Here is a 144,179-nt window from a genome sequence, read left to right on the forward strand (position 1 = left end):
ATATGATGAAGCTGCACACTGGTGGCTCATGCCTATAATCCTACCTATCAGCAAGCTGCAACCTGAGGATCGTAGTTCCAAGCCAGCCTCAGCAAGAAAGTCCATGGGATTCTTTTCTCCAATTAACCACCAAAAATCGAGTGGTAGAGGGCTGTCCTTGAGCACTAAAGCTCATGGATAGTACCCAGGCCCTGAATTCAAGCCCCAGGACTAGCACATAACATTGAAAGAGGTGACTGACGTTGATTAAGATTCATTGTATTCACAAACTGCTTTGTTACATGGAGACTCCTTTGTACAACTACTTCAAGATAATAATAAAATGCATTTCTTTAAAATGTGAAAAATGCAGAGATCAAATTATGCCTTGCAATGTTAATGAATCCGTTAGGTTCTACACTGTAAAAAAAAAGTCCAAAATCAAAGTTATATGTGGTTTTCTATTTATTTATTTCCACTTTTTTTTTTTGCCAGTCCTGGGGCTTGAACTCAGGGCCTTGGCACTGTCTTTAGACATTTTGGCTCAAGGCTAGTGCTCAGCCACTTGAGCCACAGCACCATTTTGGCTTTTTCTGTGTATGTAATACTGAGGAATCAAACCCAGAGCTTCATGCATGGTAGGCAGGCACTCTATCACTAGCTCCTGGCCCTATTTCTGTTTTTTTGTTTTGTTTTGTTTTGTTTTTATGCCACTATTGGGACTTGAACTCAGGGCCTTATCCTCTTTTTCTTTTTTTTTTTGGTTGGTCATGGGAGTTGAACTCTCGGCCTATGCACTGTCCGTGAGCTCCTCAGCTCAAGGCTATTGCTGTACCACTTGAGCCACAGTGCTCTGGTTTTCAGGTTGATAATTGGAGATAACAGTCTCACAGAATTTCTTGTGCCCAGACTGGCTTTGAGCCTTGATTCTCAGATCTGAGCCTTCTTAGCTAGGATTTAGGCATGAGCTACCAGCACTTGGCTCTTTTCTTTCTTTCTTTCTTTCTTTCTTTCTTTCTTTCTTTCTTTCTTTCCTTCTTTCTTTCTTTTTTTTTTTTTGCCAGTGCTAGGGCTTGAACTCAGGGCCTAGGCACAGTCCTTCGGGTTTCTCAAGGCTAGTGCTCTATCCTTGAGCTACAGCAACACTTCTGGTCTTTTCTGTTTATGTGGTACCGAGGAATCAGACCCAAGGCTTCATGCATGCTAGGCAAGCCCTCAACCACTAGGCCACACTCCTGGCCCAGCCACACCCTCTTGATTGGAATATTTATTTATTTATTTTGCTCACAATTGTATTCTACTCACTTGAATCACATTTCCACTTGTGGAGTTTTTTAGTGATAATTGGAGATAAGAATCTCCCTGATTTGTCTGCCTGGCCTGGCTTTGATCTTTGATCCTTAGCTGTTAGCCATCTAAGTATCTGGGATTACAGAAGTAAGACACTGGTGCCTGGCTTAGGTGGTATATTTTACCTGCTTAACGAGTATTTTCATTTCCTTATCATTTAGAAGTTTCCCTGGTGAGTATCTCATGTCAATAATAACTTGCCACTACTCAATGTGAATTAAATAAATATAGCACTGTTTGAAGCTATTGAAGGGCTTTTCCCTAGGAGAAAACAAAAGGAAGCAGAATTTGCCACCCTCCTTGCCTGTTCAACCTCTGACCTTTTGTCTAATCTCTAACCACAGTTCTGTCATTGTCCATTGTAGTTTTAGGATTTTGTGTTTTTTCCAGGGTCAGTGTCCCAGACTCCTCTGTATTAAACTCTAATCAGGATGATCTCTTTGCCATGTTGGATCTTGCTTCTTTAAATGATACATCTTGTCAAACCCTGGTCCTTATAAGCTACTACTTGCCCAACTCTTAGATTGAAGACACATGATCCTGCTGTTCCTCAGCATGTCAGAAATGAAACAATCTCATTTGTTTCTCCCCTCAAATATTAAGAATTAAGAATTTAAACCAGGTACTGGTTTAATCCCAAGGAACAAAACAGACAAAACCATACTTTTGTGTAGACTTTATCTTCTAGCACAGGTAGATAGAAAATAGAACAAAGCAGGCCCAGAGCATGTCCTAGTGGTGGCATGCTTGTCTAGCATGCCCAAAGACCTGGGTTCAATTCCCTGGAACCACATACATAGAAAAAGCTGCAAGTGGTGCCGTGGCTCAAGTGGCAAAGTGCTAGCCTTGAGCAAGAAGTGTCCAAGGACAGTGCCCAGGCCCTGAGTTCAAGCCCCAGGATGGGCAAAATAAATAAATAAATGAATAAAAATAATAATAAAGAAATAAAAAAGAACAAAGCAAAAAGAACAATTTGATAGAAAACAAAACAAAGCAAATTGAATAGAATCATTTGATAGGTACTCATAGGAAGTTATTAGAAAGAGGCTAAAGCTTATCTTATGGAACCTCTAGTTTCAGACCCAAAAGGAGTGACAGAGACTGAGAGGCAGCAGGTAGAGTATTGCTATGAATTCTGACCAATTTTTTTTTTTGCCAGTCCTGGAGCTTGAACTCAGAGCCAGAGCACTGTTCTTGGGTTTTCCTCAAGGCTTACACTTGAGCCTCAACACCATTTCCCACTTTTCTATGTATGTGGTACTGAGGAATTGAACCTGGCTCTTCGTGCATGCTAGGCAAGCACTTTACCACTAGGCCAAACTCCCGGCCCTCCAAGCAACTCTTTTTTAATGAAGAAACAAATACACTTCATAAAACTGGAACAAACTGATCTTGTTCTTCCTAGGAAGAAGTGAAATGTAATTGGGACTTCTTGGGAAATAATCGATACAATCTTCTGATAGTAAAGGGCAGTGCCTTACTGAGGTAAGTACCTTACCATCTTGCTTTCAAGCTAACATGACATTAATAAGGAGCTTTTAGGGACCTCAAAGGTGTAATTTGTAATCACCACCGAGTTTGAGGCCAAGCTGCAGTTGACAAAGAAGCAAAGTGACCTGGTTGAGAAGGTGCTGATTCTAGTCATTCAGGCGACACATTTAACGGGACAATCAGCTTAGTCTGATTCTATTGATGGAGCTTGGGGCCAGTCAGAAAGCTACCCTGAGTTCATCAAACCCTCTCTTCTGTAATCAACTTAATTAAGTCTAATCCAAAATTTTCCTCACTATGGAGCTGGGAATTTGGCCTAGTGGCAGAGTGCTTGCCTAGCATGCATGAAGACTCAGGTTCGATTCCTCAGTACAACATACATAGAAAAAGCTGGAAGTGGTGCTGTGGCTCAAGTGACAGAGTGTTAGCCTTGAGCTCTGAGTTCAAGCTCATGACTAGCAAAAAAAAAAAAAAAACCCAAACAAAAAACAAACAAAACTATCCTCACTCTGTTACTCACTTTTTATTAAAAATCATTCTGTTATTTCATGGCAGGAAATCTCAGAATCAAAACAAACTCATAAGACCATGTCATCTTATCTTAGTTTCTCTCAGAGTTGAACATTCTTTCCATTGAAGGGTGAGGAGAATAAAATGGTAAGTCCTGGGATTCAGGTCAAAACTGTTTGAATTTCTGTAAGGATTCAAATGACTGATATGCTCTCTGAAGTTTAACAGTCATTATTCTCTTCAAACCTGGGATTTCCCAAAGGCTTCATCAAAGAGGCACCTGCTTTTTGACTTCCTAATGCCCTCATTCCAAGATATATTTGACTTATAAAACAAACTAGTTCACAGGCTCATCAATCCTCCAGACAGAAGCCTGGGATTCTATTTAATTATTACTTTGTTGTGTGCATGTGTTTTTCTTTTCTTTTATCATCAGAGACATCAGTGTACTGTTCTGGAAAGCTAGGTATCAGGGTGATTTTTAAAAATAGGGCAAGGTATCAAAGCCATCATTCAACTAGCTGAGAACACGTAAGATAGGTCAATGACAGACACCGATCGTCCTTGGCATGAATGAGGTTCAGTTGAGTCTACGGTAAAAGTTAGAGTGGGGCCATGTGGTATAATATAGAATCATTTTTACTGTAAAAAAGTAATGCCCAGCAGGGCTTGAATAATAACAGTAGCAAAAAAAAGATGTGGTCTATCTTCAGCGCAGTGATTTTTAATTCACTGCAAATGAAATTGGCAATATCAATATGAGGAAAGTGGAAGGTGTGCAGTAAATGGAGTATGAGAGACAGGACATGAGTCGTTGCATGATCTGAATTTTTAGTGGGAGTTTTTGTGTATAATTTTACTTGATCAATTTTGAGTGAATCTTTACAACCATTGGAACTCTGCCCACAATTGCTGAGAAGTATTTGGACTGCTTAGTCCATTTCTATCATAGGCTAGAAACAATAGTTTATTTCTCCCATTTTGGAGGTTGTAAAGTCCAAGATCAAAGGGTGTGTGTGTGTGTGTGTATGTGTATGTGTGTGGGGGGGCTTTTTTACATAAATGGTATTTATTTTTATTTTTTGCCAGTCCTGGGGCTTGATGAACTCAGGGTCTAAATGCTGTCCCTGAGCTGTGTACCTCAGGGCTAGCACTCATTTTAAGCCACACTGCCACTTCTGGTGGTTAATTAGAGATAAGAGCTTCTTGAACTTTTGTGCCTGGGCTGGCTTTTAACCATAATCCTCAGATCTCAGCCTTCTGAGAAGCTAGGATTATAGGTGTGAACCACTGGTGCCTGGCTCTGCATTACTTTAATAGTCAGCAAATATTGAAACATTAAATGGGAAGATAGTCTTTTATATCTTTTATATAAAGGGGAAAAATCTGAGAAGGTTGAGTCCCAACTCCTGACATATCAGGTGTGGGACCTGGGGCAAGTCTTGTGTACTGGTATTTGAACTAAGGGCTTCACAATTGCTTGACTTCTTTATTTATGACTAATAGTTTATTGCCTGAGCCATGCTTCTACTTTCAGCTTCTTTTTGCTAGTTAATTGGCAATGAGAGACCCACAGACTTTTCTGCTGCAGCTGGCTTTGAATCTATCTTCATATCAGCCTCCTAAGTACTTAGGATTATATTCTTATATTTCCTAAGCCTCCCTCAGTTTATGTATTTGTATCTAAAGAAAAAAAACCCAATATTGACTCAAACTGGGTACTAGTGGTACACACCTGCAATCCCAGTGAGGTTAAAATGAGGATCATGGTTCAAAGTCAGCCTGGGCAAGAAAGTCCATGAGCCACTTATCTCCAGTAAACCACCAAAGAAACCCAAAAAGTGTAGCTGTGGCTCAAATGGTAGAGTCTAGCCTTGAGCACACAAGGCTCGAGTACAGTACAGTATCCAGGCCCTGGGTTTAGTAAGGCCCAATACACACACACACACACACACACACACACACACACACACACACACACACTCACACACATATACATACACACTCACACACATACACACACACGAAAGAAAAGAATGAACTGATGACTCCTGCTTTGTGAAATTTATGTGAAGACTTAAGAAAGAGTAATACTCGTAAATATTTTAACATGACATCTAAAGACAGTAAACATTATTTTAATAAGGTCGTCTGGTATCTGCTGTGGTTTTGATAGCATAAAAAACTTGATTTATCTCTACTATGAAGTGTCTAGAAAACCGGACAGGCTATTGAGATGACTGTCTTCGGGCTCTGGAACACAGGCATGCGAAACTGCAAGAAGGAAAGCAAATTCAATATCACTCCAGTTCCCTGGAGACAAAGCTGGTGAGAGGTAGGGAGTCACAAGAGGAGAATGACAGCCTGATACTTTGGAGAGATTGAGGCAACTGGAACCTGTGGAAAAGTTATCAGAGAGAAGGGACTATTACTGTGAAAGGAGTATACATAGGTTCCTATGGTGCTTTTGCCTCTGGCCAAATCCTAGATGCACACATGTAAGGTGAGAATCCACAGCCACACACGACTATGGGGAAAGAGAAAGCTCCACAGAAGGATCTGGAAACAGCAATCTAACTCCAATCAGCAAGACATTCAGCAGATTCCAGAAAGGACTTGGGTATGGAGTAGACGTGCAGTGAAGGGTGCTTCAGGAGTTCCCCACCAGACTTGAACATAAGACTCAGAAAAGAGTGAATTCCAAACAAATTAACTGCCTTTGGCAAGAATAAAACATGACACTTTTTAAAGGAAAATCAACACACACAACAAGACAACATTCATAATGGCTAGACTCCAATGCAAACATGGTCAGAAAATGAGAAACATGATTTGTTTCCAGAAGAAAATTAGTCAATAGAAATGAACCCAGAAGTAATAGATGGAAGGATTTTTAGGAACAGGACTAGGCTGGATGCTAATTGTTGATACTTGTACTGCTAGCTACTCAGGAGGCTGAGATCTGAGGATCGTTTGAGAAACTTATTTCCAATGAATCAGCAGGACATACAGGTCAAAAGTTTGTTAGTAGTCTGCTTAAGTTCAATAGTGGAAATCAGCTTCAAAAAGCCAAAGGCTGGGCTGGGAGTTTGGCTTAGTGGTAGAGTGCTTGCCTAGCATGCACAAAGACCCAGGTTCAATTCCTCAGTACCATATACATAGAAAAAAGCTGGAAGTGGTGCTGTGGCTCAAGTGGTAGAGCTCTAGCCTCAAGAAAAAGTCCAAGGACAGTGCTTAGGCCCTGAGTTCAAGCTCCACGACTGGTAAAAAAAAAAATGCCAAATGCTCCAAGGACACCTATCCTGCCTCCTCACTCAGATTTCTCCTGAGGCCACTGTGCTGCTCAGAAAGCCCTGGCTTGTTTCCTTAAGCCAGCCTGCTCAGAGGCTTTCTCCTCGGCTGTTCAAGACTTGGTCCCCCACTATGCATTAACTGGTGGGAATGCCTCAGGCAGAGAGGAGAGCCCAAAACAACCCCCACAAAGAACATGAAGCGAGCTGAACTAGAACATCTGTTTCCTATGTAATGTTCTTCAGAAAGCTTGGCATTGTGGGTGTTCCAAATCAGTTTCCAGCAAACCAGGGGGAAATCCAACATCAAAGGCCATTGGGTCCAAGGTAAAGCCAGCTTTACTGGAATTTTATTCCCTGTGTATATGGGATCAGGGCTATTCTACATTATCTTGAACACCTTTAATTCTACCAACGAATGCCCTCTTTTTTCCTCCTCCTCCTCTTCCTGCTCTTCCCTTTTCTTCTTTTTTGCAAGTACCAGACTTATCTCAGGGTCTCTTAGTTGCTTAGTTTACTTGCTCAGATGGTACTTTTCCACCTCCCAGACTTTTGCTAGTTATTTTGGAGATGGAATCTCATAGACTTTCTGCCGCGGCTGGATTGGAATTACAATTTTCAGATCTTAGCCTCCTGAGATCTGAGGATCAAGGTTCAAAACCAGCCTGGGCACAAAAAGACCCGAGACTCTTATCTCCAATGGGAAGGGTGACTTGGCTCAAGGGAAGGACGGTAGTCTTGAGCTGAAGAGCTCAGGGACAGTGCCCAAGCCAACTTCAAGCCCCATGAACCCTGCCCCCCCCAAAAAAAGAGTGGGCCACCAGTGCCAGGTTCATTTATTATATTTTTTAAAAAAATTATTAAATTATCATGATATTCTGGTCCTTTTTTAGAAGTTTGGAGTGCAGAGCTGGGAGTTTGGCCTAATGGTAAGAGCTCTTGCTTAGCATGCACAAAAACCCCGGGTTCAATTCCTCAGTACCACATACATAGAAAAAGCCGGAAGTGGTGGTGTGGCTCAAGTGGTAGAGTTCTAGCTTTGAGAAAGCCCAAGGACAGTGCTCAGGCCCTGAACCCAAGCCCAGGGTTGGCAAAAAAAAAAATAGTTTTCTAGTTTGCAGTGCAGTCCAGTCCATTGATAAGAGAGTTGGCTTATCAATTTCACTCTGGGTGTCTAGATTATAGACAGGGGTTATACATTGGGCTGTGTTATTTATTTGCTTATGTATTTATTTGCAGTACTGGGATTTGAATTCAAGGCATTGTGCTTGTTAGGTTTGCACTGCACCTCTAGCCCTGATTTTTGCCGGTTATTTTGGAAATGAAATCTAGCCAACTTTCCTCAAACTGAGGTCCTCTAGATCTCAGCCTTCTGAGCAACTAGGATTATAGTTGTAAGGCACTGGTGACTGGCTAGTCAGTGTTCTTTTAACTATGAAAGATGTAAAGCCCAATTCAGAGTTTGTAAAGTTCCTGGCACAGCTCGTGGTGAGGTTCAATGCAATTGGCCAACTCCTTTGGGCTTGCTGTACTGTGGGGGCTTTGTTTTCAGCTATATGTTGGGTTTTGTTTTTACTGCTAGGGAGTGGTCCCTGCTAGCCCCTTCCCAATTTCAAGTCCAGTTGAAAGACACTTAGTACTTCAGTAAAACAAAACTCCTACAGTGAAGTCTCCTCAGTGTGGCTTGGGTCCTATGTCCATCCTAAATAAATTGTGGCATCCAGGGAGATGGAATACCTAGATTATGTAGAGTCTGGTTGCATAGCCATTCTTGAGGTGTAGCTTTTGTGTATGGTTGAGTGAGTATAAAGTAATGTTACTGTTGCCAGAGAATATGGATGGAGCATGAGAAGGAAAAACTGGAGAGCAATCTGATGTCTGTTTTGTATGTGTTCTTGGGGAGGGGTATTATTATTGCCCTGTGGTGTGATACTTCCAGAGCCAAGCGGTGTGGATAATGCCATCTACGAACTCAGCTTGACATCAAGGAGAGAAAGAGAGAGAGAGAGAGAGAGAGAGAGAGAGAGAGAGAGAGAGAGAGAGAGAGAGAGAGAGAGGGGGAGAAGCAGATAGACAGACAGACAGGCAGGCAGACAGACAGGCAGACAGAGAATTATGTCTACCAGAATTGCTTTGGGTTGTATGTGAAGGTAAGGTGGTAGCTTGGGGTAGCTGTCCAGGAGAGGTACCCACTGCGTAAGCATTTCTGAAAACATAGTCCATCCAACATTTAGGTTTCAGCCCTGGTCTCCAAACTCCCTAGGATTGGAATCTCTCTGAGGAATGTACCTATGTGCTTTTTCTTTTCTTTCTTTCTTTCTTTCTTTTTTTTTTTTTTTTGGCCAATCCAGGGCCTGAGCACTTTCCTTGGGCTTTTCTCAAGGTTAGAGCTCTGTCACTTGAGCCACAGCACCACTTCCAGCTTTTTCTATGTATGTGGTACTGAGGAATTGAACCCCGGTCTTCATGCATGCTAGGCAAGCACTCTACCACTAGGCCAAACTCCTGGCCCCATGTATGCTTTTTATCTGGGGCTGAGCCAAGCCTACTTCAATCCTGCCTTGCATTTTCACAGGAAATGCCAGTCAGCAAGAACAAGAGCCCAAGTGTCAGGAAAAATGGAGGAGAACAGAAGAGGAAATGCCAGAACCAGACCATCAACAGGTGAGGACTGTTTATTGAGAAACAGCAAGGGGCACAGACCTTCCTCTGGGATTGGAGGTTATGTGTCTGAGCTGGGACAGGACCTGGGGTTTTATGGGGTCTAATCAAGGGGGCAGAAGTTAATGCAAAAACCACTGGCTCAAGGGAGGTGGGGGCTTCCCAGCTGGGCCCACAATGGGATGTTTATAGCTAGGCTTAGGTAGATTCCCCTGCTGGAGTCAGGCAGTCTGTCTTTGGCAGCTTGCCTGGTATCTGTATGCACCTGAGGAAAACAGGATGGGGATCAATGCATATTCCATCTTTGGATACATAGAAAGAATGGGCCTAGAGGGGAGAGCCATCTCTTTCACCAAGGGTTGTGGCCTCTGAGCTGAGAAGCATGGGGCTTAGCATAGGATAGAGGGGACAGATACAGACCTTTGACCTTTGACTGGAGATCTGATACGATCAGAGATAGTGCTCTCAATGGATAGATGGCTACAGATCAAGAGGAGAAGATTTTGAATTTGTAAAAAGCCAGCCCTTAATCTGCAAAGTCACTGAGCTTGCAGGCGCACACTGCTGCGCTGTGGCCTTTGTAACAAGGGGCGGCCTTACACTCCAGTCAAATAAACCCTTCAGTGCAATGTAGGCCACACTGCCAACAGCTGACACTGGTCACCTGCTTGGCTCTGCCAGGCCACTGTTACCCCAGAAGAACAGAGCATGTGAGGCCCTCTAGGGCAAGCTTGCCATGCTCCCTGCACTCTGTGCTTCTGGGAAACAGTGCCAAATTTCTTTTGGAAACACTAGCAGTGGACTATTCTGTTTATATCATTTACATTGAGCAATCAGCTTATTTGAAATGTCCATAGCTCTACTACACACAGAAGAAGTAAGCAAAGGACCAATATCTCCAGAAGAAGGCCTGCATCTTTTCTTTCTTTTTTAGGAGTAAAGGGGGTTTGAACTCAGAGCCTTGCACTTGCTAGGGTGGTTCTCTACTCCTTGAGCCACACGCCCAGCCCTGCTTTTTGATAATTATTTTGGAGAAAGTATAGCAAAATTTTCTGCCTGGGAAGGCCTTGAACTATGATCCTCCAGATCTTAGTCTCCCAAATGGGTAAAATTATAAATGTGAGATACCAATGCATGGCAGATTCCTCTCTTTCTCCCTTACTTTTCCCCTTCCTTCCTTCCTTCCTTCCTTCCTTCCTTCCTTCCTTCCTTCCTTCCTTCCTTCCTTCCTTCCTCCCTCCCTCCCTCCCTCCCTCCCTCCCTCCCTCTTTCCCTCTCTTCCTCCCTCCCTCTCTTCTTTGCTTCTTTTCTTGCTTTTTCTAGGATTTTAGTGCAGATCCTCTTTCCTGATGACCTAGCACACCAAGCTGGGGGTCTCTAGGGGCCACTCTGGGGGCCACTATTTAGTCATTCCATCTTTCCATTGTCTCCTTTCCCCAAGGGAGCTGTGCTGAATTAGCTGGTGCTGCCCAGATCTTCCTTCCCAAGGACAAGAGGTCACTCTGGGCTGGGCCAGGCCTGCCCAGCCTCCCCAGCTGGGCTTCCTCAGGGCTCTTCAGGCTCAGGGCTCACGGGCCCACATATCTGCCTGTGGAGTCTAGTCTGTGTCTCCTTTGTCCCCTGGTGTTCTCCATGGCCCGGGCTCACGCTGCTTGGTGCAAGGCTGCTCACAGACCTCAGGCTTTGAGTCCAGGAGCATCTTCTCCATTAGACTGGCTCTCTCTGTTAGAGGCAGTTTCCCTCACAACCTCGGCACCCTTTCCCCTCCGTGGTGGTTTGTTCTGTTTTCAGTTCCTCCTGGGTGAGGTCTAGTGATTTCTTTCTTCCGGCTTCCTGGTTCAGCAGACACAACCTTTGGAATTTCTTGGCTCACTGTCAGAAATTCCACTTCTTCCCAGCATCTGTTTAAACACCACACTTCCGGTGGCGTTGCCCTTTGCTTTCTTAACCTTTTTGTCATCTGGCTCCAAGTTCCACTGGGGATTTAACTTCTGGTCAGGTCAGTAACACACAGTGCCCTGCACTGGAAGCCTAAATAATGCATTTCCTTTAGGTATGGAGTTGCCAAAGTTTGTAAGGCTGGTGGTACTCAAGGAAACTTTCAAGGTGTCTGTCTCCAAGTTTAAGCAGCCTGGCATGTGTTGCCCTACTCCACGGAAGGCCAGCCTGTCTCCCCAGAATTTGCTCCCACTAAAACTGTGCTCCTTCAGCTTTCCCTCTACCTTCTCCATTACCCGCATCTCCTGGACCTTCCTTTCTTGAGCAGATATCTCTGCCAGGACCCCTTCTTTACGCTCTTGACTGATTCTGTAGGATGTGATTCTGGCCAATATTCCTACTATCAAAGACTAATGTAACTGCATCCAGATTTCCCTCTACGTGATGCAGTCTTTTCCAGCTCCTACACTGCCATTGTGTCATTCTTGTATGTCCTTAAGTCTAACAGGCACTGTTCTAGCTATATTGAGATACAAGTTATCCATTTAGAGTGAACAGTTCAACGGTGTTTAGTGTAGTCTCAGAGTTGTAAAACCATCCTTACAATCAATTCCAGACTATTTTCATTACCCTAAAAAGAAGCATTGTACCCAGAAGCTGTCATTTATGAATTCTTCCATCTTTCCCAGTCCTACATAACCACCAACCTACTCTCTGTTTCTGTAGTTAAATTCACCTACCTGAGATATTCCAGTAAAGGGAATCATATGCTGTATGATGGTTGGTAACTGGCTTTTTCACTTGGCAACATGTTTTCTATTTATCTGTACTGTAGAAATTGCAGTAATGATGTATCTTCAAATCAATGATCATATAGTTTAATTAGTAGCAACTTTTTTTTCCCTCCCTCTCTCATTTATTTGTCTTAAGGCCTAGATATTGAACTTAGCATTTTTGTTCAAGGCCGCTGTTCTATCACTTGATTATAGCTTCACTTTCAGGTTTGTTTGTTTTGTTTTGTTTTATTTTTTTGTAATTAATTAGATATAAGTGTCTCAGATTTTTCTGCCTACGCTGGCTTCACACAGTGATCCTGAAATCCTGAGTAACTAGGATTACAGGCATGAGTCTCCAGCACCCTGTTCTTTGTCTTTTTTTGGCCAGTCCTGGGGCTTGAACTCGGGGCCTGGGCACTGTCCTTGGACATTTTTGCTCAAGGCTAGCGCTCTGCCACTTGAGCCATAATGCCACTTCCGGCTTTTTCTGTGTATGTGGTCCTGTGGAGTTGAACCCAGGGCTTCATGTATGCTAGGCAAGCACTCTACCACTAGACCACTCTCTGGGCCCTTTTGTCACTTTTTTTTTTTTTTTGCCTGTCCTGGGCTTGAGCTCAGGGCCTGAGCATTGTCCTTGGACTTTCTCAAGGCTAGAGCTCTACCACTTGAGCCTCAGCACCACTTTCAGCTTTTTTCTATGTATGTGGTACTGAGGAATCCAACCTGGGTCTTCATGCATGCCTAGGCAAGCACTCTATCACTAGGCCAAACTCCCAGCCCCCAGGATCCCTTTTAACAAGAGTAATTATCTGTGATTCCATAAATATTTGTGTTAAAACTTAGTCTTTGTGCCAGGTACAGTGGCTCATGCCTGAAATCCTAGCCACTCAGGAGGCTGAGATCTGAGGATCATGGTTCAAAGCCAGCCTGGGCAATAAAGACCATGAGAATCTTATCTCCATTTAACCACTAGAAAAATTGGTAGTGACACTGTGGCTCAAGGGGTAGGGCAGTAGCCTTGAGCTGAAGAGCTCAGAGACAGCACCCAGGCCTAGAGTTCAAGTTTCATGACCGACCCAATGGAAAAACAAACAAACAAACCCTTAATCTTTGTCTCTTTGAACTTCACAGTCTGGTTGGGAAGACAAGAAATTAAGGGACTTGGATGGGATGATCTAGTAACTCCATTTCTGAGTATGCAACCCAAAGAAGTGGATATTTGTAAACCAATATTTATAGCAATAGTATTCACATTAGCTAAAGAGAGGAACCAGGCAAAATGCCTGTAAAAGAAAGAAGGGATAAACAAAATGGGTCATATAGACACAAGAAGTATTATTCAACCTTAAAAAAGAAATGAAGGGTTGATATATGCTAAAGATAGATAACTCTTAAAGACATTATGCTAAGTAAAATAAACCAGATACAAAAAGAAACATTTGAAATTCTGTTTGCATGAGATATGTACAGTGATCAGATGCAGAAAGTAGAAAGGTGGGTACAAGGAACATGGGGGAGCCAGGAGTAAAAAGCTAGTGTTTAATGGGTACTCAGTTTGGGGTGAAGCAGATGACCAAGTTCAGGAGATGCATGGCAGTGATGGTTACACAGTGTGACTGTCCTGAATGCTACTAAGCTGCACAATTTTTAAAAGGTATCACTATGTAGTCAAGCAGGCCCCAAGTTATCCAAGTTAAGGGGTCTTTCTGCCTTAGCCTTCAGAGTAGAGAGCAGGGGGTTGTCTCCATGTCCGCCAGATGGTACAATTTAAAAGGGCTGGTTGCTTGATGAGCACTGGTGGCTCATATCCATAATCCTGGCTCTTCAGGAGGCTGAGAACTAAGGATCATAGTTCAAAGCCAGCCTGGGCAAGAAAGTCTGTGAGACTCTTATCTCCAATTAAATAACAGAAAAAGGTAGATGTGGTGCTGTAGCTCATGTTGGTAGAGTGCTAGCCATGAGCAAAAGTAGCTCAGGGACAGCATCCAGGTCCAGAGTTCAAGCCTTAGGACTGGTGAAAGAGAGAGAGAGGTGGGGGGAGGGAACGAAGGGGAGGGAGAGAAAGACAAGAGAAGGGAAGGAAGAAGGAAGGAAGGAAGGAAGGAAGGAAGGAAGGAAGGAAAGAAAGAAAGAAAGAAAGAAAGAAAGAAAGAAAGAAAGAAAGAAAAAGGCTTATTGGTCCCAATGGCTCATGCCTGTCTTTCTACCTACACAGCAGACCGAGATATGAGGATTGTTGTTTGAAGCCATCATAGGCAAGAATGTCTGAATCTTATACCCAATGAACCAGCAAAAAGCCAAAAGTGGAGTTGTGACTTAGTGGTAGAACACCAGTCTTGAGTGAAAAAGCTAAGGGACAGTGTTCAGGCCCTGAGTTCAAAAGCCTAAAATGATACATTTGGTTTTATACCACACACAACTTACATTGCAGTGAGATGAGAGTCTGCCAAATAGTCTCCCAAAGAGGAGACACACCTGTTGGGTCACTGGAATGGCCTTTGCTCTTTCCCCAGCTCTTGTTTCTGGAGCTTGGGCTGTGTGATCTACTGGAGTGTGGGGGAGGACTGCAGGCGAGGGGTGTGGGGGGAAGGGTCTGCTAGAGTGGCTGGGTTTTGCTCAGTGCTTTAGCAACCCAGAGGAGCAATGCAGGTGACCAAGGCCTGAGCTGGGCATTGCCCAGTGCTGGTAGCATGGGCAACACAGGCCTGATGAGGCCTTTGTGCGTTACTACTGTGTGAAATGGCTTGCCATAGAGCCAAGTTGGCAGCTACCCTAAGGGAAATATCAGCTTTAATTTTATTCGAAAGAGATTGAGCTGTGTGTGTGTGTGTGTGTGTGTGTTGCTCAGAAGCCTTCCAAAGAGAATATAGGACTAGATGTGGTGCTTGTGTCATTCTAGCGTCTTCCTGTACGAGATGGATGTGTTTGTTTTCAACTAGTAACCCACACTCAGCCAGCTTCTCTTCATTCTTATTTATAAAACCAGTTTCATGTCTTTCCAGATTGAAAGCCAGGCCATCATTTCCCAGACTTGAAAGTCAGGCTGAAACTCTTTAGTTGTGGGAGATTTTAGAATGGGAGCCCTAATTTTATGTCATTAAGAATGGTTTCTTTGTTGTCAAGCGTGACTTGCCTTGAAGAAGATTGTCACCAGAGAGATATTTTCACTGTTCATTTTTCAAAATGTTTACCTCCCATTTAAAAATCTGTTATGCCCTGACTAGAGTCTGCAGGCATAATTTTGGAGTACCTTGGATTGGATCATTTTAAAGCCTGTCCTCTGGTCTGGAGGTACCATCTCCCTCCATGAGCCACAAAGTTCCCAGATTAGTCTTTCTTCCCAAAGCTTAAACTTGGGACAGTTTCCTTCCTCTTGAGAGATGCAGTCCTGGAGAACTGCCCCATCATTCGTCAGCTTGTGCAGTGTCAGAGCCCAGAAACAAACTTGTGTGCAGTGTATGTATGTGTGTGTGTGTGTGTGTGTGTGTGTGTGTGTGTGTGTGCAGTCTGTGTGTGTGTGCTTTATGTTACAAACATGCCAAGTGCTTGTATCTTCATGGGTGGAATGTGAATACACCATCTAATCATCTAATCATTTCATACTTCACATCTCCATGAAAACCTTGAGCAAGGCATTGTGTAGCTCACATCTGTAACCCTGGCCACACAGGAGACTGAGATCTGAGGATGGAGGTTTAAAGGCGGCCTAGGAAGGAAAGTCCATGAGACTCTTATCTCCAAATAACCACCAAAAAACCCCAGAAAGTCAATTGTGGTTCAAGTGATAGATTGCTAGCTTTGAGTCAAAAAACTGAAGAGCAGAGAGCCCAGGCCCTGAGTTCAAGTCCCAGGACCAGCACTCTCACACACACACTCACACACACACCAAACTGGGCTGAAGGTGAATCCAGATCCTTGCCTCAATCATTATGAATTTTGAATCTACTGCCTCCTCCATGTTCTCATTGCAGCTCCTCAGTTCTCCCTCCCAGCGCCTGCATCCCAGCTTTTCTCATTCCTCAGAGTATCTTTACCCGAGGCTTTGCAAATGACTATTTTGGAAGCTGTGAAGTAAATAAAAGAAATCTGGTTGGCTGCTGTCCACAGGTCGGGGAGACACGAGTGTGGGAAAGGAAGGTGGGGGACAGAAGGAGGCAAGGGTAACAGGCTGGAGGATTGCATAGTTAACTGTCTCACCCCAGACAAGAGGCAGCAGAGCTACAGACTGCAGGACCGCTTCCCCCACTGGCTCTCAGCTTCCATTCTCCGGATGTTTCTCTCTGGACAGTAATGTCTTCCCAAAGTCTTGTCTGGTGGTGGGGGGTGGAGAGGGGGATGGTGGAGAAAGACAGAGAAGGGGGCCCAACAGGAAAGCAGAGAGGGAAGGAGAGGAAGACTTCAGAAAGCAGCTGGAACTCATCTCCTGGGGACAAGCCAATAAGGAGGCCCCGGCCCTGGGAAATCTGCTGGCCTCTAGTTACACAGCCCCTCTTGCTCCTTTTCAGTCTCTGTACCCAAGGACTTAGACCCCCATGTGGCAGCTCCCGGAAGCAGATGTCCCCAGCTGAGATGGACTCCACTGGGAGAGAAGGATTGCTTCCAAGCTGGGAGGAGCCAGCTGCCAAAACAAAAAGTTGTTCTTTCAGGTATCCACATTGTCAGTGACTAGGTATGCATGCTTCTGACTCCAGACATGGGCGGGGCAGCCTGGAAATGCAGAGTTCTTCAAGATTTCAGTGTCTCCAGGCTTCTGGTCCAAGTCTCCAGGGAGCTCAGCTGAAGAAGGAGGCGGCAGGAAATGAGTTTGATGGAATGAATGTGGGCAGAGCTAGAGTCATCCACAGAGGGTCTTTAAGTCATCCCAGACTGATTTTAAATTTAGAGAAAATTAGATCATCCTGGAAGCATCCTTGGGCTGTCCATGAGGTCAGGAGAAACTATGTTGGATCATAGATCATGTCATGGCCTTTCCCTGCTTGAAACTATCAGGACTTACACACACACACACACACACACACACACACACACACACACACACACACACAGGTCAGGCACAAACCCTCAGGCATACTTCAACAACATGGCTGAACCTAGAGGTCATGAAATGAAATAAGTCAGATTTTGTATGATCTCATTCCTCTGTCAGATCTGATCTCATAGAAGTACATATACTAGTGATTACTAAAGGCTGGTGTCATAAAGACACAGGGTGTAACGGGGAAAGATTGGCCAAGAAGTACAAAATTAGGAAGACTCCATTCTGTGGATTGTGTACATGTGCTGAAATATCAAACTGTATTCTATAAATATGCACAGAATATGCACATATTAATTCAAAACAAAGGTCTGGGGACATAGTTCAGTGATTCATTGGATATTTAACATACAATTCCCTGAGTTCAGGTTCTAGCACCACCTAAATAAATGAATAAAATCAAACTTGGAGGAAAAAGTTGTTGTTCTGGAACTCACTTTACGATTATGTTTTCTTACTTACAGGCTAAGCCCTTTTAGTGGGTGGTGAATTCAATTTTGTGGGTTATTACTGTATTTTGGATCTTGATTTCCCTCCTCCCCCCAGATAATTGTGGTTAAAGGCTTGGTCCCGGGGTGGTGCTGCTGCTGTGAGGAATGGGAACTTTCAGAGGTGGGTCAGACAGAGAGAGGTAAGAGGATATGATATGACTTCTATGGGAATGTTAGAATCCTGGCCTCTTCCTGTCTCTATTTTTGCTTCTTGCCTTCTATGAAGTAAATAGTTCCTTCTTCTCTGTGCTCCCACCATGATCTGTTGTCTTTCCATAGACCCAAAGCAACAGGACAACTGACTAAATGGGTCAAAACCTCAAAATCTAAACAAATTCTGCCTTTAGTTTTAGGTTTTGTATTTCATGATCCATTGAGATAATCTACATCATCTCAGATTCTTTGTCTCTGTGAGGGAACGCTGATTAGCAAATAGCCACAACTCTTACAGTGAATTTAAACATCAGAAGAAATATTGAACTGTATCTTGTAACAGAGATGGGTATTGTTTTATGAAATATGTATGTATGCCTTCTGGTTGATATGAAGTAAATTTTTACTAATGGGTCTCAAGCTATACATTTTGAGGAGGAGCTTAGGAGTGCATAATTCAAGCTTTTTCTTCCTTGATGGGGTGCCACTTTTGATTTATAGGAAGTACTGTGATTTCTTTGTAGAGGAACTGTTACTCATGTCTGCACCTGGCCCTAGAGATCATTTGCCAGTGTAACTAATTTATGATATACCATGTCACAGAAGAAAGGGAATGTGGTCGTTTGCACAATGATCATAAGTGCTTCCCTTTTCAGCTCTCCTGCTCTCACAGTGGAACCTGGTAACTTCCTATCACGTGGTGAACTTGATTTTCCTATCTCTGAAATCTGGGCTCACCTTGTGCTTTTGCTTATGTGTTTATTTGGAAGTGGAAGTTGAGACAGGGTCTTGCTGTGCAGTCCTGGCTGGCTTTCTAATGCAGGGTGTTCCTATACCCTGAGTGCTGGGATTATAAGCATGCACTACCACATTTGTAACTTGCTCTGGACCAAAAAACAATAGCAAATTTGAGAGAAACACTTGAAACTGGCTTGAACATTGGGGCTTGTATACTTTTACTATTCTTGGGATCCATGCAAACACCATCTCATTTATGAGCCTTCCAGATAATGAGGAATCCCTGACCCCAGCACCCCACTACCCCTGCTAACAGCTAGCAAGACCATCAGGTTGTGAGGAGAGATATCCTCAACCAACCACCCTCAGCTGACTTTGAACTCCTGAGCAAACCCTGTTACAAGCAAGTTCTAGATCAGAAGAGCTTGCTATCTGATTACAAACTGGGAACAATAAAACAAGATCTGCAAAGCCACTGAATTTGGGGCAGTTAATGATTGCAGCAAAGACTAAGTGATTCAAGGAGAGTGGCAGTAAGAATGAAAGTTAAACTGTAATGGGAGGTTGATGGCCCTCTACCTCCATCTCTCTAAGTCTACAGCAAGCCAGGAGGCGTGTCCCTGTATCTCCGAGGATATTGCAGAGACCAGCTCAGTGCCTACCTCAAAGGCATTCAGTAAATATTTGTGGAATAAGTCAATGCCTTGGGGATCAACTCTGACCAGGGAATTATAAGGTAAGGTTGGAAATTGGTTACTCACAGTCTGTATGTATGTCTCCGTGAGATAACTGCAAGCATGTGACTCGTGATGAAAAGTTCTTTTGTAAACACAGCACTGTAGCCAACCCCAACTCCTATTCTCTTGCTATGTGCTACTACAGAAATAGGAAAAGCTCAATATTCTTTTGCTCCCTACACCCTTCCAGATTGCAATGGCCATATAATTCAGATCAATGAGATGTAAATGAAAGACTGCTGGAATGTTGGTAGTAAATGCTTTGCTTTTCTAATAAAAGCAGCTCTGATTGGTATTGCCTGGTGGCTCCTTTTTCATTCTGCATCTCAGTGCAGCTGTGGTGCAGCTGTTTGAGTCTACAGCAGCCATCTTTTTTCACACACACACACACACACACACACACACACACATATATATATATATATATATATATATATATATATTTGCTAGTCTTGGGCTTGAGCTCAGACCCTGAGTACTGTCCTTGGGCTTTCTCAAGGCTGGAGCTCTACCACTTGAGACTCAGCACTACTTCTGGCTTTTTTCTATGTGTGGTACTAAGGAATCAAACCCGGGCCTTCATGCATGCTAGGCAAGCACTCTACCACTAGGCCAAACTCCCAGCCCCATATATTTTTTTATTGTAATTAATAGAAGGGTTACATTATATTCACCAGATGGAAGGTGCATTACTTCATAAACACTGATACCCTTTCTTATGTTTTGGTACCCATTTCCCTCCCACCACCCCCACCCCTCATCTTGTTTTCCCCTCTTTCCTATCCTATTTCAAATAACTAGATAAACAATATATGAGATAACAAGGTAAAATACTATAACAATATGAGATAACCAAGGGACAGCAAAAGAGATGAGAGATAACTACATTAAGGACAACAGTCACTCATTATATGGCTTTTGTTTCTATATCCTGGAGGTCAGTTCATTTAGCCTCATCCTATATGGCCTTATGTATTTAGGTTTTGCTCTATTGTAAATCTCTGCTAGGAGAGCCTAAGGTTTCTACTGATTATGACAAATGAGGGAAATCATTGAGCCTATGTTTCTTTGAGTCTAGTTTACTTCATTTAATATAATTTTTTCTAAGTCTTTCCATTTCCTTGCAAATGGGGTGATGTCCTTGTTTCTGACAGCAGCATAGAATTCCATTGTGTATGAATACCACATCTTATTGATCCATTCATCAACCGAGGGGCATCTGGGTTGGTTCCATATCTTTGCTATGGTAAATAGTGCTACAATGAACATTGTTGTGCTAGTGGATTTAGTCTGTCCTTTTTCTGGGCAAGTGGGTAAATGCCAAGTAGTGGAATTGCTGGGTCATAGGGGAGTTCTATGTTTAGTTTTTTGAGGAACTGCCATACTGCTTTCCATAGTGGTTGAACGAGTTTGCACTCCCACCAACAGTGTAGTAGTGATTCCTCCTGGCCACATCTCCAGCATCTGTTGTTATTAGATTTCTTGATCCTGGCCATTCTAATTGGAGTGAGGTGGAATCTTAGAGCTGTTTTGATTTGCATTTCTTTTATGGCCAGAGAGGTCGAGCATTTCTTCATGTGTCTATAGGCCATTCTTATTTCTTCTTCAGAGAAGACTCTCTTTAAGTCTTTGGCCCATCTTTTAATGGCATGGTTGTTTCTTTGGAGATTAGTTTTGGAGTGCTTCAATTTTTTGAGCTGTTGATATATTTTAGATATGAGGCCTTTGTCTGTTATATGGTTAGTGAAGATCTTCTTCTACTCTGTAGGCTTTCTATTTAGTTTGCTAGTTATGTCCTTTGCCATACAGAAGCTCTGCAGTTTAATGCAGTCCCACTTATCCAGACTCTCTTTATATGTTGTGTTTCTGGGTCCTTATTAAGAAAGTTTTGACCTGTGTCAAGGAGACCTACTGTATCTCCTATTCCTTCTTGTAAAGTTTTCAGTGTATTTTCCTTTACCTCCTGGTCTTTGATCCATTTGGAATTAATCCTGGTGCAGGGTGACAAAGAAGGATCCAACTTTAGTTTTCTGAAGGTGCTTAACCAGTTCTGCCAGCACTGCTTGTTGAAGAGGCTATCTTTCCTCCATCCTTTTTGGCTCCCTTATCAAAGATTAGGTGGCCATAGGTCTGTAGGTTGATTTCTGGGTCTTCAGTTCTATTCCATTGATCCTCAGGCCTGTTCTTGTGCTAGTACCAAGCTGTTTTGGTTATTATAGCTCTGTAATAGAGTTTAAAGTTTGGTATTGAAATTCCTCCTGCACTGTTCTTTCTGCTGAGAATTATTTTTGCTATACGGAGTATTTTATTATTCCATATGAAATTTTGGATTGCATTTTCTATTTCTTTAAAGAATGACATTGGGATATTGATGGGTATTGCATTGAATTTGTAGATAGCCCTTGGCAAGATTGCCATTTTCACGATGTTAATTCTTCCATGGGCGGTTTTTCCATTTCTGCAGTTCTGCTTTAATTTCTTTTTTCAGGGTTTTAAAGTTTTCATCAAAATGGTCCTTTACGTTCTTAGTTAATTTCCTAGGTACTTTATTTTCTTTGAGGCTATTACAAAAGGAGTTGCTTTCCTGATTGTTGCTTCATTCCTGTTATTGTTGGCATATAGGAAGGCAGTTCATTTTTGAGGGTTAGCTACCTTGCCAAAGTTTCGAATCAGCTCAAGCAGCTTGGGAGCGGAGTCTATAGGGTTCTTTAAATACAGAATCATGTCATCTGAAAAGAGGGAAAGTTTCACTTCCTCTTTTCTTATTTGGACACCTTTATGCTTGCTTCTTGCCTTATTGCTCTGGCTAGGAATTCTAATACTTATGTTAAAGAGGAGTGGAGAGAGTGGGCATCCTTATCTCATTCCTGATTTTAGAGGAAATGGCTTTAGCTTTTTAACATTAAGTATAATGCTAGCTGTGGGTTTGTCAGACACAGCCTTTATTATACTGAGGAATGTTCCATGGATTCGTAGTTTCTCCAGAGCTTTTAGCATAAAGGGGTGTTAGATGCAGAAAAGGCATTTGACAAGATCCATTGAGACAATTGTGATTCTTGTCCTTGCTCCTGTTGATGTGTTCAATTATATTAATTGATGTGTGTATGTTGAACCAGCTTTGCATCCCTGTGGTGAATCCTGTTTGATCATAGTGTATATTTTTTTTTGATGAGTTGCTGAAGTCGGTTGGCTAGTATTTTGTTCAGAAGTTTTGCATCAATAGTCATCAAAGATATAGGTCTATAGTTCTCTTTCTTTGATGAATCTCTGTCTGGTTTTGGGATGAGGGTTATGGTGGCTTCGTAGAATGAGTTTGGCAACGAGCCTTGGTTTTCAATTTTGTTGAAGAGCTTGAGGAGTATTGGTGTGAGCTCTGCTTTGAAGACCTTATAGAATTCAGCTGTGAATCCATCTGGCCCTGGGATTTTCTTGGATGGGAGGTCTCTTATTGCCATTTCTATTTCAGTGCTTGAAATAGGTTATTGCAGCCCTCTTTTGATGATGAAATTTTAAGGAGGCTCAGAGAAGCTGGCTTTGATGATTGTGAGTCCTATGAACCTGTGGGTGTCACATTTGCTGAAATCCCAATGGCTGAAGCCAAGCTCGGGGAGTCAACTGACAACAAAGTAAGGCTTGGAGTGACACAGGCGGTGACTGGACACCAGGCAACACAATCCATAAGGACCATGGATATACGATTTGCTTCCTCTCAGGACACTTTTTCATCTTTTGAAACTTGTAATATATGCATTCAAGGAAGGTACTTGTCAAGTGCCAAAAAAAATTGTTGCAAGAGATCAAAGATGCTTAAAATGTGGATGGTATCCTGTTAGATGGGGTATTGTGGTGCAGTATACTACCTACCCGATATTACCTCATGGTTCTCGTATTTATGGTTATGTTTGAGAATTAAATTCAAGTTTTTTTGCAACTAATATTGTGCCTGGCATTTTATAAACCTAGGTCTTCTGTCACTTTATCCAGATTTCTTTGAAATTTATGTGAAGGAACTGAGACTTTGAAATGTCATCTTCCCAAACTCATACAGCTGCATAAATTAGAGCAAACTGGAACTCAGGTCTGTTTGCTTCCGAAGTGCATGTGGGTACTCTCTACCAGTGTTACAAGAGGAGAGTACCTGCCTTAAAAAAATCCATTTGTTGCCAGGAGCCAGTCACTGATACCTGTAATTCTAGCTACTCAGGAGGTTGAGATCTGAGGATTGAGGTTCAAAGGCAGCCTGAGCAAGAAAGTCTATGAAACTCTTATCTCCAGTTAACTACCAGAAAACTGGAAGTGGCACTGTCGCTCAAGTGGTAGGATGGTAGCCTTGAGCTGAAGAGCTCAGGGACAACACCCAGGCCTAGAGTTCAAGCCTCTCGATGACAAAAAAGAAGAAAGAAGAAGAAAGAGGAAGAAGAAGGAGGAAGAAGAAGAAAGAAGAAAAGAAAGAAGAAGAAAGAAGAAAGTAAAAGCAGCAGCAGCAGCTCAGGACAGCAAACTCCAGGACTACCACCACCACCAATAAAAGGAAGGGCTAGAGGTAAGAAGTATCTTTAGGGTCCTTTTGCAGTGCATTCCTGTTTCCTAAGCCTCTGGTATTCTTGTTAGAACTCTTTTTTTTGTTCTCTTTATATCTTTTTCCAACATGCTTCAGCTTACAAACATAATGAGGCTTGAAGAGGTACCTGAAGTGAGACTCAGTATAAACCTGGCTCTTCCAGTCCAGAAGTCCACCCTTTTTCACATCTCAACCTGTAGCCGAGGCTCAGGTCTCCTCCTGCCAGCCCTCTCCACTCCTCGCACATGACTTCCTCCTCCCTCCAGGACTGTTGAAGGCGCAGGGCCCCACTCAGGAGAGAGTAGAGATGAACGGCTATTTGGTCCTGGCTTTATGCTCCTCAAGGGTTCACATGTGGCACTTTGGCCTTGCCCTCTGATGAGATTATACACACAGCTCTTTTGTTAGTGCACGCACATCACAGCTTTGCTTCATTAAAGACCTTTCAAAATGTCTTTCGATTGATTTATTAGACCTTTAAAATATACCACACATTTTTGTGGTTGTTTTGACATTCTTCCCCCCCCCTTTTTTTTGAGACAGAGTCTTTCTATATAGCCCAGGCCACGATAAAGCTTGTTTTCCTCCTGCCTCAGCCTCCCCAGTTCTGGGCTCACAGGACTGTGCCCCAGGGCCCAATGTATGTTCAGAGTGTGTCACCGAGGAGTGGCTCAAGACTGGATGCCTGTAATTCAGGCTACTCTGGAGGCTAAGATCTTAGGATAGAAGTTTGAAGCCAATTCTGGAAGGAAACTGTGAGACTCTTACCTGCAATTAGCCATCAAAAAACCAGAAGTGGTGCTGTGGCTCAAGTACCAGAGTGCCAGCCTTGGGCAGAAAAGCTCAGGAATAATGCCCAGGCCATGATTTCCAGCCCCATTACTGGCTTAGCAGAGAGGGAGGGGGAGAGAAAGAGGAGGGAAGAGAAGGGAGGGGGGTTGAGGGAAGAGAGAGAGAGAAGGGAGGGGGGTAGCCTCTGTTCCCTACTCAGAAGAGAGCACATAGTTGGCCCACCAGAGGGCACAAAGGTGTCTTCCTTGGCACATGCTTCACCAGGGCAGGCAGAAGCCCCATCCCTTGGTGGGCCTGGAAGTGGCCAAGAAGAGGGCATTCTGATTCTGCCTTCTGGTACCTTGCTCTCTAGATGGAACTCTTTTGTTTTCCCAGGCCTCTCCGTAGCGGGCACTCCATGTTGAAATGCATAATTAGACACAAATGTTTCCCGTTAGCTCTCAGAAGCATGGGCCGAACCACAGCTGCAGTTGTTTGGAGGAAGCCGAGGCCACGTGGACCACTCCCGCCTCGGGCTGGGGGTTTATATAAACGCAGCCAGGAGAGATGTGGTCTTGGCACAGTTGGATTCCTGGAGTAATAGAGAGGCAGGAAGAGGGTGCTGAAGGAGCAGCCAGTGTGTGTGTGGGGGGGGGGGACGAAGGGAAACTGAGGCACGAGGAGAGGAGACAAGCAGTCTGTGTTGACTGTGCCCAAGAGGCTAGATAGCCCTTTAGATGCCAGGGCCACCAATACCACCTTCGCTCCTGTCACCAAGGACACTGACCTGGGAGGAGGTACCCAGTGCCAGGTGGTACCAGCCAGCTGGAGGTGGAAACTCAAGGTAAGTGGCATGGAGCTGGTTTCTGCCAGGCCTCAGTCCTGCAGAGTTAACGCCCAGCTAGGTTGCCAGTTGGGACCATTCTAGAACTTCTCGAGGCTGATCTGCTGGGGTGTGTCATTTTGTTACAGTGAGTGGTATTATTCCTGTTGTTTTTGTTGGAAGCCCTGACCACCCAGAAAAGGGCACTGTGTGTTGACTTCTGTCCCCTAGAACTTAAATTGTGAGTGAAAAATGAATGTATTGGTTGGGGTTCGTAGCCCAAGCCTGTAAGTCCTGGCTGCTTGTAAGTCCTGGCTGCTCACAAGTCCTGGCAGGAAGATGTCTTGAGCCCAGGGATTCCAAGGCAGCTTTGGCAACACAGCAAGATACCATCTCTTTAAAACCAAATTAGAAATTTAAGTGCATTTACTACACCTGACGTTCTAAACGTCCCATCTCAAGGGACAGGTTGTTGCCCTTGTGCTTGCATGGTTGCCAAGGAGAGGCTGTAGTGCATATCACTAGCCAGGGAGAAGGTCGAAATTCAAAGTACAGCTTCGCCCGAATGTATACAGTCTTTGCAGCACTGGTAAGTCAACAAATCAACCTCAAGTCAGGGATCATGTGTACTTGGCTCGAGGCTGCATCCGGGCCTATTGGGCAGGTGATCACTCTAAGGTGATCTGGATTCGAACATGGCTTGTCTGGATACGAAGTGATGCTTCTATTATAATGGTATAATTACAAAAGACAGGGGCCAGAAATGAGCTTATGAGGCTCCATTAGGAGATGGGGACACACTGAGCCTCAGAACGGAAGAATGACTAGGGAGAGGGTTTGCAGGAGTATGTGTGCATCTGTCTTTCCTCTTGGTGTTTGAGAGTAGGGCCCTTTCAAAGTTCTGCTTCTGTTTGGATTACTATGCTTCCCCAGGTTGTGGCCCAGTTGCCTGACTCAGCTCTGCAGCAGGTGTCCCAGGTATTATAGCACTGCAGGTGCAGATAGACAGTGAAGGAGCCCATAGAAGAAACTGCTCTTGTATTTCTGCCCCGGCTCAGTGGGAAAGCAGAGATGGAGTCCTATACAGCCAGAGTGCAGCTTGTTCTGCTGAATGTTGGGTGGTATATCTCCATGTCTCTTAATGGCATAGGTATTTGGACCTTTCTTTCTCACTTTCTAGACTGTTCTTCAGAAAAGAACCATAAATAACCTCTTTGTACCTTAGCATGGGTTTTATGCTCATGATTCACACTAAGGTGAAAATGGCTAATTACGTATTCAATAGGCATTTAATGAACTTACCCCTAAGGCTTTGCTCACTTGGGAATGGAAGTATTATCTTTTGGAGGGGGAGAGGAGATAAGGAAATCTTTGCCCTTAAGCAACTTTAAATCAATAGAAATTAGTTACAGATCCCGGGAGAATATTTTTCAGGAAAAGAGCCTGGCAGGCCAATAAGGGCAAAATTCCCCTCCTTTCTCCCATAGAGGTCCTGTGTTCCTTACTGTACCCTTGAGCTGTCCTGTGTTCAGTGCCCCAGAGCCTTGAGAGTCTTTCATACGTGTAGACTATTGGCATCGAGTCATAGCCCCCCCACCAGAAGACTTGTTTGTGAACACAGAGTGCAGATGGGACTCTGCAGGTGTACACTGGAACCTGTGTCTAGCCAGAGGAGCTACACAGTGCATGGAGAGCTCATGCAGGCCATGCGGAGCCTGTGGTTGGGTCTTGGCATTGATAGGCCCTCGGGGACCCTGGGGAAACCCTCAGGCTGTCCAGAGACCTTGAGAATCGTAGCTCCTCCTGCAGACACCTCATTAACTCCTGCATGATGCATCCCAGCCCGCAGCCATCCTTTGGGAGCTCTCTTGGTGTTTCTTCAGTAAGCCTTTGCTTTTGTACTTCTCCCTGGATGGCTGTGGACTCATTCTTTGAGGCCAGAGATACAAATGACCCGACTCAGGTGTTGTAGTTTTTCAGTTAAAAAAGCTGAGTAAAGCACAGGAGCTTTTGTGAGTCTAAGTCCACACCCGCATTCCTGGCACAGTCTGTGGCTCCTGAAGATTGGAGGACAGCACTGCTTCCAACACTGCTCTGGGGAAATGGGGGCCCTGTTGGCTTGCTTCAAGAAGTAATGAAGGTCTGATTACAAATGACTGCCTATGGGAAGTGGTGCTGTGGCTCAAGAGGCAGAGCACTAGCCTTGAGCTGAAGAGCTTAGGGACAGCATCCAGGCCAGAGTTCAAGCTCCATGACTGGGGAGGAGAGAGAAGATAGGGGAGAGAAGGGGAATAGGAGAGGGGGGAGAGGGGGAGAGGGCTAGAGAGAGGGGAGAGGGGAGAGGGGAAGGGGGGGGGAGGGGGAGAACTGCCTATGGCTTAGTTAAATTCCAACAAAATTCGCTAGGGCAAAGCCAGAGCCCTTTGAGGAGAAGGGTACTGTGGGTAATACACTGCATTCACTGCATTAGTGAGTGTCTACCAGGACTGTCCCAGACAAATGGGAATACCTAGATCAGAAAGGTCACGAAAGGCCACTCAGAGCTAGACCATGCCACTGAACCTGAAGGGACCCGTAAATGGTGTGATGAATGGTGACCTCAGTGACAACAGATGATACCTGATAATCCTTAAGCCAGTAACGTATCTTTTTATTTTTCTGGCACTTCATACATGCCAGGAACATACTCTACCACTGAGCCATAATACTTTCAGCTCTACAGTTTTTCCTTCCTCTCACCCTTTCCTTTCTTCTCTCTCTTCCTCCCTCCCTTTCTTCTCCCCCACCTCTCATTTGTTTTTGTTTGAGACAGGGTCTCCCTATGTAATGTGGGCTGGCCTCACATTCATGATTCTTCTGTCTCAACCTCCCGAAGGGCTGGGATCCCACAGACACACGGTAGTCTTTTGAAGTTAGAAGTACAGTTTCATTAGAAGTACAGTTTCATAGTATTACGTCATTGTTGATCTTGCACAAGTTTAGTTTATCATCAATTGATTTAAGTGATTAATATTACGGAATTGTAGTGTTCTTTTTTGTCTTTTGAGCTTTTTAAATAGGTGTGCTCATATTTTTGTTGCATGTCTTTATGTCTTTCTGATGAATTGAGGCTTTCTCATTATGAAATATTCTATCTAGAGGCAATACTTTTAGTACCAAACTCAATTTTTTTCTAATGGTATAGTGACTCCAATCTTACGCTTATTGATTACATGGTTTGTCAATCTTGATGTAATGCTTTCACTCTAATTCCATATATGTGTGTGTTATAGAAAATATATAGAGGGGTTTGTATGTGTACTTTACTCAAAATTTCTGCCTTTACAATTCCTCAAAAGACTAAACATAGAGCTCCCCTATGACCCAGCAATTCCACTACTTGGCATTTACCCAGAAACAAGGACAAACTAAATCCACTAGCACAGCGATGTTCATTGCAGCACTATTTACCATAGCAAAGATATGGAACCAACCCAGATGTCCCTCAGTTGATGAGTGGATCTACAAGATGTGGTATTAATACACAATGGAATTCTATGCTGCTGTCAGAAAGAATGACATCGTCCCATTTGTAAGGAAATGGAAAGATTTAGAAAAAATATTAAGTGAAGTAAGCCAGACTTAAAGGAACATAGGCCCAATAATCTCCCTCATTTGTTATAATCAGTAGAAACCTTGGGCTCTCCTAGCAGAGCTTTACAATAGAACAAAGTCTAGAGACATTAGGCCAAATAGTATGACACTATATGTAAGGACCTCCAGGATATAGAAACAAAAGCCATATAATGAGTGACTGTTGTCCTTAATGTACTATGTTATCTCTCATCTCTTTTGCTATCTCTTGGTTATCTCATATTGTTCCAGTATTTCACCTGGTTATCAGATATATTTTATATGTGCTTAATTGGTTATTTGAAATTGGATAGGGAAGGGGGGAAATCAAGATGAGTGGGGGGAGGGAGGGAGGGAAATGGGGACCATGTCATGGGAAAGAGTATCAATGTTTGTGAAGTAATGCACCTTCTCTCTGGTGAATATAATGTAACCCTTCTATTAATTACAATAAAAAATTGGAATAATAGTTAATTAAGATGTGGGTTATAATTCTGTATAAGGTCACTTAAGATTAAATTTAAAATAATTGTTATTTTCTGTATTCTTTGTTTTTTTTCTCTAGCTTTATCTCTACTTGGTTGCATAATTATATTTATTTTTGAACTTGGGGCTTGAACTCAGGGCCTTAAGCTCTAGCTGGTTCTCTAGCACTAAAGCCACATTTCTAGCCTGGTGTTTTGCTGGTTAATTGGAGATGGAGTTTGACTTTTCTGTCTGCGGCTGGTCTTGAGCCCTCAGCCTGACTAGCTGGGGTTACAGGTATGGCCTTCGTGCCTGGCTCATGAGTAGTGATTTCTTAGTTCCTCTTTCCCACTTGACAGAGTCTTCAGCTGGATGTTTTGTAGTTGGTGTAGCTTTTACAGTTTGTAACGGTAGGAGGATTTGTTCATTAGGACTAATCTCAGACTTGGAATGAAATTTCCCACTCAGTTTGAACTGAACGTGGTCACATACCTAGAGGAAGTGTTTTCCAGGTATGGCCCTCTGCCTAGTTCTTGCCACACAAGCTGTATGTGTAACTAGGGAATACATACTCTTTAAAGAAATTTACTTGCCTCCTATGTTCTTTTTTCTCCTCTTGCTGAGCATGAAACCTTAAGTAGGAACCACAGCTAGGAAGATTATAGTATCTGCCCAGCTACTTTGGAGGCAGAGAGAGAGTGGGAGGATTGAGGTTCAAGGCCAGCTTCCCCCTCAACCAGTAAAGCTGGCCATAGTGGTACATATTCCTACAGCACTTCCCTACTTTTTCAGGTGTTTCAGATTTTTGCCCAGGACCAGCCTCAGCCCACGAACACTGCCGACACTTCCCCTGTAGCTCGGATTACAGGTATGGACCACTATGCCCAGCTTTACTGGTTGAGGCCCTAAGGACAGAAGATAGTCAAGCTTGCACGTTTATTTAATGCAAGCCCATGGGCTATGGGAGCTTCACAAGGAAGAGAGCAACCCGAGCATCATACACTGGATTTGGAGCGGTGACTGGTCATGAACGCCATGGTGAATGGAGACTTGGCGAGGCTCGTGGCTCAGCTTCTGAGTCCACACATCTTCAGAGGCAAGCGGTCCACATGCTGGGTGCTCTGCCACAAGGGAAGAGGAGAAATCCTTTTCAGAGAGAAGTAGGGGGAAGGTCCAAAATGTCTTCTTGTATATACTGCATCTCCAATGCCATCAGTCAAACCTACTTCCAATGCCATAGTTTGGAGATAAAGGATTAGAACCTTGTAATGTAGAGCCACCTCCCAAAACAAGATACAGAATATTTCCACAATTCCAGACATTTCCTCCCTGAGTTAATTTTCAATCCATTAGATTTCCTCTTCCCCAGGGAACCACTTTCATGTTTCTTGTTTCTTGTAATCGTGAGAGATTAGTTCTGGCTTCCTCTAGATGTTAAGTGACTCATTTATGTGTGAGTTCTTTGGATTGATGCAATGGTTTTGAATTAAGTCTGAACAGTCACATGGATCCATAAATAGTTTATGGTAAAATTATTTTGGCCATGCTGGGAATGAAGCTCAAGGCAAGGTAAGTGGGTGCTTTACCACTGAACCACGGCTGCCGCTTCCTCTCTCCTTTATGTAGCTACTTCTTGTTGTGTTATTTTGTAGAAATTTATTTCATCCAGTTCAGCTGCTGGTAGACATTGAAGCTGTTGACAAGCGAGTTATGATTTTGTATATATTTGTGTGTGTGTGTGTGTGTGTGTGTGTGTGTGTGTGTGTGTGCGTGTCAACATGCGCGCGCGCACCCGTACCAGGCCTTAAACTTGGGGCCTTGTGCTTGCTCAGCTGGAGTTGTACCACTGGAGCCCTGCCTCCAGTTTGGCTTGTGTCCTCCTCATTAAAGATGCTGGCTACCAGACTTTTCTTTCCTGGGCTGGCTTAGAACTGAGATCTTCCAGGTTATGGTCTGAAAAATCCACTGTAAGACTGAAACTATGCCAGGTTAAAGTTCAAGTACATCTAGTCTACATCCGAGTTTGGCAAAATATTCTGACAGTCTGCTGTGTGGAGACCAAGTGATTACATGGCAGGGCAGGGCCTGTGACTAGAGGCCATCACCCCACTGTTGGGAAGGGTATCACTAGCCTAGGAAAAGATAGAGACTGACCATTCAAAGTATGCTCATACGTCCAAGTCAGAGTGAGTGAGTCAAGCCTTTGTTAAATTGGGGACCATCTGTATGTTCATTTATTTATAATAAGTACTTTAAGAATGCATTTGCCTATGACTCTATAGACATAATGTTTTATTTCATAAATTAATATGTATCTATGATATACAAACCCTTAGCCTAATTTTGATTATGTTCTCAAAACTGTCAGTGATTATATATAGAGATTCCCTTCTTGAGTATTCATTTGTTAAACATGTCATTTGAAATATGATGTAAAAATGTTAATAAATTATTTAATAAAAAATATGGGTGAAATCTAAAATTTAAAAAATGCATTTGCTAGGTCATAGTAGAAGTAAATTTTTTAGGTTTGTACTCAAACTTTGAGTTGTGCAAGCTCAGGAACAGTGCAGAAGAACCCCATTTCCACATCAGGTGCTGGTGGTTCACATCTGTAACCCTAGGTATCCAGGAGACTGAGATCCAGAGGATGTTGGTTTAAAGCCAGCACATGCAGAAAAGTCCATTAGATTCCATCTCAGATTAACTGGTTGGCTCAAGTAGTAGAGGGCCAGCTGAAAAACATGTGTATGTATGTATGAGTTCTAGGGTTTGAACTTGGGACCTGAACTCTTGGCCCTGAGCCTTTTTGCTCAAGACAAGTGCTCTACCACTTGAGCCACAGCTCCACATCTGGCTTATTTTTTTACTTTTTTTGGATGGTTAATTAGAAATAGCCTCACAAACTTTACTCCACAGCTGGCTTTGAACCATGATCCTCTGAGCTCTCCCCTTGAGTAGCTAGGATTATAGGCATAAGACACTAGCACCTGGCTAGGGCCTTTGTATATTTAATATAAAACACAACCTTGGGGGTTTTATTTTGTAACACATATGACAGAGTATAGAATGCTTCCTCCAAATAAGGCAATATGGTATTTAAGAAAACAGACCCAGCTCCTACTGTCCTGGAAATGGCAGAACAAGTTCTCTGATCCTCCTATCTTCCCTGTTTCTTCCCCAGGTCATAGCCTTTTGTTGAGTGCTGACTTTTGCAGGACTGTCCACTCTTCATCGGACCTGAGCATAATTCCACTTTTCCCTGCTTCCTTACATCTTCACTTCTGAAGGCTCCTGTGTCAGGTGAAACCTTTATCACACCAGCTAGTAGGCTTTCCTCTGGCTTGCTTGCTTATTTATTTAGCAATGCACAAGGGGAAGCACTCCCTTTCCTCCTCTCTGGAGATAGAAGTATCTATGTACTAGAAGTACAAGTCCCTTGTTAGATTCCTGCCAGTGATTTCTGAGGAGATTTATGTGAAGAGCTAGTTGCACTTTTGGTAGTAAAAACACCATGTCCTCTCATTAGCTCGCGTCAGGCCTGGGTGACTGTCCAGAGTAAAGAGGAGCACACCTGCCCCACCGCCGAGAGATTTCATACTTGAATTCATTTCCTTCTCACAGCAATCATCAGCTGGCTTTTTGCTATTTCTTCCCTTTTCAACTCATTGTGCCTGTGTGTGTGTGTGTGTGTGTGTGTGTGTGTGTGTGTGTATGTATGTGTATGTGTATGTGTATGTGTATGTATGCATGTGTGTGTTTATATGTATGCCTGTGTTTGCCAGTCCTAAGTCTTGAACTCGGCCTAGGTGCTGACTGAGCTTTTTGCTTAGAGATAGCACTTTTTCACTTGAACCACAGCTCTGCTTCCAGCTCTTTGGGTTGTTAATTGGAGATAAGAGTGTCAGGGAAGCTGGGCTCTGGGGGCTCACACATGTAATCCTAGATGCTCAGGAGGCTGAGATAAGGAGGATCACAGTTCAAAGCCAGTCTGGGCACAAAAGTTCATGAGATTCTTATCTGCAGTTAACTACTAGAAAAACCAGAAGTGGCATTGTGGCTCAAGTGGTAGATGCTAGCCTTGAGCTGAAGAGTTCAGGGACAGCACCCAGGCCCAGAATTCAAGCCCCACAACTGTCAAAAAAGAAAAACACTGTACCTTGGGGTACAGTGCTTGATTAGCATGCACAAAGACCCTGGTTCGATTCCTCAGTCCCACATACCTAGAAAAAAAGCCGGAAGTGGTACTGAGGCTCAAATGCTAGAGCTCTAGCCTTGAGAAAGCCCAAGGACAGCGCTCAGGCCCTGAGCTCAAGCCCAGGACTTGCAAAAAAAAAAAAAAAAAAAGAGAGAGAGAAAGAGAAAAGAAAGTGTTCCTCCCTAGGCTAAAGAGTTCCTCCAAGGCCGACCTTAACTGCCGTCTTCAGATTTCAGCCCCTTGAGTAGCTAGGACTACAAGCATGAGACACCTGTGCCCAGCCCTTCTGTTTTTAATAGGGAATTATATTTAATTAAGGATGCATGTCTGATATACCGATTTTAAGTTTCTTCAGTACATTGTGGGAATAACAAATCAGACTAACTCCCCATCACTTCACATACTTGTTTCTTTATGATGAGGCCATTAATAGCCTCTCTTTTAACTATCTGGAATCATATGGTGGTAGCCCAGTCACTGGGCTGGGCAATGTAATGGCAGAAATAATTCCTCCTATCTCACCTTGACTCTGTTTCCCCTTTAACTGTCTCTCTCACATCCTGCCTCTAGTAACCTCTGCTCTGTCTTCTTGGACTGACTTCACACACTGTCACATATGAGATCGTGCGCTATGTATATGTGTGTGCCTGGTTTTCTCTTCCCTCCCTGCCTTTCCTCTCCCCTAGCTGCGTACTGTGCATGTTAGATAAGCACTCTACACAGACCATTTTCCCAGCCCTGCCTTAGTTCACCTCATCCATCTTCTAGGTTTCCCCATGATTTACAAATGACAGAATTTCTCATTTTAAAAGACAGACTAGACTCTTACTGCATCTATATTATCTTTTCTGTTTCTGTGATATGGAGGGATCAAACCCAGGGCCTCATGCATGGTGGTCACACACTGCCCCATTCCCAGCCCCATATATCATGAATTTTAAATATCAATTCATCTGTGTATGGATTTAGGTTATTTCCATGTATCTTGACTATTGTGAATAATGCCACAATAAACATAGTAATTGCACAAATCTCTTGAACATAATGACTTCAATTCCTTTGGGTTTTCAATTCCCCTAGTACTGGACCAGTTAGACCAGATGGTAATTCTGTTTCTACATTTTAAAGAATTTACTGCATTAGTTTATCATCAATCATGTACTTGGTTCACTTTTCTCCTAATTTAGTACTGACCTTGTATCTTCAGGATCAACAGTCATCTAAGTCTATCAAGTGTGAGGTGATAATTCACTGCGGCTTTATTTTGTATCTTTTGGGGAGCATTTTTTTTTCCATGTGTGGGTCACTTGCATATCTTTTATGAAACATCTGTCAGATCTACTGTTCACTTTTCAGGAGTTTTTTGCCTTGTCAAGGAGCAGTTTGAGTTTCTTGTGTTTTGGAAGTTTTGCTCCTTTTGGTGAAGATTGCTGTAGCTATTTGAGGTCTTTTGTGGTTCCATACAAATATTTGGATTGGTTTCTGTTTTTTTTTTCTTATAACATTTGAATTTCGATAGTATTGCATTGAATCTATAGAATAGGTTAAGTCTATAGAATATGTTAAGTAGTATTGACCTTTTTTGGGGGGGATATTGGGAAAGGAAAAATTTTGTGAGGTTCTTATCTCCAATTAAAACACCTAAAAGTTGTAAGTAGACCAATGGCTCAAGAGGAAGAGTACTGGCCTTCAGCAAAAAAAAGTTAAGGGGCAGTCTACTCAGGCCCTGGGTATAAACCCTAGTACATATGAAAAATTTCCCCAAACTATTTCAAACCAAGTGATAGTATGTTTTTTTTATTTTTTTTTATTTTTTTGCTTTCAGAAAACAGGGCTCAGGTCCTAAGACCTCGGGCTTTCTTAAGGCTAGAGCTCTACCACTTGAACTACAGCACCACTTCTGGCTTTTTTTCCCCTATGTATGTGATACTGAGGAATCGAACCCAGATCTTCATGCATGCTAGGAAAGCACTCTGTGAGTAGGCCAAACTCCCAGCCCCAGTTTAAAATTTTTCACTGTATTATCCATGAGCCCTTTTTTGTTGATTTGGTCCTTTTAAACAATTATTCCACTGTTATTACTATAAAACAAAGCCAACTCATACAATCCATTAGAGAAAGGATATAGCTCTCATCCATTCACATGGATTTAAACAATACTTCAAAATCTTTCTTTAGATACCTTCAATATTTTAGCTTAAATGAGGTAAATGATTTTTCTTTTCAAAAAATGCTGAATTTCTACTTTATTCAGAGGTAGAAGAAACCTAGATAAGAGTCTAATGGGGACTTTTCTGCCCTGGCTGGCTTGGAATGGTGATCCTTAGTTCTCAGCTTTCTGAGTAGCTAGGATTACAGGCAGGAGGCCCCAGCACCCAGCTCACAACCACTTTAAACTGACCTCGATCCCTACCTACTGATAGGGCAGATGTAGGGAGCATTGGCACTTATTTTTTTTAACCCTTTCTCTTGTAAGAAATGTGCTTTCTACTACGAGGTGGCTCACACCTGTAATCCTAGCTACTCAGGAGGCTGAGATCTGAGGATCAAGATTCAAATCCAGCTATGGCACAAAAGGACTTGAGACTCTTATCTCCAATTAACCTCTGGAAAACAGAAAGTAGGGCTTGGCTCAAGGGTAGGGTGGTAGCCTTGAGCTGAAGAGCTCAGGGTCAGCGCCCAGGCCCAGAGTTCAAGCCCCATGACCCACTAAAAAAAAAAAAAAATGTGCTTTCCATTTGATAGGTGTTATTTTCTGAGAAATAGTTCTTAACATATCAGCAACTCCAAACTTTAGTGATTCCAGAAGATAAAACTAAGGTGGTAATTTAGAGACATATCCTTGTGCTCTTTACCAATTCTTGCCTCTCAGCTGTAAGGTCACCCTCCTATATATACAGTAGAATGAAGGACCATATCCCGTCCTGCACCATACTCCTCTTCCTCAGCAGAGGGCGCTAGAGCAGTAAGAGGAGGAGAAAGACTAGTGGTTCCTCTACTTTGGATGGGACTAGGTCCCATTAAGTCTGTTGCAATTTGAAAATACTGTAAATTGAAATGTACTTAATAAACATAACTTTGATCAACATAACCTATCAAACATCCTAGCTTAGCCCAGCCTCAGAACACTTACAAAACAGACTATTGAAGATTCACTTGACTCACTGAATTCTGTATTGAAAGTGAAATGAAAATGTCTATATGGATGTACTTTTGTGCCATTTTATAAAAGTTTTTAAAAAGTCCTAAGATAGATTCATTATAAGCTGAGGGCCGTTTGCATTCTTACTGTTAGCATTAGAGTCTCTTGCTTGTTTGGGTGAGTGGTTTGGGCAGGGTGGGAATCTAATTGAAGGCTTCATCTCAGGTGCCTAGAATGTGTGTTATCTCAGCACCTTGCAGCTCCAGCTTTGGTGGTAACATTCTTCTGTGCATACTGAACCCAAGCCCTGAAAGATTCCTGTCTCCATGTGTGGCCTGGGTTAAATGCCAATACCAACTCTAATCTTTATGAATCACCTGAAACCCAGAGGGTTCCCACTAAGATGCCACCTTTTTACTGTAAGCATCACTGGTGATTGATGTCTGATGGTATTTGCATTCCCTTTGAGGGATGTATTTTGCTTACCCAGGGAGTGTAAACTAAGTGTAATTTTGGGCAAACAAGGTAACTTTCCTTGTTGTTTGGACCAAGTTCGTTTTTCCAAGGTCTGGACCCCAGCCTTGGGGAGAAGGCCCTTTCTTTTCCCTCCTTGGGTATCATATAATTCTAGGATATCATATAGAATCAGTTGCAGGACACTGCCATAGAATTTTCTTTTTTCCTGTTTAGTCGGTTGTGGGGCTTGAATTCTGGGCTTGGATGCTGTCCCTGAGCTGTTCAGCTCAAGACTAGCACATCACTACTTGAGCCACAGCACCACTTCTGGTTTTCTTGTGATTAATTGGAGATAAGACTCTCACAGTCTATTGTTCCTGGACTGACTTTGAGCCATGATCCTCAGATCTCAGCCTCCTGAGTGGCTAGTTTTACAGGCATGAGCCACCAGCACTCGGCCAGAATTTTCTTATATGTTATGGCGGCTTGCATATTTAGTCTGTTTTTTTTTTTTTTTGCCAGTTGTGGGGACTGAACTCAGGGCCTGAGCACTGTCTTTGGGCTTTCTCAAGGCTAGAACTCTACCACTTGAGCCACACCACCACTTCCGGCTTTTTTCTATGTATGTGATACCGAGGAATCGAACCTGTGTCTTTGTGCATGCTAAGCAAGCACTCTTACAACTAGGCCAAACTCCCAGCCCCCAAATTTAGTAATTCTTTGTACTAAATCTCTTCTGTTGAACCCATTGTATAAATCAATATCAATTTTGAAGTTTTAGTAAGAAGAGCTTTATAAAATTAAAGTAAAAATAGTGGTCCAGCTTCTTCTTTGCTAATTTTTCTTTGCCTAATTTTTCTTTATTTTTTTATTAGAGAATTTATTAACATTGATTTTTACATCATATTTTAAATGACAAGTTTAACAAACAACTGTTCAAGGAAGGAATCTTTATATACAATCACTGGGACTTAGTATTAAGAACTTAATCAAAATTAGGCTAAGGGTTTGTATGTCATAGAAACATTAATTTATGAAATAAAACATGTCTATAGAGTCATAGGTTTTTATGTCTATATAGTTATGTTTGTATTTCCATTACCATGTCCATAGCTTTGGGTATGCAGTTATTGAGTCCTCGCTCTTGTACTCTTTGGATTTAATAGCCACATATTTAGGATACCATGCGCCTTTTGTTCCTTAGGTCTTGTCTCACTCAACATGATTCGCTCTAGATTCATCCACTTCCCTGCGAATGCCATTATTTTATCTTGTCTGTTGGCTATGTAGAATTCCATTGTGTATATATACCACATTTTCTGTATCCATTCATCTGCAGTAGGGCATCTGGATTGTTTCCATCGCCTGGCTATTGTGAATAGTGCAGAGATGAACATAGCCGAGCAGGTGTCCTTATAATATCTTGGGTCATGATGATCAGGATAGATGCCCAGAAGTGGTATGGCGGGATCATAGGGAAGGTCTATTTTCAGTTCTTAGAAACCTCCACACTGCTTTCCAGAGTGGCTGAACTAGACTACATTCCCACCAACAGTGTAGTAGGGTTCCTTTTTCTCCACAACTCTGCCAGCAACTGTCATTGTCTGAGTTCAAAATTTTGGCCATTCTTGTTGGGGTAAGGTGGTATCTTAGGGTTGTTTTTATTTGCATTTCCTTTATGACCATAGATGTTGAACATTTTCTCATATGCTTTTCTGCCATTTTAATCTCTTCTTCTGATACGTCTCTCTTTAGTTCCCTTGCCCATTTAGTGAATGGTTTATTGGGTTTTTAGGGGATTAGTTTCTTGAGTTCCCTGTAGATACTGGATATTAAGCATTTGTCAGATGTATTGTTGGTGAATATCTTTTCCCAGTTGGTTGACTGTCTCTCTACTTTTGCAACTATGTTTTTATCTGTATAGAAACTTTTTATTTTTAGGTAGTCCCATTTATCGAGTCTCTTTCCAATCTGTTGTGACCCTGGGATTCTGTTCAGGAATCTTTTGCCTGTGCCTATGGTTCCAGTGTCTCTCCTACTTTATCATGTAGCAGTTTCACAGTTTCTGGTTTGACATTGAGGTCTTTGATCCACTTTGAGTTAATGCTTGTGCATGGCGAAAGGCTAGGGTCAATTTTTAGTTTTCTGGATGTGGCTGCCCAGTTTTGCCAGCACCAATAATTGAATAGGCTGTGTTTGTTCCACTGTATATCTTTGGCTCCTTTGTCAAATACAAGTTGACTATAGGTATGTATTTCTATTTCTGGATCTTCTATTCTGTTCCACTGATCTTCTGGTCTGTTTTTGTGCCAATACCAAGCAGTTTTTGTTATTATGGCTCTATAGTAGAGTTTGAAGTCTGGTATTGTAATACCACCAGCATTGCTCTTTTTGCCTAGAATTGTTTTGGCTATTCTAGGTCTTTTCTTGTTCCATATGAATCTTTGGATTATATTTTCAATTTCCATAAAGAATGTCTTTGGGATTTTGATGGGGATTGCATTGAATTTGTATATCAATTTTGGTAGTATAGCCATTTTCAATATGTTGGTTCTCCCTAGCCATGAGCATGGGATGTCTTTTCATTTCCTAGTGTCCTCTTTAATTTCTTTCATTAGGCTTTTATAGTTTTCATTGAATAATTCCTTTACATCTTTGGTTAAATATATTTCTAAGTATTTTATTCTTTTGGTGGCTTTTGCGAATGGGATCATTTTCTTGATTTGGCCTTCTGTTTGTGTATTGTTGGTGTACAACAAGGCTACTGACTTCTGAAGGTTGATTTTGTATCCTGCCACTTTGCTAAAGTGGTTTATTAATTCTAGAAGTTTGGGAGTGGAGTTTGTTGGGTCACTCAAGTAGAGGATCATGTCATCTGCGAATAGGGATAGTTTAATTTCTTCTTTCCCTATGTGGATCCCTTTGATGTCCTTTTCTTGCCTTATTGCACTGGCTAAGAGTTCCAGCATTATATTGAAGAGAAGTGGAGAGAGTGGGCATCCCTGTCTAGTTTTCTTATTTTTATTTGAAAATGCTCAAAACAGGAGGGTTACAGTTACATAAATCAAGCAAAGAATACATTTCCTTTTGGACAATGTCACTCCTTCCCTTTCTCTCTGTTTTCCCATCCCACTCACAAGTTGTATAGTTTATTTTCAACCTAGTGTCTAGTGAATATCGTGCCTGCATTTGTTCACCCCTTGTCCTTCCATTTTTGTGTTCCTCCTTACCCTCCAAAAACACATATGGACAATCAAGACTAAAAGGAAACAATTACAGCCCCAAAGAAAACACCTCTTGTTTCCATTTCCTGGAGTTTATTTCCATGAATATTACATTGTATGATCGGATGCACATGAGCAGTGTTCTCTCCTAAGGGTATCCTCCTTCTGCCTCACCCTGTGTGAATGCCTAGAGACATGTCATTTATGCCCCAGTGGATTTTAGGTCTAGCTTCTGCATATGAGAGAAAGCACACACCATTTGTCTCTCTCTGAGCTTGGCTTACCTCACTTAACATGGTTGGTTCTAGATCCATTGCCCTCAAAATGTCATAGTATTCTTTTGTGTGTGGGGGGGGGACGGAGGCGGGGGGGGGTGTCATGGAGCTTGAACTCTGGCCTGGGCGCTGTCCCTGAGCTCTTCAGCTCAAGGCTACCACCCTACCCTGAGCCAAGCCCCACTTCCTGTTTTCTAGAGGTTAATTGGAGATGAGTCTCTAATTGTGCCTGTGCTGGCTTTGAACTTGATCCTCAGATCTCAGCCTCCTGAGTAGCTAGGATTACAGGCGTGAGCCACCGCGTGTGGCCTCACAGTATTCTTTCTAATAGTTTTGTGACATTCTGTTGTGTATACGTACACTAGTTTTTGGATCCGCTCATTTATGGTAAGGCATTTGGGCTGTTTCCACAACATGGCTTTTGTGAATAGTACAGCATGGGTGTGCAGGTGTCTTTGTCATATCGTGGTTCATGATCTTTAGGATAGATGTACAGGAGTGGCTTAGATGGGTCATAGGGAAGATCGATTTATTTTCTATTTTAAAATGTAATTGTTTTTGTGGGTCATGGGGTTTGAACTCAGTCTGAGCTCTTCAGCTCAAAGCTATTGCCCTTCCCCTGGGCCTGGGTATTGTCCCTGAGCTCTTCAGCTCAAGGCTACTGCCCTACCCTTGAGCCCCACTTCTAGAGGTTAATTAGAGATAAGCGTCTCAGGTCCTTTTGTGCCTGGGCTGGCTGGCTTTGAACCTTGACCCTTAGATTTCAGCCTCCTGAGTAGCTTGGATTATAGGCATGAACCATCACTCCTGCTTTAAAGTTTATTTTTAATTTAGTTTTTGGCCAGTCCTAGGGCTTGAACTCAGCGTCTGGGTACTGTCCTTGGGTTTTCTCAAGGCTACTGCTCTTCCACTTGAGCCACAGCAGCACTTCTGCCTTTTCTGTGCATGTGGTAACAAGGAATCGAACCTGGGGCTTCGTGCATGTTAGGCGAGCACTTTATTAGGGCTACCCTCCTGGTCCCTATATGCATTTTTTTATGCAAGTCCAAGGGCTTGAACTCAGGGCCAAGGTACTGTCTCTGAGCTTTTTTGTTCAAGGCTAGCACTCTGTATCACTTGAGTCAACTGCTCCATTTCTGGCATTTGATGCTTAATTGAAGATGTGAGTCTTATAGACTTTTCTTCTCTGAAAGCATCTAGATTTTGGTCCTCCTACTTCTATTTCCAATTGTAGTGGGATGACATGTGCTTACCAGCATGGCTGACATTTTCCACTGAGAAAGGTTCTCACAGACTTTTCTGTCTAGGCTGTCCTGGAACTGAGTCTCCCAATCTCAGCCTCCTAAGTAGATAAGATTATAGATGTGAGCCACCAGCACCTAGCTGAGTTCTAAGCGCCCTCTCTCTCTCTCCCCCTCCCCTGCCTCCCCCTCCCCCCTCCTAGTAGTAAGATAAATAGAGCTTAAGATTGTTCTAAGAGTAATTTTCCAATTAACAGGGTAAAGCTAGCAGTCTTGGATGGTAAAACTGAACAGAAGCCAGGTGCCGGTGGCTTACGCCCATAATCCTAGCTACTCAGGAGGCTGAGATCTGATGATTGCAGTTCAAAGTTGGTCTGGACAGTAAAGCCCATTTGACTCTTATCTCCCAATAAACCACCCAAAAGCTGGAAGTGGAGCTGAGATTCTCTTGTCAGAGTGCTAGCCTTGAGCAAATAAAGTTCAGAGACAGTACCTAGGCCTTGAGTTCAAGCCCCAGTAATGATACAAACTAAAGATAAAGGTAGATTTCCAGCCTACCTACCTTAGTTTTTAAACTTTTCTGACTTTAGGTCAGATATCAGCAATGCACTATTAGGGGAATTGGGATTATACCTTCCCAGAGGACTTCATTCAAGCTCTTCTCACCTCAAATGTAGCCACTGTTTTTTTAAGGGTTAACCCAAGTGGGCTAATCTTTCAGTCTAATCTGCCAATTGAACAAAATGAAACGAATGTTCCCTTGGAGCAAAATTGTTTGGTTTCGATAAGAGTCTCAGAGAAACCCAGACACTTCCACTGTGACTCCTCCCTGCATTCTTTGGGACTGACCAGCCACGTGAAACAAAACAGCAGAAGAGGTGGAGTCACCTGGCAGGTAGGGACAGGCCCTGGCGGAGCCTGGAGTCACCCAGTCTGAGCAGACCTCATGGCTTTGTGGTAGGACATTGTCCTTTCCCCATTCTCCAGTTTTATTGACTGAATATTGCAAAATACCCACCTCACTTGTAATAGAAGTGTGGCTCTGACATGACTGATCCTGAACGAGCATTCTCAATATTTCAGATCTGTTCCAAAGTACACACTGCAGCCATCTCTTATGGTCTGTCTGGGGTATCCTGTTAGGAGTAAAGGCTTCTGTTGTAACACTACTTAATAGAGGGAGAAGAATGCAAAATGTTGAAGGGATGAGAACACAGGCTGCTTTTCTCACAGGCATCAAGGTAAAATTTGAAAGCTGAATATGTGATTTCTTCAAAGCACAGAGGTCAAGTACCAATACACATGAACTCTACTGGAGAATCAAATTTGAAAGCCCCCACTTAGTACCTGCCTCATTTCACACGACACCCTGTGTTGTGTGGGCATGTGCCATGGCATGTCAACCATCACCTGTCACTTTGTTGGGGGAGGGGTGTGACTTCATCGACGAATTAGAAAAGTCACCAAGGAAACTGATTGTGTACCACATGCCCCACCAAGTCAACTCCTGAGAAGCAGGCATTGCTGGCCAGCTCCATTCTGGTCTGACAGCAGAACCTGGGGGAGGACCCATCACCCAGATGCAGTTTTTGTCTTTCCCAGTTCATGTGGCTATTGGCTAGGGTCCTTGCCTGTCCAGATTTTCCTGCAAGATGGGGACTGGAAATGTGAAAAGCCTCTGAACCCATTCATTCCTGGGAAAGTGGTGATCCATTTCTACTAAGCACATGCCTAAGGTAGCTTTGGTTCTTCACCAGCAACTTCTGGGTGGTATGTGGATTCTAGTTAATCATAAGCCATCTACACTGGGACGAAATGAAATGCAACTTTCTCTTAACCAGATGATAAAGTCAGTAGGTAATTAAAATATAAGGAAAAAAGAACATTTGGTATATCTTTGGGATGTGTGTGTGTGAGAGAGTGCATGCTCTAGTACTGGAGCTTGAACTAAGAGCCTAGATGCTGTCCCTTAGCTTTTTCCCTAGAGGCTTGTCATTCTACCACTTAAAGCCACCACTCCACTTCTGTCTTTTTGCTTGTTAATGGGAGATAATTTCAGACTTTTTCTGCTCCAGCTGGCAAGATCTGTGTCCTTAGATCTTAGCTTCCTGAATAGAATTATAGACATGAGCCGCTGGCACACAACCTTTCTAACCTACAAATTTTATTCTTTGAATTTTCTATGGCTGGCTACTTACAGTACTTGCAAACCCTCATCTGAACAGGAAGCTTCCAGTGCTGCTTAAACATGTAGGAAATCATCAGACAGCTCAGGAGGTACCACCTACGCAAAGTACAAGGATCTTTGCCATCTCCAGTGGCTAGAAATAGCCCAGTGAGTGGCCCACAGCCTCCTCTTCCTCCTCCTTCCAGTTTGACTGCCAGGTTGGGCTACCGCATCCCCTAGGATGCTACCAGCAAATCACCACAGCACATATTCAGAGGTTAAGACAAACAAGTTTTTACTAGAAGTGTAATAGATGGTTTTCCTAAATCATCAAACCTGGTTTTTTTTTTTTTTTTTTTTTTTGGCCAGGCCTGGGCTTGAGCACTGTCTGTGGACTTTCTCTGGGCGAGAGCTCTACCTCTTGAGCCTCAGCACCACTTCTAGCTTTTTTTCTATGTATGTGGTACTGAGAAACGAACCCAGGTCTTCATGCATGGTAGGCAAGCACTCTACCACGAGGCCAAACTCCTGGCTCCTCAAACCTAACTTTAACAACCATCATTGAAATAGCCTGATGAATCTCTAAGCAAAAGGTAGACCAAATTGTATGGGATGACTGTGTGAATGTTTTGAATTGGCCTGGATTCCGAACTTTCTTCTCCAGTTGTACAGGGTTGAGTCTCTCCACTGAGAAAAGGGCAGGTGATGCTGGTTGGCACAGGAGAATCTTGGCCAGGTCAGCAATGGAACTGGGATTCCCTCAGTTGAATGCAAGCATAGAACAACTGCTGATACTGATCAAATACAATCAGACAAGTAATGAGAACAAGAAAAATGAGTCTCCACGCTCGATGCGACTGTCTTTGGAATTCTTCATTAAGGTTTTCACAAAATACAAAGCTCAAACATAATTGGCTACATCCACCACAAAACAGAATCAAATAAATGGTTAGCACAGACATAATGATCTCCATTTTGAAAAATATAAATAACAAAGGTCAAGGCTTTACAACTTTCTTCTCAGCATGTGTGTGCGTGTGTGTCCTTTTAAGGCTTTGTGTTGTTGACCCTTCATTTACGGAACTTGTACCTGTGATCAGGGCACATTACCCACCAGCGAGGAAGGCTGCTGGTGATACATTCCTGAGGGTGACACTCCCTGATCTCGCTGCCTCAGTCTGTTAAAATCTACATGACCAAACACTATCCACCCACTTGTCACAGTTTCAATTAACTTTCCATCTACTACTAAAGTAATAATAGAAAGGGGTATGTTTCCAGCAGCATCCAAGCTCTCAGATCAATCGGGAAAGGCAAGGGATAACCAGGCTTCTTACTGGATAGAATCCAGTAAGGATTCCCATGAAGCCAGAGTTTACACGGTGGTTGACAATGAAACACTGTAGATTAAATAGTGTTGAGAGAAGTGGTGATCTTTTGGTGGGGTCTCTTAGAGGTTAAAGTGGAGAGGTTAATGTGGGGCCCGGTCTGGTGACGGCACAGCCCCCAACAGGGGTCCCTGAGCTCGTGAGGTCTACAGGCAGAGCCAGGGCCCCGGTTTTGGGAGTGAAGTTGGAGGGAAGACTCTCTAGCAGACACTTGACCTGCTCCTGGCCCAGCTTTATCTTGTCATCTAGTTTCCGCTGCTCGATAAGGAGTGTGGACTTCATTTTCACGAAGTGCTGGTAATCCTGGAGTTGTTCCTCCGACAGGTAACTGGCCAGGATGGACAACACGGCCCGCTCCCTGCGGTCCAGGTTCTCCTTGAGCTCCCGTGCATCCTCGTGCTGCCTGGCGAGGACCTTCCTCTTCTCATTCAGAGAGCTCTGCCAAGGTGAGATGGAGAGATTAGCATAGGGCCGGCTGGGAGGGAGGGAGTCAGGCTAGCCACAGGGCAAGGTTTGTAGGACTGCAAACTAAGTTTCAGCTGGGTGCCAGTGGCTCACACCTGTAATTCCAGCTACTCAAGAGGCTGAGATCAGAGGATGGAAGTTTGAAGCCAACCCAGGCAGGAAAGTCTGAGACTCTTACCTCCAATTAACCACCAGAAAACTGGAAGTGGAGCTGTGGCTCAAAGTGGTACAACACTAGCCTTGAGCACAAAAGCTCAGGGACAGCGCTCAACTGACAAACTAATTGTGCTTGGTTATTATTTCAAATATGGTCAGTAAGGAGACATAATTCAAAAATCAGCTTATAACCCTGTTGTACATAGTATGTGTTTCTCATGAAATCATTTGGCAGTTTCAGGTTGACAGGGTAGAATGGTTGGGGTAATGACGTGGACTCTTCTAATCTTAGCAGTGATTGATCAGAGGTGTCCTGAGTACTTTTACGATAGTGCCACTGGGCACCACTGAGGGAAACTCGATTCCACAGGCTCTGGAGGAGGGACCCTGAAATTTGTGCTTTAACATGACTTCCTGTTTATTTGAAGGTCTCTATTAAAACAATTTTGCATCTTTGCTTAATTTTTTTTTTTTTTTTGGCTAGGCCTGGGACTTTAACTCAGGTCCTGGGCACTGTCCTTGGGCTTTCTCAAGGCTAGAGCTCTACCATTTGAGCCATAGTACCACTTCCAGCTTTTTTTCCATACCTGGTACAGAGGAATCGAACCTGGGTCTTCATGCATGCTAGGCAAGCATCTACCACTAGGCAAAACTCTCCACCCTACATTTTCTATCTTTGAAGCAATGAAGTTCCAGCTTCTAGGTTTTTTTTTTAGCTTCTGAATAAAAAATGAAGGTTTAAATGTCATTTTTCAGGCTAAAGTGATCCCCTAACCAGATGTCAGCTCTCAAATGACAATGTCTAGAAAGAAAGTGTAAGCTTATAACATTATCTTACAAATACCACCATCTTCACGGGCTACTTTCCTTAAACAGACCTAAAACAGCAACTCTGAATATAGGCACTCTTCAAAATATGGTAGAGTTTAAAACAAAACAAAAACCCTGAACTTTGAACTCGCTTTTTAAGAAATCATGAGGCACAGTAAACATCAGCAAGTGTCTGTCACTCTTGTCCATTCACATCAATGGTGCCCAATGTCTGTTAATAGTTTTTATATGTATTTCAGATTTAAAAAGGTTAGTGATTCCATTGAAGCCTTATGGGTATTGTCCAATGTGTAACTACTGTCCTGCCACTTGCATGTACTGAACCACCTGCTCTTCTATTAAGGTTTCGTTTATTTTCTTGTGTTGATGTGATGACTTGAACTTGGGGACCTCAATGCTTTCGCTCATGGCTGGCATTAGACCTCTTGAGCCACACCTTTAGTCCCGTTTGCTGGTTTTATTGGAAGTGAAGTCTCAAGGATTTTTGTGCCTGGGCTAACTTTGAACCTCAACCTCCTGAGTAGCCAGGATTACAGGTGGAAACAACTGGTGCTTGGCCACTTTGTTTCTTACAAATCACCAATCAGAATAAAAAGTTCATTGACAGGGGCTCCCTGTATAGCTCAAGCCAGTCTATCTCAATGGATAGAAAAGGGAACTTCCCATTTATTTTATTTTTTTGTCTGGGTAATGTATAGCGGGGTTACAGTTACATTCCTTTTTTTTTTTTGCCAGTCCTAGGCCTTGAACTCAGTACTTGAGCACTTCCCTTGGACTTTCTCAAGGCTACCACTTGAGCCACATAGCACCACTTTCAGCCTTTTTCTAAAAGTCAGCACGATAGAACCTGGCATAGCAGAAGCACTTTCTATTTTACCAGCTCTAAGATGGTCAAGAGACCATGTCTAACTGCACTGTCATGTGTGCACAGGCTCAGAGAAAGCTCGCAAAACGCGCTACTACATACCCTTTCTTCATTACTGGCGTCTTCACCAAGGCCACTGAGGACATTCTCGACCCGGGCGAGGCGGCCCGAGAGGGACAGCAGCAGGTTGACCACCTTGTCCAGGTCCCCTATGAACATCTTGTACTTGTCAAACTCGTTGGGCTTGCACAGCTCACTGATCAAAGCCTCCACCTCTTCGCCCAGGGCGTTGTTAAGCTTGATATCCATGAGCAGACTCCCCTTCGCTTCCTGGAGGGTCTCAAGTTTGTGGGTGAGGCTTCCAATGAGCTCAGCCTGTGACAGAAGACATACACACAGAGATGAGCCCGCAGCTTCACACCGCAGACACATGATGGATGTCATGCTGAACGTCCCTACCTCCCCGCACTCCCAAATCAGGCTGTATTCCAGGTTGGCACTCTATCACTTGAGCCATAGGTCCACTTCTGGCTATTTGAAGTGACGAGTCTCAGATTTTTCCTGCTCCTGCTAGTTTGAAATTGCAACTGCAGATCTAGGATTATAGGCTCTGAGCTACCAGCACCCATTCAGTCTTTTTTCTTGAGCAGCTACAACTGCCTTTCTCTGATTGTATTCGGAACCTGACTGATTGCACATGGCCTCATGGTTTCCAATAGTCAGGCTATTCTGTCTTCCCAGGTGGTTTGTGAGTGACTCACAGTGAAAGTCACTTTGTGGCATATTCTTGTGTGGTACAACGATATCCTCGCTAAGTGGGAAGTAGGATAGCATGTTTGTTTTACAAATAAAGAAGAGTCAGAAGAATGACTGGATCTGCCCCAGGCCTGAGAGCTGAGCTGAATATTAATCGAAGCTACCTTTATAGAGCAGTCACTCTGTCATGTTCAGTGAGAGTTAGAAACTGAGTCAGATCTCACTCAGTACCGCCGCACCCCTCCTCCTCCAGTCCTGTAGAGATGACGACTCCTCACCCAGCAGCGGAGGCCAGGAAGACTTAGCAATCACTAAGTCACATGCATTAAGTAGACTGCCTTGAGTGCAGGCTGCCTGACTGAGGGGCTCATCTGTGCTGCCATTACACACACGGATGCCAAACGTCACCAGAAAGCCAATGCCTTGGTATCATTCAACCTCGCTGTTTCAAGTGACCAGAGCCATGTACAAGCCCTGTACACCTATACAGCAGGGCTACACAAATACCTAACATATCCAACTGAAGGAATGAAGTGAATGTCTTAGTGATTTCAAGCCTGGCTTCATTTGCATTAATGAATGTTACAACCTTGTTCCAAGAGAAATTAAACTTAATTTTCCTGATTTCATCTTTTTCATAGCCTAAGGCAGCCAGGAAACATCTATGGCAAACAAAAAAAGTTTTGACCTTGCTTAGGAACAAGGGATGTGGAATACTGAGCTTGCTTAGGGATAAGGGATGTGTAATAACACATGTGAGTCCCTGGGTTTAATTCCAAGCATCACAAAAACCAAAACCAAAACACTCCCCACCAAGTTCCAGCTTAATCCATACTCTTTTAAGCCAAGTTGTAGTATGACTCCAACTGAAAAGTTGGTTTACAAAAAAAAAAAATCAAGGCTCCAATCAACATTCTATTATCTTCATTTTAAAAATTGAGGGAAAACAATCCCCCTTGGTGGGGAAGGTTCAGTCTTGTGTCTAGTAGAACCAAAGGATTTTGACAGCTTCCTATATTTTCTCTTCACATGAGCACAATTAGGGACACTACCATGGTGACATAGGAAAATCTTTCTCCCTGATCTGCCCATCTTAGGTTCTTTTTCCTTATCTTCTCTGGAAAACTCCATTGCTTTCAGCACTTCTGGCTAGTGGCTGTGGTATATGCCTGGCGGGGCGATGGGCTAATAATAAGTTCATATGAAGAGAAGAGCATGGACATGGAAGAGGAAACGGCGCTGAATGCTGGGTGTCACCAGTACTCCCGAGGGACAGGGGTAAGACCAGCCACTACTATTTTTTAGGTAGATCATGAGAGATGAGGTCAGCCCTGGAGGTTGTTTTCTTTTCTTTTTTTTTTTGCCAGTCCTAGGCTTCAGCTCAGAGCATGAGCACTGTCCTTGGGTTTTTTCAAGGCCAGAGCTCGACCACTTGAGCCACAGCACCACTTCTGCTTTTGTCTATGTATGTGAGACTGAGGAATCGAACCCAGGTCTTAGTGCATGCTAGGCAAGCACTTTACCACTAGGCCAAACTCTCAGCCCCAGCCCTGGAGTTTTTAACCTTGTAGTATGGCCCTGTTAGGCTGCACACTCTAAATATTATGACAACACTACCTTGTAGAAAACCGGGTTACAACAAACCACACACACTCTAGTCTCAGGAAAAGGCCATCTGCTCATTCCATTTTTTTTTGGCATCCATTTCAATCTCATATCCTGAGGAGGAAAATTTCTAGAAAATACTTTAAAATCTGAACTGTGTGAAGAAATGAAAGTAACAGGTAACAGCCTTGTGGTTTTCATTATCCTTCCAAGTTCTTTACCTTTATGTGCTGGTACTGGGATTTGAATTCAAGGCCTGGGAGCTGTCCCTTAGCTTTTTTCTTTTTTCTTTTTTTTTTTTTTTGCACCAGTTGTGGAGCTTGAACTCAGTGCGTGAGTACTGTCCTTGGACTTTTTTCTCAAGGCTAGAGCTCTAACACCTGAGCCACAGCACAACTTCCAGCTTTTTTCTATGTATGTGGTATGGAACCCGGGTTTTTGTGCATCGAGGCAAGCACTCTACCACTAGGCCAAACTCCCAGCGCCCCCCTTAGCTCTTTTGATCAAGGCTATTCTACCACTTGAGCCACAGTTCCACTTCTGCTTTTTGTTAACAGGAGGGAAGAGTCTCACAGATATTTCTGCCTAGGCTTCCTTTGAACTGTGACTCTTCTTGGACTCCTGAGTAATTAAGATTAGTGCTCAAATTACTTCTTTTGAAAGTAACATTGTTCCTGGAAATAACTTCAGCCTCTGCTAGTAACTTAATTCATGTCTTAGTCATTATGACTTTCAGAAGCTGAGCTCAAAAGGGACAAAGGTCACATGTATCTATTGCCATGTGAGCAGAAACAAGCAGGGATGAGCAGATGGGCCTGGGAGGCAGGGTGTACAGTGATGAGGAGAACTCGACCTCTTGAGGTTCCTCTCAGGGCCCTCAGCCCAATCGGCAGTGTGCCAGGGCAACCAGGCTGTGCATGCAGGATGGCCAAAGGGATCATGCTCGAGAGTCTCATCTGCTAGGGCTTTCCTTTCCAGACCACGGATGCTGGTCAGACACGAATGTGTGTCAGGAGTTCACAGGTACTTGAAAAGTTCCATGGTCTAAGGAGTAGAGGAAAATGTCTCGGGTGAGGAGAAGAGGGATGCTTCTGTGGGGAAACTAATACACGTGTGGACTTCTGATTTCTGAAAGCTATGTGCAGGGCAACAGTGTGTTATCTCACAGCTTGGTGACAGATCCAAGGCACGGATTCCTGGGTGGTCACTGCAGGCACTCCTGGCTCACTGGAACATACTTGGATAGCATTTAAGGATTTTTATTCTACCAAGTCCTTAAATAAGAAAATTTGGATTTAAAAAATGCAGTGAAGAGAGATTTTTGAATAAGTGAAGGCATCAGGGAAAGTTGGCTGTAAACAGTCATTTCTTTGGGAACTTTTTAAAAAGCAGATTTACCTGACAAACTACTAACTTCTACCAGCAGAATTTGCTGGGGGAGAAGGGAAGGGTGTATCAATAATAGTCTCTCAGGAGCCACTTAATTTGAGAAATCGTTGACATTTATCCGATCGTTGACATTTATCCACTTGTCACCTGGCATCAACTGTTAACTTTGTCTGCATGAGATATGATTTATAACGGCACACTTCCATAGGTTAACAGACCTCATTCCTACCTCACCATCTGCACGCAGAAGGCCTGGTGGGATCTTTTTCTCTTGTTTCATGGCTCCAGGATGAACACAGTCTAAGTCAGAGATTGGGCACTGACATAAAATTAGCCACCAGGATGATTGACCGCCAGTGCCTCAATTACCCATAGCAAGAGGGATGGTAACATTTGCTAAAACTAGTAATGCTATAATCTCTGAGGTCCTCCGGTGTCAGTGTCTGCTTAAGTGTCTTACTATTCTCTGTCCAATCTCATGAGATAGGTACTTCATGTGTACACTGGTACTGAGACTTAAAACTTAGGGCTTAGGCACTGTGGCTTAGCTTTTTTGCTCAAGGCTGGCACTCTACCATCTTGAGCTACACCATCACTTTCAGCATTTTGGTAGTTTTTTTTTTTTTTGGAGGTAAGAAACTTGAGGACTCTTCCTGCCAAGGCTGGCTTTGAACCATGATCATATCTTAAACTCCTGAGTAGGTAGGATTACACGCAGCAGCCACTGGCACCTGGTTGAGGTATGTATTTTTGTCATCTGCATTCACTGATGAGCAAGGTGAGGGAGACTGAGGTTACTAAACTGGCTTACTCATCTAGTAAGTGGCAAAGCCATGCTTCAAGTTGTCTGGCTTTGGGGCTCAGACTTATAATATTCCAAACTATTTTAATGTAGTGATTATAAGGCTCAAATGAAATAAGGCTATGCAAGTACTTGACCCAGCAGAGAAGTATCACACCCAGTTGGTAGTGTGTGTATGTGTGGGTGCACACCGGAGTACACACAAGCACTGGCCTAAGAACTGATCACAATCTGAAGACCACACTAGTCACTTTTAGGTAGATTCCTTGAGAGGATACCCAGATTCTCCCCAAACATGCTGGTTGACTTTTGCTGACAATGATGCCAATGACATCATTACACAGATGGCTTCTGTTGATGGTCTTCAACTACACAAGCAAAATTCAGGCCTACTAGCAGGATATAAACACAGTAGGAAGCTGGGTTCTGAGGCTCACACCTGTAATTCTAGCTACACAGAAGGCTGAGATCTGAGGACTGTGGTTCAAAAGCCAGTCCAGGCAAGAAAGTCCCTGACATACTTATCTCCACTTGAGCCACAGTACCACTTCTGATTTTTTGATGGTTAAGTGGTAGAGCACTAGGGCTTGAGGGAAAGAGCTCAGGGACAGTGCTCAGACTAAGTTCAAATCCCATTACAACCAAAAAAGAAAAGGAAACAGAGTGGAGGTTAGGCTTCTGCTGGTAAAACCAGTACCGGCAGAAAACCACTTCTATCTCAGAGCTTTGGTTCTTTCTTTGGCTGAAGCACAAGACTGCTGTCTTGGCCAGAATTTCAACCAAGACAGGGTCAGGGCAGTTTCTGTCCAGCAACTAAACCTTCCTTGCCTGCTATGTAACCTGATCAAAGCAGAAAGACTATAGGGCCTGACAGCCATGGCAAGCATTTTCTCTCTAGCACATTTTCTGCAAACAATCTTGTAGCATTTCCTCTTGAGGAGGCTTGCAGCCCAAACACTGGCTTGTGTATTAGGAACTCATGAATCTATGGTCCCAAGAATCTTTGACAACAGGCTAGAAGCTGTACTTAAATCTCTAAATTCCACGAATCTCATTTCCTCTCTCCCAAAGGGTCTCCCTAGTCCTTTTATTCTCTCCCATTCTCCAGATCTAATCTGTCACCAGTTCCTGCCTGCCTTTATTTATTTCATTCCTCTTTCTCATTGCCTTTAAACTTCTCTGCGTGGAGGCTGTCACCACATTCCTCCTCATGGCCGGAAGATCTCTCACCCCTCAGTGACCCTGCTAACAGCCCTTTCCTTCTCCTGTCTTCTCCATACACAGCTGGTGGAGAGAGGGTTCTAGAAGGCACAGCTGCTGTATCTCTGCCTACTGGTAAAACCTAGGTGGGGACAGATGAGGCCATGGCCCTTTCCATCCGCTCCTCACCTTATATTACAATTTAACTGTTGAGGTTCTGAAAAGCTTTCTGGAAAGTTAGCTACCACAAAGACTGCACCCTGAAGGACAACTGGGTTGCGTGTGCTTCCTGTCTCCTCAGCTCTTTATGTTCTAACTCTGACCTGAGGACAGCCCAGTTCACAGTGCTTACTGCTTCCTTTAGCTCCAGTGAGTCGATATGGGATCCTTTCCATCCCCCTCTCCTTTTCACTCAGAGAAATTGGTCATGTGTGTGTATGGGGATCCATCACTTTCCTCCCTCTCCACTGAGGTTTTTCCATGTGGATATGGCATTGTACAGGCTGCGGATTCCTGAAAAGGGAAGGACCAGCCGTCCCCAGGGCCAGAGTGTGAGAAAAATGCAGGCAGGCAGGGAGTTAGGCAGGAAGGCATTCTTTTAAGTTTGTGCAGGCATTCACATGAATCCTGGGCTCACTTTCAAGCTGTGTATATCTGGGGTATATCCACAACAGCACAGCAAAAGTTTCAAGAACTAAACTGTAATAGAAATGACAATCAACTTTCAGACTAACCTCAGAAAGGGGGACAGGTTGGCACAGCAAAATACAGACTCTGAAAATGGAATGGATGTTGGCACCACTACCCAAAGGTGACACAGAAGCTTTGGTGTAAACCTAACTATGGTGACTGTGTCCTGAAACCCACATGAACAAATCAATTATTCTCTAGAGGACTATAACAACTCAGAGTCAAAGCATATTGAAAATGTTCAGAATATAATACACAGTTACTCAGTATACAGAGAAGTACACTAGGACTAGTTCTCAAAGGAATAGGGAATCAAATGCTAAATCTGAGGAAAACCTGATATTAGGATCAAAGTCTGTAAAGCAGGTTATATAGGCATATCCCATGGTAAAAGCATATGCTCCTGATATGAATGGAAAGATAGAAATTTTCAGCAAGGAAATAAGGCATAAGTGAAATTTTAGAATATTACAATATTTGAAATATTGAAAAAATGACTGGCCACATGGATAGAAAGTCATTGAACTTGAGAACAGATCCACAGAAATGATCCAGTGTTAATAATTAAAGGCAGGCTGGGCACCAGTGCCTCCTGCCTTTAATCCTAGCTACTCAGAGGCTAAGATCTGAGGATCACAGTTCAAAGGTAGCCCAGGCCCTAACATCTGTGAGACTTATCCTCAACTACCAGAAAACCAGAAGCGAGGTTATTGCTCAAGAGGTAGGGTGGTAGCCTTCAACTGAAGAGCTCGGAACAGTGCCCAGGCCCAGAGTTCAAATTCCAGGACTAGTAAAGTAACTGAATAAATTGAGCTTTAGGGATAATATGTAAAAGTCTAATCTTGTCTCTCTGAGTTTCTGAGAAGGCAAGAGATTAAGAAATTTCATTTGGAGACATGATGGCCAAAAATATCCCCAAGGTAAAAATTTTCAGATTCAAGATGCTCAGCATCCTTCAGGCAGCACAAACACAGAGCACACCACGCCTGTAACAACAGTGTTGCACGAGGAAGGCAGGCATTTAGAGGACCAGGAGTGTCCCAGGAATGAGGGAAGTAAGGAGGAGGGGCAGCATATTTTACAGTATGGAAAGAAAAAAGAATGCTGAGCACAGACTTCCAGATGCAATGAGAATGTCCTTCAGGAATGAAAGGGCACTATCAGACGAAGAATCTGCCACCAGAAGATCTATTCTGAAAGGAATTCTTGGCAGGCTGAAAGGAAGTCCACGGCGGAACTTAAGGAATGAGGAGCAGTTGAGAACTGGAGGAGCCACATATGGGTCCCTTGGGGCAAACTGAGTCCTAGGACAAGCATTCTTCTTTTGGCTTTCAGGATATGGAACTGTGATCACTCTAAAAAGGAAATGTTCACAATCTTGGTTGGTTGGTTAAATAAAAAATGGAAGGGCTAATTTTAAATGCTAGCATTTTTTGGGGGGGGGGGGTCAAGGAGCTTGAACTCTGGGCCTGGGCTCTGTCCTTGAGCTCTTCAGCTCCTGCCCTACTCCTTGGGCCACAGCCCCACTTGCTAGTTTTTTGTTTTGATTTTTTTCTAGTGGTTAATTGGAGCTAAGAGTCATGTTCTTTAGTGCCCGGGATGGCTTTGAACCCTGATCCTCAGATCTCAGCCTCCTGAGTGGCTAGGATTACAGGCACGAGTCATTGCACCAGGCAGTTTTTTTTTTTAATATTTATACGCAAGAGCGTACTAGTATCTTCCAATTAACCAATTACAAGGTAATGAATTAATACTTTGCTGAAGCTGGTGGACGCTTGAAATAATCTTAGGGACTATTAACTTTTTAAAGCCATAATTAGAAAAGCATGCTGGATATTAGGAAGAAGCTGAACTTTATAGGCTGAATGGTAATAGAGCCTTTAACACTGTCCTTGTTTAAAGCTCCTAAATGTTGTTTCCAAACTGAATATATTAAGTTGCACCAATGGAAAGTCCAGGATATATTTAATGTGTAATATATTGAAACAGTGTTAAAGAGCTCTGTACTGCGATGTGGTTTCCCACGCAGCCTGGGTGACCTCTGTGATGTGATCCTTTCAGCTTTACTTCCCACACTTGTGGTCTTCCTTTATAATTTTCTTTTGATCCTTTAATCTTGAGGCCTTTTATTTTTACATTCCTAAATGGCAACTCCTAACACATATTTCTTCTTCTTGTTCACAGCATCTGATTTTTCTTCTCAAGTTTCCCCCATGTTTTTCCCTGTCTTGTCATTTTCTCTTGTCCTGACTCATGTGGTCACGTTGTCCCACAGAGCTCAATTCTCCCTCTTCTATGCTCCCCTAGCACCACATGTATGTCAATCAGAAGGTTTTTAATGATTGTCCTAAAGTAATCCATCTCCCTCCCCAGCCCATGGGCTCTAGGGCAGACCCAATGTTTGCTCAGGTTTACAAAGAAGGGTCTGGAAGGAGCAATGTGTGCTCTCAGGGAGCCCATCTTATGAACTTATCCTCTCACACTTACAAACTCGCTTCAACCCCCAAGTCATTTACAGCCTCAGAAAAAGAAACTGGAAGAACAAATAGAACTCTGCATGGGACCTGGGTACCAGTGGAACACACCTGTAATCCTAGGTACTCAGAAGGCTGAGATCTGAGGATCATGATTCAAAGCCAGCTTAGGCAGAAAAGTCCATGAGATTCTTCAATTACCTAGTGGAGCTGTGGCTCCACTAGGCAGAACATTAACCTTGAGTGAAAAAGCTAAGGGACAGTGCGTAGGTCCTGAGTTCAAGCTCCAGTGCATACAAAATCAGTATGTAGAAAAACATAGCCTATACCTGAAACATATCTAGTATTATTTCCTATGAAAATGAATAAATCCTTTCATATTCTCAAAGTCCAAAAATACTTTTTGCCACATTATCATGTTATCAGAGAAAGTTATTTTTTAATTAAAAATTTTTTTTGTCAGTCCTGGAGCTTGGACTCAGGGCCTAAGCACTGTCCTTGGGCATTCCTCAAGGCTAGCACTCTACCACATGAGTCACTTCTGGCTTTTTTTCTGTGTTATATGGTACCAAGGAATCGAACCCAGGTCTTTGTGCATGCTAGGCACTAGGAAAAACTCCTGGCCCTCAGAAAGTTATAATAAAAGGAATTAAAACCTAACATTAAGATGGGAGAAGAGTAATTGCTACTGTAATTCAGGTATGTTGATAACAAAGAATAGGACAACAGACATCTCTATAAATATTTAGGTTGCCATGGCAACATGACACATCCAATGGTATTTTATATGGCTCAGTCCTTGGGGTATACAGAGAATGTGGTGTTGAGTGCTGGAGATGAAGTATCTGGATAGAAATCCTTGTCTGGGAGGTGGCATATGACCTCCAGCCCTGGGATGCTAGGAAGGATAAGAATGCCTCCAATTCCTTCCTATTCCTGGTGAAAATGCTTCCTCCAGTAAGTTTTGGGAGACATAGAACAAAAGAAACCTTCACTGAAAACTTACACTCACAACATGAAGTGAGCCTGAAGTATCCTTTTGAGTATGCATGCCTGGGTGCAGGAGAGCTGCAAGACAGAGGGGAATGGCAAGAACGTTGTGCCTGCAGACACAGCCTAGCTTACAACTCCGTGGTATGTGGGAGTCGTGTGGTCATTTTAGAAATGTTTGACATTTCAAATCTCTGTAGGAGGACCAAATGCTAAAAACTAAATTCCAATTCTGTTCCTTTAAGCCCTTCATTGAGGTATTACAGAGAGAGGTGGGGAATGGATCAAGGTTAATGTTAAATCTGTTAGATTCTCTTTAATTTTCACTCGGTATTTTCACTTTTCACTTGTTACCTTAAAAGAGTTGTACAAAGGGGTTACAATTTGAGAGGTCAGGTTCTGAGTACTGACTGCATTTACTTATCCTTCTTCCCTTCATTCCTATGCCCCTTTCCCACACCCCAAAAATGGAAAACAAAGCACATTTTCAGTATTGTTTTTTTGAGGTACTGAGGAGATCATCTGAGCCTGTGCAATGTTAGGCAAGGACTCAATCACTGAATTACCTCCCAGCTTCTAATTTTCCTTTTGATTGTAAACTATGACAGTGTTGGGATCCCAGGTCCAGCTTCTTAGGCATGAGATTAAGATAGGCATGAGATTAAGATAGCCCTCTGTGCTTCATTTTACCATCTAAAAAAAACTAGGAATGAGAGTAGTTTACCTGCCATAGATACTCAAAGGAAACCAGAGTGCCAAGGAAATCTAGTCTAATAATGGTTTTGGCAAGGTCTGGCCTTGTCTCTCCTGATTTGGGGGTCAGAAGCCTTAACTGCAAGCAGGAATAGGGACCAGGAGCCCCATGGCTTAGGTACCTTTTTTTCATTAACATCCACCTGCTCCTCCTCTTCGTGCGCCTCTTCTGGCATATCTTTGATTTTGTTCAGAAGCTCAGCCTTGGCGGCGGACACACTGTAGTAGGCAGGGCAGTTGATCAAGACTCCTGGTACTTCCTTGTCTTCACTCCTGGGCCACAAAGAACACAAAGGACCGTCACACACATAGCACAAATCGGGAGCTTCATCTGACCAGAAATACATAATTATCTTTCCCAGAAGTTGGGGTAGGTTAGCAAACATTTACTAATGAGTGGTTCCTGTGTCCAGAACTACTAAAGTGAGGCACACGGGGCTACAAAACCACAAAGGCAGTCCTGGAGACGGTAGTGGGAGTCAGGTCTCAGGAAAGCCATTTAGCCTGTTTGTTTCCTTGTTTCATGAAAAGCCAAGACAGAGCAATATTCGATCAAAAGGAAGATGTTTCCAGGTGTTGCTCAAATTTATGTTTAAGGTTATTTCTTTGTTTTCTGCAGTTACCCATCTTTCTGATGCCTAAGGTACTATTGCTTCGATACTTGTACGTTTTTCTTAATCTGCATACCTATGTAAACATGGGAAATCTGAAATGTGTTGGCCCAACACAAAATGTAAAATCTGTTCATTGAGTACAGAAGTTTCAAAGCTATAGAAGAGGGTTTTTTGTTTTGTTTTTACAAGAGTGGGCCAAGGCACTGGTGGCTCAGGCCTGTGCGGGATCGAAGTTTAAAGTCAGTCAAGGCAGAAAACTCTGTGAGACTTGTCTCCAATTAACAGGCAAAGAGCTCAAAGTAGAGGTATGGCTCCAGTGGTAAATAGCCAGCCTTGAGCAATAAAGCCAAGGGAGAGCTCAAGGCTCAGAGTTCAAGCATCAGTACCAGTGCACACAGACAAAGGAGTAGGAAGTGAGAAGCATATCTACGTTTTTTTTTTTTTTAAATTCACTGCAATCTGGCCTTTCATCCCAGAGTTTACTTTTTGGTCGTGCTGGATGGAACCTGGAGCTTCACATATATTAGACAGTGTTCTACCCCTGAGCCACATGCCTGAACCTAAACAAGAATTCAGATAATGACTCTACAGAAATAAGATAAGCTTTTCTGGAGAGGAATTTTATTTAGTCTTGTGGTATTATTTAATAATAGAGCCCATGATTTTATTATGGCATTAGGCACACACAATCATCCTTACTGGTTTCCTGCTTAATGACTGCCCATCTAAGTAGCATATCTACCTTTAACCCAGATGATGAGAAAAATGGGAAAAAGTTCTTACACATTTTGTCAACTTTCGCCAAGTATCTGCATTACAAATGGGCATCTTAGGTGTCTGATTAAACCTTACCATGGCTACTTTATCTCCTCACACAGTGTTTCTTTTCACCAGGAGATGGCGCCTGCTGTCCTTCTGAAGGTCTTAGTAAAGGCAGCAGGACCATTTCACTACCAAATTGACTGAGAGAAACAGAGTTCTAAGGGTACTTCTAAGGATCCCTCCCTTGGGTGTGAACTGGGATTTGAACTTTTGTGTATACTGGCAAGCTTTCCTGTAAGGATGCTCTAAGGATGTATTTTAAAATTACTTCAAATTTGTGTGTGCACATGTGCTATTAGTGGGCCTGGGTGCTATCCTTGAGCTTTTCCTGCTCAGAGCTGGTGCTCTACCACTTAAGCCACACTTTTTTTTTTTTTTTAAATTAATTCAGAGACAAGAGTCACATGGACTTTCCTGCCTGGGCTGGCCTTGAACCTGCCCTTAGATCTCAGCCTTTCCTGAATGGCTACAATCACATAAGCAGGAGCCTCCAGTGCCTGGCTGGCTTAGGTTTTCAATGCACCTGCATGCAGTGCATTTGAAGTAGCTTAAGTCGTGTAACAGCAGGTGATCAGATACGATCATAGGACACCCATCATAGCCCTTGATAAGTCTCAACTAGCCTCTATTTCCCACATCTGAAAATCAAGGGAGGGAAAAGGTAACTGTAGGGCCTTACATGAAGATGACCTCCAATAGCAGAAGTAGACAGTTTGAAAAGGTAGACAGCTTAAATAGGTGGACAGCTTAAATAACTTTCCCTTCTCCCTCCGCTTCCTACAAAATATGCTATTCCTGCTCGCAATGAAGTTACAATCAGCTGGAGATTTCTAAAAGGCAAGCTGAAATTTGGATGAAATGTTCTGTTTCTATTTAGTCTGGAAGCTACTCACTGCTGCACAGCAATCTGTCAGCATACAGTTTCCATTGGAAATCAAGGGAATAAAAAAAATCCTCACAGTAGTCCTTCAAGGAAATCAAACATTTGAGAAACTACTGAAATAATTCAAGCTAAAAGAAGTTCATACTGTCCTGTTCTCTCACGGTGTGGGGGGCACTGGATGTGGAAGAGGAGCTTCTGGAGTGGGGCTGAGGGCCCACACAGAGGCTGGAGAGAACAACCACTTTCACCTGTTCATATTCTACAAGTTGAGGGTGTATGTTCAATGTACTACAGAACCACTCTCTAGGTTCTCCTCCTCTTTATAAAGAGCACATTAGCTTCAGGCGTGGAGGCCCGAGTTTAAACCTAGATGCTCTCAGTCCAGTTCCCTTATTTTTTCTTGGTCAGGCTAATGGAAAGAGGGGTTACAGTTATATTCGTCAGGTGAGGTGCATTACTTCTCACAATGATAACCCCTTCTCATGGTTCTGTCCCCATTTCCCTCCCCCCAGCCCCTCCCCAGTTCCCTTATTTTGTAAAACAAAAGTGTCAGCTCTCCCACAGAGGGGCTTGTGAAGATGAAATGAGATAATGCGTAAAAGAAACGACCACACGGAAGGTGAAGAAGGTGAAGGTATTATAGGTAATTATTTTGTTGTTGGACATGTGCCCTATCCTCTACTCTGCCGCTGCTTCCCTAAGGCTGGGGTGGAACGTCATTGTTGGGCCAGAGATGTGTGGACACGGAACATGGAATAAGCACACTTGGCCTCAGCATCATCCCGTGGAAGGGGCTGGAGCCTCCCAGGGTCCTTGAGAGGGCCTTACCTCTTGCCTTCACATCCAGGGCAGCTGACACTTCTCTGCAGGGCCGCCTTCTTTGTGCTGTTTTCCGTTAGCACATTAACGGTTCGGGGGAACAAGCCTTCCATCAAGTCCATAGTTGTCTTCATTCTGGATTCTGGATCCAAAATGTCTGCCAGAGATTTGTCTTGGTGCACGATTTCTTTGGCCAGGGCCTCTGTTCTGCGGTCTTCTGAGGTCTTCTGAGGCACAGGACTCACATTCTTTTCCACACCCTGAGTTCCACTCACCGGTTCATGGATGAAGCTTTGGGTCTGGCTGGGAGATGGCTGCTCTAGGCTTGGCTGCTGGCCAAGAGACCCAGCAAGTTGTGGCTGAACACTCATGATGAAGTGTGGGTTGGACTCATTGGCCTCTGAACCTTTGATAGAAGTTTGAGGTCTGGAAGCCAGGATCTGACTGCTTATTACCGGGGCTGCACTAGGCATATGTCTTTCCCTTGTAACTGCCACCTTCGAAAATCTGCTGGAGCTGCTAAGGGTAAAAAAAGGAGTTAAGAGTCAGGAGAAGGTGAAGGTGAGAGTTGCATTTTGAGGTCGTCCTCCCCCAAACTGGAGGCTGTAAAGGACCTTCTCAGCTCAGACTTGTTTATCCATGGGACACAGATCTGATATTCATCAGTTTGGGTGAAGGTTGCTCTTGCACTCTAGAATGTTCTGAAAGGCTGAGCAAAGAGAAGGTAGCAGTGACAAGTCACAGTTGTCGCACTGGGTACACCACCCCAAGAGGTTTGTTTTGGATTTGATTTTTGTTGCTGGGAGAGTTCCTATTCCCATTCCAGGAAGTGCTTCTCGCCTGTCCTGCTGCCCTTGTGGCTTCCAAAGAGCTCTCCCCTAAACATGGATATTTAGCTCTACTCTTCATTCCTGCCTGTGGACACAGGGTGGCTCTTGACAGAAAGGAGGCTGCCCGTGTGCGTGTGTGCGTGCGTGCGTGCGTGCGTGTGTGTGTGTGTGTGTGTGTGTGTGTGTGTGTTTAGCACAGCCTGTGACAAACCTGCTTAATTTGGGGTTTGGTTTTGGGAAGATCCCTATATACTCTTGATAGAGTAGAAATTGAAGAATGACATTCTATTAGGAAAAAAGTCCCTCCCTCCCCCCGCACTTCTATATACCTTCTTTTCATTATTTCATGGAGGCAGGGAGGAGGGTTGGGTTTGGGCTTTCTCACTACCTTCTTGGTGCTAACACTGGCAGGATAACTACCCACCCCAGGTTACCGAAAGAAACAAGTCTGCTAGCTACCTGAGCTGAGCTCTGGAAAAGCCCAGGGCTTTCCACGGACAGCAAAAGGACTTGGGAAACCTGTACGTGGATTTTTTTTGTCGGTCATGGGGCTCGAACTTTGGACCTGAGTCCTACCTCTGAGCTCTTCAGCTTAAGGCTACTGGAGCCACAGGGCCACTTCTGGTTTTCTAGTCGTTAACTGGAGATAAGAATCTCACAAACTTTAGTGCCCAGGCTGACTTTGAACTGTGGTCTACAGATCTCAGCCTCCTGAGTAGCTAGGATTCCAGGCTCGAGCCACTATGCCTGGCTTTGTACATGGAGTTCTGTTAGCAAAGAAAGCCCTGATCCTCCTCCCTGATGGCTGCCAGGCCTGGAGGCATCACTCACCTGCTGCCAGGCTCTTCGTGGGCATGGCTATCTGCCAGTGCCTCGAACACGGCTTGGGGAGGAGGGGGAGGAAAATCATCTGAGGAGCTCATGGGGGTTTCCTGGCTCACTGGAGGAGGTGGAGGTGGAGGGAGGGCTTCGAACGTGGGGCTGGAGGTGGCCTTGTGCAAGTCCTTCATAAACACGTCATCCTCATAGTCTTCCCGGAGGGGTGGGGAGGCCTGCAGGGCTGACTCGGAGATGCGGAGAGAGAGCCTCCCAGGAGTGTCTGGGTCAGAAGTGCTGCATGAACTCGGAAGACTCGGCTGCTGCTTGTGGTAGTGCTTTGGGTTTGCAAACTCGGGTGCTGAGGCATCCTGGGAGAGGCCGTCCTCTGTTGCTATGTGAGCCCATTTCACTCGAGGAGGAGGGGGCCGCTGGGGCGGACTGGCCCTCTTCCATGCACCCTCTACCACCCCGTGCTCTGGGCTGGGAGGCTGGATGAGACCATCACTTCTGTGGGCCCCTCCAGGGGTGTAGGGTGCCAGAGGCTGTTGCCCTGCCTGCCCATCCCTTCCACTCTGCTGATCGGAGGCCAGCTGCGTGCAGTAACTGGAAGGAACCGGTGAAGGCAGAGGGGAGCTGAGTGGGGTCAAGGTGGCAGCCCGAGTGTCTGGGATGTGCCCTTGCATTCTGCTGGCTTTGGGACACTCACTAGGACCTGAACAGACACTGGCTGCTTTGCAGCCCAGGCTGTCCCACTGTGGGGCAGGAGGATGGAAGGATGCCGGAGTCTCTTCTTGGCCTCTATCTGAACAACTGAGCAACCTGGAAATAGGGCACAGACAAGAGAGTTAGTGCCCACAGACAGGAAGGCACTGAGTCCTAGGTTCACATAGACATAGAGGAACAACATGAAACAAGAAGGACCATAGAGCCGCTACTCACTGCTCTTCCCTGGCTGCTTATAGTCAGGACGAAGTCTTATGAAGGCCTAAAAAAAAATGCCACATGCTGTGCCTACACTCAGGGCATTTCCTGCACACACACACCACACACGTGGCATCTGATGGTAGGCTGCAGGACAGGAGAAAGACACTGCCAGTTCCTTTTAGGACTGCTTGGAGGAACGGCTCCTGGCTCCTCCCAGCGCCACCTGGGGAAGGTGCACTTGGAATGCTGCTATGGGCTTATTTTTGCCAGCACTGGGGCTTGAACTCAGGCACCCAGGTGCTGTCCCTTAGCTTTTTTGCTCAAGGCTGACATACCATGTGAGTCAGCTTCATTTTTGGTGTTTTGGTGGTTGATTGGAGATAAGAGTCTCATGAACTTGCCTTCCCAAGCTGGCTTTGAACCATGATTCTCAAATCTGTGCCTCTTATATAGCCAGGATTACAGGCATGAGCCACCAGTAGCTGGCAAGTTTGAAAGTTTACTTTTAAGTATCCTAGTGTTTTCATCTCCCAAGATGAAAATTAGAAAACGGGAGGTGGGGGGGGGTGGGGAAGATTGAACTAAGGAGCTTATCATAAACAGTTACCTCTCAAGAAAGACAATGGCAATAAGAAGCAAAAATAGTGCACTGTGATTCAACTGTTCTCCAGACACCAATACTTTTTGTGTTTGAAAAGAAAATAGACTGTAGCACCGACATCCAGCAATGCCCAAACTAACAGATTAAAAAAATCTCTAGCAAATCACTTGGAAATACTATATCTACAGTCCCTGACTAGAGCGTGGATGTCACCTCCTCCTAGGAGAGAGTGGTGACTCAGATCTATGTCACAGCAACACTGTAGGGTCAGCCACTGAACCATCTACGTGCCAGGATAACTTAGCCTGCAGAGAACCCAGTCAGCTCTTCTCCAGGGGATACTTACTGTTCTGTGCTATAGAAGCAGATGATTAAGCAACAGCCCATCTCTCTCCCAGATGCCACCCCTTCCTTCCCATCGCAGCCCCCTTCACACCTAAGAAGGGCTGTGGTGCACTCATTGGGAGGGCTCCCCAAGAAGGAAGTTGGATACCCAGAGGCAGATCCTCTGGGAATGGTCTTCCCTTCCATGGCATGGTTGAGAAAAATGGAAAAAAAATCATGCAAAGTAGCAGAGAAGGTTTAAACACATTCCCATTAGTAATAATATATGGTAGCAGACAGCTCTCAGGCTGTGGCACTAAAGCTATTCATAGATGCAGTTCAAGGAAAACCCTCTTGGCACATCTGTATTTACTAAGGTGTGAATACAGAGTTCAAATCATTACAAAAAAAAGTCATCAGAACTTTCCAGCTGGAAAACATGATTCTGAAGCAGACTGGTTTTCTTAAATGACCTCTTGCTGCCTTTTACCTCTCGTGATTATGAGGTCATCGTTCCCTCTGGTGTCTTTCTCCACATTTGTTCAGTGAAGCAGCTCAGCCTACTCTGTTCCCTGGCTCTTTTGTCCCCAGACCTAACCTGTGTGCCATGTGCACGCGCATACATACACACCCGGGAGAGATGAGCCATACAAGCGAGGCCCCATGTGTGCAAGTTACCACTAATATATGAAAGAAGCATTGCCATTAATAACCCTGACAGTCAACTCGATAGAAATCAAATGTTTCCTCAACAGCACCTATTCAAAGCCCATTCTGCATCAAGTATCATTCTTAGAAAAATTCAACTTATAAATGAAACATTTTCCTCAGGCTACTGAAAAGGCACCCCCTGATGTTATTCAACAGGTCCTATTTCCATCTCCTGTATAAAGGACCAGTAGTTGCTTAATCCCAAAAGTATGTGCAGGCAGAGGACATCAGAAGCACATATACATACCTAGATCCAAAGTCAGCCGGGTAACATGGATTCTTCACAAAACCAAAGCCACTGTCTTCCCCCAGGAGCACATCCTTGAAACAAAGGCACAGCCAAATTACCAAAAAACAGATGTTTACATTTGCCAGTAGTGTGCAGGGAGGAGAAAGGAAACCTAATTTATTCCTTAGTACTGTCAGGCACTATGGCAGTGTTTTTCATTTACAGTCAAAGTTCTAGCTAATATTACTGCCTCCACAGCATCAACTAGGAGAGAGGCTCAAGACCAAAAGTGACAGTCAAGGTCTGAACTTCTATCTCTCACCAGAAATCTCTGCCAGAAAATGTTTCCCAAGCAGAAGTCTGATTATGTTCAGAATTCAAAACAACTGCAACCTTTGAAATGCACTGATAACAGTAAGTCCAAAGGCTGTAAGGAGACGTGAGAAATGACAGGAAAAGGAGGATTATTGAATCTTGAAAAGAATCTCATGTACTCTGACATATATTAAGAGAAGATCTGAATGATGTGAATTTGGTTTGTAATCAGGCTCACTATTCCCACTCAGTAATAACAAAAATTCTCACAAGTGATATCAGTAAGTCAGAGTACTTCTTTGGGATAATTTTGTTTTTAAATATTATAGAGCACTGAAAAGATAATTTAAAATGATAATGCAAAGTCTATCACAGGTGGGCTGGTCCATGATTGAGATGAGGCATCCATCTCCTTAATAAAATTCATAGACAATCTTGCAAGTTTTAACATTTCATTCCACCATTTAGCCTGTCCAAAGAGTTAATTGCCTTTTATCCCATTTTTCTCTCTTCCCCTCAAAGTAGAGGCATTCATAAGCAAGAAAGGCACAAAGGTAGTAGGAGGTAACAGAACAAACAAGATTTGAGTATTGAGCACTGAAGCTCTCCCTTCTTGGGAATTTGCTGTGTGTCAGATACCACTAAGTACCTTGCAGTCTACAAATTATGGACTATTAGCATTCATAATGTGTGAGAGAGAGAGAGAGAGAGAGAGAGAGAGAGAGAGAGAGAGAGAGAGAGAGAGAGAGAGAGAGAGAGAGAGAGGCAGAGAAAAAAAAGCAGCCTACAGAAATTCCCGTGCCCCATAAAACCTTATGGTAGGTCTTTTACATCCTCCCCTATACCTTTCCTCCATTGACATGAATGTGCTACTTTGTCAGTATTTGGAATAAGCCCAAACCCCATTTGGACTCTGCAGTAAAGTTTACATATGTTTGTATCCTTTGCATTTTAGTATGGAATGAACCTAACTTCTGCATTCGAATGATTTGGCACCGAGTTATCAACTTTATCTGAGTTATGTATAAAATGAAATCAGATCTAGCACTAGGTTAGTAAGAAAATTTCCTGTCAAAATACCATTTGGAACTAAGAAAAATATTTCCCAAGCTAGAAGCCTAACATGTCTAAATTCGCATCGTCTTTTTCTTTCCTTCCTTCCGTCTTTCCTTCCTTTTTGGCACTAGTCCTGGGGCTTAAACTCAGGGCCTGGGTGCTGTCCCAGAACTCTTTTGCTCAACCACTCTACCACTTGAGCCACAGCTCCATTTCTGGCTTTTTGGTGGTTACCTAGAAATAAGTCTCCTGGACTTTTCTGCCTGACCTGCCCTTGAACGTCCATCTCAGACCTGAGCCTCCTGAGTACCTAAAAACGGGTATGAACCACTGGTACCTGACTTCTCATTGCACTTTCTCACTGTGATTTTAGTATCTGGTCATTGTCAAGACTTTTCTGTAATTTTCTATAAGGAACATAGTGGAGTGAAGAGATACATTAGGAGAGAAATATCAGGCATAGAATTACATCAACTTAGTGGGTAATTTATTTTTGCTAATATCTCAAAACTGATTGTAAGTGTATTGAATCCCAATCATCATTCTTTGGACCCATGTTAAGACATTCTAATTTCTATGCCACAGAGATATCTATTAAAATTAAACATCCACAGGAAAAATTCCATTTAAATGTAATTGATAAATGTAAACATGAAATCATTTCACTGATGGACAGAAGGGAAGATGTTTGACTCTTGTTTCCTATGGTAGGGACCTTAGCCTCAGGTCAGCACAGTGACTTAAGGTTCTGAAGTCACAGTATGGGTCGAATTATGATTCCCAACCACCTTAGGCCAATTTCTCACCCTCCTTGGACCTCCATTCCTCTTTAACACAGAGATAATAAATAATATATAATATATAGTAATACACATATACATAAATGCATATACTGCTATTACTAGGACACATAATTATACTGATACAATTGCATTAGTTTTACACACACACACACACACACACACACACACACACACACACACACACACACACACACACACACACACACAGACAGAGGGTGAGAGAAACAGCTATTATTCGGAACCTGGGCACTGTTCTGCATTGTTATCTTCAAGCTTTTCAAATAATATACTTAGTGGGGGCTTGAGGGAGTTTGTTTACTTCCTTATAATACCTGTGTTTTCCCTTAACTCTATTTCCCAACAGGCCAGGCTTGTGAAATATTTACAGGAAAAGGCAAAATAACACTCATAGTCATCCAGCCAATTCCCCGAGGCAGAAAAATGGGAGGCTAAGTTGGCTTTCACCTAAGAATTTCTATCTTCTTTACAATAGTGGGAGAGACAGAAAATTGTTGAACTGGTATCAGTCAAATACTGGTGTCCATAAAGCCAGCTAGAATATCAATAGTATACATGAATTTTATGTGAGTTTTAATGGTAAGGTACGGAATGGAAATTAGCTGTTTTTCACTTCGATTGGGAGGAAAATGGCCATGGAAGGCTTATAGAATGTGTATGTGTGGGCGGGGTGGGGATTTATACTGGAAGAGGATATCTCTGGATAATTATGAGCAGAAAATATCTGGAAGAGTACAGAATTTTCTCTCAAGGCTGTGTGTATGACTACATTTCAAAAACAATGAAGACTTACTAGTTGCTATTTTTAAGTAAAAATGCTTTCCTCCTGTTTGTGCATATCCAAATCCCTTGTCCACACCCTGCCCATCTTTTAGTACTTGATTCAAATCCCATCTCCTTCAGAAGTTTCCTCAGTTTAAATTAATCTCCTCTCCTGTAGCATTGGCATAACTCCACTTCTCCAGTATTTTCTGATATTTTAGTTCATATTCTTCGCTCATCCTGACAAAGCACGAGTGCTATTTTCTTTTTGTTTCCTTCAATTCTCCAACATGGCATTTTTCAAAACACATAAGCTACATAAAACCTTGTGGCATGGTTAACTTTCTGCAGAGAACACAGATAAATCTAACAAGGAGACATATTTTTTCTCCCCTGGCTAACCCATAGGGGAATTCCTAAGATCTTTGCTGGGAAGGAAATTGAGGGATAGCCTCTGATGTCCAAATGTAGAGCCAGAGGAGGAGTGAAGATTTGGAAAATTAAACTTCTAGGTGTCTAAATACTCAAATTCTGGGCCTAGCTCTGCTTGAGGCTTTGGGTGTGTGTGTGTGTGGGGGGTGATGTGTTAAAATATTTGTCTAGAGCGTTCTTTGAAAAATGCTTTGATGTGAGCTCTTCAAAGTATAATTCTCCTTCAGAGCTCAGAGATGGGTTTGATTGGGGCAATATATTCTGCAGCATAGATCTACTGTGAGGATAAAGTATCATTAACTGATTTAACTGAAGAACTCAAAACACCAATGAGTAGCAATGTCAGTAATTGTTAATTTATAGATACACTATTCATACATGGTCTCTAAGGATTTGGGAAGGGGATAATCTAACTTTCCCTAACCACGTAATGCACCGCTATATATCAGATACCTATTTAACAATTCAGGCATGTATATATTTCTGAAGGTAAACCACATTGGGGCACTGAGGGGAAAAGAATCCACAGGAAAATAAATGCTGCTTTTCTATATGTAAAAGGGAAACTGAACAAAGAAGGCTGGGATTAGAGGACCCTCTCCCCCTCCAAATGTTCCAGGACCAAAGGCTAGTCCTAAGCCAAGACCCACGGGCTCCACACCTACCTGGCACTTCTTGTCTGCGGTGGGAGATGACCTGGAGCGCACGTGGACGGGGACAGCCAGGGTATCAGAGCGCTCCAGCAGGTCCTCGGCCGACATGGACTTCCCGGTCCTCCTAGCCACGGCCCCCCAAGAAGAAGACCCTCCAGGGTTCCTGTCTGGCTTCTGGGTGCCCCTCGGTCCACAGCTAGCACCAGCGAGTATCTCCCTCGGGGTCTGGGGTTCCCAGCGTTGCCGTTCTCCATAGAAGCGTGCACCCACAAAGGCAAAGGAGCTGCTGCGATCTCGGGGTGCCCTGGGGGTCTCCGTGGCTGCTGGCGGCAGTGGCGGGGAGAGGGTGGCTTCCTGGCGGGGCTGCCGGCTGCAGGCCGAGGCCAGGCCCGGGCCGTCGAGGGCCTGGAGGTAGGTGCTCTGGGCGCGCTCGGGCAGCCCCGGCTCCTGGGGCCCGCAGCCCGCGGCGGTGACGGGGCGCTTGCCCGTCTTGCGCTCGATGTAGTCGGCCAGCGCGCTCTGCTGGAACTGCTTCAGCTCCGGCCCCGACAGGCTGAGCGTGGAGCAGGCCTTGCCCTCGCGCTCGAAGATGCGGCGCCGATCCGCCACGCTGCTCTCGGGGTACCGCGATCCCCCGGGCCGCTGCGGACGCAGGGGCGCAGGCTCCACGTCCTCCGACACCCCCACCTCGTTCATCTTCTCCGGCTCCGAGTAGGAGCGCTTCTTCTGCTCCAGGGTCAGGCGCCGGCGCGGGCCTCTGCGCAGGGCGGCGGGGGCCGGGCTGGGCTCGGCCGGGGTCACGCTGTGCCGCTCCCGCGGGGTGTGCGGGGAAGCCGAGGCTGGCACTGGGGCCTCTGGGCATCGCAGTCCCACGTGGGCCGAGGCAGGCCGTGGCCGCCAGGGTCTGGAGGTCCCGGGGGCTCCCAGCTCCAGGTCCCGACGGCGGAAGGAAGTGGCACCCAGGACCCGGGACTGCGCGTCCTTGATGCTGTTCCTGTAGGTGCGGCTGAAGGGCGCGTCGAGCAGGGGCGATTCTGGGGTGCCCGGCCTGTCTTCGGGCCCTGCACCTTCTCTGTCGGCCTTGCTGAAGAGCTGGAAGGTGCTCTGGCTGCGGAGCAGGCGGGCATTAGGCTTTGGGGGCTCACTGACTCGGCCACGGCCCCCCTCGTCAGTCCTCCTCAGCTGCTGGCCGCAAGGCTGCCAGGAGGACTCTTCCAGTTTGGGCTCCCCATTGCCCAAGGGCTCAGTGGTCTCAGGGCCCGGGATGCTGGCTTTTGTCTCCTCAAGGTCACTCCCGGAAGTTGGGGCCCTTCTGTATCCATGGCAGTAGGCGGAGCTGCCTGTGCTAGGGGGCCTGTGGCTCTCTTGTTCTCTCTGCTCAAACTTGGACACCTTCTCCAGCACAGAGCAGTGGGGTTTCCTGTACTGAAAGCCCTGAAGGGCTGAGGTGCTGCCTGAGCTAAGTCTCCTCCTGCCCAGGCTGGACGTTTGCTGGTATGGAGGGGTGGGAGACTCTTCATAGCCTGAATCAGCACGATGGGCAGAGGATGAAGTACTGGATCTCCCTTGGGGCCTTGGATAGGAAACGGGCCTGTCCAGGTGGCCTCTGTGATCAGGGAGCACTTTCCTTCCTGAGTCCTCCACCTTGGTGTTGACTGCACAGGGAGACCTGCCCACAGGGTAACTCTCCTGGGCTCCCTCAGCCAGGTCTAGGCTGTTTTGTTTTCTCAGACTCTCTGGAATGTTCTGGAGAGATGAGAAGGTTGACTTGGTCTTGCCAAAGTTGCCTGGCTGGCTGTGGCCTAGGCCTTCTCTGTCCTGCTTCTGCCTGAGATTGGCATTGTGGTCTTCCTGGAAATCACTCTCGCAGGGTTCCAGGAGCCTAGAAGACCTCTTGTCTCCACTCACTTGCCAGGCCTGGGCCAGAGGAGATTTGAGGCTATGGTGATTAGAACATGATTTGTTGCTATGAGTGTTCTTTCTCTCATTGTAATGAACACTATTGCCTTCAGGAGCCATGAGATGACTCTTTAGGGAGGAATCCTCCTCGTTTTCAGGCACAGAAGGAAAATGGACTTTGTAAGGGACATATTTGGCTGTGGTTTCTGGCTTCTTCTCCATTGGTGATAGTGAGTCATGTTCGTATGGCTGGAAGAAGGCAAATCCAGGTCTGCTCGCTCCATTTTGGTTTCCATTCTCATCAAAGGCAGCCATCTTGTTGCAAGCTCCCTGAGGGGTAGCTGGATAGCCACTCTCCTTGGCTAATGCAGGATAGAGCATACCATTGCTACTCATAGAAGGCTGGGGCACCTGGGCAAAGTGTGGCTCCGGGGATGGTACAGGGTAGATGCCAGTTGGCAGCAGAGGTTGACCAGGCTGGGCCTTCTGAGTATAATTGTGCTTGGGCTTCACTGGGGGGCTGTTTTCTGGACTTTTCTCGAGGACAGTATGGAGCTGTTCATCTAGGAATGGAGATTTCAAGGAGCCCAAAGAGTTTGCCTGAGACCGACAGAAGCGCTTCTGATCAAGACTAGACCAAGAGTTAGGCCGTTCTCGATGCCGAAAGGCTGCGTAACTGTCACTCCGAGTTGGGGGCTGCGGTGCACCCAATTTATGAGACAGGTTGTCAGCGCCAGTCTCTAAGGAACTGGAGCACTGCTGGCTCCAGGAAGGGGATGGTGTTCCTTTGCTCCGAGAAATGCTATGCCATTTATCATATCCCTGATCCTCTGTTGATGCATGGGCCTCCCGACCTTGAAGCAGCAGGTCTGAAGAGTTCACCTCATACTCTGCTGAGGTCCCCCTCCGGGTATCATAGACTGTCTTGACATAGCGGATACTTGCCTGTCGCATCCCTTCTGGGATGCCCCCTCGAGCAGAAGTAGTATCCACGGAGCCTGAACGCTCTCTGCTGGCGACCCCAGGGGGAGGGTACTCTAGGATGCTAGAACTGGTGGAGAAGGAGCTGTATGCAGAATCTCTCTTGTTATGGAGGTGGCTGAGTTGGTCAATGCTGCTGGTAGACTTGGCGGGGGAAAGAAGATGGCAGGCTGGGTATCCCCCACTGGGCTCCAGGCTTTCAATGCTCCCCTGGGAGCTGCACTGGTCAGGGCTTCGCCTCAGATAAGGATGATCGTAGCTGGAGAGGTCACTTGTAGATGAGCTAGAAGAAAGGGAGACAAAGCAGTCAGGATCATTGAAGAGATATTTAGTAGGTCTCCAGACACAGAACCCAGTTTATAATTGTACTGTTATGTAAGCTGTTTGGATTTCTGAAAGGGTTGGTAAAAAAGGGCCATATTTGGGCTTTGTTCAGCTTCACTGTGTCATCACTAGGATTAACTACCCACTATTGTAGTCTTATGTGCTGCTAATGAATCATCCAGACTAGCTAGAAGAAGGGATGCACAGAGGAAGTCATGTGGCCTGACACAGGCCGCATATTGATGTGATCTGCTACGCTGGAATTGACATTCTGCATGTGCCGAGAGATGGGAGAGGAAAGAAGGGAGCTGAAATTTTTTGTCTATTGGGGAGGAAAGAAAGAGGCAAGCTGAATAAGAACAGGCATGTGAGGGCAGAGGGAGATGTGTATGATTTTAGTTAATATCTTTCCTTTTTAAGGAATTGAAAGCTACATCCTGGCAATATTCCTGGAATCGAAACTGTACAAAAGACAAGTTGTTTGCAGTGAGAAAGCTAAACACAAAGCTGAATGAGAGAAATATACAGATCAGAGTCAGAAAGGGATAATGAGCGAGGGGGAAGGAGAGGAGGCTTTAAAAGAAGTCTTAATCATCTATGAGTGACTTCCCAAGCCAGATTTGTGTTAACAGGTGGTTTTTCTGACCCTGGACAGGGAGAGGGGAAAGGAATCTTAATCTAGGTACTGGATACCCCAGAAAATTCCCTCAAAACAAAATTACTTATGAAGAGCGAGCTTTAATTACAAGCTCAAAATATACTGCAACAGGGGACTCTCAAAACTCAACAGGTAAATATGAACCTGATTTAAAAGCAAAACATAGCATAGTGATAGAATGCTTGTCTCACATGCATAAAGCCCTGGGTTAGATTCCTTGGTACCACATACATAGAAAAAGCTGGAAGTGGTGCTGTGGCTCAAGCGGCAGAGTTCTAACCTTCAGCAAAAAGTGTCCAAGGACAGTGACCAGGCACTGAGTTCAGATTCCACAACTGGCAAAAAAACCAAAACAACCAACAACAGAGCAAAGACTCCACCAAAAAAAAGACACAGTTGGTAAATAAACATTATGAAAAGATATTCCATAGCATTTGCCATTAGGGAATTGCCAAGTTACAACAAGATACCATTTTACAGTAACTAGAACAATTAAAATCAGGAAGTATTGTATGACACCAAAGTCTGGTCAGAATGTAGAGCAAAGGAGTACCAGCTCATATGTAGACAGTCTGGCAGTTCTTTACATAACTAAAGATATTCTAGATTTCTGAATGTGTCCATCAGTCACCTACTGTCATGGTTTGGGGCTGTGATTCATGTGCTCAAAGTTTGATCCCTAGGTGGGGGCCTTAAGGGAAGTCGTTGAATGTTACCTATGGAAGAGAGTAAGCTGTCTCTGTTGGAAGCTCTCTAGAGAGTTGTACTAAGCATTGAGCCTAATCCCTGAATTGCTTTCTGGCTTCCTGTTTTCAAGATATGTGACCTCTATCTCCCACATGCCTTCTCCCTGTTGTGATGCCATCCTGTTAGATCTTTACCAAAGACAAACTAATGGGACTGTTCAGTTTTGGACTTTCAATCTCCAAAGCTGATGTCTCTATGTATCCCTTTCCTTTAAAAAGCAGCTTCTAGTATTTTGTTGTAATAAGGAAAATCTGACAAACTTTACTCAGTCTTTATTCAAAGAAGCTAAAAATGTCCACACAAAAACCTGCACAAAGGGGTTGGGGATTTAGCTCAGGGGAAGAGCCCTTGCCTGGCAAGTGCAAGGCCCTGAGTTTGGTCCTCAGCTCTGGGGGAAAAAAAGCTATCAAAAAAACTTACACATGGATATTTTACTCCTACTTGGCACAACTTGGAACCAAACATGCTGTCCTGCTACAGGTGAACAAATGAACTAGGGCTCATCAAGTCAGTGGACTATCCCTCGCTTCTAAAAAGAAATGAAGCTGGGAGCGGTGGCTCACACCTGTAATCATAGCTACTCAGGAGGCTTTCTGAGGATCAAGCCTGCCAGGCACAAAAGGACCTGAGACTCTTCAGCTGACCTCTAGAAAATGGGAAGTGGGGCTTGGCTCAAGGGAAGGGCGGTAGCCTTGAACTGAAGAGCTCAGGGATAGCTCCCAGGCCAAGTTCAAGCCCCAAGACCCACCAAAAACAACAACAAAAAAACAACAAAATGAGCTGTCAATTCCTAAAAACATATAAATGTAATTTAAGTGCATTTTACCAAATGCAAAAAACCAACTTTAAAGGCTATATTCTATTGATTCTAAGTTCATAAAATCCTAGAAAAAGCAAAGGACATGGAGACAGTCAAAAGATCAGTGATTTACTGGGGAGATGGGAGGGATGGATAAGCAGTACATGGGCCTTTCAGCTCAGTGAAATTGGTCTGTCAGTATTTCCTAACACTGCATATCTGTCATCATAAAAGTTGTACAAACTCACAAAATGTACACCAATGTAAACTCTAGACTTGGGGTGATAATGAAGTTCCACTGTCACTGTTCCACTCCGGAAGCTTATGCTGATATGGAGAACAGTATACATGTGTCAGGGAGGATGTGGGACGTCTCTGTACTTCCAAGTTTCTCCCAAACCAAAAATGCCCTCAAATATCTACTAACAGGTGCAGCTATATAAGCTTAGTGGTAGGGCACTTGCCTATCGTATATAAAACCCTGAGTTCAATGACCAGCACAAGGAAGAGAGGAGGGTGGAAAGAAAAGAAAATGTGTCTACTTGTGTGTGGTGTGGTGTGGTGTGGTGTGTACACACACACACACACACACACACACACACACACACACACACACATCTATATATGTGTATATATATATATATAGATAGATATACATGTGTCCATATGCCATATTGGAAGGAATAAATGGCTCAAAGACTAACAACAATCTTTAGATTTCAAGCATTTGTAATTAACTGTTCCTCAAAGAAAGGTAATTGATTTCAAGTTCTTACCTAGATTTCTCATTTTTAAGTGAAAAGGTCATGGGGCTTGAACTCTGGGCCTGGGCGCTGTTCCTGAGCTCTTCAATTCAAGGCTACTGCCCTACCCTCTGGGTCTGGGCATTGTCCGAGGCTACCCCTTGAGCTAAGTGCCACTTCTGCTTTTCTAGTGGCAGATAAGAGTCTCACATTCTTTAGTGCCTGGGCTGGCTTTGAACCTCAATACTCAAATCTCAGCCCCCTAGTAGCTAGGATTATAGGCATGAGCCATGGCGCCCAGCTTGAGAAGGTATTTTTTTGAAGTTCATGGAGTTATTATATCTCTAAATTCCATATGAGGAAAATGACCTCTTATTACCAGGTATGTAATAATGTGTGGGTATTTTGTTTTGATTGTTGTTTTTGTGCTGATACTAGAGCTTGAATTCAGGACCTGGTTGCTGTTTCTTAGCTTTTCACTCAGGCTAGCTCTCTACTACTTGAATGTGGCTAGTTGCTGGTTAATTGGAGATAAGAGCCTCAATCTTTCTTGCCTACGCTGGCTTTGAACCACGATCCTCAAATCTGCTTCCTGAGCAGCAGCTGAGCTTACAGGCATGACTCTCCAGTGCTCAGCTACGTAATCATGTTTGATGGTTGAAATGTCTCTAGAGAATGTCTAAAGATTTGAAAAAAATACATTCTGAGTCACAAGTAGTAATGGAATTCAACAAAAAGACTCCATTTTCAATAAGTTATTTCAACAGAATCCAACTGTCTTCTTAGAAAACATTCAACGTTTTGAATGGGGCATTCTACTTTTAGAGGGACAGATATTAAATTCAAAAGAGAGGAGGAAAATGGTTCCCCAACCGGGCAGCTTAGGAAAAGTCAGACCTGGCCTTCAATCACAAGGTATGTGTCATGATCAGATCTTGTTGAACATCTCTTCCACTTTCCCAATTCTCTCCCCTCCCCACTAAATGGGGAAACGTGTTACAAAAGTACAAGAGTGCCAAGCTGAAGAACGTTCTAAGTCCCATTATGCCTCCTTGTATTTCTAACAGAAGATTCAGACCAAGTATGTTCAGGGGTAAAGGAAGCAGATGGCCCTGAGGGCTGTCTCACTCACCAATCCCAAGGGATAAGCACTACTGAACCCTCCCCGTGCCCCCAAATTTGATTAGTCTTTTACTGAAAGAATAATTTAAACCCAGCTTGAGAACACACATCACACATGTGCGCATACGCGCGCACACGCGACTAAATGGCTAAAATGATATCATGAATATATTTCAAACTACAGACTGCCTAGAATCATAGCCAGATAATCTGGGAAATATGGAATGTACTTTCCCACTACTGTCTGGAAATACTGTTTTCTACTAATTTTACCATTCCTCCTGTGGAGGTGGCATTAATGAGTGGGGGTGAGACAGAATAATTTGGGATGATATTTCCAATCCTGTCACCATCCCCAACTCAGACAGCAAGGATGTCTAAGTGGGTCACAGTCCTTACCAGGATCTGCTCCTTCAGCAGCCATACTTGCTTCCTTCTTGTTCACTGCACTGCAGCATAATAGCTTCCCAACTGTAACTAAAGGCATGACATCCATTCCTACCCAAGAGCCCTTGTACGGGCTGCTTCCAACTAGAGTTTTCCAGGCACTAAATTCCATTTCTGCACTGCTTACATTCAGTCTCTTTGTTTTCTTTGTATACCTGAGCACTACCTGACATTATGAAATAATGGTTATAATTCTGGTTATATGGAAGAATTCTATCCCTACAAGATCTGAAGCATATACAATAATGTGTTGTTAATTGTGTGGCAGACAAATGCACTCATACATTAGTCTATTTTGTGTGTCTCAAAGTATTTTAACAATGAAGGCAATATAAAAGAGGACACAAAAGAATATATGAAATTATTTCCTTAAATGTACTTAACGAGAACTTGGAAAACACCGGGCTAAATAAGCTAAACACTTTTATTTACTGTAAGACTTCTAAGTATTGCTTGTATGTTGGTCTAAGAGGCAAATAAATATATTAAGCAATATTTTCTAAACTTCTTTGGCCCTATCAACTTTTTCTAAGGAGCATCTAATGAATAATCACTCTATGAGTCACACGGAGACATAAGTATTATAGGGTGCCCTTTGTAACTCATTCTCTTCTACACTCAGACCAAGAACCATCTGAAAGTGAGGATTCATGTCTGCTGATGAGTCATTCACATACTGGTAGGTTAGTTGTGTGTTTTGTTTTTGAGTTCTGGGGCTTGAACTCTGGGCCTGGGTGCCGTCCCTGAGCTTCTCTGGCTCAAGGCTAGCACTCTACCCACAGTTCCACTTCTGGATTTTTCTGAGTAGTTTGTTGGAGATAGAGTCTCAGGGGCTTACCTGCCCGAGCTGGCTTTGAACTGTGATTCTTAGATCTCCGTCTCCCAAGTAGCTAGGATTAGAGGTGTGAATCACTGGTGCCTGGCTGTTAGGTTAATATTTTGAAATGTAATCCTTACTCTCTCCAATCAGAGGGCTGAATGACATACATAACATTATGGTATCCGTAAGCATCTTAATACTGTAGTACCACAAGCAACAAACAGTGGCAATGGTCTAGCTTCAGCAGTTGAGAAAATTTCAGTGAAATAGCTGGGTGCTGGTGGCTCATGCCCATAGCCTAGCTACATAAGAGGCTAAGATCTGAAGATCCCAGCTTGAAGTCAGACAGAACAGAGAAGTCTGAGACTTAGCTCCAATTGACCAATTTTGCTCCAATTTTGCTTCTGCAAAAAGTCAGAAGCAAAGGTGTAGCTTCAAGTAGCTCAAGTGTCAACCTTGAGTAAAAAAGACAAGCAAAGATGCAAGACCCTGAGTTTAAGCTACAGTTCTAGCACATGTGGATGCATACATTTGCTTGTACACGTGCACACGCATACATACACACACACACACACACACACACACACACACACACACACACACACACACACACACACACACACACACACACACACACTCACACACTCACCAATCTTCAAGTCCAGCTCAGCTTGTACTGAGGATGACTTATTTCTTTGCCTCTGTCTTCACCTTACTCCACCTTCTCCATCCTTAATCTGTCTGCTTTTTTGGGGGGGAGGCGGGGGGGGGTGGGTCATGGGGCTTAAACTCAGCTTGGGCCCTGTCCCTGAGCTCTTCAATTCAAGGCTACTACACTACTCCTGGGCCTGGGCCCTGTATCTGAGCTCTTCAGCTCAAGGCTACCACTCTACCCTTCCTGTTTTCTAGAGGTTAATTGGAGATAAGTCTCAGGTTCTTTTGTGCTCAGATTTCAGCCTCCAGAGTAGCTAGGATTCCAGGCATAAGTGAGCCACCACGCCCAGCTTATTCTCCTTTTAAAATAAGAAACATATCCTTGAACTTAGGCCTGAGGCTGTAAGAAGGAAAGCAGCCACTTGACTTGCCACTTGACCACTAGATGCCACTGTGCTCCTTGGCACACACCTGAAGCACTTCACCACTTGCAGCTGCCACTCCCAGAACTCATGAGCACAGCCAAGGCAGGCAAAGCTTGTGCCAGAGCTATAAGCTCACAGCATGAAGGAACAGCTCCCAGGATGACTTGAGCAGGGGCCCGATAGAATGCACATGTCAGTGGTGCAGTAATCCGACCTGTCCTTTCCCCCTCTGTGACGACAGGGTGCTTCAGTGTCAACAGCCTGGCATCAGAGGGGCAGGTGGTACTAGGACACATCAACCTGCCTTCCTGGGGACTGGCATGGGTCTATGGAATCTCTCTTGAGATCAGGTTGTTTCTGCAATCAGTGAGGAGTCCTGAGTTCTCTCTTTACTATGACTCAGTGGCTAGGTTCTCTCCCTTTTGCTTAAATCCTTTCCATGGTAATAGTGTTTCTTGACTAAATTCCCGACCACCATGACAAAACTAGAAAGCAGGAATGTAACCTAGCCGTTATATACAACTCGGGTACTCAGTTGTTTGACTTTGAACAAATTAATCTTTTCAAACTTCAATTTCCTGATCTGTAAAAACATTAATAATAATTGCTTTACAAAACTTCATGAAAACTCACAGCTAGGCACTAATAATGGCTACTGTTCAGGAGACTGAGATTTCAAGGTTCAAAGCTAGCCAGGACAGAAAGAGACTTCATGTGCAATTAACCAGCAGAAAAGTTAGAGTGGAGGCATAGATCAAATGGTAGAGTGGGAGCACAAAAGCTAAGCAGGATCAAGAGGCCTTGAGTTCAAGTCCTGGTAATGGCACAAATGCATACAAATGTATACTCACACACAGTACATACATAGTTACATGCAATCCTAAGAAAGTTCTCTCCTATCTTAGTCTCTATTGTTGAGCTATGCTGGGTAAACTGCTTTGGTAAATGGAGAAAAAGCAGTAGAAAGTTCAAGTGCATGAGCAGCAACAATCACATTAAGAAACAGATAAATCATTTGAATTTAGGCCCTCTCAGTTTGCCTGCTTGACTGGTGCACTAGCACCTCAGCCATGTTTTGAGACAAGTTTTTTTTTTTTTTTTTTGCTAATTGGAGATGGAGTTTAAGAGGATAAAGTAGGGGCCGGGAGTTTGGCCTAGTGGTTAAAGTGCTTGCCTAGCATGCATGAAGACCCAGGTTCGATTCCTCGGTACCACATACATAGAAAAAAGTCAGAAGTGGTGCTGAGGCTCGAGTGGTAGAGCTCTAGCCTTGAGAAAGTCCAAGGACAGTGCTCAGGCCCTGAGCTCAAGCCCAGGACTGGCAAAAAAAAAAAAAAAAAAAAAGAGGATAAAGTAGCATATAGAGTTAGGCATGGTGGCTCACACCTGTAATCCTAGCTACTGAGGAGGCTGAAACCTGAATATCGAGGTTCAAAGCCAGCCCGGGCACAGAAGGATCTGAGATTCTTATCTTGAACCTTTAGAAAATGGGGAGTGGGACTTGGTTCAAGAGTAGGGTGGTAGCCTTGAGCTGAAGAGCTCAGAGACGGTCCCCAGGATGAATTCAAGCCCCAAGACCCACACACACAAAAAAAGGTAGCAGATAGAGAAGTGATACTTAGAAGCCACAGAAATACTTCTTGTCTAGGAATATGCCATTTGAGGCCAACATGTCTGTCACTTACCTGGAGTGATAGCTTTGGTGCCAAGGAGGGCCCATAGTGCCCTGAGATATCTGCATCATGCTGGCATCGGGTTGGTTCTCCCCAAATCTACTTGTATGCCAAGAGTGAGGGCGGCCTGCAGGTTCACTGCGCCTGGGGACACACAGAAAAGGGACCCCCCCTAAACATTAGCATCAACTCAGCTGAGTTTCCCACAAAGGTGAAAGCAGAGTCTACTGTATCTTCAGAGATGGAAAAATAACTACAATCAAGTAACTATTGCAAAGAACATGATACAGCTGCTATATCCTTATAGTTATTTCCTGCCAAATATTTCCATTTTACCTTATTTTGATATACTTTCAGATGACATAGCAATGTTGCAAAATACAATAAATTCCCATAGTTCACCTAGACTTTCTAGATGTTGATATTTAACACTGCATGAACAGGAAGCATGCAGGGTTGCCTTGACCTTTCTGGGCCTCTCTCCTAATTTAAAATTGGGAACTCACACCTGTTCTACTCAGGAGGCTGGGATTTGAGGATGAAAGTTTAAAGCCAGCCCTGGCAGGAAAGACTCTGAGACTCTTATAAACCACCAAAAAGCCAGAAGTGGAGCTGTGGCTTAGCTGGTAATAGAGTCAGCCAGCATCGAGTGAAAAAACCAAGATGCAGCGCCCAGGTTCTGAGTGTCAGTCCCAGTAACAGCACTAGTAACTAAAACAAAATTAGAATATGGGGAGTGGGGCAGGAGTTTGGTCTAGTGGTAGAGTGCTTGCCTAGCATACACAAAGACCCAGATTTGATTCCTTGGTACACATTTCTAGAAAAAGCCAGAAGTGGTGCTATGGCTCAAGTGGTAGAGTACTTGCCCTGAGAAAGCCCTCAGGCTTCTGCCATTTGGTAAGATCAGAACTCAGGTCCTGAGTTCAAGCCCCAGGACTGGCAAAAAAAAAAAAATCACAAAATGGGATCATGATTCTTTCCTTCCTTCCCTGAGATCTTGCGTGGACACACGGTAGAAGGCTTTGTGGGGAAGGTGAATTCTGCCGTCATATCCTGACGCTGAGTAAACTGTTTTTCTTCCTTAAAATTGCAGTTTTTCAGTGGTAACAATGCTCTAAGCTGCAAAATCTCCCAAACAATGAAATCTCCAAAATAGCTTCTCATTTTGCAAGTCAGTGACTTCAACTTTTAAACATCTATCCTTTAAAACACAAAGAACTGACACAAGCAGCCGGAAACCGTGGGTGTCCCTCGGGCTGCAGGGCTGAGAGGAGGATACTACTATACAAGGCCAGAGTGAGAAGACACTGTTTTGTTTTTGGCCAGCGTGAGGTGATCTAGCAAGCATTTCAGGCAGACAACTTCTGAAAGATTAGACTTTGGGGGAGTTGTTCTGCAGTTCAGAAACACTGATGGGATCCAGGAATACACTTGGATAAGGTGAAGAGAATAGCTGTAGCTTGTGCCTCCTTTTTTGTCAGTTGTGAGGCTTGAACTCAGGACCTGGGCAACATCCCAGAGCTTCTGTGCTCAAGGTTAGTGCTCTACCACTTTGAGCTACAGCTCTACTTCTGGTTTTTGGAGGTATCTCACAGCCTTTCCTGTCTGGTCTGGCTGTGAACTGTGATCCTCAGATCTCAGCCTCCTGAGTAGTAGGAGCGACTCACACCTCTAATTCTAACTACTTAGGAGCTGAGCTCTAAGGATCTATGGATCTGGATCTATGTCCAAAAATGATCTGGATATGGAGCGCCTCCAAGTATATCATCCAAAAGCAACAATTTTTTCATTCAAGCCTAGTAGGCTTGGGCCTAAGGTGTTCTGGCAGAAAGAACAGCATGATAAAGATAAAAGCATGAGACATGAACTAGAGAGAGGATGGCTATAAAGACAAGTACTTTACAGAAGGAGAAAGGGGAGGAGGGGCCAGATCACAAACTAGCACATATAGGGTAGCACAGAACCTCTGCTAGGAAGAGGCAGGCTCAAACTGGAATATCACGAAGATACTGCCACTCACAAGGGAAATAAATGTGAGAAAGACCAATTATGGTTACTTTATCAGCCAGGATAAAGGAGAATGAGGGCCTGGCTCAGGCATGAGTCAGACTCCTGTCACAGCAGCCACTTGTGGGTGGGATGGTAGAGTGGAAGGCACAGTCACAGAGGATGGATGGCCTTTGTGATGCTGGCTTGAAGTAGAAACACCTATGAGAAGGAGCTAGGCTGGGGAAGCAGATGGCATGCATGAACGCGAGGTGTGTGTGCACAGTGGAAGTATGTGGGGGGGAGGGGCTCACTAGTCCCAGAACACACAGCCCTTGAGAGAAATAAATTCCCACAGGAAGAATGTTGAGGGAGACTTTGAAAGTAGTTTAGAACTGTCACAATATAGCTGACAGTTGATGTGGGAAATGGCCCAAGAAGGAACCTACAGAAAAGAAGGAAGAGCTGGCAAGTTCCACAGATGATGCAGGAATAGGACACTGTCTACCACACCCATTGCCCTGGGTGGGTGAGTTTGAAAGTGGATTTGCGTCCAAAGGACTTGGCAACCAGAAATGTCTTTGCTAAGGATGGATCAAGCCGATGTCAGATTACAGTGGGACAAAGAAAAACAATGAGAGATGCCACTGAGACAGGAAAGGCAAAGCATTCAAACACTTGGCTTTAATGGAGTCCTATGCATGGCAGCTGGAAGAGCAGAAAGGGGCAGAATGGGAAGGATTGTTACTGTTGGCTTTAGAGCAAGTTTCTAGGAGACAGAGGATGCATGCAGACCCTGGAGATATGAGAGACAGGACGACACTCCTCAGGATTCCAGAGCTCAGGCATGGGGCATCATCTGTGTAGGAGGAAAACCAGGGCCACTGGGACAAGAACACAGGAGAGGCATGATGCTGTTGACCCCTGGAAGAATGACAGATGTGGCTAGGACATCATACCCAGGGCCCTCCATTTCCCTAGCCCAGAAATGAGGGGTATGGTGGGTAAAAGAGGATTACAAGAGTTGAAACTCATTTGAGATGTCTGGAGGAATGAATGACAAGGATCATGTTTCTGTCCTTAAGGAAAGCACATTATAGAGGGGAGATGAATGAAAACAGTTCCAGAGCAAAGAGAAAGCAAGTGCTTCAGAAAGCAAGCTACAGCGAGTAATGGTGAGCCTGGAGACCCAGCTTGAGGGGATTTGATAAGTAACTATTTGTCCAGGCTAAGGTAATCAAGTTTTATATCAGCCCGACAGCTTGTCCTCTATAACAGGATGATTTTTGAAGCAATGAAAACATAATGTCCTTTCTTCTGAACACAGGACATACATTGGGAGAAAACTTCAGAAATCTTCGTTTTATAAGATTCTTCCCTAACTGTACATAGAGTAGCTAAGTGACAGAATGAAAAAAAAAGAAAAAAAAAGGTTAAAATGGCCCAATGCTATTCCTTATAAATCAGCACAAGAGAGGCTTGGAAATATACAGTAAGAACTTATTTTAAATAATATATACCTAGCTAAGCATTGAAAAACAAGCCATCCACCCATCTGCAGTGGACTAGTGAGGACTAGTTGGCTGTTAAGAAGAATGGACTGGTTATCTTTATATTAACCTGGAAATATCTCCAAAATATCTATGAAGTGATGAGGTATAGAACTGTCTATAATACACAGATATGTGCATATTCCTATACGTGCTTGTGAACAGAGTATTCTGGAAGGACTCATTAGAAATAATGACTGCCTCCGGGGAAGAAACCTTACTGTGCCATGGTTTCATTTTGTATTATCTACTCAAGAATAATTTTTAAAAATAGCTTCCCATTTTGGAAATGCAATTGTATCCTAAGATAACCAAAAAAGTAAAAAAGATGCTTGCCAACCGGAAAAACAATTTGCCCACTTTAGTCATAGATGGGGGGGTTCGCTGTGGTACATCTGTACAGCATACAATAAGCCTGATCAGTCTCACCTCATCACTCTCCCTCATTCCCTGCTCCGAATCTCACAATGGACTCAACTAGTTTCACTGGTCTGTTTTCATAGATGCAGATTTGATATCAGATTCACCCTCATTTTCCCTCCTCATCCTACTGGTACCCATTCCCAACTTTCTCTTTTAGCTTATATTAGTAATGCCAAAGGATTCCCCATGGTATTTTGCATATTACATGTAGATCAGAATAGCCCTATTCTCCCTCTTTCTCTTCCCTCCCCACCCCTTATTGCCTAACAGCTTTCAGTGGGAATCTTCATGTAGTCACACACTGTACTATCCATCTTGTCTCCTCAAACGATTATATAGTTATAACCATGTACCTATATATCCATAAATGAGTGAAAAATGTGACATATATGGCTTTTGAGTTTGGGTTATCTCACTTAGCATGTTTCTCCAGTTTCATCTATTTTTCTTATGGCTAATACTCTATGGTAAGTGTATATACATACATACACACACACACTCACACCCATTTCCTTTGTTCAATCATCAGTTACTGAGCACCTCAGCTGGTTCCAGAATTTGGCTAATGTGAACAGAGCTTCAAAAAATAAAGATATGCGGGCCAAGAGTTTGGCCTAGTGGTAGAGTGCTTGCCTAGCATGCACAAAGACCCAGATTCGGTTCCTTGATACGACATACACAGAAAAAAGCCAGAAGTGGTGCTATGGCTCAAGTGGTAGAGCTGTAGCCTTGAGAAAGCACAAGGACAGTGCTCAGGCCCTGAGCTCAAGTTCTAGGACTGGCAAAGAAAAAAGAAAAAGTAATAAAGGCATGCAGGTGTCTTTTTGTATACTTATTAAATCCTTCCAATACTTTCCAAGGAGTGACATAATATATTATAACAAAGATCTACTTTAGTAGTTTTTTTAAAAAACATTTTCACACTGATTTCCATAGTGGTTGCACTAGTTTACAGTAGTTGAGGGTTTATTTTCTCCCTGTATCTTCATTATTTGTTGACTGTTTTCTTCACGATGGCCAATCTGGAGATGCAATCTTAGCCTGGTTTATTTGTATTGTCTTTATCACTAAGGATGGTGAATATTTCACATATCTCTTAGCAATATGTATTTCTTTTTCTGAGAATTGGTTGCCCAATTCATTTGCCCACATATTGACTGGGCTATTTGCTTTTTGGTGTTTAGTGTTTTCTTTGTATATTCTGAATATTAATCATTTTTATGTTGAATAGTTGATTTTCTCCTGTACTATGAGTTGGCTCTTAATTCTAATAACTGTTTCTTTTGATTTGTCAACTACTATTCTTATTTCTCAGGCAACTGCAGTCTTATTCAGAAAATAATCACCTGTATCTTCCAGAGATTTTTCTGTAATTCAAGTGTCAAATCTTTGACCCATTTGGAGTTGATTTTTGTGTAGGGTGAGATGCAGTCTTCTGGTATAAATAACCAGTTTTCTCAGCACCATTTGTTAAAGAGGTTTTGTCTCCAGTGCATATTTTTGGGTCCTCTGTGAAAGATGAGATAGCTGTAGATGGTGTGATTTGAGTTTTCTATATTATTTGTCTTCAGATATGCTTTTGTACCAGTACCACATTATTTTGGTTACTGTGGCTCTGTAGTTTAAAACTTAATATGAAGTCGAAGATTGTGATACCTCTAGCACTACTCTTTTTGCTCTGGATTACTTTTGTTTGTTGGGGGCTATATTTCCATATGAAGTTCGGGATTATTTTGCCCACTTTTTTCTTTTTCTTCTCTTTTTAAAAATTTTTTTATTGGTCCTGGGACTTGAACTCTAGATCTAGGCAATGTCCCTGAGCTTTTGTGCTTTTTCTTAGCTGTGCTCGGAGGTCAGCAAGGCCATGAGTGCCTTACAAAGTTTATAATCTTGCTGTAGAGAGTGAGGATGTGTTAAACAACTTCAAGTTAACTAGTCACTAGTGCTCCATTACTTGTGCTGTAACTTCACTTCCAACTTCCAGCTTTGTGTGTGTGTGGTTAGAGTCTCAGACTTGGAGCCATGATCTTCAGATCTCAGCTTCCTGGGTAGCTAGGATAATAAACCAGAGCCACCAGCACTGGGCTATGTTTATATTTTTGATAGTGTCAATAATGAACATTCCTAAAGAATACAGCATTATTTTACATTTTAGAATCATGTTCATATTCAGAAAGATAAAATATTTTTCCTAATGAACATATAAAGAATCAGAAGATTGTGTGTCTGTTTGCACGTACATAAATGCACGCACTTATGTTGGTCCTGGGGCTTGAACTCAGGGCCTGGCACTACTGTTTGGCTTTTTTGCTCAAGGCTGGCATTCTACCACTTGAGTTCAATCGCCACTTACAACTTTTTGTTGGTTAATTAGAAATACATTCTTCAGATCTGCTTTGTCTGGTTTTGAACTGCAATCCTGAGATACTGGCAAGGATTTTAAAATTCAGCAAACTAAGTTTTATGTATGAATATAAATCAAACAATGTCCCTTTGTTGCATTCCTAACCACAAAGAAGGAAGTTTGCCTGTGTGGGATGGGACAGACCAGTGAAACTGGAATGATCAAGTGACATGGTGTCCTCCTTAGCTGCTGTTGCCCTGGCGTAAAGGTTCAGGAATGCAAACCACGTTTCTGAACACTCTACAATAAGCCAATCAGATATTGCTTTTTTCAAGCAGTGTTCGCTGATCATCTGCTCTGGGCCTTTTAATTTGCTAAGCTGTGCTTGGAGGTCAGCAAGGTCATGGGAGCCTTATGCAGTTTATAGTCTTGCTGTAGAGACCTAGGATGTGTTAAACAACTTCCAAGTTAACTAGTCATTTAAAAAAAGGTCTGAGGGTTGGGATGTAGCTCAGTGGCAAAGCGTTTGCCTAGCAAGTGCGGTGTCCTGGATTCGATCCTCACTACCAAAAAAGACCAAAAAAAAAAAAAAAAAAAGGTTTGCATGTTGGGGGCACAAAAATGGAGGAACAAATGCTGAACAAATGTAGCAAAGATACCCACTAAATAGACAATATGTTGAAAATGAACTATAAGGCTGGGGACTTGAGGGGAATACTGGGACAGAGAATGTGGGAATTTCCTCAATCTTTATACCATCTTTAAAATAGAATGAGGGAAATGGGATGAATATAAGGGACTAAGTTAACTGCCCAAAGTCACACAGGTAATGAAGAGCAGAGACAGTAGAGAAGGGATAAGGAATGCAGGTTTTGCGGTGGGAAGGAGTCTGGAGTAGTCAAAGAACACAACTGAGTATAGCCTTAGTCTTGTTAGTAAAGGTCACTGTTCTGAACTCAAATCATTTATAAGGGTCTTGACACTTTGTATAAAAGCACCAAAAACAAATGGGGGTCCGAAAGCTTGGCCTAGGGGTAGAGTGCTCACCTAGCATGCACAAAGACCCGGGTTCAATCCCTCAGTACTACAAACACAGAAAAAGCCAGAAGTGGTGCTGTGGCTCAAGTCATAGAGCCAAGGACAGTGCTCAGGCTCCGAGTTCAAGCCAGGACTGGCAAAAACAAAAACAAATGGGGTCCAGAGTTAGCTAAATGGCCGGAAAGGATTGTTCTATTTTGAATAAATATACCAAGGTTTGAACTTAGGGCCTCATATCTTGCTCAGCTTCCTTGCTTGGGCTAGTGCTGTACCATTTGACCCTGACTACAGCTATGCTTTTTGCTGGTTATTTTAGCAGTAGTGACTCATAGACTGGCTTTGAACCATGATCCTTCCGATCTCAACCTGTAGCATAGCTAGGATAACACGTGTGAATTGCTGGCACCCTACTTTGTGGCAGACCTCTTCAACCTTTTCGTTTCCTTGGGTCATTCCACTCTGTGTGTATGTCCTATTTACTCAGCCAGACCCTTTCCGAGGAAATGCTTTGGTTTTTCTTTCATGTTTTCTACATAGGTTGATATGTCTATAGACATTTTTAGAAGTGGAATCCACACTGCAGCTTCCAAGAGCAAACAAGTTCTGCTTAAAGAACTAAATGCCATTGTAAAATAATTTTAGGGTGATTGATTCATCCTTAGTTTAGAAGAAAAGCTGATTCATATTTAAATAACAATGCCTTTTTAGGCATTTTTCGGTTAATAGGAAATGATAGGTCCCAAATCCTGATGACAAAAACATACAGCAATTGAAACCTAGGACCAAGTCATGCTACACTGACTTAGCTGCACTTGTAACATGGCACCATTTATAAACCCAATCAAACTCTCCAAAATGAGATGCACTCCATGTTGGGGTGCTTTTCCTATGTCTAAAGGAGATATCCAGTAACATACATACACAAAAAAAACCCATTTTTTTTTTTTTTTTTGCCAGTACTAGGTCTTGAAATCAAGACCCACACTTTTACTCAACTTTTTTACTCAACTGGCCCGCCAGTCCTGGAACTACACTTCCTGTCTGGCATTTTGTTGGTTAATTGGAGATGAAATCTTGAGGACTTTTCTGCCTAAGCTGGCTTCAAACTACCATCTTCCAGGTTCCAGGCTCCAGGCTCCTGACTAGCTATGATTATAGGCAAGAGCCACCAGTACCCAGCCAAAGATTTTTATTTTGGAGAGACTGGTTCGTACAGCATTCCTAATCTCCATTCCCAGGACTCTTTCAGGGACCCTCACAGGGCTCTCCCTCAGATTTTATGTGAACCCCTCTCTTAAGGGATCTAGGACCTGAGGCTGCCCCAGAGGGTATTAGAATGTAGGAGGCACTGGGTTCAACCAGCTCTGAAAAACAAAGCAATGGCTTAGGGCTGGAAAGGTCTGCCTTAGGTAATGCAGCCTTAGTCTGAAAGGAAACATTCTTTTCAAATGTCACATCCTCATCACATGCCTTGGGGACTTTTGGCTTTGATGACTGAATCACTGAGTGAAGGCTGCTGTCATACAAACATAACAATTCTATCACTGAAAACTGACAGTTAAGATAAAACCCCCTTCCTTATACTGAGCTGTACCCATTACCATACACTCATCCATGGTCCCTTTCATTATGGATTTAACTCCTTCATTCCCAAATATTTTTATTGATTGGCATGAAAAAAATATTCTATAGAAGAGGGGGCTAGCAGTGGAGTGTTTTTCCACTCACTCACCCCAGGCAATGTCGAAATGTTTTTCCTCAATATTCTCACCTCCCCCTGAACTCTCAAACACACAGAAACATCTGAATACACAACCACTCTTCCCATACCTCAACATCTGCACGTAAGTCAGGGCAAAATTTGATGTTAACTGTAATTCTTTGTCATTCATTAACTTGCAAATACAACAGAATAATGTGGACAGCATAAACACTATCAGGTAACTTAGTTCTCAACTTGGAACCATGCATTTTGTTTGTGGAAAGTAGAAGGGAGGGAAGAATGGAGAGGGGAAGGAGGGAGGGATGGAGGGAGGAAGGAAAGAGATAGAAACTGATTCCTGCCTGTTTCTTCACTACTATTTCTCTGTGCCACAGAATATACTAGAACTCAGATGGAAAAAGCACTCCCCACTGCTTTAGTGTCTTCCAACACAGCTGCACGAAGATTAAGTGGGTATCTCTAAAACTTGGAGATCTGCAGGACTTAGAAAGATGGTGCGTGCCTTTTTGCTAGATGATGTTTGGGGACCTTCCCAGAGGACTGACTGGTACTGCAGATATAGGAAGGGGGCTCAGCACGGGAGAGGGCACAGGTCCCCACATTCCTCCCTTACCTGGACCTCCATGGGGCAGAGGGTTGGGAAAGGCTATCTGCTGCCTAGCTGGGCATACCTTGTTCTCCAAGAGTTTAAATGCCAACCAAAATATTTGAAATCAAGCTAATTCACTGTATACAATGCCAAAGCACGTGCTGTATTTCTGGAATCAAAAAGAAAAGTGCATAGTTCATATCATGATAATTTCTTCTAAGTACCACTTCTTTAAGTACGGACATCATAACTTCTCTGACACTCAAGAAATAGATGCTCTTTTGGAGTAAATCTGATGATGGTAACTTCTCCCTCCTTGGAAGGAAAAGGCTACAACTTGAGGAATCTAAAGGTAAGGGAAGACAGCACTAATTGAGTTAAAGACCTTCAGCACTGTGAAAGGGTATCAATGTATGTGAATTAATGCACCTTCTATCTGGCAAATATCATGTAACCCTTTTACTAATTACAATAAAAAAATATTAAAAAAAAGACCTTCAGCACTGGTCAGAAATAGAATCTTATCATTTTTAAATCATACTGGAAATAATGTTAACACCATAAAATATCCTATTCATTAAAGGTTTCAAATTTGGAACTGAATAAAAAGATTTTAGGGCAGAGCAACTGACAAGACAGAAAACTTCAAGAATATTCTGTGGTTCCTCCATTTCTCCTGACCAATGGTTCCACACTCCATTTGGCCACAGGAGGAGTTCAGCCAATGGTACAGCTACTGCCACAGCTACCACAGAACCTCACACTTTGTTCATGGAGTTTTATTACGCCAGTAAAACTCAGAAATAAACTCCAAATAAAACCCTTTAAAAACTCAGCCTGCCACTGCCTTCTATATAAGTATGAGGGAAATTCATAAGTTTATATCTTTTTTTTTACCATTTATAAGGCATAATAATAAATATTCAAATCAACTGGAGATCTAGAGCATCATCCTTTTCTCCATACTATATTTTATTTTAGATAAAAAACATCCCTAAAGGCAAGCCACTGGCATTAAACATGGACACATTTTGGGTCAAGATGGAGTAAGGATAAAAGCAGATTTCAAATGGCTATGAAAAAGATCTTGAAGCAGCCAAACCTTCTGCTGCTTCAGAGTGGATTTGTGGCTGGAATCTCAGTTGACACTTCTTTCCATGTACAATAACCTCCAAGTTAACACAGCATATTCTCACAAGTTCCTTTTTTGGTTGTTTACTGTTTTGTTTTGATATGGAGAATTGCTACATAGCTCATGTTAGCCTGAAACCTAGTATGTAATCTAAGCTAGCCTCCAATTTGTCATCTTCCTACCTTAGCCTCTTAAATGCTGGTAATACAAATGTGTACTACCATGCCCAGCTTACTTCTTCCTCTTGTTTTTATGTTTTTTATTTTTCTTGTTAAATTGACTTTAATTTTTAAAATAAATTGGAGCATAAGATGCAGACTTCTCACATAGCCCTCTTCCCTGGGATGTAGACATGGAGGCCCTCACTGAGGAAAAAATGGCTAAGCCCAAGAATATTTGAAATGAACAAAAACCAAACCAAACCAAACAACAACAACAAAAAACCCAGGTTGGTCACTGGTAATTCTGGCTACTCAGGAGGCTGAGATCTGAGGATCGTGGTTTAAAGCTAGCCCGGGCAAGAAAGTCACTGACACTCATCTCCAAGGAACCACCAGAAAACTGCAAGTAGCACTGTAGCTCAAGGGGTAGAGTGATAGCCTTGAGCAGAAGAGCTCAGGGACAGTGCCTACGTCCAGAATTCAAGCCCCACAATCAAAGCAAACAAACAAGTAAAACTAAAGAGCAGAGAAGAGGAAGGGTGCAGCACAGAGCGTTCAAGGACCATGAGACAAGTCCAAAAGGTATCACACACTCATTATAGGCCTAGGGAGAAAAGCAAAGAAGACAGAAGAAAAATTTGAAATGCTGACTGAAAATTTTCTCCAAATGAAAGTCAGATGCCAAACCAGAGAACACAAGCTAGATACTTCCTAACAAGTATGCACAGTACACCAAATGAGGTGTGATGCTCAAGCAGATTTTGAGTGACAATTCCGTTTTAACACCTTTCTTTTTTTAATCTTTATATACATGCAGTGTAAGCTGAGTGAGTTCCAGCTGGGATGAGTGGCATGTGTCATCCCAGCTCGGGAGGCTGAGATCAGTAGGATCACAATTCCAGGTCAAGGAAAGTTCTCTGGACCTCATCTCAAAAGAAAAGGCTGGGCAAGGTGGCAAGTGCCTGTTAGCTACAACAGGAAGTGTACGTAAGAGATCACAGCCAAAGCCAGCCTAGGCAAAGGCAAGGCAAAGGTGAGACCCTATCTTAAAAACAAACAAACATACACACAGATGAGGACTGGCTCAGAAAACATCTGCATAGTCAGGCACCTGTGGCTCATGTGTATAATCCTAGCTCCTCAGGAGGCTGAGATCTAAGGATTGTGACTTGAATCCAGTGAGAAGAAAGTCTGAAAGACCCTTACTAACAAACATCCAGAAGTGCTACTGTGGCTCAAATGGTAGATCACTAGCCTTGAGCAAAATGTTATGGGAGAGCAAGAGACCTAGAGTTCAAACCCCAGTATAGGCACACACACACACACCCCACAAAGACTATTACAGATCCTATAGCTGAGCATCTATGATAAAAGAATATTAATCTCATTCCAACACTTTGGGAATTCCCTTGTGGCAAATCCAGACACCATAAACAGCACTCCTTTGGCTAATGTGGGGCACGTTCCAGCATAGGGTAAAAAGCTACATGCCAGCCCAGGCAACTAAGGCTTTCCCACAATTCCCTGTACTTTTTGGTAGGATGGTCTACACCACCTTGAGCTCACTTCAAGTAAGGAAGCATCACTCACAGTCTTCTCTGTAAATTAAAATCCAATTTCTGCTCTGTAAGAGGGAGGAAGAAAAGAAAGGAACTTCTCTTGTGAAGATCCACAATGTTAGCTAAGCTTTGAAATGCTGGATTTCTATTTTGTAGACTGGAAGAGGAAAGCAAGGAAAAACACATGCTGATAAGGCGACTCAAACTATAAACAGGAAGTCTCTTTAAGGGATCTCTTTGAGCTAAACTTCACCAGACCCCAGTGCACTTGCAAAAGTACTACTGTTTGCAGAAGTGTGTGCTGACAGCTTCAAGCCTCCCCCAGTGGGACAGAGGTGCTTCAGCTACTTCTCAGGCTCTCTGAGACACACACAACAGAAAGCAAGCGGGGCTCAACCCACTGCCAGGAAAAATACCAGCAGAACTCACCCTTGCTGCTCAATGGGAGTGTGACTTTGAGCTTCTCCTGATCCATTCATCCTGAATCTCTTTACAGAGCACATGACATTTTACCATATGTGGGTAAATGCTGGCTGATCTGAGTTATTTTAGTGGTGGTGTTGACTGGTGATAGAAAGTGAGGAAGGAGTGAGAGTGTTGTAGATGGACTCTGGCTTAGAAAATCTTCATTGTAAACTACAGGATCTTGTCTCCTTTAAAAACTCCCCGAACTGTCTTGACCGGAGGCTTGAGGTTTTTAGGGAGATATTTCTGTCAAGATAGTATGTTCGATCATAAAAAATTTTATTAATGACTGAAATAATAGTGAATCTAAAATCTAAGCTGGAAAGGAAGGTTGGGATTTTATCTGCAAATAAAAGAAGCCCCAGGCCATTGAAAGCATCCGTCTAAAACTTGGTTTGGCTGGTTTGTAGGTACTCTTGGAAGGAGGGAGCATTTGCTTTTTCCTTTTTCATAAAAACAAGTGAGGAAATCCTTTCTAGCTTTTTTTAAAATTTTTTTCTCTCTCTCTTGTTTTTCTAGCTTCTTTTCTAAATGAAGGAGAAACAAGGCTATACCTCAGTCCTCTTGGGTTTGGTCATCACCCCCGTAACTTTCTAATTCAAAATCAGGGTACAGGCCACTGTGGATCCCAAGACCTCCCACTTCAGCATCTGTAAGACACCTCCAATGACAAGCTTTCTCCAGGTACAAGATCAAGATGGCAGCGCCCCACCCCTTCATGTTCCTCCAAACAGGGGTCACATCAGAGCCACCCAGAAAGAGCTCCCACTGGCCAAAACTGAAACAATTTGAACAAAATAAGCAGTACTATTTGGTTAAACAAATATCTATAAGTAGCACAGAAAGAATTCTGATGAATAAATGTCACAAGAATGAAGTCAGTGAAGCATCAGCTCAAGAATATTAACAGTCATCAGAGAGAATAGTAACAGATGCTAAAATTAGTCAAGAAGCTGGAGGAGAAACAGGACCGTTGAATCACCCCAGTTTTCTCTCCCAACACAACACACTTCTAGATTACAGAGGGACAAACAGTACCCTGAAAGCATAGAAACTTGGCAGACCTCACCATAACCAAGTCGTCAAAGTGAACGTCACCAACAGTGAAGCCTCAACACAAAGTAACCTGGATATGACCAGTTGGATAAGCAAAACACTCATCTGTTCTATGGAATTTCTGCAAAAATGCACACACTCCAACTTCACTGCGAGAGACACCCCAAACTGAAGCACTACACAAATCAACTGGCCAGATGCTTCAATGTGAATCATAGCCAGGTGAAGTGGCTCACGCCTGTAAGCCTAGCTACTCAGGAGGCTGAGATCTGAGGATCAAGGTTCAAAGCCAGTCATAGCACAAAAGGACTTGAGACTCATCTCCAATTAACCTCTAGAAAATGGGAAGTGGGGCTTGTCTCAAGGGTAGGGTGGTAGCCTTGTGCCTAAGAGCTCAGGGACAGTGCCTAGGCCAAGTTTAAGCCCCATGACACCCGCCCCCCCCCAAAAAAAATTGTGACGGTCATAGAGCCAAGGGGACAGAAAACATGACAGATGAGAGAACCTGTGACAAATTCAATATAGGCTTCTAGTGCTTGCAATTACTATCCCAACTACCAATGCTAATTTCTTTTTTTGGTCATTCATGGGACTTGAACTCTGGGCCCACGTGTTGTCTCTGAGCTCCTCAGCTCAAGGCTACGATCCTACCCATTGAGCCACAGCACCACTTCTGGTTTCTGGTGGTTAATTGAAGAGTCTCACAGACTTTAGTGCCCGGACTGGCTTTGAACCACAATCCTCAGATCTCAGCTACCTGAATAGCTAGGATTACAGACATGAGCCACCACACCCAGCACCAATACTAACTTCTTAATCTGATATTCTACAATGTTTGTAAGAGACACTCATAGGGCAAGCTGGGTGACAGGGGTTTGGGAAAGCTCATACTATTTTTACAACTTGGCTGTGAGTCTAAATGGTTTCAAAATAGAATAAATAGAGCAGATGTTCTGAGTGTTAATCAGAGAAATCACTCCAGCCCTCAAGTTCCATGCACACCAGGAATGCCTGGATGCAGAGAGTGGCAGGTAGGAGCCAGCTATGAGGTTACGACATTATGAACCAGGTGTGATAGATATAAAGGCTTACAATTTACAATGCAGTCACAATATACCCATAGAAGATTCTTAGCACATGGGTCCAGTCAGTTCCCAGTCAATCGGATGTGGATAACATCTAGCCTAGCTTTACTGATCCTGTCTCATTGCTTGTCCCATGGCACTGGCTCAAGGCCGGGTCTTGCTCACTGTATTCCTGGCCTAGGGGCCTCCACACTGGTACTGAAACCTGTGAAATTAACCAATAGGGCCCAGAAGATGCCTATGGAGAAAAGTGAGTCTGCCCTGTGAAGGGGCCAGGAGGCCAAAGGAGGATCCATGACATTGGGGCTTTCTGCTGGTGTGGCAACCCAGCTGGTTCAGCTGTAAGATTCTCACCCTATTCCAGCCTGACTCCAGGTCACGGGCAGTTGTTTCTTTATACCTCTTATGATCAGAGTGCTTTGAATCTTTTTTTTTTCAAAGTAAGTAGTATAAAAAATCTCAATGTAAACCCCAAATTCAGATGTTTATGTATAATAGATATTGAGGCATATTTGTATATTCTAAATGTAGACAATTCAAGCATGTAAATTTTGGTTAGCATAAATGCATTTACATACTTGCTTGCAGATACTGCAAGTCAACATGTTTATTTCTTCTGTCATAGTTGGGACCTTGCACATGCTTGGTGGGTATTCTACCACTTGAGCCATGTCCTGAGGCCTTCAGGTCAACATGGCTTCAGGAGACACCTACTCAATCAGGACACTGGATAACAATGTTGACTGATGGGTGCACATCTTGTAATTCTAGCTATCCAGAAAGTTGACCTAGGCAGGCAAAATTCCTGAGACCCTCACCCCAATTTACCAGAATAGTACCAGAAGTAGAGATGTTGCACAAATCGATCACTAGCCTTGAGCAATAAAAGCTAATAAACACCAGGTCTTGAATTCAAGCACCCGTACTGGCACAAAGAGAGAAAAAAAAATAATCGTAACCAACATCTGTTGAGTATCTGTCATGCCTGGAACAATCCTAAGTGCTTTACTGTCTTTGCTTTTCAATCCTTTCAGGAACCCTGGAAGGCGGCTCAGTTAGTCATTTTACAGACTGGAGTTGGAGAGAGCATAACACATAGGCTGAAATTATACAGTGAGAGGCAGAACAGAGGTTAGAACTATAACCCAGGAGGATGCCCTGCATTATGCCATCTCTCATTCTGGCATGTCACTTCTGTGGTGATAACATGATGCAGACAGTGACAACCACCTATAGTTTGGACAATTTATGTCTCCCAGGTCTTTTCATGTGTGAAAGGCTTGATTCCCCAGGGTGCTGCAAATGGGAAGGGTAGCGTCTGGAGGAGGTAGAGCCAAAAAGAGGTCCTTAGGTCACTGGGATGTGCTTCAAATGAATTGTGGGATGCTTCTTCCTGTCCCTGCACTTCTTAAAGTCTTCCTGCTGAGGAATTTGCTCCACCATGAGCGGGGCTCCCTGCCCTGCTGCCAAGCACCCTTACCAGAGGCTAGAAAGCAATCATGTTTGCCTAGAACTATCACAATTGTGAGCCAAGGCAATTCTTCTCAATTAATAGTATCACGTATTTTGTTATACTGCTGGAGAGCTGATAACATCCGAACTGCATTAAACAATCATCTAACACATTTCTCACTCTCTGTGACTAGGCTTTATATTTTTATTTATATTTTTAACAGTCCTGGAGATTGAACTCAGGATCTCAAAAAAGCTTTACCAATTGAGCCATGTGTCCAATCCTTTTACTTTTTTGTGCTTGCCCAGACTAGCCCTGATCTTTGATCTTCCTGCCTCTCTTTCCTAAGTAGCCAGGACCACAGACATACACCTCCATGCGCACCTTATTTCTGAGACAGGGTCTTTCTTTTGCTGAACTAAAACTGCCATCCTCCTGTCTTCACTCCCTGAGAACCTGGGATTACCACCACTCCTCTAAGAAGAGCCCAGTCCTTTAAGTGCTTTATCTCATCAAATTCTCATAGATTCCAGTACTGAAGCCATAGAGCATAGTGGTATCAGCCCAAGGCCTGATTTCAGCCTCACTGCCTCCTAGTTCAAATGTTCTAAGTACATGCCTCACAAGATTGGTGTGAGATTTCATGACATAGGCAGAGCAATAACATAGCATCTCACACGTAGAAAGCACTCGGGCACACTGGCTCTCCAACCTGATTCACACAGGCTTAGGCAGCAGATCTCATTAGGCTAACACTACTGTTATCCCAGATACACAATAGCTAAAGATGGTTAAGCATTAAGGACTAGTCCAAACATGAACTGTATCAAGCTTAGTAAGTTCTAGCCTTAAAAGTAATTATGAATGTGTATTTTTTTTCTTTTGAGCCAGGACTGGGTTTGGGCTCAGAACCTTATACTTGCTAGACTGGCACTCCACTTGAGCTATACCTCCAGCCCTGCTCTTCAGGAAAGGTCTTGTTTCCCACTCAGGTACAGACCTGAGCCATACTACACCTACTTTAAGCTTCCCCTCCTTGCTGAGGTGACAGATGGGCATCATTGTGTCCAGCTTCCTTCCAAGATGATGGGGCCTTGTGAGCTTCTCTGGTCAGGCCAGCCTGGAATTATGATCCTCCCATTCTCAGCCTCCCAAGCAGCTAGGACTTCAGGCCTGAGACACTGGCTCCTGAAGCTATAATCGTATTTTAAAAACAACAGTTGAGCCACATGATTTGGGGGAGTTGCGTCATATACATCTAACCTCCCGCACATATCTGTGACTCAAACCATCCTTGTCCTATGTCCTGTTCGTAGGAGCTGTGTTTTTTCTGCATGGCTGGGCAATGACTTCCATTCCTCTTACCTGTGCTTCAGTCGAAGTTTAACCCCTGCAGACCACAATGCCTTCTTGTGCTGGAGGGCAGACGTGAGCGGCTCTGGGCCAGAGGAGTCAGAAGTGCCAGGGTCTGTACGGCCTCGGTCTGCACACACATCTCTGTCAGAAATAGAGAAAAAAAGAAACTAAGCATAATGATGTTCACCAGCAGGATGAGTGGATGTAACGACGTATACATAACAAGTGAAAGTAACAGGAAAACGGACCCTGGCGTCAGGGCAAGGCAGCATGGCTGAGTGCAGGGTGCCAAGTGTAGGCCAACAAAGATCTCCACCCTAAAGTCTGCTATGAGGGAGGGTCTTCTCCCTTCCTGTCTTTAAAACTCCTATTATCTCAACAAGGAGAAAGGCGCAATAACAGCTTGATATAATTTTTTGTAGTTTTTTTTAATTGTATTTTGTTGTCAAGGTAACATATAGAGGAGTTACAGTTACATTTGTCAGGTAGTGGGTACATTACTTCTCACGATTTTCTCCCCTTTTCCCTCCCCCAACCCTCTTGCAGTCATCTTGTTTTTCCCCTTCCCTTCCCTATTTCAAATAAATAATAATACAATATACCAGGTAACAAAGTCAGATACAGTAACAACATGAAATAAACCATAAGGGATTGAGGGGAGGAGAAAAGAAATAACTTCACATAGTATATTAAGATCAATAATCACAAAGATAAACCTCTTGCTTCCCTATCCCAGAGTTCATTTCACTTAGCCTCATCCTATATGGCCATGTGCACATAGCTTTTAAGCTATTGTAATCCTCTAATTTTTTGTAGTTTTTTTTGTTGTTGTTTTGCCGGTCCTGGGGCTTGAACTCAGGGCCTGAGCACTGTCCTTGAACTTCTCAAGGTTACAGCTCTACCACTTAAGGCACAGCACTACTTCCAGCTTTTTCTATGTGTGTGGCATAGAGGAATCGAACCAGGTCTTGGTGTATGCTAGGCAAGCACTCTATCACTAGGCTAAACTCCCTCTTTTTTTGTAGTTTTGAGGGTGGAACCCAGGACCTTGGGCATGCTAGGCAAACATTCTACCTGAGCTTCATCTCCGTATGAACTGTTTTGAAGAAATGCTCTCCTATACTTACCTTCATTTTCAGGCTGGTACTGTGTCTTGACCTCAAGAGTCTTACATTCTTGTTTGGCTTTTATTTTTTTCCCTCAAGGCTGAATGAAGCTCTACCACATGAGCCACACCTTCACATCCAGCTTTTGTTGGTTAACTGGAGATAAGAATCTCATGACCTTTTCTGTCCAGACCATCTTTGAACCTTAACCCTTAAGCTCTTAGCCTTCTGAATAGCTAGGATAACAAGCAGAAGCAACCAAGACCTCGTTTCTCCTATACTTTAATACTGACAAGGAAAAACCAACTCCCCAGTCCACATCATCAATCAAGTGATTCCCTGAAACTAAGTCATTGGCTCATGTCTCAAGTTCAATGTGAGGCAGGCAGATCTCCAAGTCTAACAATGCTCATCTAGTCAGTGGGTGGCAGGGAGTTTGGAAGTATATGCCAACTCTGCTCTGACTATTTCAGATTGTTTAGATTCCACCGTGCTGGGAGGCAAGCCTTTGTGTGTCCATCTCTGCCCTCACTCCCACCCCCAGTCCCTCATCCTCTTCCCAAAACTGTTTTCCTCTATCCTCCCAGGGGAAACAAGCATATTTCTGCTGCTTGGGAGAGTCGTGGGGTCTTGAGTTTGCAGACACTGCTCTTTAATCACACTGTCCTCTGGCTTGGGCTTTGAAGTGAGCTTTGTCACCATCCCAGCTTTCCGATATGGTGGTGTGTGTTCAGTTTCTGTCTACAAGGATTTTTCTAAGCCTCTGAGATCCAGCTGGTCAGCCGGCAAACAGGAATCTGGGGGAAAGCACAGTGAGGGTGCCTCTCTTCTGCCAACGGCAGGATTACCTAACAGCTGTTAGGAATAAGCTTTCCATCTGGCCTCAGATTTTCTGGAACACAGAATGGTAGCAAAAGAGCTCCGGAAGGCAAGTGAAAGGATCTTTCTTTTAGGACACAGAAGGGATGAACCAGAGGCCATCAGGTCCATTTCCAAGCCACAGTTTTCCTCACTGCTTTAGTACTATGGTATGGGTGGAGTTTCAGCATGTCTCCCAAGGACTAATACTTATGGTAGCGAGACCTTGAAGGGGAAGAAGTTTGAGGTGTGTGTGTGGGGGGGGGTGTATTTGACAACTCTGCCCTTAGAAGTAATTAAGGTAGTTCCCCAAGGGAGTTGGCAGAGCAGGCAGGGCCTCTAAATTGCTCTCTGGCTTCTGATGTTGTGATAGAAACTTTGCCTTGTGCCAGGACACAACCTACTAGGATGTGGTATAGCCAAGCAGATCTTCAATCTAGGATACAATCTGTCAAAGCATGGGGCAGCCAAGAGCCTCAATAGAGGCCACATCCATGGGCTTGCCTCATCTTGTACTCTCAAGTCTCCAGAACTGTCCCCTCAGCCAAACTCTTTTCTTCATGATTTCAGCCAGCCTTGGGTTTTCCATTATAGTAATGCAAAACTTAAATTTGGTTATATCTAAGTGTTACCACCTTTTCCTGGACCTCACACTTCTCAAAGTTAGTATTCTTGGCCTCTAAGATATTCAATATAATTCTAATCTTGAAATCTAAAGTCTTAGAAACTGAGCCATAGCAGAACACAATGAGTAATGGATAGGAGCAGTGCCCTGGAGGTCACCCTGGCTCGCCCACTGGTGGGTGAGCTCACTCTCCGTGCTTGCTCATCCCTAGGAAAACATTTAGAACAGAGCCTGGTACATATAAATCATTCAGTAAATTAGCTAGTATTGTAATGCTTATATTGCAGAGTTGCTACAAAATTTATAGAGAGTGTGTATTGTCTAAGCACACATAGTATATACTTAATAAGCAATTTGCATAATTTTCTTTTTTTTTTCCTGCTTTTCTGGTACAGGGGATCAAACCCAGGGCATTATACTTGCTAGGCAAGCACTTTGCCATTTAACTACGTCCTAGACCATATTTTCTTCACTGTAGAATAATTATCAGCTTGATATCATGTAAGATACTTTCGAAAAGACCTGATTTCTACTGGGAAGAGCACAAAAGCTGAGGTAATATGAGTGGACTGGCTGAAAACTGTTGGAAAATCTATCTAGTTTTTAATTAGAAATTCTCACATGATATTCAGAGGCAACAACCCCAAAGTCCATTTGGCTTAAACTGAAGAGAAAACGTAAACTCAAAGGTGTAAGGTCTGCCGAAATGAAACTCTACGCAGTTCAGGGGAAGAGGGTTTATTGCGTGAGGAAAGAGCAGATGCCTGCCGCCCAAAATGGAGTCGGGTGAGCAAGAGAGCTTATGGTGGGAAGTGAGAGATTATATAGGGGGAGGGGTGTGGCCATAGTGGAAGTGGATGTGATCTCAGAAGATGGGGAAATGCCTCAGACTGGGGGACCTCCCACTGCCCCAAGGCATGCCAGTTGCCAGGGTTACGGTGCTAGGTGGGAGAGAGCCAATGGAAGAAGTCATTTCTTCCAGGCGGACCTAACAAAAGGTACCCCACCTAGCTGGGCATGCTGACTCACCCTAGAATTCCAGCTACTCCAGAGGCAAGAAATAGCTTATGGTTTGAGGCCAGGATGGCAAAGTTAGAATGAGATTATTTGAAAAATAAACTAAAGCAGAGGGCCAGGAATGTGTCAAAAACGGTACAGTACCATTATCCAAAATATATAAAAAAAAAATCATCATCGGATACCCAAACATAAGGAGAAAAAGAATATAAAAAGCATGACCACACATGGGTAGCATCCATCAGACAGCAAGGGTCACACTTTAACTTTCCAGGTGTCCTCTAGATCATCCGCTACGTCCTCCTTTAGGAGAAAAAACATCAGTGCCAGGCCTGACTTTCACCAAACCTCTGTGGCATTTAATAACTTCCTCATTTTTTTCCTAAACCACAATTGTTGGCTCTGTCCTTTCTGCATAATGGCTTAGCCTCTGGAGGCTGAGTGCTTTCTCCCTCCTGCTCCATCCCTCCCTTTCTGGGAGTCTCTTAGAGACAGGGAGAGGCCCGAGTTTCTAGCTGCCCCATGAAGGGTTGGCAGGACAAACAGGCCATGAGAAAGAGAAAGAAGAACAACACAAGGGTGCTTTGGCCCTGTAGATATTTCCAGTGTACAGGCCCTCCCACACTTAGATACACTGCCCTCCAGAGCCATGCTGCCTTGCCACCTGCCATCTCAGAGCCAGCTGGGACAAGCATCTGGCCGCGAGACTCCAGAAACCCACCAGGCTGATTGGAATGTCCAAGCGAAGGCACAGCAGCCTCTAGGCTAATTCTCATCCTGCTACCCGGAATAGGCTGATCATGGATGCCAGAGAAAAAAAGAAGTCTAAGAACCCAAATGGGTGCATGGAAGACGTGCCACGTGATCTAGGAACCAGGCAGCAAAGAGTGCCAGAAGAACCACCAGCACCTAGAGCATGCCTTCCCGCTCTTCTTCTATTCTGTGGGAATAATCTGGATGTTTTGTTGTTGGTCCCCATATGGGGTGGGGGGGGAACCTACTTGCTTTTGTTTTTGAGACTGGGTCTTGCTACATTGGCCCAAGCTGGCCTGGAACTCAAGATTTTCCTGCCTCTACTCCCTGAATCTCCTGGATTGCAGGCATACCTCATTACACATTGCTACAAATAAATATTTAAAATGTGAAATGTTCCCTTTTATTAAGTGATATTAAGAGTTGAAGTCAGGCTTGCTAGCCCGGTGCTCTACCATGCTTCTGCTCTTTTTATTTTTCATTTTTCTAATAGGGTCTTGCATTTTTACCCCGGCTCAGCCTAGACTGTTGTCCTCTTACTTATGCTTTCCACATAGTTGACATGATAGGCAAACACTATCTACCCAGCTTTATTTGGTTGAGATGGGGCACCTCACACACTTTTTGCTCAGGCTAGCCACCATCTACAAACTCCCCATCTTTGTCTCCCAAGTAGCTGGGATTACAGGTGTGAGCTGCAGTGCTCCCACTCAAAAATCCCTGTTTTAATCAAAAGAAATCCCACAGTGAATTTGGATGGAAGACAGTCCTGAGACGAGTGTGGGAGAGAGGGGTCATCACCTCAGAGCCCTGGATTTACCAGGCTCTCTCTCCCTGACTCAGCTGCACACCAAACCCACGCTGTCTCCAGAACACATGTTCCCACTTGCTACAGGCTCCCCTTGTGACTGGCACGCAGGCAGGAACTGACACCTCTGCAGTTACTTCCCTAGTAGGAAGGATGCCTTTCCCTCTGGGTGACCCTGACACAGCCACGGTGGGCAGATCAGGTGTGCCCCATTCTAGGCATACAAAGCAGCAGTCCAAGAACTCATCCCACCTCAGGGTCCCTCCCCCATCGCCTCAGCAAAGACCAGCAGGCCTGGTGTATTCCAGCCCACTACTGCTGGATGAATGCTCTGTCGGCTAGGCGACACATCCTCCACCTTTCGTCCCTCCTGTTGCCTTTTAACTCACTAACTTGTCAGTAAAACTAATGAGACATTTCTTGGAGCTGTTAACTGATGACATTGTTGCTGGCCACTCCACAGCCACAAAGATACACTGCTCCATGTCTCTTCCCCCGTTCATGAAGAGGCCAGACTGCAGCCAGGTCCAATGTCCATGCCTTGTAATCCTAGCTATTCCAGAAGCATGAAGCCAGCCTGAGCAGGAAAGTGTGTGACATTCTTAACTCCAGTTAAGCAGCAAAAAGAAGGATATGGCTCAAGTGAGAGTGCCAGCCCTGGGTAGATAAGCGAAGGCCCCAATACAGGATTGTTTTTTAGGGAAGGTAGCTAGGCCAGCCACCTCCATACTCCTGTCTGCAGTGCTAACACGCTGCGCCCTTCGTGATCCTAACTCCTGAATATGAGCTGCTCATATTTTAACAGAGGCCATTAATGAGTTCTGACCCGAGTTTTAGCCAATATAGAAGAGAATGTTCCAGCTCATTCTGTTCCCCTGGCCTGTCTGAGCACTATAAAACTCACAGGCCAGGAAAGCAGAAGGAAGAAGGAAGGAGGAGCCTTTTCTATGAGCTGAAGGGAGGGTGAATGGAGGAACCACCCCTCCCTGGTGTTAGCTGGCATATATGGCAGAATCCGCCACTTCTTTTTGGTTGGCTCACGCAGTGCCTGGCTGACCTCGCCATCTAGTCTAGGGTCTACTAGCAACCAAGATGACCTGTAGAAAAACACCACTGAGACGGTCCTCCTCCTATCTCTCTGCACTTGGGTAAATTCCAAGCTCCTTATCATCTCACTTGGCCTCCATAGTCTCAAGTGGCTGGCCTCCTTCTATACCTCCCAACCCCCTCCCCCAAGTCATTATGCTGCAACCTCACCTGCACCCCACATTTTCCAAACCCATCACACTCTTTGCTTTTACACAGGCTTCCTCCCATTTTTTTTCTCATTTTGGGTTGTTGTTTTGTTTTTAAAGCTGGCTGTTCCTTAGCCCTTCTGGTCCCAAGTCAAATATCGCCTCATTGGCCACCTTATCTGACGCAAATGCTCTCCTTCCTGCCATGTGATGTTTCTCTCCACCATGCTTATCTGATGTTTCTCTCTAGTGCCTCTTATCGCCTCATGGAATTGCTCACTTGCACACAGCCTGCTTCAGTAAGAGTGTGTATCAGCCAGGTCACGGTCCCCACATGATTTTTGTTTTTAACCACTACCTACCAGGGTCAGCACTGCTGGGATTATAGGCATGTGCTACCATGGACTACTGGTTCTTTGAGATAGGGTCTTGCTAATTTTTTGCCATGGATAGGAATGAGTGGTTTATAGTATCTGGTAAATAAATTACAGGGTATTATATAATGTGTAATGCTTCCAAAATAAATCACTATACACATAAAAGGCCCTAAATTGTTCACAGCACCTATTTTATTCACATCACATCTTCATAAAAACTTTATAGTCTCTAAGTTACATTCTAGATGAGGCTATGAATCAATTTCTTCATGAAAACAGAATTTGGGCCTAAGTACAGCGCTCACAATGGGTAATCTTAGCTATGTGGGAGGCAGGCATAGGAGGATCACAGTTTGTGCCCAGCTGAGGAAAAGTTAGCAAAACTTATCCTGAAGAACAAACAAGGCTGTAGCTCATGCCTGTAATCCTAATTACTCCGGAGGCTAAGATCTAAGGATCGAGGTTCAAAGCCAGTCCAGATAGAAAAGTCTGTGAGACTCTTCTCTCTACTCAGAAAAAGCTAGAAGTGGCACTGTGACTCAAGTGGTAGAATGCTAGCTTGAGCACAAAGAGGTTCTGAGATGGTGCCCACACCCTGAATTCAAGCCCTAGGACAGAGGGTGGGGATGAAGAGCAAAGAGAAGTTAGGCGCTGGTGACTCATACCTGTAATCCCAGTTACTCAGAGGCTGAGATCTGAGGAACATTGTTTGAAACCAGTCAGGGTAGAAATGTCTGTGAAATGCCAATTAATCAACAATGTTCCACTAGCTGTGTGGCTCAAGTGGCAAAGCACCAGCAATTTTTTTTCTTTTTTTTTTTTTGCTAGTCCTGGAGCTTGAATTCAGGGCCTGGGCACTGTCCCTAAGCCTCCTTGTGCTCAAGGCTAGGGCTCTATCACTTGAGCCACAGCATCACTTCTGGCTTTTTCTGAATGTTTTATTGGAGATAAGAGTCGTTAGTGTTTTCTCCTTGGGCTAGCTTCAATCTGTGATCCTCAGATCTCTGCCTCCTGAGTAGCTACGATTACAGGCATGAGCCACCAGCACCCAGCAAAGTGCCAACTATGAGCAAACAAGCTGGGCAAGAGCACAAGGCCCTGAATTCAAGGCCTGGTATGAGCACCAAAAAACAGCAGTACATGGTTATATACACCTATAATTTTGGAAATGGAGGGTGGAGGATCTCAGTTCAGGTTGGCTCAAAGAAGTATGATATCCTACTTGAAAAATAACTGAGTAAAAAAATTGGGGGCATGACTCTAATGAGCAGAGCACCTTGAGCTTGCCAGGTCCCAAGTTCAAAACCCCAGTACTGCCAAAAATCTTAAAAAAAAAAAAAAAGGTGGGGGGAGAAATCCAGCCATTGATTTTTGGTGTGGCCTTTCTTGGGACAGTAGACCTCTGCTGGCGAAACTGTGGCCACATCCTTGAACAAACAGCTGGCATGGCTCAACGAGGTTTTGTTGTCTTATGTTTGGAAGGAAACCAGGTATTTTTCATGATTAAGTAGGTAGTACATATTTAATCAGAGCTAACTTTGTCCTGGGGACCACTTGGAGAAATTCTTTAAGATCTTCTCTGGTACGTGTGCTGGTAGGACACCTAGCTTAAGAGCCATGTTCTTGGTTTGCCAAGGTTTTTTTTTTTTGTTTTTTTTTTTATCTGCTCTGTGTCCTTCACGTGCAAAGCCACAGCTCCAACCTCTCACCCACCTCTCTTCTAAAGCCATTATCACAGGGTCCCAGCCCTGTCCCCAGTCTAAGGAAAGATCCAATGTCTTCATTCTGGGCTTCTTGGGTACAGATGCATGTTTTCAGTCAAACACAGCCACTCCTCCTCAACTTATGCCTGACTATTTAGGATAAAGTTTACAGAACTCCTCAAAGAGCTGCCCTTTCTGGAAAGTTCCCTTATTCTTGAGACCTATACATATTTTAGACTTTTAGGTCCTGATCTTGTCACTGAGGACCTTTCACTGCTTTCTTTGCCCTCCTGTACAATCTGGGTGTTCCCTCTTCATGACCTCAGGCCCATATCCTAGGAAGTGGGGTGTGTGTGTGTGTGTGTGTGTGTGTGTGTGTGTGTGTGTGTGTGTGTGTGTGTGTGTGTGTGTGTGTGTGTGCGCGCGCCAGTGCTAAGGCTTGAGGTCAGGGCCCCAGTGCTGTCCCCAAGCTTTTGTGCTCAAGGCTCGTGTTCTACCACTGAACCACAACTCCACTTCTGGCTTTTGCTGGTTAACTGGAGAGCCGCATGGACTTTCCTGTGTGGGCCGGCTTCAAGTTAAGAGGCTACGATCTGGGCATCACAAGTAGTGAGGGTTCCAGGCTTGTGCTACCAGCACCTGGCTCAAGTGCTTTTAATTCTAGGCCTGACCATTAACGTGTACTTCTGGCTTTCTATCTTTCTGCTCCTTCACCCGGTGCTGTAGCGTCGTGTACTGGGAGGGTCATACAAAACCTTTTGGCCTCTCAGTGCTGTGTATATCCCAGGCCTGTGCTACATTCACCCACACTTGCCTAAAATTTCTCAAATGGATTTATGCACATAGTGATGTATACCTATGGCACTCAGCGCACTTCTACTAAAGATACATTTAGTCTACTAAAGATACATTATACTCATAAATTAATATGCTGAACTGTAATCCATTTGTACAACTATTTAAATAACAATAAAATTTATTTTTCCCTCTTACTTGGCAATAAAACTATTACTCTGCTCTGGTTTAAAAAACATTTGAAATATGATGCAAAAATCAATGTTAATAAATTCGTTAATAAAAAAAATCCAAAAAAAAAAAAAGTCTGGGTGTGGTGGCTCATGCCTATAATCCTAGCTACTCAGGAGGCTGAGATCTGAGGATCAAGGTTCAAAGCCATCTTGGGCACTAAAGGATCTGAGACTCTTCTCTCCAATTAACCTCTAGAAAATAGGAATTGGGGATTGGCTTGAGGGTAGGATGGTAACCTTGACCTGAAGAGCTCAGGGACAGTGTCCAGACTGAGTTCAAGCCCCATGACCCACCAAAAAAAAAGAAAAAATACGAATGTTTCTTTTGGCTCACATGTTCACACATTTCAGTCCATGGCTAGCTGGCCCCACTGTTTTGGGCTGTTTCTGCCCAATGTGGCAGAAGTGTATGACAGACCAACAGTGCCCACTTCATGGATGGAAAGAGAAGGGAAGGGCAAAAAGAAGGAAGGAGATACTGGTGACTTTCTCCAGTAATCCTAACTACTCAGAAGGCTGAGATCTAAGAATCACCAATCGAGGCTGACAAATCAACAAGACTCCTACTTCAATCAGCAAAAATCCAAAAACAGAGTGGGGCTCATGGAACAGAGTACTGGCTGGGAGTGAAAAAGCCAATCAGGAAGAAAGAAGGCAAAATTTGGGTCCCTCTATCTCTTTCAAAGTCATACTCTCAATGAACTAAGGAGGGCCTACTAGGCCCTACCTCTAAAACAACTGCCAAAAGCACCAAGAGGTTTGGAGACCAAACCTCTTAACACACAGGCCAATGGGGAAAGCTCCAGATCCAGGCTTCAGTGCATGGACTGGAGCAGACAGCACACTCTAAAGACAGTAGTCAGTCATCCTAGCATGGAGCTTGTGTGACAATCCTCATTTTACAGATGAAAAGAAGTAAGAAAGACATCTGAGTGAGGGCCATGTTTTCTTGGCCACATATCTCATGAGCTTCCAATCAGGATCACTGTGCACCAAGCACTTTTTCTCAGGCCTCAGCTATGTGGCACATATGCTGCCTAGCTGTTCCACATCTCCCTTCTTGTTCAGGTGACAAAAGTAGGCGCAGGACACCAAGAACAGCAAGTTATGTCAAGAAGAATATGCTAAGTGAAAGATACAGGTGACTGTTCACTGCCCCCATCTTGCCACTTGTTTACAATGACCTATTATTTCAATGAGTAGATAAAGAACGTAAGATTCATTTTGTTATTTTTCTCACTAGCTTGAGTCAAAGGTCAAAATTTTCCACATTTTTTGTCCCTTTCGCAACACATTATTATTTTTCATGTGTGTGTGCCAATACTGGAGCTTGAACTCAGGGCCAGGGCACTGTCCCTTAGTTTTGTCAAGCAAGGCTAATGATCTACCACTAAAGCCACAGCTCCATTTCTAGCTCTTTACTAGTTAATTGTGGGTAAGAGTCTCTTGGACTTCACTGTTAAGCTGGCTTTGAACTACCGTTTTAAAGTCTCTTGAGTAACTTGGATTATAGGTGTGTGCCACTGGTGCCCACATTCCACACTTTTTTTTTTGTCGGTCATGGGGCTTGAACTCTGGGCCCGGGCCCTGTCCCTGAGTTCTTCGGCTCAAGGCTAGGGCTCTACCACTTTGAGCCAAAGCACTACTTCTGGTTTCCTGGTGGTTAATTGGAGATAAGAGTCTCACGGACTTTCCTGTTGGGGTTGGCTTTAAATCGAGATCCTCAGATCTCAGCCTGCTAAGTAGTTAGGATTACAGGCATAATCCTAGGCGTAATCCTGTCTATCACAGTATTTTTTTTTGCCAGTCCTGGGCTTAAGCTCAGGGCCTGAGCACTGTCCTTGGATTTTTCTCAAGGCTAGAACTCTACCACTTGAGCCTAGCACCACTTCTTTCTTTTTTCTTTGCATGTGGTACCGAGGAATCGAACCCAGGTCTTCGTGCATTCTAGGCAAGCACTCTATCACTAGGCCAAGCTCCTGGCCCTACCACACTCATTTTAAAGCAAAGAGTCAGGAAACAGAAGTGGGCAACCCTGGACAGTGGAAACTCCACATTAGTGGAAGGCTTTGAGAGCTTCAAAACCTATTCACTGAGCTGGGTACTTGTGGCTCTTACCTGTAATCTAGCTACTCAGGGGCAGGGAGCTGAAAATTATGGTTGGAACCTGACCTGGGCAGCAAACTCTGTGACTCTTAAAACCAATTAACCATAGGGGCTGGGTACCACATACATAGAAAAAAAAGCTAGAAAGTGGTGCTGAGGCTCAAGATGTAGAGCTCTAGCCTTGAGAAAGTCCAAGCACAGTGCTCAGGCCTTGACCTCAAGCCCAGGATTGGTATATATATATATATATATATATATATATATATATATATATATATATATATATATATGTGTGTGTGTGTGTGTGTGTGTGTGTGTGTGTGTGTGTGTGTGTGTGTGTGTATAAAAGTAACTGCTAAAAGTGGTAGAGCACTAGCCTTGAGCAAAAAGAGCTCAGGGACAGTGCCTAGACCCTGAGTTTAAGCCTCAGTACTGACACGCTGAAGTCAGTGGAGAAAAGTGCCTCCTGATAAGATTCAATGCAGGTCTCACAGTCCATTTTCAAGAGGCATGCCCAAAGAACCATTCAGAGCAAACTATAATTTCTTTTGCTAATATTAGACACTAGCTTGCAAAGTCCTTTCCCATACACAACCCTAGAGGATATGCAGAGCAGGCACCATTTATCCCCACCCAACAGATGCAGTGATAGCCTCACAGGACAGTTACTTCCTGAGGTCAATGCTTACAAGCTACACAGTTGCCACAAATGAGTCCCCAGCTCCAATGGCTGTGCCTTTTCTCTTACCTCATACTGCCTTTGCACTCCTCACTCCCAGAACTCCTTTGAGACAAGTAGCAAATACTTAATACCCATACTTCTTTAAAGGGAATGCCTCAAAAGAAGGTGGAAAGTTATGGAAATTCAGCGACAACTGTTTTTCCTCCCAACTGTTCCCTAGGTTCCCAGAAACAATGTCACTTTTGAAAGCATCCCTCCCAGGTCGCACTCCTGTTCTGGGAAGGATAGGCTCATGCTGTCACACCAAAGCCAGGCCACTTCTATACCCAGCTCAATCATCTACTCAGCCAGCAGTCCCCAAGAACCAACCACGGAACACTAGGCTTTCAATGGAGATAAAACAAACAGCAGAACTGGGAACATAGCCTAGTGATACGAGTGCTCATCTAGCATGCATAAAGCCTTGAGTTCCATTCCTTGGTAGCACTCACACAGAAAAAGCCAGAAGTGGTGTGCTGCTCAAAATGGAAGAGTGCTAGCCAAGGATAGTGGCCAGACCCTGAGTTCAAGCCCTAGGACTGGCAAAAAAAGACAAATAGACACAGCCACTCCCTCTGTATCTTCACAGATTAAAGGTAAGATAGGCAACAAAACTGCACAATACATAGACCATGAGAGGAAAGTTACCTCAGTGTGTCATTTCTCTTTTACTCTTAGGCTATCTATACTCTTGCTTTCCCCAGCCACCTGCTTTGTGATACCTGGAGGGCAGGAATAAAAGCAGCAGTTGACAGAATTCCAATCCCCTCAACACTGTGCTACAAAACTATAACCCACTTAACTTCTTATAGTCATACCAATCTCTAAGGCAGGTACCTTTGTGTTATTTTTTTTTTTTTTTGCCAGTCCTGAGGCTTGAACTCAGGGGCTGGGCACTGTCCTTGGGCTTTTCTAGAGCCCTGCCATTTGAGCCACTTGAGCCATAGCACCACTTCTGGTTTTCCTATGTATGTGGTACTGAGGAATCAACCCAGGTCTTTGTGCATGCTAGGCAAGCACTCTACCACGAGGCCAAACTCCTGGCCCTTTTATTACCTTCTTAAAGATGATCAAATGGAAACAAAGGAAGCTGTTCAAGCTCAGATAGAAAAAGAATTTGAAAGCAGATCTGGCTGATAGCCAAGCCTTGTGCTCTTTACCACTATTCTATAGTCTTAACCTTATTTGGAACTCGAAGATGATGCTCAATACATATCTGTCTTATAAGAGCATAGTCTGAGTAGCTGGCCACAGGTGTATGCCTGTAACTTCAGCACTGCTCCGTTTAGGGGGTCAGGAGACCTGAGAGTTGAAGGGTAGCCTGAGCTGCACTGTGAGAGTGAGAGAGACAGAGAGACAGGCAGACCAGCTAGAACTATGGCTCAATAGGAGAGTGCTTAGGCAACATGCTCAATCCCCAGCACTATTTAAAAAACAAAAGATCCGGAAGCCAGCAGCTGGTAGATCATAACTATAATCCTAGCTACAAGAAGCTGGGGTCTGAGAGTCTCGTGGTTTGAAGCCAGATTTGGCTGGCTTATTTCTTGCCTCTAATGAACCACCCAAAAAACCAGAAGTGGAACTGGGGCTCAAGTGGTAGTGTGTTAACCTTGGGCACAAAAGCAAAAGGACAGTATCCAGGCCTTGAGTTCAAGTACCAGGACACGCAAAAAATAATAGCTAAATAAATAAAAGATCTTAAGACTACATTAAGCAGTCTCTCCTAGCCCTTCTGGATAGGGAACACTGTTAAACAGAGTGAAGGTCTGCTGTTATTCTGCCTGCCGGTATCAGTTCACTGGGTGGAGAGAAGGACTCAGGAGAATATAACCTACCGATGTGGAGACCACCAAAGGCTGACACTCTGCTCCACTTGACTCTTCTAGAAAAGTGGGAAGCAAATAGAATACATCCCCATCTTACACTGGGAGCATGGCTCAAATGGCAGTGTGCCAGCCTATGACATACCCCAGGCCAAAGTCCTCTGACCTGCCTCCCTAGACTACACCCATGTACTGGGACTAATGAGCTCTAGGAAAGCACTATTAGAAAGTTTTGTGTGTGTGTGTGTGTGTGGGTGTGTGTGTGTGACAGAGAGAGAGAGAGAGAGAGAGAGAGAGAGAGAGAGAGAGAGAGAGATAGAGACAGACAGACAGAGACAGACAGACAGAGACAGACAGACAGCAACACAGATTCAGGAGAAAGATATGGTTGTCTCTTCCCTATTTCCACAAAACATTAGGAAACAGGAGTGTGGGTAGTGGGTACCCACTAGCACTAGGCCCTGGGTCACTCTGACAGGTCACTTGCATCATGGGCTTTTTCCTCATGAGTGAAATGAGGGTGTTGTTCTAGATGGCTCTGATTATTATGAGCGAAAGTGGAAAGAGACACATACCACAAACCCGGAGAAAACATCATCAAGGAAGATCCACACCACTCCACACCGCAATCTCCATGGAATAAAGGGCAGCTTTTGGCCTCTAGTCCTGCTAAACACACACACACACATGATTTGAAAGCATATAGCTGAAGTTTGAATGTGGGTGCCACTAGTGTCTGCTCCCTGTGCTCTGAGCCCCAGAACCTGGCTGGTACTATAGATGACCTGTGGTATACTAACCATAACCACCACTAGCATTCCATCACTGTGACTCATACAAAAGAGCTGAAGGTGGGATGTCGCCACTGGACTGTGACAAGATGCTGATGTGATTATGGGGTAAACAGGCCCTTAATAGACTTAGCAGTGAGGATACAGTGTGGAGAAAGAAATGCTTCTTCAAAAGATGCAAAATGAAGCCAAGAGCTACTCAGAAGACTGAAATCTGAGGATCACAGTTCAAGCCAGCCAGGGACCGGGATTTAGCCTAGTGGTAGAGTGCTTGCCTAGCATGCACGAAGACCCGGTTTCAATTCCTCAGCACCACATACATAGAAAAAAAAAGCTAAAAGTGGTGCTGTGGCTCAAGTGGTAGAGCTCTAGTCTTAAGGAAAGCCCAAAGGACAGTGCTCAGGCCCTGAGTCCAAGCCCCACGACTGTCAAAAAACAAAAACAACAACTGTCTTTGGGCTGGGGGTTTGGCCTAGTGGTAGAGGGCTTGCCTAGCATGCATGAAGACCTGAGTTCAATTCCTTGGCACCACATATACATAGAAAAATCCAGAAATGGTGCTCAAGTGGTAGAGCTCCAGTCTTGAGAAAGCCCAAGGACAGTGCTTAGGCTCCGAGTTCAAGGCCCAGGACTGGCAAAAAAAAAAAAAAAAGCCAGCTAGGGCAGAATCTGTAAGATTCTTATCTCCAATAAACTAAGAAAAAGCTATAAGTGGTTCCATGGCTCAAGTGGTAGACTGCAAGCTAGCCTTAAGCAAAACAGTCTCAGGGATAGCACCTAGGCCATGAACTCAAGACACAGGACCAACACACACACACATAAGCACAAGTGGGGGAACCAGGGCTCATTCATGTACTCCTAGCTACTCAGGAGGCTAATATCTGAGGATGACAGTTCATAGCCTGCCAGGGCAGTAAAGTCTTTAAACACTCATCTCCAATAAACCAACAAAAAACAGAAAGTGCTACTATGGTTCAAGTGGTAGAGTCTCAGCCTTGGGAGAAAAAGTCAAGGGCCAATGTCCAGGTCCTGAATTCAAGCCAGCGTACATACACACCAGGGGAAAAAAAAGTAAATGGAGGTTGTCATTCACAGGAAGGAAACAAGGCCCTTGCTAAATCTGGCGTGAGCTGAGAAATCTTAGCAGAAATGAACCCACTGCCTTGTTTGTGAGGAGACTAATCCTTACTTTGCCCAAGAGGATTACTAGGGCTTAGAAAGGATCTCACCTGCACCTTGTTAATGCCTGTGCCAACTGCATTTGTGTCTACAATATCTAAGATGCTCTCTGCTCTTTAGGATAACAGGAGCTCCATGTAATTTAATGTCTCCAAATCTCAAACACAAAAAGGCTTCTAACCTTTGCTGGGAACCTCTTCCCAAATTAAGTTGCTTTAATTCTGTGGAATGACAATTTACATAGAAAGTGAGACCAAGATTGCAGCCAAGATGTGGAGAAGTGATTGTTGCTGTTGATTTCTAAGTCGGTAACCCTACGCTGAGTTCTACTTCCCCTGTCGTGGGTGGTTACTATGAGGTAATGAGGTCCCACAATCTATCACTGGGACTTCTGGGCCCATTACCATATCCAGGTTGAGCATCTTCATCCAAAAATCTCCAATCAGTCACAGATCTCAAAACTATTGAGCACTGACATGATGCTCTAAAACTCTGGAATTCCGGAGCATTAATTTGGGATCTTTCAATTAGGGATGCTCAACTGGTCAAAAATCACCTGAATATTCCAAAACCCCAACGCCTTCCTGAGGATTTCAGGTTAAAGACACTGGGCCTATACAATATAGATGTAGGTCAGTTAAAATCTATGTCAGAATTAGCAAAAAATGTTACCATGTAAAAATACTGCATGATGTACTTTTACCTAACACAATCCTATGACAGGTTACAGGAAAGTGAAACAGGGTAATTTGATCAAGATCACAAACTAACAGCTAGGATTCAACCACAGAAGGCTCCGAGGAGCCCCGTTAACTGCTGTCCACCATATCTGGATGGCCTATGGTTGAGGCCTATGGCCTCTCTGTGAGGCCTGGCACTTCTAGAAGTTTCTAATCCCAGAAGAATATTATATTCCTCCGGTTCTGCATTCCTCGGGGGTGATGATTTGGGGTAGTTTCTGCTCATGACAACCTCCTTTTACCTACCAGGCTTGCATTAATTTCCACCCTCCGTTACTCCAACCCCCCCCACTCTAGTTACCAGTTCTGACTTCTCTGGGGCCAAGTGGATTCCAAATGAGGAGCCCTCAAAGATCTGCAGGAGAGAGCTCTAAGAAGAACTCTTGGCTGGTTTTATTCTCACTGAAACCTCAAGGCCACAGGCTTTCCCTGTTTCCCATGCCTGCCTGGTCTGACAGCCTAAAAACTTGCTTTTCATCCCACTTCCCCCAGCCCTGGAGACCTGCCTCTTACATGTCAGCTAAACTCCTAAACAGATGGCTTGGGGAACAAAGTCCAAGAGAAAGCAGGTAGGGACGTGGGTGATCAGCTCCTCTGAGCTGACAGGTCAGCCCCTCCCCCTAGCTCGGCCACTGACACTGAGGAACTGCCTTAAGCAGAAGTCTGGCAGGTCATGCGACAGCCAGGCCAGCCTTGGACAGGAAATTCTGAGTATGGTCATCCATCAGCCCCCAGGTCATATCCCTCTGTAACCCTGATATGTCAGGCTTGGGAAAGGTACAGAACCTAGGACAAAGAAGAGGTTCTGGGCTGTGACCCCATTTCATGAATCCAGCTGTGGATCAATAGCCTTCCCTGGCCTCCGCCCAGCCAGACCTGGCTCAGTAGGGGAGGCAGCCTCCTCTCACTACACATTCCAGCTGCTGGTAAGTGAAGAGGTAACCATGGAAACTGGACACAAAAGGCCCATGTGAGAGGGAAAGGCTGGAGGGGATAGAGAAAAGGCTAAGGAGGACTGCAGTGACAGTCCTGCATTCTCCTAACCAGCCATGCCTCTATTGTGAATCAGGATGACTAAAGTGGAGCTTGTGCACAGCTCAAGGGTGTCAGGGACAACCAGAGAACTGAGATCCTTGTAGAGTCATCTTCCACATTTCTTTTCTCCCCTTCTTTTCTACCCAAAATCTGATTGGCCAGGAATCCTACCCTGCCATAATGCAGCTCATAAGGATGCACAGGGCTGGTCCAATGGCATTCCTGCAAACACAGGGTCACAGACAACACTGTAAAGTCCCCTCCTCCCTGCACCACCTGACTTCCGCCATGTCTCCACTGGGCACTGGGCATGCTCCTGGCCTCTGTAAACGACATCTTGGGTGGCTAAGGAAGTGGCCCTGGGATTCCAGATGTCTAGCGAACCCTGTCTTAAAAGGAAAGTTTTAGATGTAGAGATTAATAATCCAGAGTATCTAGCCCAATAATAAAGGCTTTGGCTGGGAGAGCTAACGGCTCATATCTAAATATATACTAGGTTCTGGGGATTGGTTGGTCACAGATTCCACACCTGGCACCACAAAACAGAGAAAACAAATAAATATAAAACAAACAGTAGTGTCCATATAGTATTGCATTATTTAACTGCCTTCTCCCTTGGCATCTATAGTTTTAATAAGTTGGCCAAAAGAACTTTTTAAGCCTTCATCAGTAGAGTTTTCTTTTTTTATTAGTATATTAATTGTGCAAAGTAATAGGTTTCATTGTGATGTTTCTATTACATGCATATAACATTCACCCCTCCTACATGACACGGATTTTAAATGACTTTAAATTTGGTTTTATTGTGTTTTTTAATATATAATGACTAAGATATAACAGAATTTCTCCTCCCATTACCCTTTGTTCTCCGTCCCTCTGCTCACACTGGTCCCTCTCAATAGTTCCCCTTTGACATTCATGCCCCTTTTTGTTCTATATTCCACATATAAGACAACAAAAAAGCAGTATTTGTCTCCAAGACTGGTTCAGTGTGCTTTACATAATGATCTACAGTTCTACCTGTTTATCTGCTAATGGCATATGGTTTTCAATCTGCATCTTGCAATTCATTCTCATTTATTAAAGTTTTAGTTCAGGTTTCTCCACAATCTGGGAGCTGAGAAAGTGCCAATAGAATATAAAATTGTCTGTGTAGATAACTGATTTCTACTGAAATAGTTCTCTGCCTCACCCCACCTTCTCTGGAGATAAAATCTATTTCAATCCCTACCCAGCCTCTACAAGCCTAGAGGTCCGAGTCTTGATCCTCTCCCCTTGGTCCCTCCTCCCTTCACAACTTGAACTTCTAAATGAACTTCTATAGGAAGTCACTGTAGTAAGGAGTGAAATTCAATTGCAAAAGGGTCACTGACAGATAGACATCAGAGGGGCTGAGGAAAAGAACCTGCCATATCCATTGTACCTTTGCAATACTACTCTTTCCTCCAGCAACAAGAGGAAAACTTCACTAACTACTGGGCACAAAATCCCAGCACTCAAGAAGCTGAGTAAGGAGGATTAGGGTTCTGGGCCAGCCTGGGTTACCCGGAAAGATTCTGTCTGGAAAATAAGTAAACCCCTTTGCGGCCACTTATTAGTGTTATTCTTGTCCCACAATAATTAAATCTCAAAAATAATTTCATCAAGAAAAGCAGAGGGAGAGGGGGAGAGGGAGAAGGACAGGAGACAGGGGACAGAGGGACAGAGGGACAGAGGGAGGGGCTGGAGGGAGAGGCACAGAGCAAAAGAACATAGGAGTCTAATCCTGCTACCTGTGTGCAAGCATTAAGAGCAAACAGGCAGCACTCATGTCTGAAATTCTAGCTACTCCTTGCTGAGATTCAAGGATCCCCGTTTGAAGCCAGTCCGGGCAGGAAAGTCTATGAATCTCATCTCCACTAAACTACCAGAAAAGCTGGAAGTAGAGCTCTGGCTCAAGTGGTAGAGCACTTGAGAAAAAGGCTCAAGGACAGCACCCAGGCCCTGAGTTCAAGGCCCAGGACTGGCTGGCACATGCGTGTGTACGCGCATGCATGGGCCCCCCCCACACACACACAAAGAAATCAAGAAAGGAAGGAAGGAAAAAGGAAAGGAAATAAAAAAGAAATAAGGGCCCCTCTTTCAGTAAAGTATGAGAAGATGAAATCAGATGATGCAAGGGCAATTACAGACAGTTTGACTCTTAGTCAATATTTAGTATTTTCAGTTAACATCACCAGATGCTTGGCCAGTGAGTTTGACATGCATTGTGTCACTGAACGCTTAAAACAACCTTAATATGGTACATATTAATGTGTCTTTCAAGGCATTACCTTATTTTGTGGATGTAGAGGGCTTAAAAGACTCCCCACATCACCAGTCCAGCCAACAGTGCTCACATTCAAACATAGGTCACAATGTCTCCACTGTTTGTGACCTCTCTACCACATTCAACCGCCTTTATAGAGGATCATTTTGTTATTGTTAGTAAAGCGTAACAGGAGGAAACAGTAAAAAAAAAACTCCAGTGTTTAAGAAAACAGCACCAGTGAAAATCAACCAGCATCTTCAATTGCTGCTTTAAGCCACAGGTTTTAGAAACAAAACACATATTACACACACACAAAAACAAGACTAACCAAAGACACTGTGCTGTACAAAACATCCCAAAAGAAACATTGACACTCAAAATCAGAATATCCACAAACAATGTAGTACAATGTCCTCACTGTTCATCACTTAATTGCCAGATGCTAACCGTTCTCCAAAAATGTTTGCTAAATGTTTACTGAGTGAATTAAACCAACCCAAGGACAGGAATAGGAAAAAATTATATAACAACTTTGTGGATCGTAAAAAAAGTGAAACTTGGTAAGTAAATCTATCATTTTGCTGAAACTTGAAATGACAATTATTCCCACAGTATTGGGGCCAGGAGTGTGGCTTAAGGGTAGCACCTACCATGCACAAAGCCCTAGGTTCCATTCCCCAGAACCACATACACAGAAAAAGTGGGATGTGGCCCTGTGGCTCAAGTGGCAGAGTGCTAGCCTTGAGCAAAAAGTGTCCACAGTGCCCAGGCCCTGAGTTCAAACCCCAGGACTGACAAATAAAAAAGGAAAGAAAGAAAGAGAAAGAGAGAAAGAAAGAAATTGGGGTGAGGGGGAAGGAGGGAGGATTTCGCCTGTCTCTCTTTTGGGGTTTACTTTCAAAGAGAAGCTATATTGATATTTTCATTAGGTAGGCTTAAACTTTCCATTTCAATTCCCTACAAACTCAAAAAAAGACCTACAAAAATGAAGATACAGGCCGGGAGTTTGGCCTAGTGGTTAAAGTGCTTGCCTAGCATGCATGAAGACCCGAGTTCAATTCCTTGGTACCACATACATAGGAAAAAGCCAGAAGTGGTGCTATGGCTCAAGTGGTAGAGCTCTAGCCTTGAGGAAAAACCTAAGGACAGTGCTTAGGCCCTGAGCCCAAGCCCAGGACTGGCAAAAAAAAAAAAAAAAAAAAATGAAGATACATGAAATGTTAAGCATATCAGTTAAATATTTCTGATAACCTTAAGTACGTCTGATGGCTTACATACTGACATATGAATGCTCTTAACAGTAATGCTAAAATGTATCAGTGTATAAAAATAAGAGATGCTATTTATTGAGCTTTCAACAAGCTAAGTGTTTTGTTGTTTTTCATCAGTTGTGGGGCTTGACCTCAGGGCCTGGGTGCTGTCCCTGGGATCTTCTTCCTCAAGTCTACAGCTATTATCACTTTGAGCCACAGCTCCACTTCCGGTTTTGAGTGGTTCATTGGAAATGAGAGTCTCATGGGACTTTTCTGCCTTCGAATCACAACCCTCAGATCTCAGCTTCCTAAATTGCTAAGATGACAGGTAGCATGAGCCACTGCTGCCAGTGCTAAATACTTTTTAATCATTATCTAACTCAGTCTTCATAACCACCCCAGAAGGCTTGCTAATACCATCCAGTGCTCCATTTCAGAGCTTAGAGGCTTTTCCTGGATTGCCCAAAGTAGAATCTCTGCCTGGAGGCAGAGAAAGGAGGCGTCTGCTTACATAAGTTTCTACCACCTAGGCTCCTCTTCTAACCAATGCACAGGTCTTCTGTGCTCTTTCCAGTGGGGTTTGTTATCTGCATTTGTAATTATCACTGAAAATTTCCATCACTCAAGAAAAGTCTCTTCTCACCTCTTTGCAGCTGACCACTCCCCCCCAGCAACCACTGTCATCTGCTATTTTTTTCATATATTTTTATTGTAATTAATAGAAGGGTTACATGATATTTGCCAGATAGGTGGTGCATTAATTCCCATACTGTCATCTGCTAGTATGGATTACTTCGTCCTATTTCAGGGCTTCATACATAGAACTACTATGTACTCTTTTGTGTCAGGCTTAAGTTAACACATTTTTGAGATTCATCTAGATCTGAGTGTTGACTATTCCTGGGCAGTATTCCATTGTATAGATATACCACAGTTTATCCATTTTCTTTTGTCAGTTGTGGGACTTGAACTCAGGGCCTGGGCATTGTCCCTGAGCTCTTCAGCTCAAGGCTACCACCCTACCCTATCCATTTTCTTACTGTCAGATAACTGGCCATTTCCAGTTGTGGGCAATTGTGAATACGGTTGCTATGAACAAGTGTGTACAAGTCTCTATCTCGGGCACTTGTTTTCAAGTATCTTAGATAAATAACTAGACGTGGTCATAGGTTGGTATACGTTTAACTTTACAGCAAATTGATGTTCTTAACCCTTGTATATACTTCTGCAGAATGGTACCAGCTTATTAACATGTTTTATTTTCCTCTGAGGGTGGGGAACCCATCCCCAGTTCCTGGGATGCCTCCCACATAGTAAATGTTTGCAGAATACATGGCTATTGTTCAAGCTCTCTATTGCTTTTAGGGGTGTTCCTACAGTCTAAGAAAATTAGCAGGGTGCTAGCATGGAGAACAAGTGCAGAGTGAACAGTGAGGGTACTGGGGATTGAGGGAGGTGAGAGACTGCCCAGCCAGGAGACTCACACATCTTTCTCACTTTTCCTTTGGATCTGCCCTTTGCCAGAAAGTGATCTTACAGGAAGACACAGTGACAACTCCTGTTCATGTGATATTATGGGAAGGGGGGAAGGTGTCACTGCATTGAGCAATGCACAGGGGTTAAAATTATACACAATCTGTCAAAGAGGAGGGCAGAGGAAGCAGCAACCCACAAAGTCCTGTCCCTCTCCAAGTTACCAGCAAATTGCAAGCCCTGCTGGCATCCAGGGGAATATCATCTAACAGACATGCTTGTCAGGGTCTCACACTCATGGCTCACATCTGTAATCCTAGTCAGGAGGCCTCGATCTGAGGATCACAGTTCAAAGCCAGCCCGTGCAGGAAAGTCTATGAGACTCTCATATCCAATTAACCACCAGGAAAGTCCATGAGATTCTTATCTCCAAGTAACAACCAGAAAACTGAAATGGTGCTGTGGCTCAAGGTGATAGAATGCTTGTCTTAACAGCAAAAGCTCAGGAAAAGTACCCAGGCCCAGGGTTCAAAGTTCAGGGTTCAGGACCAAAAAAAAAAAAAAAAAGTGCTAGTCAAGAATGCTTGGTTTGAATGCATGGGCCATAGGACTTCCACATGAACACAAGAAGAAACTTTGAGAAAGTAAAATGTAATTTTTAAAAATATAACTACAAAGAAATGATACACGTTTACCCTGATTGGAACATTATACCCTGTATAAAGGTATCAAAGCATCATATGGTATCCCATAAATATACATAATTTTATATTAAAATTATTTTTAATGTAACCAGATTTAACTTGCAAGATAAGGTATCAAAAATAGCATGAAGTTAAAATTGGCGAGAGTAAGCTGTAGTGTGTACTTATTGGCTCAGCTACTGTACAGGCTGAGGCCAGAGGATAGCGTGAGCCTAGGAGTTCAAGGTTAGCCTGAGTGACGTTGGGAGATCCTATCTCCAAAGAGAGGGAGGAAGGAAGGAAGGGAAAAAGTGGAGAGGAAAAAAAGATGAAAGGAAAGAGGAAGGGGGAGGAGAGAATGAGTATAAATGCTCTCAGGTTCACCATGTGTACCTAATTCACACATCCTTTCCCTTTTGAGTCAAAAGTTAATTTCCATGAATCAATTCCTTTATTTTAAATATAGAATTTGGTAAGTCCCATGAAGAATCTACAACCTCTGTCTCATGTAAATCCAAACAGGGCTCCTCTGCATGATGGTTGAGGTATGTTGGACAATCGTTACTTCCCTGGTCTCAGGTCCTGGAGGATGGGAATTTATTTAGAATTCTTAAATTGTGAGTTTCTGCGAGGTGACCACTCTTGCTTTATTCAGACACTACTGCGCTAAAGCCATCCAAGGCAGATGGATGTTTATTCTATTCTTAAGATCTCCAGGGAAGTAGATTCTCTACAACATCCCTTGGTAACCTTCTCCAGGGTTTTATCAAGGGCTGGGTGAGGAAGTTCTGATGTAGAAACCAATAAAAATATTAACTCTATGGGCCAAGCTATAAGCACTGGGGAAGGGAGGGGTATGTGCCTGGCACTTTGCCTGAGTGATAGAGGGTTATATTTACTAAACAGGCTGTACAAACAGGAACCATTTGCCAGGGGCAGATGTGGAAAGTTGACTCAAGAGAAATTGGCCCAATAAACTGTTCCAACCTGAGAACAATGTGAATAAGTTACTACTACTTATAACATTTTAAGTGAATTTATTTTCTTGCAAACTTTTACTTTTAGTCCCTAAACCAGGTATGTCAGCAATGAAGAAAAAAAGAAGTCGATACCTGTAAAGTTTTCAAATAATCAATCAAGTTTCTAGGGAAACTTTACTCTGAGCAAATAAGCATGTAATTGTTATGTTTACTTATTTCTGTTCTCTGCATCCCATCTTTTCTGCAACAATCACGGATTACTGTTGGAATGGGATGGGGAGGAGGAGAAACTTAAAGAAGACAGACCATAACTATCCAAATTAATTAAAATCTAAACCAACTTCAGATGAATCTATCAAAATTAGCCATAAATCTGGCCAAGGTGGTTTTAATTAGAATATAAATTAGGTCGTTTAGCCTTTGAAAGTAATCAGAAGTAGAAAGTGCACAGAAGTATCTGTCGTCGAGGGCTTCCCATATCGCAGCTGCAGTGGAGACTATTAATTCTAGGCATGTGGGAATCCATTTGCTCTCAACCCAAAAGCAAGAGAGGGGAGAAAGAGAAGAGGAGCGAAGAGGGAGAGGAGAGTCCCTGCACACAAGCACTCCACCAACCACTCGAGGATTAGGGGGAGGGGGTGCCAACAGACACCAGGGAGAAAGGACGCATCCCGCCCCCAAGGATGCCCCAATAAGTTTTATAACAGCGCCCACCCCCCACCCCCGCCAGCAAAGCAGCCCAGGATAACCCAAGAAGAAAAGCTAATATCTGCTATCGCTTCATTTGCATGCTACCTGGCCCGGGAACACACTTGAAATAAAACATTGCCTGGAGATCCGGAAGAAGGGGGTGGGGGGGCGCGCCCCTCAATGCGCTCTGGAGGGCTTTTCTATAGAAACGCAATCCAGTAAAATGAAGAAAAGCAAGGCGTTCTAGACGCAGTAGGAACCCTCGTGGGAAGCCATTTATCAAAATTAAAATATTTCACAGATCATTTCTTCTGAAAAGTTTCCATGCTGTCAATAATCCACGATTCTCTTCCTCTTGGCGTGGCAGCCTCCGTCCCCGGATAAACCAGCCCAGGCCCGGGGGTGTCAGGAGCACCCCACCCCACCCCACCCCACCCCACGCCAAGAGGCCACCTGCCCCGCGCCGGGCGCGCGGCGAACTGAAAACCGACACAAGGCATCCAGTCGCCCCCTCTGCCCGCCCGCTGCCCCGCGGGGGTCCCCCGCCGCGCCCCGCACTCACCATCTCGGCCCAGGAGAGCGGGGCTCCACACGAGCGCCGACGCCAAGTTCAAACCTCGCCGCTGTAGCGAGCAGGCAGGGGGGCGCGGGGCATTGCCGACCCGGCTCGGCCGCCCTCAACAATGGGCGTCCCGGCCGCGCCCTGCGCCACCGCGCGTGCGGCTCCGACTCCGGCTCGAGCTCCGGCAGCGGCTCCGGCTCGGGCTCCCGCTGCAGCTGCGGCAGGCCCGGGGCGCGCGGCGCGAGCGCAGATCCCGCGCGGGGGGCCCGCCGAGGGTGCGGCGCGGCACCGCCACGCCTCTCGCCCGGGGGTGCGCACGGCCCCGAGGCGCGCTCGCGCAGCGCCCGACTCCAGGTAATCCTACAGGAAAGCTCCGGATTGGCTGCGCGCTCAGGACGCAATTTGCATTTCAATCGCAAAGAAGGCTGGTTAGGGTTTGAAAACTGACTCTGCGACCGACTGGTCCCAGACTCGCGCTCTCCGTGTCCCCAACCGCGGTCCTGGGCTTGCCATGGGGTTGGGGCGACAGGCAGCCCCACGGCCTCTCTGGTGAATTCACACTCAGAGGCGTCTTCGCTTACCCCCACGCAGATACCACTTTGAAATGAACAAGGAATGTAAAAAAAGAAAAAAAAAAAAAGAAATCAATATCAGACTTAAGAACACGATCTAGCTTTTCAGGGGCATTAGTTAGTAATTGACCAAATGAAGCATGAATGATGCAAGGTAAAAAGTTCACAGCTAGGAAAAAAAAAAGGAAAGAAAAAGAAAAAAGCTCATATTACAAGGAAAATATCCATCCTTTCCCCTCAGTAGGCTCTTTTCAGTAACCAGAGATTGGGAATGGAGGGTGAAGGTCTGAAGCTGTTGACTCCCTTCCTGCCTCCTTTGGTTTCCATCAACTACGGGTCAGGATTAATTGCGTGGTTGTGAGTGATCTTTTGGAGATTTTTTGATTTGGATTTCCAATGGAAGGGGTGGCGGGTTGACAATATATACATTTTTGTTTGTTTTTGCACTTAGGGTATGAGTTTGTGCTAATGCTCTTGTGGTGGGTGTTATTTTCAGTGTGATCGTCAAGTGTTCTTCACGCCTCTCCCAAAGCTGGTGAGATTCTTTATTCCTCTGACAAATGCTTTCATGAGTGGTCTCCAGAGACTAAAATAACTTAAATTGGATTTATTCTCATCAAGCAGAATTCCCTTTGTTACATTTCTAAGTTTTGTATCTAAGGAGATAAATAGGCACACTGAGATACTTCCCAGGAACTGGCGACCCCCACACACTTCCACATGCCTTTGCTTTGTTCTTTGTTATGTTTGGGTGGACACTGCCACAGACCTTCTTGGACAGTCGCCCAAGGTATTATTCCTCTTAAAGGTGAATTCTGCTTTACTTGTATCACAAGCAGGCACCAGCACCTATGCATCCGTCACACAGCTATGAGGTACCCATACTGTGGCTAGGCACTTGGCAAGGTTAGTGTTACATGTTCTGGGTCCTCATGTTCTATGAAATTCCCAGGCCAGAAAGAGGCAGATGATGACCAGAACAGAAGCGTGATGAAACAGTCTTATGGTTTATGGACCATGTTGCTTTGGAACCACCCTGCTGGGGGAAGAGAGTATAGCCAGGTGTTCTAGGGTAGAACAAGTAAAGCCTCTCTCCTGTGGCTGCTTTATTTTGTCTTTTAAGTGCTCAGAGTCAGTTAAATCTCCCAATGCTGAAACAGATCCCTCTGTGCGTGCAGGGTGTGTGCGGCGTAACTGAGGTTTGAATTCAGGGCTTTGAATTTGTTAGGTTAGCACTCTACTTCTGAGTGCTTTCCCTAAGCTTTTTTTGCTCCAAGGCTAGTACTCTACCACTTGAATCACTGTACCACTTCCAGCTATTTTGCTGGTTAATTGGCAATAAGAGTCTACCTGGACTGGCTTTGTATGTCCATCCTCAGATCTCAGTCTCCTAAGTAGATAGGCTTACAGACAAGAGCTATGGGTGCCTGGATGTAGTGGTTATGTTTTTGTTTTTGTTTTTTTTTTTTTCCAGTCATGGGGCTTGAACTCAGGGCCTGGGCACTGTCCCTGAGCTTCTTTTGCTCGAGATTATCACTCTGTCACTAGACCATAGTGCCACTTGTGGCTTTTTCTGTTTATGTGGTACTGAGGAATGCATACTAGGCAAGCACTCTACCACTAAGCCACATTCCCAGCTCAAACAGTGGGTATCTTTGAGATAGAGTTTTGCTTTCTACCCTAGGGTATACTTGGGCAGCAAGCAATCTGTCTAACTTCTTGTAGTTACTGAAATAATAATAGGTGTGTGCCACCGTGTCCAGCTTGCTTCTACTGAGATGTATCTCACAGACCTCTCTGCCCAATCTGGCTTGGTACTTTTATCTGAATCTCATCCTCTCAAGTAATTAGAATTATATATGAGCATCTTGATAAAAAAAAAAGATCACCTTAAATGGTGATTAAAAATACATTTTGGGACTGGAAATGCTGGTTCCAATTTTCTCTCCCACATAGCCTGTATTGTACTAGTAAAATTCACACTTATGATCAGGGATTCCTGGACTGCCACTGTATCACAGCTTCTGGCAAAATACTTCTTGTGTGTCTATTCTATTACACTATAGCCAAGCCTAGCCTCAAACTCACAATCTGCCTGTCTCAGCCTTCCAAGTGCTAAGATTAGAACACAGTCACTAAGTCTGGCAAGAAATGTGTTTGGTTTTTTTTTTCTACTGTTGGTAATTTAAAGGCATCAGCAGATAATTTTTAGGAGGAAGAAAAGAATCATAGAATCAAAGGTGAAACATGAAGGAATTTCAGCAGCAACACAAATTATGACAATGTCTCTGTGACCTGAGGGCCATTTCCTCATTTGATGCCTCAGTTTTCCTGCAAAATTCTATGCCCTTGCCCGCTTGCTTGCTTTCTTTCTTTCTTTCTTTTTTTCTTTCTTTCTTTTTTGCTCTTGCCTTCTGACAGTAAAATTAGACATCCCAGAGCAAAATGTTTATCTAGTGTGTATATGGGACATAGCCAGCTATTAAAGATGGACCTTGTCCAGTCACACAGTTTCTGCACTACGACTGTGCTTAGAAGTGATACATTAGCATCCCAAGCCGATTACTTATTTACCACTTGAGCCACATTCTGCCCTTCTGCATCACTGAAAGTGACTTGCTTTTATGTCCAGGTTGGCATAGACTATGATCCTTCTCTCTACACTTCTCACAAAGCTGTGCATACCCCTATACAGCTTTTTATTGGTTGCTATTCGGCTCTTGTAAACTTTTCCTTCAAACTGGTCTGGAACTGCGATTTTCTCAATCTTCTTTACACTGGAGTGGGTGCAAAAGACCAGAGAGATAAATCACTATCAAAGAGACATACCGTGGTGCCAGTGTTAAGGAGCACAGGGTCCCAGGGGCGCTGATGGTAGAAAAGGTATCTTTGTCAAACACAGAGTTCTAGAAATTTAGGATTACTGGCATAAGACTCTAAAGTCTATATCCAAATATTGTTTGCATTGTTCCACTTTAGTATATATATATATATATATATATATATAATGTTTTGTTTTGTTGTCTGTATGGGGCTTGAACTCTGTGCCTAGGTAGTGTGCTTGAGCTCTTTAGCTCAAGGCTACTGCCCTTCCCTTGAGCCTGGGCATTGTCCCTGAGCTCTTCAGCTCAAGGCCCTACCCCTTGAACACAGCACCACTTACAGTTTTCTGGTGGTTAATCGGTGATAAGAGTCTCATGGTCTTTAGTGCCTAGGCTGGCTTTGAGCTGCAATCCTCAGATCTCAGCTCCCTGAGTAGCTAGAATTACAGGTGTGAGCCACCACACCCAGCTAGTCTAATATATTTAGTTATATTTAAGGAGACTATATATAAACCTCATATTGATGACTTAGATTGCTTTGCACATTATGATACTGTAGCTTTATAACACTGTTATGCTTTAAAAGACTAATGGACGGTCAGTGTAGCTCAAGTGGTAGAGCCCTTGCCTGTCATGTACATGGTCTTGAGTTCAAATCCTGTATCAAAACATCAATAAATAACAGAAGAATATATTAAACTAAATTGCATGTAGAAATAGTCTACCACTATTTCTCAAATTTAAAAGATTAAAGTAAGTTTATTTAAAGATAAACCACCATTAGTTCTTGCCAATGTGATTTGTCATTCTGTTTTCCAAAGCAAATAAAGTTATGATGTTAAAAATACAACTATTTGAATCATGCATCTTTGCAAAATCATAGTTATAGCACTATACTCTTGCCACAACATACCATAAAATTCTGGGTTCATCTGTACTTTTCTTTTAAATGTTCAAAAATATAATATCAGTATCTATTGAATATTGAAAATCAGTTCTGGGGACAGTGTAATGGTTAATATCAAGACAATACATATCTAAAACATGAAGGTTTTTTTTTCTGCTTTATAAAGAAAATGTAAAGAATGTAAAATGTGCTGTGTTCTCAAATGAGAGTGTTTGTCTTTCAAGGGGATATTACATAACTTCATGTGCAATATTTACTTTAATAATTTATTTTTTTTAATTTATTTATGTTTTTGCCAATCCTGGAGCTTGAATTCAGCAGGGTTGGACCTAAGCTTTTTGTGCAAGAGTCCTGAGACTCTTATCTCCAATTAACCACCAGAAAACTGTGGCCCAGGGGGTAGGGTGGTAGCCTTGAGCTGAAGAGCTCAGAGACAGTGCCCAGGCCCAGAGTTTAAGTCCCACACCAACAGAAAAGGAAATAAAATAGGATTTGGGAAGCTGAGGCAGAAAAATCATCTGTTCAAGGCCAGCCTATGCTACATAGTGAGATCTTGTCTCAGAAAACAAAACACCTTAAGATGTATTATACACAAATTAACACATTAAATTAAAATCCCTTTGTACACCTATTAAAGATAATGAAAACTGTTTTTAAATTATTTCCGTCCCATGTGATGAAGATTAAGGAGAAAGGTTAAGAACATCAACTAGATTCAACAGTTTGCCAGCTGAGGAAAAGGTAAATTGATCTCACGAAAGCCTCAGTTTTTCTCTGTAATATAAGAATAATTTTACCTGCACCTCCTGTAACAGGCTATAATTCAGATTATACTTGTTAATCATGGGTTTGGGGGAAGGGCAATGTGAGCTATTGGTTATTCTTCCTCCCTCCATTGAATTCCTGGTAGCCCCTGTCTTTTTCTCCTGTTTGGTGCTATTTACTGGCCAGGAGGAGATGACTCATCAGATTTCATAAAACAAAGCAGTTCAAGCACAAGACTTAAGATTTAGAAGAATATTCAGTCAGAGCCAGTTTTTCTCTCCAGCGGACATTCCAGCTTTCTAGGACTAAAGTAGAGGGCATAATTGTGCTGGGGAGAACAAAAGAGTATTAGACGCTTAGGACAACTCTCAGACATGTATAGAAGCTCTGGGGAGGTTTGGGGATTTGAAATAGGTGGTCCCTGACCCAGATAAGGGTGTGTGTGTGTGTGTGTGTGTGTGTGTGTCACAGGGGCTGGGAGCCCACCAGACACCATTGTGGGAAAACAGCAACCCAGAACCAGAAATACAATCTCACACACTCTTCTCCACACTCCCCCTCCTTATACTCGTGGCCTCTTACCATGCAGCCGTATCATAAAGAGGCTAGAGAAAACCCTGAATTAATGGAATGGAAGTTTCTGACTCCCCAGTTGAATGAGGTCTCAAAATAGAAATTATGGTCCATTTTGTAAAGAAGAAACAGTTACATTTCTTTCACATTCTATCACTTGATACTAGTACCCAGGAGAGACTCAAAGGACAAGCTCAGCATTGTCCCTGGCACATGTGCTCAGTAATGCATTGGCCGATTGGGAAATGGTGGGAAATAGTACTAGAGCGAAGGCAGGTGGCCATCAAAGTACATGCAAAAACAGACGAGGAAAGATGATGACCCTGCAGGATAGCACAGGATTTATATTTTATGTAAAGGTAAAGAGATAACACTAAAACTTTTCAGCAATCCAATCCAATCAGCTTGCTGAAGAATTTACAATGACAGGAGTGGATCTGAGCTGAACGGGAGATTCTGGGCTTTGACTTTGACAGTTTTCTTTTATCACCAAAATGAAATGGCTTTCCTGTGGGGTCCAGAGGTCAGTCTGGACTCAGCAGAAGCAGATGGAGGGCTGGCTATGGCATTTGTCCGGTGACCTTAGGCTGAAGCTGAGAGCCACAGTAGTTCATATGAAGACTTAGAAGTGTACTTAAGTTAGGTACTGGTGGCTCATGCCTGTAATCCTAAATACTCAAGAAGCTGTGATCTGAAGATTGGTTCTGAAGCCAGCCCAGGCAGAAATGTCTGTGAGACACTTATCTCTAATTAGTCAAAAAGTCAGAAGTAGAGATGGGGCTCAAGATAGAGTCCCAGCCTTCAGCAAAAAAAAAAATGGTAAGGAATGGGAGGGGGAGTTTGGCCTAGTGGTAGAGTGCTTGCCTAACGTGCATGAAGACCTGGGTTTAGTTCCTCAGTACCACATACATAGCAAAAGCTGGAAGTGGTGCTGTGGCTCAAGTGGTAGAGCTCTGGCCTTAAGAAGGCCCAAGAACAGTGCTCATGCCCTGAGTTCAAGCCTCAGGACTGGCAAAAATAAAAAAAAAAAATAGTCCCTTTAATCATCTACCTGGTATAAAGCATCTGTTGGGTTTTACTTCTTAATTAGATAGAACTTAAAATCCTCATTGAAGTTGTATGAGAAAGCACAGTGATTGGAGAATTACAATAAAGTCTTCTACTTATGATATTTATTTCAATTTTGGCCACTGAGTAAAATTTTAGAGAAGAAAGTAAATTTTTACTCCATAAAGGTAAAAATGAAGCTAAATTCAAATAACCAGCCTACTATACTGATATAGGCAATTTGGGCAGAAGAAAGTGCTTTCCCTTTTCAAGCTTAAAGCTCTGCTGCCACAAGCCACTACCAGCTGCCACGTCCCCTCAGAGGCAGCAGCTCTCTGGATGAAGGTGAAATGAGCTTGGTATGTGAAGGGCACAGACTCTGCACAAGGCATGTGACCCAGGTGACAATGAGTGCTGCCAGCCTAGGAGCCTGAAAGGTAAAACCCCACCAGTGACAGGTCCTTCACAGCTAGAGTTCAACTGGAGTACACTCACATCCTGGTATGTGCACAGGAGAGTTGGGGAGGCAGCGTGCACAGCAGTGACCACGCTGGACAGGACTCATGACCAGGCTGCAGCTGGTGCAGAATCTGGGTGCTATTGTCTGTGCAGCCAATGAGGATTTTCACTGAAGAAGCTACTGAAACCTTTTCTGGAATATAACCCCATAAGTTCTGATTGAAGCAACAACACACACTCTCATATTTTTTTCCAGAAAAAAAAAAAACCATGTTTCTTAAGATTAAAGATAGATACGAGGGAGGCACAAGGAAAAAAATATCATTGATTTAAAGCTGGGATTCCTGCCCTTGTGATTTAGACTTTTTTTTTCCCCTGGTTGTGGGGTTTGAACTCAGGGCCTGGATGCTGCTGTCCTTGAGCTTTTACACTTACGGCTAGTTCTCTACCACGTGGAGCCACAGTGTCGCTTCCAGTTTTCTGGTGTTTAATTGGAGGTAAGAGTCTCACAGACTTGCCGGCTGGGGCTGACTTCAAACTGCCATTTTCAGATCTCAGCGTCCCGAGTGGCTAGGATTACATGTGTGAGCCACCACACCCGGCCCTGGGATCTGAATTTTAATGAATACAGTTGTCCCTGGGTGTCTAGGAGAGATTGACTCCAGAACCCCTGCTTCCAGCTCACTCCCAGCACCCAGACACTAAAATCCACAGATGCTCAAGCCTCTTACACAAAACATTTAGCCATCATACATACATATTCCTGTAGACTTCAAACCATCTCTAGCTGATTTACAAGACCTACCATAGCAGAAATGCTATAGAAATACTTGTTATACTGTATTATTCAGAGAACATTTCCAAAGGAACAGTCCACACAGGGTTGGCACAGTCACAGTCTCACTCCATCTTTGATGTATGGTTGGTTGATTCAGCCACATAAAGGCTGAGTGTTGGGTTTCTTGATCTCAATATCTGCCTGATGGCTAGGTGGGGAGACACCCAGAGAGACAGTGCAAGAAGAAAAAAAAAAAAAAAAGCCTGAGCTAAAAGGTAACTGGGAATAGAAAATAGCAACTTGCCTCAAGAGTTGTACAGCGCATGAGAGTTTAAAACGGGGTTGAATCTAATCACGGAGACAGAATTGGAAATGGAGACAGGGGACAGTCTTATAAATTGGCATCACAAATGTATAAAATGATGTATATAAATCCACATTAATAACTACTTCTATCAAGTTTTCGCCGTGCTTGCGGACATGTGACATGTTCCTGTGATTCATCAAAGACACCAACATAATAGTGTAGAACATCAACACCAAGCCAACAATACTTAAAAATAAATGAGTACACTGCGTTCATACTTCATATCTTTGCATCAAAAGGGATCTCTTTTATTTACAGCATCAAGATACCTGTTCTATTTTTTCTTAAGACTAAGACTATACATTAGGAAGTCTTGACTTCATATAAGTATTAAGAACAATCAAGGAAAGCTGGGCACCACTGGCTCACACCTTATAATCCTAGCTGCTTAGAAGTCTAGATTCTAAGGGTCACAGATGGAAGCCAGCCCTGGTAAGCAAGTCCATGAGGCTCTTATCTCCAATTAACCTCTGACATACTGCAAGTGAAGCTGTGGCTTAAGTGAGAGATGCCATGCTTGAGTAAAAAAACAATGGAACAGCCCCTAAGCCCTGAGTTCAAGGCCTAGTAACTGGTACTGGCACACAAAAGAATAACCTAAGGTGCCTGGAAAAGTAACTTCAAGAAATAAAAAACAAACCAAAAAAAAAAAAAACAAAACAAAACCAATTTAACAATGCACTTTGTCAAACTGAAACCCCCTTATACAAATATTTGAAGATTTATTTATTTTTTTTTTTTTTTTGCCAGTCCTAGGCTTGAGCTCAGGGCCTGAGCACTGTCCTTGGACTTTCTCAAGGCTAGAGCTCTACCACTTGAGCCTCAGCACCACTTCCAGCTTTTTTCTATGTATGTGGTACCGAGGAATCGAACCCGGGTCTTCATGCATGCTAGGCAAGCACTTTAACCACTAGGCCAAACTCCCGGCCCTTGAAGATTTTTTTTAATGAATAGTTTTAAAGAATGTAGGCTACTTTATAAACAGAAAGGAGAAAAAAAACCCAAGAAAAAATAGCTAAGAAAAAACTATTTGAGATTTTTAACCATGCAGGTTACTGATGACTTACTGTGATAGAGGTTCAGAAAATATGGTACAGAATGTGTACATATTTTCCAAAAGGAGGTAAAACTTCCTTGATGCTCTAGGTTTAAAAGACATACCTTATCATCTTCATTTGTAAAACTTAGTATTTATGTTTGAAAACAAAAAATTTCACCAGCAAGCTGGAAGCCTCATGGGTCTTGAAGGACTAGTTTCTTTGGTTCTCAAAAGGAAAACAGGAAATGAATGCAGTCCCTGTTGACTTTTTTTTGGCAGGTTTTAAGTCTGGGTTTTAAGGCTGATTTAAGGAAGCCAATCTCCTCCATTCCCTCTTATTCTTCAAAGACCCGAAAAGAACATACTTCAAAAGGGGATTCTAATCACCAGCTATCAGGATGTCTTTTTCAGACCAGTTAAATCTCTAGGCTTTCTTTCACCTGCCTCAAATCCCACATTTTTCCACATGCAGATTTCAGCAAGAGGAAAACCTATTCTTTTCTCTCTCTGTTTATTTTTAAAGCACAACTCTCTCCAGTAGGCGTTCAGGAAACTGTTCTACTCCAAGCCGGATGTCAGCCTTATTCCGCATTCTTTAGAGTTCTAGCCTAAGAACCAGAAGATAAGATGCAAGAGAAATTTTATTTTTAAAGGTCTTGTAATCAGCACATTTGGGAGGTATCCAAAGTGTGCCTGTATTAGCCAAAGGCAAGAAGATAACAGAATCTAAAGCAGCCCTGATGTTAGAATCACTACACAGCCTGACTCACTGGGAGCCCAGGAACAGTCTCAACCACCATTGGCTTTATGTCTGGTCTTGGTCTAGACCAGGCCATGAGCTTTGCCTCTTTTATTTTTAATTTCTATAATCCTAGCTCAAAGCATCTCTTGTCACACCTGTTTTATAGAAGAAAAAACAAATCCATCTTTGAGGCAGCTTGCCAAGATTAGGTTAGGTCACCCATAAGGACAGGAGGAATTAGATGTCAGCCTGACCAAGATAGGTCTTTTTCCCTGCCACCCTGGATAACCAAGATAGGCTGTAGGTTAAACAAAGTTTGGGTTGTCTTTTAGAGCCCAAAGGAAGGAAGGTAAAGACTTTACTACAATTCAGTTATCCAAAGAAAACAACTTTGGCCTAGTGGCAGAGTGCTTGTCTAGGAAGCATGAAAACCTGGGTTTGATTCCTCGGTACCATATACAGAGAAAAAGCCAGAGGTGGTGCTGTGGCTCAAGTGGTAGAGTACTGGGCCTTGAGAAAGTCCAAGGTCCTGAGTTCAAGCCCCAGGACTGGCAGAAAAAAAAAAAAGAAAGAAAGAAAAGAAAAAGAAAGTAATTTGCAAATCTTTGACTCATAAATTTAATTGAGGATGAGAAAAGCCCTAGATCTCTCCAGAATGGTCCATCAGCAAATGAAAAAGTCTATTTTCTCCCTTGAACAGCGTGGTTTTTGTTAAATAAATGGTGCCTAACTTACTTGATTCCATCCTAATTAGGGAGGCTACAAGGACAGAGTGTTTCTAGCCCTTAAAAAAGAAGCAAATAACATTTTGCAAGTAAGACCTGATTTCCTTCTTAGACGCCTGCTTCACCTTTTCCTTTATCCGGGTTCCTATCTCTTCCTTAACCCCAATCTCCTGGGTAGAAATGCTCCTTTTACCTTCTAGGATCTGCAACATGTAATTTTTTCTCAGAGGCCCTCCTCTGATCCTTACCTCAAGGGATTCTTTCTCTCCTCTGAATGTTCAAATTTACATCATCCAATCAGTTTCACCAGCTCTCGTCTCATTTTTCCTTTAAGGAAGCTTTGGGTGTTATTAAAATAAATCCTCCCCTTCTAGTCTGACTGTGTCCTCAGAATAGGATTCTGACTCTTTCCTCTTGGATGCTAATTGTACCAAGCACAGATATGGTTAAATTAAGGTTCTCTCTTGGGCTAGGTGTGTAGTTTGGTAGTAGAGCATTTACCTAGTATGTGCAAGACCTTGGATTTGATCCCAAACAATCCAAAATCAAACAAAATGATCACTAACAATTTATTCCAGGCCAGTCTGGGGCTATATAGAAAACTATCTAAAAATAAAACACGGGGCTGGGAGTTTGGCCTAGTGATAAAGTGTTTTCCTAGCATGCATGAAGAACCAGGTTCGATTCCTCAATACCGTATAGACATAGAAAAAGCCAGAAGTGGTGCTATGGCTCAAGTGGCAGAGCTGTAGCCTTGAGAAAGCCCAAGGACAGTGTTCAGGCCCTGAGTTCAAGGCCCAGGACTGGCAAAAAAATAAATAAAAAATATAAAAGCAAAACAAAACAAAACAATTCCCATGGTATTCAACAGACCTGTCATCTTTTTGTTGTTATTTGTTTGCTTACTTAGATTTTGCAGTGTAGGTGATGTGAGTGTTCTTTCACTGAGCTACCTCCTGAGCCCAACATTTCTTATTCTTATGAGTCCAGGTTGTCCTGGACCTCCTTTGTTGATGTGAGTTTCATTCTTTCAAAAAATTTCCTCTTGGGGTCTGGAGTTTGGTCTGTGGTAGAGTGCTTGCCTAGCATGCACGAAGACCCAGGTTCGATTCCTCAGTACCACATATATAGAAAAGCCAGAAGTGGTGCTGTGGCTCAAGTGGTAGAGCACTAACCTTGAGAAAGCCCAAGGACAGTGCTCAGACCCTAAGTTCAAGCCCCAGGACTGGCACACACAAAAAATTCCTCAACTGTTCTATTGTACACTACAATTTTTGAGCTTATCACAAACTTTTGAAAACCATATATGGGTATGTTGAGAGTCAGCACGGAAGTTTGAACTCAAGACCTTACACTATCACTTGGTTTTTTGTTTGTTTGTTCATTTGTTTTTGTTGGTCGTGGGGCTTAAACTCTGGGGGCCTGGGTCCTCCAGGCTACTGCCCTACCCCTGGGCCTGAGCATTGTCCCTGAACTCTTCAGCTCTAGGCTACCACTCCACCCCCCTGAGCCTCTGGTGGTTAATTGGAGATAAGAGACTCTCAGTCTTTTAGTGCTGCGGCTGGCTTTGAACTGCCACCCTCTGATCTCAGCCTCCGGAATAGCTAGGATTACAAGCGTGAGCCACTGCATCTGGCTGAGGCTAGCACTCTACCACTTGGCTACAGCACCACTTCTGGCTTTTCTATGTATGTGGTAGTGAAGAATCCAACCCAGGTCTTCATCCATGCTAGACAAGTACTCTACCACTAGGTCAAACTCCAGACCAACTATGTGACTTTTATCTCCAATTAACCACCACAAAGCCAGAAATGAAGCTGTGGCTTAAATGGGAAGTTTCCAGCCTTGAGCAACGCAAAGGGACAGCACCCTAGCCCAGAGTTCAAGCCACAGGACCATCCCATGCACACATACAACCCAGCATGGACCTCTACACTGGATAGCAATGGATATATCTAAAGAAGAAATGTGGGCGCAGGGCCTTCGTGCCTCCCGAGAGGCTCCTCAGGCCGAGGTGAGCGCGCACCTGGAATGCCTGCGCTGGTAGACTTCGACAGCCACCACTGCCTTCACCGACCGGCTCCACGAGGTCGACACAGACATGGTGAGCCCATGGAGTCAGTCCTGGAGGACAGATGTCTATACTTGAGACCAGACAATGTAATGGAAGGCAACTGTACTGCAGAAGTACTACAGAATTCCCAACACGTCGTGGAGGAGTCTTTTGTGCCCCCCACCACCAGGTAATATCTCTTTGCCAAAGCTGGGTGTACAAGAACCCTTCCCTCATGGCTGATATAGCTAGCTAGCTATTCTGGGAAGGGGGGACCCTGGGAACACATGGAAATGCCATGGTGGAACTGTTATTGTGCCCCTTAGTGTCTTACTTCCTTCGAACACCTGAAAAGGTGGGTGCCTAAGGAATTCTTAGTAACTTTTCTCAAGATAGAATTAGAATATGTCTCGCTAAACAAGGCAATGAGTTCCTGATGCTAATGGAAGAGGGACTGTCAACTTCCAAGGAAATGGGTCACGTGTTTACTCCAGACCTATCCAGTGTGGAAGTTGTGCTCCTTCACCTCCCTCTAAAAAAATTTATGTCTACCAAACTGTGTCTACTGGAACTTGTTTATTTATGAAAAAGAGTTGCCATTTTTCTTTTCCTTGCTGTTTCCCCCAACTTGAGTGGCATCGGTATCTTTGCCAGACACACTTGCATTTGTTCCTGGGTACCTACCTGCTTTATTCTGAGCAGAGGGCTTTCTAGAAAGTCCTTGAAAATACTGAGTAAACTGTTTTAAGAACGTCTAAGCTCAAAAAAAAAAAAAAGGATATATCTCAGCTTGTATAAACATCCTGATTTTGCACTTCCCGCACGCTTCCTGCCCACACCACCCGGTCTGTATTTGTATATCTGTCAGAAGACCCCTACCGTGGTTGATAATCATATTTCTAGTTGAAAGGAGTCATCGTTTGCTTCCCCAAGTGTAGGACTGAAAAGATCTGACAGGACTAAAATCTTCCCCAGAGGGGACGATCTCCCCAAGTGGGCCATCTGGCAGCTGGTGTGAGCCATAAGACCAGGGACAAATATGTTCCCATTGTTGCGAGCAGGGGGACAGATGGAGGAGTGCTGGAGGAGAGGGAGGAGATGGCTTCTAGAACCATCCATGTGCTTAGGTGAGTAAGACGCATCTGTCTCTGTGCAACTACAGAGCGATACATTCTCCAAGTAAACCAAGCTGAGAAAGACAAACGTTGCATATTTTCTTATCATTTGCGAAAAAGAGATCTAAACTACGCCAGGACATTATTATACAGGGCTTTAGGCATTTACATACAGTGAGGCCATAGGAGTCCCAGGGGAGGAACACGAAGATACAATGCAATGCCTCTGATTATATACAATAAAATTCATCAAAATGAATTCCAGGAAATGAAAAATGAGAGATTTTGTTTTGTCCATTCATCTGTCTTTTCAGGGGAGACCACAGAAATGGAGGGACAAAACGTGAACAATGGCAGCAATGGTATTTCCTAGACACTCTGTTGAAAATGAACTATACAACTTGTAGGGAGGGATAGGAGGGAAAAACTGGGAGAGAGCAAAGGAAGGGGTGGCATTGTCCACTACCTGGCTTGTGAAATAGTGACCCCTCTGTACATTATCAGAAAGTTCACAGTTTTTTTTTTTTAGCTTTATTCTAAAAACAGCAGTAAATCAGAAAAGTGGCAATTGGGCAATGGGTAGAATAACAATAATACCTGCATGACAAAAGCCCTCCCCACTTCTCATGCACAAAAAAAATGGCCAAAGAGAAAAAGACAGTACTATTCTTCTAGTTGGTATTTTAACTGAAGCCTGTGTCCCCCCCAGATCCCTTCTGGGATAGCCTACCCATTCTGTTTAATTATCCTGCTCTTAATGTACACAAAGGGGTAGGGTAACTTGAGGTTTCAGAAATAGAAGAAGGATTGCAAGTTAACTTCTTCAGAAGAATGTCTTTTTACTCAACCATTTGCCAATAAGGCTATTTTAAAAATTATATATTATTTGAAAAGCCAAAGAATAGATTATAATTGCTTCCCTACTATGTGATTCTAATCAGAAAGTCTGCTAGAACTCCACTGAGGGCAGATATACCAACAAGCAAAACCCAGGAACTTAGGAAACTCAACTCAACTCTGTCCTAATTCTTCTTCCTCCTCTTTTCACCCTCATCCAATTTTCTTCCTTCTAATTTCAGTGAGGAGGACAATCTGTATCTATTGACTGATTGAATTTGAGGAAAGGATATTAATCTTAGGCTGGGAATGTGGCTTACTGGTAGAGTGCTAGCATGCATGAAGCCCTAGGTTTAATTCCTCAATATCACAAAGCCAGAAGTAGTGCTATAGCTCAAGTGAACCTTGAGCAAAAGAAGCTCAGGGACAATGCCCAGGCCCTGAGTTTAAGGCCCAAGACTGGCAATGGACATCCTTTCCCTGACATAGAAGTGGAGCTGTGGTTCAGTGGTAGAGTGCCAGCCGTAAGTATAAATGCTAGGCCCTAAGTTCAAGCCTCAGCACTGGCACAAACTCCATAGACTGTATATATGCCCCCCTGCCCACCACTGACCTGCTTCTTGTCCCAATTTGCCTTTTTTCCTAGATATTTCAAATAAAGAGTCATATAATTTGTCATCTTTTTGTGTCTGGTTCCCTTCACTAAGCAGGATTGGAGACTCATCCAGGTTGTAGCAAGGGTCAATAGATCATCCCTTTATATCTCACAGATGTATAGCATTTTCTTTACTTACCAGTTAACTGACATCTAGACTGTGAATAACCAGGTTATTCTTTTGTCTGTTGTGAGAAACACTGCTCATAGATTTTCATATGAATGTTCACAGTCGTGTTGGTTTTCCAGCCTTAAGAGATGGATACCACTGGACATCCTTTCAACTCTAGGCCAACCATGTAGACAATTATACCTTTTGTTTGTTTGGACATAGCACCTTGAATCAATAAATACTTCACCCTCAAATATTTTTCTTCATAAAATTCTCCCCCCCACATACCACCTCACCTAATCTACCAGGTCAAGAAAGTGACCCCTTTTCTGTTTGGTTTTATGATAAAAGTATCTGGCTGGATCTTTGTAATGCACTTAAAGTTTTCTGTAGCAGTCTAGGTCAGGTAGGGCAGCCTGATACAGTGGAATTTCAGGGCAATGTTTATCAGAGAATGAAGGTATGACATATGGGGTCAGGATGTCACACTGATGGCAGAAAGAAAGATTAGACATACACCAGCAAAGAGTAGGAACGGTTTTGAATTTTGTATTACAAAGGAAGGACACACAGTTCAAGCGTCATCAACTTGTATTTGTTTCTTAAAAAAAAAAAATTGCTGCCCTCCCCACAAAATGGACAAAGCAGGCAATTCATGGAAAATGCCAGAACAGGGCAATGTTTCTGTTCTCTCGGGCTCAGAAGAGTCATGCCAGGAATTAAAGTAATAAAATCAGCAAGCTTCAATAGCCATAAACATCAGGAAACACTTGCATAATTGCAGCAGGAGATGTAGGGAAGAAACACACACACACACACACACACACACACACACACCCCAAATTCATTGACTAACCCCATACCCCAGACAAGATTATAAGTCTTAACTACTGTCAGTACAAGAAAGCTATGTAGAACTGGGCCTTCTAGAACCCTCTCTCTACCAGATGGCTGGTTCTCCTGTTAGGTCCACATACTAGGGCCAGGGTGACCCAGGAATGCTGCAGCTTCCTGGTGCACCTTTTCAGATGCCCCACCCACGGTTGGTATGGAGGGTGGGTCAAGAAACTAAACATAGGCTATCAGAAGCAGGGAGATAGGAGAGCAAAACCCCCTGGACCCCAGCCAGGCCACCCAGGCTGAGCTATGTTGCAGCCCAGCTGAAGTGATCCCACTGCCTTAGGCCTGAGGCAGAGGAGAATTATCCCTCAAAGACACAGGAGGTCCTGAGACTACTTTTGTATGGTGTTGGCAGTCATATAAAACCAGGTAATTACTGTAAAAGTCCAGAACTCCTCTGGGGTAGGGAATCTTTCCAGTGATTCCGTTTGGGACTCATCTGAATCACTTGGAAGCCTTTATAATCAAAGTTTAGTCACTGGTGGCTCACACCTGTAATCCTAGCCACTAGAGAGGCTGAGGTCTCAGGATTAAAGAAAAGTTTGTGAGAATCTTTCTCTCCTTGACCTCCAAAAAGCTGAAAGTAAATCTGTTGTTCAAGCAGTAGAATGCTAGCCTTGAGTGTAAAACTAAGGGATTGTACAAGGCCATGAGTTCAAGTCTAACACACACACACACAGGCACATACTCCACAAAGGCATATACACATACACATACACATACACATACACGTACACATACACAAAACCAAGGTTCCGCTGGGGCCTATGACTTCAGGAAACAGAGTTGCTTTTTATATCTGTAGAATTATAGTTTTCCAACATGAGAAAGTTCTAGGAGATCCATGCATAATGCATAACAACATGCATATACTTAACATTAACTGACCTGTACAGTTACAACATACTAAGTTTAATGTATGTTGATTAGTTGTTTATCACAATAAAACAAAACAAAAAGTTAAAATACCAGAGGCACAGAATTATAATTTCTAGGCATCATTGTCATTTTCATTTTATTACCAGTACTGGGGTTTGAACTCGGCATCATGCTTGCTGAGCAGGCACTGTATTTACTGGAGCTGTGTCACTAGCTCATCATGATCTGGTGTGTGTGTGTGTGTGTGTGTGTGTGTGTGTGTGTGTGTGTGTGTGTGTGTGCGCCAGCCTTGAACTCAAGGCCTAGGTGCTGTCCCTTAGGTTTCTCACTGAAAGCTGGCATTCTACAACTACAGTTACAGCTCCATTTCTTGCTTTTTGTTAGTTAGGTTAGTTGGAGATGAGCATCATATAGACTTTCTTGTCCAGGTTGGCTTTGAACTATGATCTTCGGATCTTAGCCTCCCAAACAGCTAGGATTATAAGTGTGTGTCACTCGTGTCCAAACTCATGAGTATTTTAACAGCAGTATGAGAAGTATTATTTTCTTTTTTATTTTTATTTTTGCCAGCCCTGGGGCTCAGACTCAGGGCCTGAACACTGTCCTTGGGCTTTCTCAAGGCTAAGAGCTCTACCACTTGAGCCACAGCACCACTTCTAGCTTTTTCTATGTATGTGCTACTGAGGAAACAAACCCAGGTCTTTATGCATGTTAGGCAAGCACTCTACTACTAGGCCAAACTCCCAGCCAGAAAAGCATTATTTAAAAAAAAATTAATTTAAATTTTGCCATTCCTGGGACTTGAACTCTGGGCCTGGGCACTCACCCTGGGCTCCTTTTGCTCAAGGCTAGGACTGTACTAGAGCCACAGCACTGCTTATGGCTTTTTTTGTGACTGATTGGAGATAAGACTCTCATGGACTTTCCTGCCCAGCATGGCTTTAAACCCCAGTCTTCAGATCTAAGCCTTCTGAGTAGCTAGGATTACAGGTATTGGCCACAGATGCCCTGCAGGCCTCACTAATTTTGAAAGTTCCCATCTTGTCTATATGTATAGAGTCATGTTCTTTGAGAATCACAATTATCCATCAACTATGGCATCTGGTTATATAAACTTAAGAGAATTACCAATAACAACCACTACATATATTTCCTGAGGCTACACTGAGTTTTTCCCTCAAAGAAGTAATTGTTCAATTAGCTCCTTAAGTGAAAAAGTAGCCTCTAAAAATAAACTCTTTGATTTCACAAATGTCAAGTGTTTTCTGGACTGCATGTCAGCATTTTCTGATGAGAAAGAGACGGGATACTTTCTGAAGTCATGTGAATGCAGAAAGCCACAAGGATCCTGTGTGGGAAATGACCATGGCCTAGAGAGAACACAGCCACACTTAGTGCCAGGAAGTAGCTCACCTACTTTCAAAAATCTGGTTTGTTATCTTCAACTGCCAGGAGGCGAGAGCCAAGCATACTTGGTGTATGGAGGCCTGATAAGAAAGTGTTTGAGCAGTTAGACAAGGTGTCTCAAAGCTGAAGCTTGGGGTAAGGCAGGTGTCATGACTCAAATTCCTCCAGAAGCAGAGAAGGTAAGTTGGAAGGTGGACTGGGTGGGACTCTGACCCTGGGAACAGAGGCCATCCAACCATCGTGGTGCCTTGTGGGAAGTGAGGTTTCCCAACTTCTCAGAAAACAGCTGGACAAATTGCCAATTTTTACATACT

At 43.7% G+C, this 144,179-nt stretch overlaps 1 protein-coding gene across 2 annotated transcripts; it reads right to left on the reverse strand.

Annotated features, from left to right (window-relative positions):
* Positions 1-44,936: 44,936 nt before the first annotated feature.
* Shroom3 (shroom family member 3) lies at positions 44,937-99,411 on the reverse strand. 2 transcript variants are annotated; one of them, XM_090343392.1, is made up of 9 exons: positions 99,285-99,411; positions 81,368-81,499; positions 70,076-73,226; positions 66,043-66,116; positions 63,248-64,054; positions 61,596-62,102; positions 58,571-58,721; positions 47,892-48,164; positions 44,937-45,910 (listed from the first exon to the last, which is right to left on the reverse strand). In XM_090343392.1, the coding sequence occupies exons 2-9, from the start codon at positions 81,424-81,426 to the stop codon at positions 45,542-45,544; spliced, it is 5,391 nt and encodes a 1,796-aa protein (XP_090199518.1). In that variant the 5' UTR covers positions 81,427-81,499; positions 99,285-99,411; the 3' UTR covers positions 44,937-45,541. The 2 variants fall into 2 exon arrangements, with proteins under 2 accessions (XP_090199518.1, XP_090199517.1); XM_090343391.1 differs by having other exon boundaries at positions 61,596-62,105.
* Between the last annotated feature and the right edge of the window lie 44,768 nt (positions 99,412-144,179).

This window comes from Megascapheus bottae, chromosome 13, assembly GCF_031878675.1.
Source record: "Megascapheus bottae isolate mThoBot1 chromosome 13, mThoBot2.hap1, whole genome shotgun sequence".
NCBI lineage: Eukaryota > Metazoa > Chordata > Mammalia > Rodentia > Geomyidae > Megascapheus > Megascapheus bottae.

Excerpts from the sequence above, each read along its gene's own strand:
- Shroom3 (XM_090343391.1), bottom strand. The coding sequence starts at position 81,426 with ATGATGCAGATATCTCAGGGCACTATGGGCCCTCCTTGGCACCAAAGC. Across the intron at positions 58,722-61,595 it reads CCTGGATGTGAAGGCAAGAG|GAGTGAAGACAAGGAAGTAC; the intron begins GTAAGGCCCTCT and ends TTTGTGGCCCAG. Across the intron at positions 45,911-47,891 it reads ACGCCAGTAATGAAGAAAGG|AGCTCTCTGAATGAGAAGAG; the intron begins GTATGTAGTAGC and ends TCACCTTGGCAG.